The sequence below is a fragment of the Solea solea genome, chromosome 11 (assembly GCF_958295425.1).
Source record: "Solea solea chromosome 11, fSolSol10.1, whole genome shotgun sequence".
In the NCBI taxonomy this organism is placed as follows: Eukaryota; Metazoa; Chordata; class Actinopteri; order Pleuronectiformes; family Soleidae; genus Solea; species Solea solea.
This window is the reverse complement of record NC_081144.1, coordinates 13,984,125-14,106,261: the sequence shown is the minus strand read 5'-3', so window position 1 is coordinate 14,106,261 and position 122,137 is coordinate 13,984,125. Positions and strand designations below refer to the sequence as shown.

Here is a 122,137-nt window from a genome sequence, read left to right as displayed (position 1 = left end):
CCTATTGTGATGGACATGGCTGTCTGCAGACTGCTGCCCTCTACAGGAGGGGCGCCCCTCAAGCCCTTCTATCAATGAAATAAATGCACCAACCAATAAATATACAGTTTTTACAATATACGGTAGTTATACAGTAAAAAAAATCACTTGAAACACTTTTGCGCACATATAAGTTTGAATCATAACTTCTGTTTATTTGTATAGCCATGATACTTAACCACTATGTGGTACTGTATTATGGTTTTATTATTTGTGCCATATTTGTAGTAATTGTAATTTGTGAGTTGAATATATGCATTTGGAAGATGAGCCACTGAGCAGAGCAGTTGGGCATTTATTTGATTATTTACACCTGTGCTTTTCTTTTCTCCTGTCAAAATGGCGGCTGTGAAAAAGGCCAATATAGGAAACTAGTAGCATAAATACACTCGTAGCTCCAAACAACTTGGGATACATCAAACTAGATCTAAATGCTGACATATTGATTCAGCTCTTCCAGCAGAATTCACATTACAACCTGTAAAGTGTAGACCAAGGTTTTTGGTCTGTACAGAAGCAAGAGAATAAGCAAATAAATGGAGATTATTCGATTCTGTGTGAGGCCTAATCCGAGGACAACCAGTGATTATGAATCAGATTATGAAACAGTTTGTCATCTCTAAGCGTCTGTGTTTCAAGAAAAGACGAAGACGTCAGCTGTCACTGTTTAAAAGTTTTTTAATGGTTCAGTTGGTATAGGATTTGGAAGCATTAAGTCAAGACAAGGTCAGCAGCAATACAAAACAAAACCAACGAATCAATGAGAGGAAAATAAAATACAAATGCAAAAAAAAAACAAAAAACTAAAAAAATTATAATAAAAAAGGACAATTGGGCAACATCAGGTTATCACAGTAAAAACATACATCGACATCAGCATGCTGAAAATAAAAAGACACAGACACACGTACAGCACACACACACACACACACACACACACACACACGCACACACACGCTCACACACACACACTCCTTGAACAAAGGCTGTAGAACAACCCTGATAGGTAAAATGTACAGTAAGACACATTTTTTTTAGAGAAAACAAAGAAACAATGCATAGACAAATAAAGAATGCTTCAAAATAAAAGTAAACATTAAGACAAATTTCTTTGCCGTATGCGGAGAGTTTGACGGATCTGTGAGCCGCTTACATCTCAGTAAACGCTCAAACAGACGTTATTGCCGTCACGATAACCGAAAACTTTTTTTACTGAAAGTTTTTTTTTGTTTTTGTTTTTTTTAAAGAGCTAGTAGCTTCCACAAATGTCAAGAATGTCTAAACAATGGTCATGGGGTCAAGTCTGCAAAGATCCTTGTCTCCACATGAATGCACGTTATAAACCACGACATGCTTGGATTTACAATTATTTTAAGTTATACAAGTTAACAAACTGTACTTAAACACATTAAATATTGAGCATGTCACTAGAAAGAAAAAAGAAAATATTGACTGTTAACAAATTTCCATTTGAGATTTTCCAGTTGAGTAAATGAAAAAAGAAGATTGGGTTTTGTTTTTTTTTTTTAAATCAGGAAGGAATAAAAACATGGTTACGGAGATTCCTTTATCAATAAACCAAACACAATCTCTGTGCTAAATATCAAAATGTATTTTTTGCAAATATCCCATTGATAATAGTGCAAGAGATACAGTACAGTCAGCATTAGCACACAGTTCTTATGTTTGGCTTCATGTGTTTCAGCTAAAGATAGTTATAAATTAGAGTTTGTGTGATTTTAGTGTGAACAAAAGAGCCACTGCCGATGATGATAATAATAATAATAATAATAATAATGATAACGTTATACTTCAACTATCTACTGGTTCTCCGGCTTTAATGATGTGTTGGAGGAACAGGGAGTCAATTCAGAAAACAATAAATAACAACTACTACTTGTCTCTTATCAGTTTTCTTAATCAATATGTTAATTTTTATCTTACAGATAAAAAAAAACAAGAAAAAGTACAATTGGCACAATCAAATCATTATTGTATTTCCCAACTATCTGTACATTAATTAAAAAAAAGAAAAAAAAAAAAAGGGTTTTTACAAGTCACAATAACCCAAAACAAAACTAGTATTTGTTTGGGGAGAACGTGTACACCTGTGTTTTAATATTACGCCTGCTAGTGTCTTTCATTCTTAAAGCTCTCCTTTATTAGAAAAGCATTGCTGCACCTGCAACAGCCTCTGGTTAAAACTTAAGCAGCAGGAGAACGAGCGGAGGCCTCATTTATAAAACTCAAATACATATATCCTCGTGTTAACCCAGGAAATCCAATTGAGCGCGTCAAAAGCCACAGCATGGGAGCCCCGTTAACCGCCATAATAAAACACAGACGATTAAAGACGGACCCGATGTGAGCGTTAATACAAACAGCGTTAAGTACAGAGGAAGAGAGGAGAAGAATCATGAGTGTTGTTTGTGATTTGGTGAGAGAAACTCGGCCGTGTTGTTAGAGCGGTGCGCAGCGTGAGATCGGAGACAAATTATTCTCCGACACAAAAGAGGCGTTCAAGTGTGTCTGGCTTATACAAATAACGCAAACTAACAATGTACTGGATTAATACTGGAAAACTAAGTGTGTCACTTTATGAGTTGTACCCAAACTGTTCAAAACAAATGTAAAGCACTATGATGATGTCTACATGCAGCTGAAAGGACACTTATTTTGTTATTTTACTACAGCATCGCCCACTTTTGTGAGACCAATCCAATTATAAACCGAAGATCAGCTCACAAGTACAACACTGTCCTGAAACAGGGGTCATAAAAAGTGAGGTGTTTTATCTTCAGGCTGTTGCGCGAATGCATCTTTCACGCTTCTTTTATACGCACACAAAATGTTTATAAATGAGGCCTCTGGTACGACACATTACTAAAGCCTTTATAACAAAACAGCTAAATCAAAAACGTATCCCGCCGCGTTAGGGTGAGCAGAAATTATTAAAATCTCTCCCCTAACGTGACCACGATCTTCACACCTGCTGCTCGACCCAACACTAACCTTCTCTTTGCTTCATTCGGCTGCTAACTGGTCAGTTCCTCCAGTGACCACAGCAGATAAAACGTGTAACACTGCCTAGAGTCTCCACACAGACAAGATAGTACGAAAAAAAACCAAAAAAAAAAAAACCTCTCCCTCCGACCAGAATAAAAAAAGACTACATTTGATATTCAATCACACACACAATCCATGAGTGTTTTTACTGACTGCCAAAGCTTCAACCCCACAGTGACCCACTTGAGTGCATCTCAGGTAAAACGGTGTGCCAGTGTGTGTGAGGAGGAGCCGGGGGCGGAAAAGGCTGAGGGAGAGCGAGGCAGCCACCTCCTGTTGTGTCTCTTCCCCTCCTCTTCTGTCCCGTCGCTGGGCTCCTCCTCTCCTGAGCTCGTCAGTGTCGTGTCGGTGGAGTTTGGGTTGTTGTGGATCACATGCTGGGTAGGGCGTGGGGGGTGGGGATGGGGTGCGGGGGAGACAGGATGGGACACTGTGGCAGGATGGGGGAGGTCCAGGGTCACTGTCGCCGATCCTCTGTCTCTGATCGTGAGAACGCCATCACCACGTCCTCAGCACCTACAGCACGCAACAGCAAACGATCACTATGAAGTTCTCTAAATCAATTTCTTTTTGCTCGTTTAAAACTGCATACATTTTTCTAGTATTTTCTGGATGTGTTCCATTAAAGAGTTAAAGAGAATAATTATACTGTTTGCTGCTAAAACAAATGTAATGGTGGCCTGAGTCCACAGATGTCTTTTGTTCCCTCTAGGCATCATCTGTGACTGAAATGAAGTAATCAGCTGTATTAAGCTTTTTTCTCTGTGACAATGTGATCTCTGATGTTCAGGGACAACAAAACCCCCCAAAACACTTGTTTTTATCATTTGGCATAAGAAGATGAGTCCCTCTTAGAAAAGGACTAGGGCAATTGGACTGGGTTATTAAAAAAAACCCAGATACTTCAACTATTTTGATATTCAATTAATCGGTTTGTATGCTAAAACCATAATTAAAAGGAACATTCTGATTTTTCACAAAAAGACATTTGAGAACATCGTCTCATGTTCATCTCATCATCTCTTTGGGGAAACACTGATCAACATTAGTTAGTTGTAGCCCAAAAGTTGTTCATTGTTGCACAGACAGTGCGCTGTGAAGAATAAATGATCATTTCTACACTGACCATGGTCTTATTAACTTTGCCACAACATTCCGGCACAAACGGGACACGGACCATCCTACTATAGCACTTTAAAATCTCATGTTCACCTGCTGTGAAAAGCCACTGGTGACAGCGGTGACAGATACCGTAGAACGTTGAATATTCTGCTGACAGATTCTACTACTCTGCCATGATGACACTTGTATTTGTAACTTCAATCCTGTTCAATCCCATCTGCTGCTACAGCTTTGACACACGGTCAATTCCTTTCCTTTGGTGACTCTTTGACTTTTAGCAATTTAACTCCAACAAAGATAATTACAGCATCACCCTATTTAAGTCAACAGACGGATTGTGTCCATTACACAATAATACTTTATTAGTCAGCTGGTAATCTTTCATTTGTCTGTTGCCACCTCTAATTTATCTAGTTGTTGAGGTCTGCTGCCCACCACTGATGAAATATCTTTCTCTGATAAATGATGGAAAATAAAATTGCACCAACTTCTTTCAATGATTAATGTGTTCAATAGTTCTTTATATAATTTAAAATTTTCTGGCAAAAAATCTTCCTAGTGTGAGCAATTAAAATCTGTGTTGAAAACCTTGTGTAAAAGATGAGACTGAAGCAGGAAATGATTATACACCTTCTTGCATCACTGTATTTGGCAGCCTGGTAAAATACATTAGTTTCTTGGCAACCAACACTCTGACAATTGTGAAAACACGACTGAAAGCACAATGAAAACTGCAACATCACCATGCAGAACAGTCACGCACCGGACAGACAAAGCAAATATAAATAACCGGGACTATAAAGTCCATTCAAGAACATTTGTAGGCTGCTCAAATTCTTAACTGATGTAAGGGAGCTGTTGTCAACAGATACAGACAGAAATATCACTAACACCAAGTTCCACACCTTTGCACATGGTGGAGAAGAATTCCTGTTGGCACCTCACACTCGTTTGCTATAAAAAGGCTTTCTTCACTGCAGCCATCAAGTGCTTGTTAGATTTAAACATTGCAGGGATATGAAAGTAGGCCAGCGACTGTGAGCTTTCTCTGTGTATCTGGCACAAAGTGGACCATCGACATCAGACGGCACAGACCCTCAAACAGTGAATGTTTGTGTCTTTATTTATAGATTCAGGGGAGGTGCACTTTAAAATTAAAATTAACTCATCTTCACAGTTCATCCCTTACCATGAAAGCAGTCTGGCCAACCAGATGAGGTTATGGGAAAGATTAGCGAACAGGGGAAAAAGCAGCAGCAAGAGACAAAAACTAGAAAAAGATGATGAGAAAATACTGGTTGTTGGACTTCAATTAATATAAATGTCATATGCTTGGAGACAGCATGTAGTGATAATGATGCCTGAATAAGAGACAATTATGTGACATCACACAAAAGAAAACTCAGCCCGATTTACTCTCAGCTCAGCTTTGGTTTTGACAGTGGACCTTAAAATGACACCCTTTATCACAATAAACATCACTCTGAATGATGATGTTATTGTAAGACGGCCTTCACCCTTGGGCACTGGAAAGTTAAGTTAATACGAAATACACATCTTGAGCTGCAGGACGAGCGGAATCACTCTCAAAATACACACACACACACACACACCGAGTCATGAGGAAGACTGAGCTATATCTGTTTGACTTGAATGAGTCAATTGAGAGTCATGTTCAGACCTCACCCTGCCACAAACACACACACACAAGCTCTAGCCAAACATGATGGAAACGTTAAGTCCCGCAAAGCTGTTGCTTAGCAACAGATAAAAATCAGAGGGCATCACAGGATGGCAGTCTGCTCCTGCTGCTGCTAATGCTGCTGCTGCTGCTGCTTATGAGCAAGCAGCTTTTGGTGTGTTTCAGCGCAGCTCAGCGCCTGGATTTTCTCCAGCCCTTCCCTTGACTGTTTACTGATCCCCTCCTCACCCCGCACAAGAGATTACATAAACAACAAACAAACAACAACAACAACAACCTAAGACCCATCACCTAGAGCATAACAAAGAAGAGAGAGAGAGTGAGAGAGAGCGCATAACTATGATCAACACAAATGACTGTTGTCTGACACGTTCATATGTCAGAAAACCAAACTACAACCAAAAAAAAACAAACCAAACAGTATACGTATTAAATGAATCACTTCACTTCAACATGAGAGACCATGAATCGATATTTGGTTAAAAAATGGGAGCATAAAAGATTACACACATCAACAAAACCCTCTCGGGAAAGAAAAGCTGTGAATGAACCCAAGGGGAGTTTGTACTGAAATTAAAAAAGGCACCATGCTATGAGCCTTGATACAGCCATATGACTCCAGTGTTGCAGTGATGAAGCGCTTAGTTATTAGTCAGAGCAGCAACAGTGTCTGAGGTCACAATCTCAGCAAGGTCAGCTAAAGCTCCACCCACAGCAGGGGCGGGGTAAGAAGCAAGCCACGCAGCAGGGAGGTGAGTGGTCCAGCTCAACATGTTGACATAAACAAACACAGTGGGTGTATTCTAATACACTTGATCCCCAATATATGCTATTTCAGGGTAATGGCTACAGACAGTAACAACGAGGACAGCAACTTATTCAAATGCAACGTCCCTACCGATCTATTTCATTTAAATCAAGATTAACTTAAATTCTAATAACCAATGTATGTCTGCATGATTGTAATCTTGATGATATTTTTCACCGTTATTCCGACCAGCTCTTAAAAAAGGAGCTCATATACACTATCTCAGTAGACCTCTGTCCACTGGATGCAGGAAAGGCAACATTTTTACCATATTATGACAATATAAAGACAACTTTATAAGATGTAACAAGCTTTGACATTACTTTTAAGTAACAGCAAGTCACTTTCAGTGTCATTTTTCTAGTCTAAATGAGCCCTTTAAATGGTCTTAATTAATCTCACATTTTACAAGCCATACCCAAAGGGTTTATGATGCAGCAGATTTTACTAAGCAGGCCCAGAATGCAAAATCAGAATATGGAGAAGCCGCAGTCTGAAAGGAAATGATGGCTGATTCAGCACATCCATACTGGAGACAAAGTGTTCCAAAACGTTTCCACGTTTCCAGAACATTCATCTATAGACACATTTGAGATAGAGAGGAGAAAATTGTGCCTCTGTGTTTCGGAGGGTCGAGCTCGGTAGACGTGGTGGTTCATAAATCTGAGAGCCTGGCTCTGAATCATGCTGCAGTGAGAAGCAGGACAAAGTATGAATCGATACCACACTGCTCCCTACTCTGTGTCACTGTGCTCTCGGTTCTAAGGGGCGGCTTTTACGACTGCACGATTGCTGGGCCTGTTTCCTACGAAAAAAGAACAAGATTTTGTATTGATTACACAGAGCTGGAGTAATATTTGAAAGGAGAGAGGCCATATTTCTGTAAGAAGAGAAGAGCCTGGCAGAGAGAGATTAGAATATCACACTCTGGCTGTGTAATTAGCACTCCAGCTTGTCTCCAGGCCCCCTAATGACACCTGCTCCAATCTACTGACGCAGTGCTTCGCAACAACACCATAGCCCACAGGGAAGCGCTGCTTTCCTGGGACTCCTCATCTCTCCTCTTTTGTTACGGCCCTCAGACGTTTTTCACTTGGAGGAGTGAACTTCCTTCGTCAAATCAGACAGGCAAACAAGCCCAGCGACTGCTGCCATTATGTGTGGCTCTGACAAACTGTATTGTATGACGTGACATGATGTCAGTTATAGAAAACTCAGAATAGCAGACAAAAGTAATATATTCTACACAAAAAAAAAAGAAAACTAACTGCACTGGAGTGACAGTTATTATTCAGACTTTCCCAAAAATGGAGCAAGTTGGACTGAAACAAAGACACGGAAGAAATGCGTAATGAGCTGACATTTCATTTCCAATAATAATCAGTGTTTAAACTGAGCCTGTTGAGTCCTGCTTGCCGAACATCATCTGCTCCTCTGGGACGCCACATTTGAGCTACATCAAGGTTATCGTGCAGAAAAGCAGCACAGAAAATAAATAAATAAATAAATAACGTGAAAGAAAATATCCACAGTTACAGAGAAGGAAATCACTCTATGGCCTGATTTGAATTGCTAAACAAAATTCTGTATTTGCATGTTTTATAATCAGCCAATTAAAACTGATCCGAAATGCAAATTCAGTGAACTATAAACTTAAAAGAAATAGGAGTGGGGCTCCCTCGAGCTAGTTTTATCTTATTTCTTATAAGAAAACAACTGAATAACATTTCAGCAGAGCAGGAACAATATTTCTGGATGGATTTGACTTCAACCCTGGCAGAAATTGTTGAAATTGAAACAGCAAAGACGCCACCCATCTGTCACACTGCCTTTTGTGTATTATTTTGCTTTTGACATAAGAGTAGTCTATACCTGCTTGTCTCTCCACTATGTCACTGTTCCCTTAATTCTCTCTGGGTAGCTACCATTCGATTGTGGATGTCATATCTAACCAATAACACGATCTCTCCAGAGAGAGCCTTCAAAGTGACTGGTATCCATGCTACTTTGAACTACGCTCAGTTTCCTAGTGCCGACGTGGACAACGTGGCTGAACATTAGGGATAAGTTGATATGACTCAGTATTGAACTGATAATGAAAATCTGATGTCCAAAAAAAGAAAATAAAGTCATGAATGTTCATGGATGCTTCTCTAAACACAGCAACGTCATTTTAACGGAGTCATGTTAGGGTCTACTTCCATCAGCTTTATGGGAGCAAAATATTATTTATGGCATCAGCACAACTGTGTTGTTAAGAGCTTAGTGGTTTTAAATATGTAATACAAGTGATACAGTCATTTTAGACCATTTATGAACATATGAAGCTGATAACAACACATTTGTGCCGAGTCACTTAATAATTCTCCAACTGTGGAACAAATATTGTTCTGCCAAATAGAAGAAATAAACAGCCCAAACATGACTCGACTCAAATGCTTTTGCTGATTTGTATTTACATTGTTGTATTTTTTTGTTTGTCGATATCCGATCCATTGATTTTGACCAGTATTGGACTGATACCAATACCGATTCCCATCGCTATACTCAAGGCTGGAAATTGCACTGCAAAAAATAAATAACTTTGTCCAAATTTACTGATATTTAATACTGAAATGACAAAGCGTTTAATTTTGTGATAAAATAATAAAAGACCAAAAATCATTTCAATACTTATTATATTTATATTTTTTAATATATTTGCACTATTGTTTGAAATTACATTTTAAAACACAAAACATTGACACAAATCACAAAGTCCAAATGAGATCAAATATTGGACTTCCTTCTTCATGTATGCAAGTATTTATTCACCATGTCAAAGAATCCTAATTGTGCTGATGCTTACAGACTGACGTCCTTCAGTCAGCATTGCATATTTAGAAGGTCTAAACTCCAAACCTCCAAAATACCCAACCACATGACTAGACAAGGTGCAGAACACAAATAATTCATTGCCACACCAGGGTGGAGGCAGGCTCCCAGATGATGCTAAATGTGTCTGTTTTTGTGATGTATAATGCATAGTTGGAGCACCTTTCACCAGTCATTCCATCCATAATTAATGAGAACTTTCCTGGCAGTATTGACACAGCAAAGACACAGAGTTCTGTATCTACTAATAGACATGGAGAAGCACAGACTGTGGATTAGTCTGCACTGAAAACATACTCCATAAATGTATCTTTAAAAACAAACCAAATTGTCTAAGAGGAGCTGCTGTCCACCTGACAGCAGTGCTATACATGCAAGCATACATGATAATAATAAATCATGTATGCTTTTATAAATGACACACTGCTTTTTGCAGAACGGGCTGAATTTAAACAGACAAGGTCAATGTGTCTGTTATGTAATATATTAGATATTAATTTAATGCAGAAAACAACACATTTATTTTTTATATTCAAAGAAGTGTGTCTATCTTCATCACAGGTTAAGGACACAGACAAGGAGACGCAACACCAACATTAAAAGTGTTTCAGATAATTATTCAGACTTAAAGCTGGGTTTGCAGAGCGCACAGAAAGGCCTCATGAGTCACATCCATGCTTGGACTAAGCCTGCAGAGCAGTTTATGTTTTTGAACCAACATCATATATTAGAATATGCTTCCACTCCACGGGCTACTGCAGTGACTCCACACACACTATTATTCTAGCACCCCCTTGTGGTTTGAACTCATGAAAAATTAAGGAGCTAAAAACAGCTCAACGGCGCTCCCCAGTGTCCTAAAGAAATATGACCCCATATGCAAGGTGAATATCAAGCAAACAACAGCATACAAGAATAGAGATTTGCTTTACTAAATGAACAATACAGCATTTGAATTGTGGTTCTCTATTTGGGCCACTTGTGTGAAGCAGTAGTGATACTGGCAATTCACTCATGCGGAAGATGAGTCACTTGTTTCCAGTCAGCCACACTAATGTTTGCTGTATGAGTAATTTTACAGTGCTGGTGGGCCGCTGGATCAACCTCTGCGCTCAGTCAGGGAATCCGATAGGCCAGCTGGGGAACGGATTCTAAAGGAGCAATTGTGTGTGGAGGGATTTTCCCTCATAGCTCGAAACCAACTCAACAACGTGTGAGGGTGGTGTTTGTAGACGAACAGTGTTTTAAATGGCATTTATTTTTAACCGACTGTCATTATCACCATCTATTCGTGCACTTTTTAAACCAAAAGTATAACATTTAAAACCAAAAGTGTGTGTGTGTGTGTGTGTGTGTGTCTCACAACATTACCCTGATCTATGTTGTGCTGTGGTAGCTGGCTCATCTGACTGTGGACCACACCTGCATAATTTCGGAGAAAAGCCTCTTCACTCGGCGTGAGCTGAAGAACAGCAAACAAAGAAAAAGTGTTACAACACAAACCTCTGTGTGTGTGTGTGTGTGTGTGTGTGTGTGTGTGTGTGTGTGTGTGTGTGTGTGTGTGTGTGTATATGTATATGTACATATATATATACACACACACACACACACATACATATACTTACATATGTACTTGATCCGATAATTCAGCAGTTGGGCTTTTGAAATACTATAATAGACTGAATTTGACAGTTTTGGTGACTTACGCTGGTCAGAAGTGGACCCAAGTTGTTACCCTGAACAACCAAAGTTAAACCTGAAGTTGCTCTGATAACATTAAATCCTCCTTTTGTATAACAGGCACCAGCTTTGCTGATCTCGTTTACAAACACACGCCATAATATTTAGTACATTCTTAAAACCTTTTGGCTTCTCCTTGTGACTCTCCATGTTCAAGCCTACTTCAGCGTTAAATTGGCTTATCTTATTAAAACGGTTTAATGGAGGACATATTTGTTTTTTATGTCAACTTGCTTGTGCAGCCTCATAACCCCTTTACCTGCAGTCAGGTTTTTGTCCTCCAGAGGCAGCAAAAACAGCCCACCTCCTCCCCACTGTCAAAGAGCCATTTAGACAAGAATTCCCATCACTACCTGAGCTGAATAGAAAACACATCTGTGGGGCTGCTGCATGCTCTGCCTAGATGCATGGAGATGTTTGCTGAATGATGTTGGATACAACATTGGGTGTATGAAAATCTGTTTTCAGACAACCAGGAGGCTCATTCTCAATGTGCTGAAGGGCTACAAAAAACATTAAGAATGCATTTAATTTTTCAACAGAGGGGATTAGCTACTCGAAAACATGAAACATCTAGAATAAAGGTGTGATAATGTGAAGTTCTTAATCTGAATGTCTCTGTGATCTTCTGTAAACACCCTTTGTACAATTAACACATTCTGACACAATAGCTTCAAAGTGAACAATTGTGATCAGATGTATCTTTAAATATAGGAGAAAAAAATGCCATACTTACATTTGATCCCATTTTCTTAAGCATGAGCAGGACCCGCACTTTCTGTTGGACGTACATGTCTTCAGGAGACTTCCCCGGGGCCTCCTCTCGATTCATCCCCCCTGCTCCTGTGGCTCTGGACACACAAATAAATCCAGATTACAAAAGACCTGTGAAAAATCACACACAATGTTGTTCACATACCTGTTAAAATAATAGAGTGATACTCTATATTGTTCAATAGTCACACTTGCAGCCTTGAAAAGTGATAGCTATGGCAACTGCACAGTGATCTAACAACAGAACAAAAGGTAGACTGATTAGTCAGTCGGGTCACTTTTGAATCTCCATCAGGCAATCAACATTTATTGGCTGATTATTACTTATTTATGCCAGTTGACACATTGTTGTTCTCAAACTCGATAGGTTTAAGTCACTAAATGTTTTTTTTCTACCCATTTGATGAAGTATATTTTTTTGATTTATTGTATTTTATACTTAGTTTATAGATGCAATATTTTTTTGAGGGAAAAAATAAAATTAATTAACAATTGCCCAAATTTCCAAAGATTAGCACTGGTTTCAGCCATAGAAATGCCCATACCTGTTAACCTCTAAAACACAACTTCTTAAAACATCCTTTTTGGTGCTCTTCAGAAGGTACAGGGTTAATACTCAAAAAGTCTGCAGCACTGAACTAACAACCCCTGGAGAATTACTGTAACAACATAAAAGACTGACTGCATTTAAATTATTAAGTGTTTTTCAAATCAGACTTCTCACATGCAGAAAATCAGGGTGGAAATATATACGTTGCTAATATAAAGCAAAATACTATACAGTAGATGATGCATAAAGCAATAAGCTTTACGTTCATATTATCCTAACAGTGATCACATTAGATATAGAAGTCATTGGCCTTGGGAGTAACAGTGCAGTTTTGGCACTTCACAGCATGAACGCCTCTCATGCATATTGTATGACGTTTTTCACACAGATCTTGCCACTGCCTGCTCCTTCCATCTCTTATTCTCCATCTAACTAATGACCTATTTTCTCTGTCACTCCACAGAGATGTGAAATACAGGCAGAAGGGGAGGAAAAAAGGGGAAGGAGTGAAGGCAGATGATAAAAGAAGCTGCCAAAGCTAATGCGGCTGACGGAAAAGGGATAGGTTCCACTGTGATAGCACACACACATCAAGGTTGGTTGCTGTCGCATCAGATCTCTGTAATAACCCACCAACAAGATGAAGCATACAGCACGGCTTGATTTACATACAGCCTAAACCTTCTAACTGAAAAGGCGATGCAGCAGGAATAATTCACAGACAAAACTAAATAAAACATTTAAATGAAAAATCTGGATTTGAAAAAAAAAAAAAAAAAAAAATAGAATAGAGAATATTGCAAGCCAGGATTTGTTTTCCCCTCAGAATCTTTTATAACGCCGCAGCGACTATGATAGTTCTAGCAATTTATTTTGGCCTCTTATCTATACAAAGGACCACTAATGCATGTTGACAGGCTGTTTGATGTGGGGTTATATTTAATTGAGGAGCTGGCTTGTCGCCCCCCCCCTTCCTAGAGCCCAGGGGTGGAGGATGAATGAGGAACCATTGGCTATTGGCTGGCATTTGGGTTCCACTGTGAGCATGTGGACTCGTCCAGATCAGAGCAGCTGGACAACATGCTTCTGGCTTCAGTTTTCAAAAGTATTACACCCTTTGGTGGCCAATTTCTGCAAAACTAACATGTGACATTGTCCTCTTGTCTGTTCAGTGACAAATTGCAGCAGACAATGTATAAGAGGCAGATGCAAATATTATTTACTGCAAGCTACCTAACATTGGACAATCGTTTAATTGCAGAACGGCTTAAGATTCAATGAGAGACACGTGAAAAGATGGTGTCAGTTCAGTAGCTGAGTGGACCCTCAGGGCACTGGGGTGGTGGAGGTAGAGCTGCATGTATGTGTTAGAGTGGGGGTAGTGATGGAGTATGGATGTTGGTAGAATATAGGGGGGGAGTGGCGGTGGCTTCAGTCAGCTGCAGTGACACGTTTGATCATGTCTACAAGCTCCACACTTCAGACAAATGGGGAGACCTGAGACTGCAGGCACACAGACCAGCCAGAGAGAGGACACATACAATATGAAGAATGAAAGAAACAAGATGGGAATAAATCATTATGTACGAGGGGATGAAAAGTAGAAACAACCAATTTTTGGGTCCGATACAGATACTGATATCACAAACTTGAGCTGCCGATACCGATATCAGTATGATACAGCCATTTTACACATTTCTGCCATTTCACATATTTTCAAAGACATAATGCTCAAACTGTATGTATTATTCTCCCAAAATGAGGAAAAAAACAGCCCACAACATGACCCAGCTAAAATGCAGTTGCCAATATTTATTGACACATACAGCCTGTGTATATTGATGCATGCGAAAAATAGGATTTCTTTGGATTGTATTGGATTTTATATTTTTATCCGTCCGATATCTGATCCAGTGATCTTGACCAATATCATCCCTAAACTAAAGAAAAGGATTCTCTAATTGCCAAAATGTTTAGTTCTGTCTCGAGATTTTTGAACACAAGATACTGCAACAAAATAAATATGGATGAATTGATAAATTAAGGCATATTTAGAGACTTGACATCTTAAACATTTTCATATCTTCTCTACACAAAAGGTTAATACATCATCTGTTTATAATTAGGTCTATTGGTTGCATCATTAACAACTCTAAGATATTTGCCTTTGAACTGGCCATATATAGCATAATCTATGGTGTGGCTATTTTTTAAGTCTATTTTTATTTCATCCCTCTTTCATATCCATATCTGCTAATAGAACTTTAAACACAGTACATATAATTCCATTGGGACACTCTCTGTAGGAAGTTGAAACACTGTGGAATTGTAAATGTGACTGATCAGTCTGTTGTTGTGACAGGTTTGTACCCAACCTAAAAAAAATAATTCAGCAAAAAGAGTCAGATCGCATTAATCCTTTTGTAGCGTTCGCCTTGTCTCCTTCAGAAGGGGCAGAAATGCTCATTTGTAGATGATACTATTTCAGGCAGCAGCGGCAGAAGTGGAATGATGATAGTTCTGCCACTCAGTGAATTGGATAACACGTATAATATGTATTTAGCATTGTGCACAGAATTATGTAACAGGCAATTTAATCTGTGCACTCCAATTGAACCATCTTGCTTTCCAGCCATCCTTACAATTTCAGCAATGCTCTAGACAGTAGGTGGCTGGTGTTTAATGCCTCACTGCTCCAGAGTTAAACCCTTTAAGAAATCCCTTCGAGGTATCAGTGCTGGATTACATTTCAAACATTCAATCAATTTGATACATATGAAGAATGTCCCATCTGTCCTCATTGTCAGATGTTCCATTTGTCATCATAAAAATAATAATTTCATTAATTATTATAAATTCATGTTGACTATTTTTAATTAATAACTGCTTCATTGTTCTTTTTCTGTGTCATACAATAGTGACAGAAATCACAATGTCCCCGGCAAAATATCCCAACGTCCATTACTGTCAAGGTGTCATCTTTAATTTAGGGTCCAATCAAACTGTAAAACTCAAAGATAAAACATTTTAATCCAAGTTAAAAATGTATATTACAGATTAGGATCTGAAAGGATCTGGTTTGGATTTTTGCTTATTATGCAGATTACTTTTGTACTGCCTCATTCCTCAATGAAGTGACAAATTATATTACATCTTTATTAGATGTTTCACAGCGATATACATATTAGAAAAAGAACAAAAGCATCTACAATTATTGCAGACATAAAAGATGTGTCAAGAAATTACAAGGACAACTTTCTGGTAAAAACCTATTTACTGGGTGATTTTAGGGGTCAAACGGTTCATTAAAAAAATCCGTCCCGTTGGTACGCTTGTCACAGGTTCAGGACATGTGTGTACCGTTTGGTTTATGACGCGCAACGTAGCGTAAGCCTTGTGCCAGTAACTCAGTGAAGTTTTTTTTCCCATTTGCTACGAGGAGGCGTGTACTGTTAAGGTCAGTTGCAAAAATGTCAAGAGAAGACAGGAGCCCCAGAGTTGGAGGATGCTCTAGCATCATTGTTTCGTGCAGCAAACCTGGGTTTATTCTGATGTACACACATATTTTGTGGTATCATGACATAGATCCTCTCTGCCTCCTTTGTGCATGCCTGATGTTAGGTTCTAGAGGCAGGCTGGCTCATCACTAATCCCTCAGAGGATGCTCAGCCTCCTCCACACACATGTGGCTAATGTTCCAGACATAATCAAAGGCCTCCTTTAATTGATCTAAGCCTAATCCCCCCCCATGACGTTGGGATGAACTGAGGCATCAAGTCGCTGTCCTTCTTGGCAGTTGAGTGAAACAAATATCATTGACCCTGCGCTTAGAAAACTTAATGAAACAGAAAAGGACACAAGGGCAAGCTTCCCTGTAACACCATGGCAGCAGTGGGAGACAATATTTGATATGGAACTAAATCACTTTGGAGCTGCAACGATGATTAATAAAATAAGTGGTTTTTGCATGAGCATGATAAGTGGTGATTAAAGCTTCCCTACGTCCATGGTGGCATCTTAAAATGTCTTTTTTTTCCAACAGTCTCAAAATCCAAAGATAATCTGTTTAAGATGTTTTTGACAAGAAAGCACTAAATCATCTCATCAACAAAGCTGTAACCTGATTATTTTTGGAATTGTTTTTACTATTTTTTAGCCAGACACATTATTGAAACTATTAATACTTTTTAATCTTACTGATTATTTTCCTAGCTAATTAATTAATAGGATCATTATTTCAGCTACACACTAAATTATTTTGTGTTTGTTTGGATTACATTACTAGACTTGTCAGACATGGGAAGTGAAACAAAGGAGTTTCTGTTATTTATTTAAGCAAAAAATGTTTCTTCAGCTAAAATGAAGAGACGTCATGACTCGAAGACAATTATAGTGACTTAGAGTAACTGGTCAGATTTTTACAATGATAACTTTAAACTTCATTCAGATAATTTCTAAAAAAATTTTTTTAAAGACACTACATACAGTGTTTACATACATACAACCATACATACATAGAGGTTTTCTCACTCAATCTATTCCAGCGTCTTTCCACAGTACAAAGACATGCAGGTTAGGTAAAGTAGTCAGCATGTTTCCATGTTTCCACAGTTAAGTAGCTTGACTATACAGTTCAGTTGGACCACGGTCCAAGCATACAAGCACTAGTGAGGAATCAATTTACTGAATGACCTATTGAATCACCATGTTTTTTGTGGCTGTTGTTTTATTCTTCTGGGTTTCAGTGTCTTATATTATTTCAGCATTTAAGCTGCAGGTTGGAAACTATGGCACGTGCAGATTCTGACTGAACATATGCTGTAATAATTCAACTCCCTATCGCATTATCTTGGTGTGTTAGTCTGACATTGAGAAAGGACTAATATATTCACCTAACTTGTCCAGGTTGTATCCCACTTCTCAAATGAAGTCAGCTGGGATTGGCAGATGTGCAGAAATGCTCCTCTCCATTTCAGCAGAATGACTGGGTCAAACAGCAATCAAGCGCCTGCTGCCAGGAATTACAGAATGCAATGTGATATGCCCTCACATTTGCTGAGGGCCATGAAGGGCAGGGACAGTACACCAGCCTAATCACACATTGCCTGTTCCACTTGAGGTTATGACTGGCTATGGCTGACGACATGATGCACAACATTTGATTGTTTTACAAATCAAATACTTCCAGGAAGCAGAAACAGGAAACAGTCCTCAATCTTAACTGATGGACAGAGTTCAACTTCACACATATGCCTGAACTCTAGGAGGTTGACAGCCGCTGCATAGAAGAAAAACTGAGAAGGAAACATAACTTGAATTCAATCATGAGCTGCTCCAGCATCCCAAGCAAATGTGTGAGAAACTCAAGTAGGCTGCAATCCTGGTGCGGCTGCCAGCTGAGCTGTCGACAACCTGGCCTGGGTGTGTAGAGCAGCTGTGTCACTGCAGGTACAACCAGACATGCATGCACACACACTACTAATGAGTAATAAGTAATGAATAATAAGTACTCAGTAAGTGAAAAATATAAATGTGTTTAAAAAGGACATTTGACACTTGCTTGTATCATAACTGTGAGTGATACATTTCTGCCAATCAAACCTCATTTCAAACCACTTTGACCCTATACAATGTAAACATTCAAAGCTGCAGACTCATTATGAAAACTACCTGACCAGCCTTAACCACACTTGACCAGCCTTAACCAACCCTCTGGGTTGAGGGAGCATGGGGTCCAGCCAGACAAGCAAACACTACAGGACAGAAAGACTCTTAGAGGCTTAGATTTACTGGATGACTGCATGCTGCCTTTGTGTCGAGCAATCTCCCCACATGTACAGTGCCTACAACAGTAGCTATAGTAATTGGGGACAAACATGATGAAGTGGATTGGCAAAACATGACTGATAAGTAGGTCATGTCTTGTTGTCACCATGTGAGGCATGAACTCAAATAATCCTGTGTATCTATACACAGCTGGGTCTATGTGTGTGGTTCAATATTTTAATATTTCTGATAATAAGACTTAAAGAGGGAATTACAGTAAAGTTGACAAGAAAAATTATATGTATATGTAATTATATGTATATATAATTACACACACACACACACACACACGTATAACCAGTGCCACTAGAAAGCTTGAATTTTTTTGCCAATTTTTACAATTCTGCTTGGTAAAAGGAAATACTATCATTAGTATAACTTGTATTTAAATCTGGCTTTTACAACAAGATATAAGTAACATGATTGTGTGGATGTTCCAACAATACGTAATTTGAACATGCAACATAGCATGATTAAATCTAGTCTATGATCTCAGAGCATCTCCACCCGCTCATCTAGGTCTCTCAAAGGAATTGAAACAGAAGCTGCTGCCCTAAGCTGGTCCCTTGGGGTTGCGGCCGCAAAATTTCAAAAAGGCACCATCGAATTGTGAACAGTTACGTGATCTCTGTGCTTGGAACAATACAATGAAAATGCAAATGTGCAGGATACCATGCAAAGGGCTACACACAGGGAAGATGGCCATGCTTCCCTGTGAGTTCAAGTTAAAAGCAGTTTTCTGGTGTCTGGAGGCTTCTGTCAAGTGTGTAAGAAACTAATGGATGATAGCTACTTTCCCATATGAGTGGCAGGACACAGGAGACCACTAATGTGGCCTGGTAAATGTCGAATAGAGGCTGACGGAACATGTGCCAAATGCGGGGCAAGAGGTTGTGTGATGAGGCAGCTCTCCCTACAAAACACTGCTCGTAGGCAGCAGATGATGTCCCATCGATACTCGGGGGTTGAGCAGCTGCTGAAACCCACCTGCCCTCAATGTGTGCAAGTGAATCGAGGAGGGGAGGAAGGCGAGGCCAAGGGTCCAAATCTCTCTCCAAAATCCTGTCAGCTGGGGGAATGTGCGGACTACGAAAGGCTTCACATACTGTGGTTCATGATCATCTCTGCTGGTTGCCAGGAGGGTTCAAGTGTGCTTGCCACCCACTGGTAGCAGGGCTCATCAGTGCCCTGCTGCTGGCTGAGTGCCAGCTTCACCACTCAAAAGAGCTGTCAGCTATCTGACATGTGGGGGAAGCAGACACTGTAAAAGGCTGCATGGCACAATGCAACCATGGGTGGCATGATCCAAAAATAGAAGTTAAATGACAGAATTGTGTGAAAAATCAAACTTTGACACGAAAAACCACCAAAGAGGACACTTGTACAACAGTCCCTGGGGTTGGAGCAGCAATGCAATCCTCTATGCATAATAAGCATTGTCTTGACTTGACTGACTGGTAGGTGTTTTAAGAGAGGAACATATTTTTATAATAATTAATATTAATTTATACATTTTAAAAAATAATGTATAAACCAAATATTAAATACATAAAACCAGTTAAAAAAACCTAAACGTTGCCTGAAAAAAGGATTTTTTTTAAAAGTTAAAGTTCATTGGTTGTATAAGTTATTGACACATTCTCAACACTGAGTTGAGTGAATGTGCTGCCAAGCATGTCTACATTTCTGTGAACCAGCCTGGTACCCATGCATTCTTTGTCACTGATAACATGTTTGTCAGCAGAGATGACAGGAAAAAGATAATGTAACCACTTCACAAAAGGCCCACCTAATATGTACAACTACTTAAGTCTGCAATAACTAAAGAATATGGTTGCTGCTTTATGTCGCAGTTAGACTTTTCAGGTGGAAAATTAAATTAGTTTCAGTCACTTAGATAAATCTAAATAAAGGATTTCAAAACACTGAAGTCACAAAATAACACATATGGACTTACTGATGGAGACAGCAGTGGATTAAAATCCCCTGTGTGCTATAACAGAAATGTGCTGATTTTCCTCAATGGACTTGCAGGAAATGAGTAGTTTACCATCTTCAGCTTTCAGCTGGAAAAGGTTGTCTCACTGCAAGAAATGGCAGCAAACACATTCTTAAGATAGTGTAGACTTAAGCAGACACTGACTTTATTAGATGATCCATTCATTAAGTGGCTACAGTTTTGTTTTCTCTTTTGGGCCCTGTTGGCATCGATGTTGTCAGTGGATCCTGGCCTTGGGCTTTTCCACAGAAACGGCAACGTCATAAATGTTGTGTCAATAGCTAATGCATCCAACCATCCACCTACTACCTCCACATGAGGGTCGCCAGGGCAAACAGAGATTAACAACCACTCACTCTCACACTAAATTTAAACTGCCCAATTAACTGAATGGCCAAGCTGTATTGGGCTGTGGGAGGAAGCCAGAGCAACTACAGAGAACCCATGCGCCCATGGGGGAACAAACTAACTCGGTTACCTTCTTGCTGAGAGGCAACAACACCAGCCACTTCACCACCGTGTAACTCCCTCATACAACCCCGTTTAAAAACCCTTAACAATCCAGTAGAGAGTACTTGGTATTTTTTACGTTAAAAAAAAAGTGTATGTGCTTGCATAAATAAGTAATAATAGGCCGATTTTTTTGAAAAGTCAAAATTCGGCTGATTAATTTCTGCGCGACTGCTTAATTAAATGAGCACTAACGTAGTTGAGATGGACAGTTACTGAGCAATTAACTGGTTTCCTTCACGGATAATCTCTGAGTAAAATACAACATAGAAATACCTGCAGCAACACGAAAAAGATAACGCAGATAACTGAACGGCTCTTGTTTTCATGTTCAAACTGTAGCAGCGCTCGCCTTGCTAGCAAGCAGCGATACTCAAATGCTACCCCTCGACACGGACCTTAAACAATGTCCGCTTCGGGAAAACGCATGGATAATAATCTGCAATAACATGTAAGCCGTCTTCGGTTTAACCTAGACACATTACCCACACTAGTCTCCGTCAAACCCGCGTTACTATTGTCAAAGCAGCCAATGTTTAACAACCGAGCTAGCTCGCTAGCATGCCGGAGACAAAAGCCTGAATGAAGTTCCTATGGGTGCAAAACAGCATCCAGGTACATGAGTGTATCCGCTGCTCAGCCACAGAAGAGTACATGTCGGGAGCGAAACACACAATTTGCACCTAAAATGTTCATGACACTAAACACATCGTCAAGAAAAGAAGACATAAAAGTGAGCTTACCCCTCCTGGTCCAGCTTTTCTTTCTTCTGTGTTCTGTATGAATGGTGTGTTGTTGTAGGAGGGCGTCCTGTTCCGGGGTCACATCCCTCCAGTCGGCACAGCTACGGCGGACTGACTCAACGCAGCTGCAGCCCCGCTGCCTGATCAGTCCCGCCACCGGCCACCAGGGGCGCTATCGGTACAACAAATAGCAATAAATGGACTGAGGAGCAGGCCTGACATCATGACGGAGGGGCTTTTTCTGAGATTAAGATTATGTTTTAAACCAGAGAATATCTTTAAAAAGACTGAGTAACATTGGAGTGCACAAAGAGAAGCATAACTCAAAATGTAAAACATATTTTTATGAAATTGTCTGGAGAGGTAGGTTACAAGGTAGAAATAATCCATATACATATCTAGATTTAGTAGAATTTTATTTTTTTATTATTATTATCTTCACATCAGAATTCAAATTATGGAAAATGATTCCATCACAAGTAGACCAGATATGTTAGCTTTACATAAATAGCAAACTTTTAATTATTATTTTTCACAATGTTATGTTTTGGGCTACTTGAGTGACCTTGGTGGAGGTCTCAAGTTTGTTTATGGAAACAAAGTTTTGTTAAATATGGAATCCACATTTAGTGTATCAATAAATTAAGAGGGGTCTCTTGTAAAACCATTATAAACCTGTCTAATCAGTTGTGTCACAGATAAAATTTGGTTTTATCTATAATTAATTTTTGAATATGAAAAAGGAGAGGAATAAATAATGTGAGAGATGATGCTTACTCTGTAAATACACTGAGTAGGCAATGCTGCATGTTCATAAGGCTATATATGCATATGATCAAAATGTTACTGGTTGCAATGAATTCATTACTACACTATGACAGTTTTCTGAAATCTTGACACTTTGTAAAGTGGCTCCAAAAGTAAATCATCTGGAGACACACTTGTGTGGATTAGTCACACAAGAGTCAAGAAAATCTACACACAAACAAAGGGCAAAGGGTTTCTGAGCTGACAGATGACTCTTGAGGGTTACAGCTGAGATGAGCTGTTGCAAACGATTTATTGAGTGCGTGTTTTCCTCCTAACAGCATGAGAAGCAAAGAGGAAAACAGGAATATGCAAAAGACAATTGTTCTGTTTTAGCTGCACACATTTAAACCAGGCCTGAGCTATTATTATTACAATCAATCAAAACAATTAAAAGGCAACAGCAGTATCATTTACAATTTGCAAACGTCGTCTATTAATTGAGTAGATCCACTCCTCCAGGCTTAAAGCAGATGTGTGTAACTAAGTCTGCATAGATGACCCATATTTAAACTCTACAGTATTCCACAGTGGATATTCCTGTTCTTTAATGTGTTTAATCTTCACTTGTCCTTGTTCTTCTGTAAAATACATTATTGTATAGAGATCCATACAAACAGTCAGGGTTACTTGAATTTTTACACAAAAAAGCATATGAAAAGCACTTTATCTTACATTCAACTGGTCCATGAAGGACTTGCAGCAGGATATACAGCGTGTAAAGCAAACGGAGCAACACAACATAACATTGACTCATCCAGCACACAGGCTCACTTAAACAGAAAGAAAAACATTATTTTGCACAGCATTGGATCAGTGTGTTTGACACTGTGAGCATGAACTCACTTTCATGCCACCTGCTGGCACATATGTTGAAAAACACAATGGAAACTACAGATAGCTTAAATATGAGAATATTTCGGGAGCACACACACACGTAGGTTTGCACAGCTTCTTAAGTCATTCATTTGGACAGCTTAAACAACCATACCTTAACCATAACCAGTTAATGCCCAATACTAACCTTAACCACATTTCAAATCTTAGTCCTAAACTTAACAAGTTCCTCAGGAATTAAATTCTACTTCATTAGGACCACATTTTGGGATTATGAGAACTACTGGTCCTGACAAGGTCAGTGTTTATGCCAGAAAAGGTTCTAAAAAGGTAACAAGTACATACATACACACACACATACCGCGTCATTTGAGATCACATAACATAGGTGACATTTTCACTTTCATGGGGCCCATGTTAACAGTAACACCTTTTTCATGTTGTACTGAGCAGGATTTGTCTGTTCGTTACCAAAACAAAAAAGAAAACGTCTTTGCACAGAGCCCGAGATCATTTCTTTGTCTTGTTTGCAACTACATCATTAATGGAATAGTTAGATATTATTGGAACAAGTCTAAAATGCCACTCTCATATCTGTCTGCTAAATAGGCTGGAGACAGGAGACAATAGAGTGATTCACAAACTGGACTTGACGATTCCTTGAAGACATTTCATGAAAGCTTTAAATGTCGCCTACGATTCCAGTTGCTACTGATGGTTTGGCCCTGTTTCCTTTGTGATGAAAACACAAGTATGGTGACGTTTTCAGACAACAATATCAAACTGTTCCTTTAAAACGTCGTCGCTGTTCAGTGAGGGTCTGCTGGGCATCACAGTCGTGTACACACACACGTGTTTACCAAATAAAGGTCCCAATCTAAGCATTTGTTTTCATCTCATCTCTATCCACTGCTACTCAAAAGGCAACATACTGTACTTCAAGGCAACATCACAAATCAGTAAGTGATACAGCAGTAAAAGAGAACATCTTTAAAATATCTTTCATGACTTTGTACAAGTATTTCAAATATACCAAATTAAATAAAATACAATAAAATAGAAAATAAGACACCCGCAGAGAGGCAGCTGAAATGAGAGGAAATGACAGAGGCTTCGCAGCGTATGAAAGAGTCGAGGTAAAATCGGCCACCCTGTTATTGTTCTCTGACTGACAGACGTCATCCTCATCATCATCATCATTTGCTGTTTCCTCCCTGCACAGTAAACCAGTCAGTGAGATGAACATTCACAGTCTCTGCTTCTATTTCAGTGATTCATGACACGCTTGGATGAGCAGGTGGTTTTCAAGTAGCGGTTTCAACAAATGAAAAACATACCGTAGTCTGTCTTAATGTGGCCCTGAGGCAAAGGCAATTCAATTGTTCGAAGGGAGAAAGTTGAGTATGATGAGTTTGACCTCACTGTGTGTTCAAGTGATGCTCCGCGATTATTTCAGTCTTTAGATGCCTCCACTTAGTTGTTATTTATAACAGACCGGCCAGACAGATGTAAACAAACATTGAATATCTTTAAGTGCCATCAATGAAGTTGGACATTTGATTCTGCTTTACTCCCTTTCATCTCCACGGGTAAATATTCCATGATTTTCCAGCTGTCCTCAAGTGTTCAGTGTTCTTCACGGTCTATTATCTTTGGCCAAGGAGTGCATCATCCAGTTGACCTTGGTTTTCCAGCTCTCTCGCAGTGCTTCATTAAACTTTACTTTGAAATTCTTCAGTGCCTCTTCCTCGGATTTGCCCAAAGCTAAAGAATCCTTTTGGAGACAAGAACCAAATCATTGTCAACAATGTTTCATGAGCAGCAGCATCACTGCTGTCATATTGTCATATTGTCACAAACCTTTAGATACTGGATGTCTTTGAAGGAGGTGAGCTCGGGCAGTCCCGCTGCCTTCATCATAGCAAAGAGGTTCACAAACAACGTCCCATTCCGACACAGGATCTTGTAAGCTCGCTCACAGTATTCCCTGAACCTGATGGCATGACATGGATGCAAGAGTAAGTCATCAGCAATAAAACAAAATTCCAGATAAGTGAACAAACTAATACACAAACATATACGATACCTCTCAAACTTCTCGCTGTTGTTTGTCCTTCCTTGCTGGATCACATGAACAAAGTCATAAGTCAGGATAAAAGGCACACGCTCTCTGTTGATCCCAAGTTTCCGCTTGAAGTTACCCAGGAAATGCCCAAAGTCAATGTGGAACAGCTGAGGGACAAAGGTTAAAATGACTGTTTGGTAAGTTTAAAAAAATGTGACAAAATAATCACTGTAATTCATGTCTAAGTTGTTGGTGAGTTAGAGAGTCCATTGCAAACACTGACAAACCCATCAGTGTCACATCACATCAATTACAATTCCTACACTATTGACATTGGCAGATGTGTTATGTGTTCTGACGCACACTACCTGGTGAAATGTGGGTTATAAATCTATTCAGCCTCATGTGTCACATGTGCTGTAAAACCTCACCTGTCCAGTTTCCCTGATCATGATATTGTCATTGTGACGATCTCCGATGCCCAAGACATAAGTAGCTACACAGTAGCCAGCACAGGACAGCGTGAACTCTTCTATTGCTTGATCAAGTGTGTCCCTGGGGACAAAAAAAAAAGGGGCAGTGAGACAAGAGTAGCTGGCATTACTACACACACGTCACTCAGTCACGAGGCAGGTTTTCCTTACTGTTTTATTAATCATTCACAGAGGAGTTCCTGTGGCCAATTAATGTTTGACTGCTGTGTCCTTTCACAGTCTAGACATGCACAGGGTTCGCGGTGTTAAGCTTTGACTAATTTTCTCCGCTCCTTTTTGGGAGCTGAAGCGTTTCAGGCTAATTATCTTTATGTACTCTCGTGCAGTCAGCTGGGCCTGTTGTGCCAACGTGACATACAAAAGGCTTATTCATTAAATTGAACAGCTCTCCTTCTTCAGGAATCATTTTGAGTGGATGGGACCTTCAGACTGTCTGGCACCAAATAAAAAATCTACTCTTATTTAATGTTGCTAAAGCTGTAGTCGCCCATGCAACACTTGTACCTGCTTGTTTAAACTGTATTGACAGCATATCACTCTTAAACTGAGTATTAACATATGCATGTTTTTGCAACTAAACCCAGTTACATAAAGGTATCCCGGGAGCGTGGGTACCTGTAATACTTAACTAAAATATATCTGTCCCCCAATTTAGCATTTATCAGCAATGTAAACACTAACAAAATATAATATAGTTCCAAACACATTTTAAGGATTTTTTTTAACATTAATATGGTTCTGTGGATGATGAAGTGCTCACAAAACATGACCAGAATTAGTGTAACATCTGTATTTACAACAAAATACACATTGGGACACATATGCTCGTCCTGTGACCCCGATCATAATAAACAATTAAAAAGTAAATAGATGGATAAAACTCTTTAAACAGCCTATGTGTGGACCGTAAACTGTATAGCTTTAACTGAAGTGTAAAGCTATATGAATACAGACCATTTCGATCGGAGTTAGAATGAGAAATCTTTGTGTCGAAGCAGCTCACTGTACTCACTCAGGATTCTTAGATTTGAGCCAGTTGAGCAGGGCATCCTTGTTGAAGGCAGCGGTAGCAGCACTGTTGCTGTTGTTGCGCTGGATATTGGCAATGGTGTCGGAGTTCTTCACTACCTCGATGAGCCCCATCTTGTTCCCAGTGGACAAACAGCCATAGGGGATCATCCTGTCAGTGTGAGATAAAACTGACATCGTTAGGTCTGTGTGGAGGGTTGTCGAGAGCAAAAAGAGCATCAGCCGGTGAAACTACTGCTCTGACTGCACCTGAGATCGAGACCTTCTTTCTTCCATAAAGTCTCCATGAGCTGGATCATCTGGAGGGTCAGCATGTCTTGTCGAAGGTCTAAAGGTGAAATATAAAATAAGTATGACGTATCGATGAGCCTCTTTTTGAATTTAAGGGCCGTCCCGTTCCACAACTGCTTGTAATGTTTTTATATCTGTTCAACCTTCTAACATTATGTGGTTACTGTATGTAACTGTGTGTGTGTGTGTGTGTGGCCATTCAGGTGTTCTCGTATCTCACCATCTCCATTCTTGAAGATGATGCCCACCATTTCTCCTTGAGCCCAGTGGTTCTTGTACATCAACCAGAGTGGCTTCATTTTGGAGTCCATAAATCTGCACTTATCTGTGCTGCAAGAGTAAAGAAAAAAAACATGGTTTTTTTATGAACATGTGATAATCCTCAAAGTGTTTCAGGCGTGTAGACAGACCTGTGTTTACTGTCAGCCCGAAACTGTAAGTAAAACTGGAGAAGACAAGAGCGAAAGCAAAAACCTCCGTAGAGGTAACTCACAAGTAATAATTTCTTTCTTGGCTCATTAATGAAACATTTGAAGTCATGCTGCTCACAACTGTGAACGTTAGTGTAAAACTGTGTATCCTTTGATTTAAAATAAAACTTACTGTACTGATTTGCTAATGTTTCACAAATACAGTACATTATTTTGTAATTCAGTGGTAATTCAGTGGTAAAAATGTGTCTGGTACTAACCAGATCTCAGCGAGGATGATGCTGGGGTTGAGTGGTGACAGAAGGTCGGACAGAGCCTCCATGTACGACTCCTGTCTGATACACAGCTTCAGGTCCTCCGCTGTCATCTTCTGGGAGCCTGACTTGACAAAGTCGCTCAGTGCCTTCATTTTGCTCAGAGCCTCGTTCTGTGCGGCAGAGTTTGAGGTTTAGCACAAAACAAATTCACACCTTTCTTGTACCTGGTGCCTGGTCTGTATCAGCACGTGAGATTACCTGTTTGGTTAGGAGCTTTATGTGGTGGATGTTTCCCCTGCAGTAGGCCTCCAAAATTAGGCCAAAACGCAAAGTCACAGATGGCACGTGAATCTCCGACCTACAATGCACACAAATACCCTTGTCAAACAAAAGGCCTCACGTACACGATCGTGGGTTTTCTGCTGGACTGCAGCTCACTTGAGATGCCAGAACAGAAAGTGTCCTATCCTCCTATTGGACAAAGCCCTCTCCAGCAGGAAGGTGGTGAGGTCACAGTCCAGGTAGGACTCGTACTTCAGGACCTGGACCAGCTGGATCAAATACTGCAGCAGCTCATCATCACTGTGCGGAGAGAAAATGATCAATAAATGATTACCCTATTGTAAAGTTCAAAGACAGAACATCTAAGGTATATAAAGTGAACATACCTGAGCTTCCTGAGGCATCTGATAGTGAAAGAACGGACAGCTGGGTCAGGAAAACTGTAGTCTAAGAGCTCTAATGCATGGATGGCAGGGAGGTCTGGCCAGTTCCTCAGCAGATTCACCATCTGGAGAAAATAATCACTGTTATTTTACTCATTTATTTATGTAAAATGTGTGTAAAATGACAGATTTTTATTAGGGAACTTGTGAAATGAGTGATTTAGAAGACTAATAATAATCTCTGTCCACTGTGAGGATTTGAATCTAGACCTTCTAGGTATTTGTGTTTTGTAAACACAAATACAAACTTGTAGCCCCTCCATTCATACCTGGACAACATCTTCTCGCTTACTCCACTTGGTGATGAGGAGCAGCTTAGAGAGACTCTCTGGATAATGGTCGCGAACTTCAGCACGGAGCTTCCACAAGAGTTCCTTTTCGTCCTCAAAAAACTCTGTGTAGTTTTTGTTGTCCATGATTTCCTTAAGTTTCATGTTCTACACGTGATGACAAGTAAAGAAATTCAAGAATATGTGGTCAACAGCAAGCAGCTGTTGTTTTGTTTTTTTCTAGTTTTATATGTGAAGGTCCTACCTCTTCTTTAGTGGCAAAAGATGCATCACCGTTCCTCTCGATGTAATTTATCTGATGACACAGATGAACAATTTTGAACTCACAGAATCAAACAATAAATAAACAATTATGTTTGTACTGAATCTATTATGGCCTTTTAGTATAAGTACCTTGTCAAGGGGAGGGTAGTAAAGAGGATGTGGTCGGATGTTGGGGAAACAAATGAGAAGCCCTGCAGCACTGTCCACATTGGGGTTTTTCTCGACCGTTCCCATCGGGTTCAGTAGCTCGCTTTTGTCATCTGTGGTACAAAAGGTTACATTTGAGCTGCTTTAATCTACTTACTCTACTGTGCTGAGAGTAGACGAAGAAGAAGAAGAAGAAGAAGAGACAAGTCTGGAAAGTACCAGGAACAGACGGCCATGTGGACAAGAGGAACTCCCCGGTCTTGAGCTGGTCCTTATAGTCAAACACCATGGTGTTCACCCAGGCTATGGGACAATCCTGAAAGGACAGAGAGAGACGATGCGGGTTGGAAAAGATTCACATTACAGGTAATCTACAACCAGTAAAGGGTTGTAGAGACACTGTGGAGAGGAGGACTCTGCAAAAGACAATGCAGAGCACCCCCTCCACCACACACTGGACAGACAGCAGAGCTCATCTCCAACAGGCTGCTGCAGCCCCGCTGTCGTACGAACAGATAGAAGAAGTCGTTCCTGCCTCATGGCATATCTCTCTACAATAGTCACGGAAAGTCTAGGGTTGAAACAATTACTCGGTTAAATGTTTATAAATCGATTACTAAATGAATCTGCAACTATTTCGACAATCGATTCATCGGTTTGAGTGTTTTTAAGGAATTAAAAGAAGTTTCCTGATTTTTCATTTTTCTTAAATGTGAATATTTTTCTGCTATATTATAGCAAATAAGTCAAATAAATAGCAAAAATTATTTATTTGCTATATAATAGCAAATAAATCATTAAAACAGAAAGTTTTTGGTTTTTGGACAAAACAAGACATTTGAGAACATCATTCTTTATAGGTTTGAAAAACACTGATCAACATTTTATACATTATGTTATTACAGACTAATCGGTTATTAAAATAATCGTTAGTTGCAGCTCTAGTAAAGTCATCTACCGTTTAATCTATGTACTTTACAGTTCACAGTTTACTAAATATTTATTTATTAGTCTTTACTCTCCTCATCCTTACGTTATGTACATACAATTTTATTTCATTCTATATTTGTATATTTTTATGTGTGTGCTATATATTGTGTCTTGCTGCTGCTGCTACACTCGATCAATAAAATACATCTATTCTATTATCAAATCGTGGAAATGGTGTCAGTGTCTTTGAGTCTGAAAAGAAAGAAAGAGAGACGAGATAGTGGCCAATTGGTTAGGACACACATCACATGGGCAGCATGTCCTTGGATTGACTACAGGCCTGAGTAACCATTTACTATGTCTCTCTTTCTACTACACCCAATTTCCTGTTTTTATTTCACCGTGTCAATCAACTCAAACACAATAAAGGCCAAATAATCAACCAAACTATCTTAATGTGTCCCTAACAAACTAGTTAAAGTATAAAATTAGACCTAGTCTGGATCAAATTCAACACCATTTTGCTCTTTTCAAGCCCTTCTCCTGTCTATAAGTAAAAACTCACAGACTCTTTAAAGGCTGAAACACTTTACTATTAACTATCTTATGCAAAACATATCCTTTATTTTGAAAATGTATTTGATTCCCATAAAACTGCTGAGGCGTAAAACTTTTTATATTGTGTGAAATAAAAAAAAATGTAAAGCAGCTCCTAGAAATATACATAATCATGTAAAGAATTTATCAAAATGAGGAAAAATAACTTTTTCAGAGAATGAAGAAGAAAAATAACTACCACCACCCAATGTGTTAAAAAGGAACGTAGCACGCTGAAAAAACTCTGTGGCTAGAAATAGGCTAGACACATAAACAAGACATACAAAAAACAGCTCAACTTCCAGCTCACTTTCTGCAGGACTTCTCTTACACGCAAAGGAGAAGTGGCTCAAAAGAGAGAAGTTGCCCAGAAAGCAGAAGCAGCCTCCAATACCCGTAAAAGACACACCTGGGCACCATGTTTGCTCAGACACTGCAACTCATCAAAATAAAAGCTGCTGAAACCACAGCCACAGAAAATGGGAATGAGTTGTTTTTCACTGTACTACAGAGTACAGTGGTGACTCTTTACAGTGTAGATGTTGCTCTTTCATGAATGAAACAGTAATCAAATAGGATTTAAAGCTAATAATCAAGGCTTTATAGCTCTAAACCAGAACATTTACAATAACTAATTATATTTTTGTCACTTTCCCAATTAATAATATCAATTATTAAATTAAATCCCCCCCTTTTTTTGGAAATGGTCATGATAATTTCCCAGATGACATCTTCAAACTACTTATTTTATCCAAACTATACATTTGCATTTATTTGAGAAGGGCAGCAAATTCTTCACATCACAATCAAAGTAGCTCATATCATTCATTTTCTGTAAATTAAATTGCAAAATGCTCCCTAAATGTAGCTTACTGTTAAACAATTACAAACAAAGCAGACATGATCAATATTATTATTACGTGTACAGTTTAACTGGCTCTCAATGGTGTTAAAGCCTGTATGTGAATGTTAACAAAGAAACAGTAAATAAACCCTACTTGCAATAATAATAATAATTTACATGAATAATTACGTTTTTACTATTTCTCCTACATTTCTTTTATTTAGTCTGCTTGTGACATTTTGCATACATCTCTGCTGCATACCTTAATATTTTAATTTCTTTTAAGCACGTTTTAGCAATTTGTTAGGAACCATATTTTCTATTCATTTTAATACTTTGTATAGATTTCTTTCATTTTTGTGTCCCTAATGTTTCTAATGTCTTTGTGCAGCACCTCGACTCCACCTTTGTCTTCAATAAATAAAACTGCCTCTACCCCCCTCTTTATGGAGCACATATAGCTCCATGAAGATTGTTCTATGTTCATGTTGCCTGTCTGGTGATGAAGTTCCATCTTATTGTTGTTGATGTCATGTGAATAAAAGTGGTTTGTATCTTTAGAACCGTTCAGCAGCTAGGTTCACAGCTGGACAGATGTTATCGACTTATCAGAAAAGTAACGTCTGGTAAATGCAGCACATTAGCCACAACGTGTTGATCTTCATGTGGTATCTATTGTTATCAGATTTGTTGTTCTATGAATTACCCAGCACTGACCACAAGCATAAAAGATGGGCTGCGAACGTTGCATGAAATTGCTTTGCAGTGTCTTCGGCTTCCACTCGTTCCTGTGCATAGTAACTGAGGAGTAAGTTGTATTGTGAAATATTCTGATGTGAGGATGATCTTAAAATTCCTTGAAAAGGCTTTCCAGTTCCTTCCTTCCTTGGAGTGATATACAGATAAAAGGGCTGAAGCGGATGAGATGTTAACCGCAGCCTTGCCACTAAACACACTTGCACAACCAGAGGCAGCAGCAAACACACCCACACAGCACACAGTGACTAAACGCACTACACACTCGAGAGGAAACAGCTCTGTTTGTGCATGCAAACAAGTTCACACTCACAAAGCCCTTACACCCACCTGCTCCACTGTAAATTAACTAGCTGTCAGAATTTCTTCCCCGACTCACCGCTCTCTTGTGCTTCTTTTTTGTGCCGCGGGGTTTCTTGGTTTTCTCAATGACTGCATAGAGCGCGAAGCACAGGCGGCTCATGCGAGGCAGGTCGGCCACGTTTATGTCAAACTCCAGCTTTTGATCCCACAGCGGCTCAGAGCACACCGTCACTTCCGAGCTTGTCACGACCTTACAGAGCAGCTCGCTGCCATGGAAAAGACCGGCCTGCACCACAAGCTGGAGGGGGAAACACACAGATGCACAGTGGAGATAAGACTAAGGCCAAACATGTGGTTTGGAAGCTGAATACTTTTGCACATTTGTGAGGGAGATTGTTTGTGGAAGATGTGCAAACTTCACAAGATGATTCACAGTTTCCTGTGTCACTATGAGTCAAAAGATCTACACATTCATAATGTAAGCAGGTTTGCGGCACCTTTAAATGCTTTGCAGAGTGTGACAAAAATCATAAACAATCATTAGACTCAAAAGTCAGTATTCTACAATCAATAAGCTACGGCACTTTGTCATATCAAGAAAGTCAATGTATATTTACGAAAATACTGTATATGAGTGGTTATCCTCCCCCAGGGTGTGTTTTCAAACCAGCGCCTGACTGATAATTATGTGACACGACAAATTTGCCATGAGTCATGATGTGCAGCAGGCAGAAGTGCACTTACACTTAATAACCCAACTAAACAGTAACGCGGTTAGTTATAAAGTCACCGACCCAGACACACATTAACAGAGCTCCCTACTTGACTTGTCTCTCGTTTTCATTTATGTGAAAATTGTTGACAGCAAAAAAAAAAAAAATAGATTTAGCAAAAAAAAAAAAAGGAAGAGGATAAATAAGGAAATGTGGATTGTGGCTGTATATTTTTTTTTACATGTTTTTTTAATGAATGCAAACCATTTCCAGAGAAATGAGCTAACGAATCTATTTCAACATAGTTCATAACCTAACTGCAATAGTAACAACAAGAGGAATGTGTCGAGCTAAAAAAAAAGAAGTGCATTGAAAGCGAGAAAGGGAAAGACAGTCTTTTTTTCTTAGAATCTAGGCCTCAGTATGAGACATAAAAAAAAACAGATAGGCCCTCCCCACTTCCTGTTTTGAAGTTTTAACCAACTGCCTTGATGATTATGGGAAACGTGTGGTCTAGACCATGTGACAGTCCTATCATTTATATGTCAACGCCACAGTTTCTACAACTGAAATGAAGATATTGGTAAACAAATGAACGCCGCATTTCATTGAGCAGCAAATTGAGAGAAACCCACGTAAAAACCACACCAACCTTCATTCCTTCGTCTGCATTGACTCGGCTTGCCTGAAGCAGGTGTATGCAGAACGGCTCATTGATGGACCACAGAGAAGCTGTGTTCTGCTGTAAAAAAAGAAAAAAGAAAAACAGAAAATGATTTACTGTTTTTAATTCATAGAATCTCATTGATGGCATTCACTGAAGTCTGGAGGCACAAAACTGTTGCTAGAACGTCCTGTTTGGCAATGTATCAGAAGATAGAAGGCAGGGAAGGATGGCTTTCAAAATAAAGTGTAAAAAAAACAAAACAGAGAAAGCTCTTAACAAATAAAAAGTAATTCCATATACAACATAAAGACAACGAGGACAGAGAGAGAGAGACAGCTGCTCTGTTAATGAAAGACACCGTCCGCTGACCTCTTACCTTCCTCAGGGGCAGTGGAGGAGGTCTGGACAATGAACGACTCTTGAATACCTGGTTGCACATCCTGCCTTGTTCCTCCTGATACGCGCTGATGGTGGAGTGGTGCACCATGGTTAGATGTGGGTTTTGGCCATTTCTCAAACATGAGAAAATGTACTGGAGTAAAAAAAAAAAGAAAAAAAGAAAGGACAGAGACAGACAACAGGAGGGGGCAGAAGAAGAATTATTTTTGTTTACTGGTACATTTATCTGTCAGTTGACCCACAGATATTTCCCAGTGTTCTGATAGCGCTGGTTAAGTCCTTGGGGCTGCTCATTTGCTGTAGGTTAATGCACACCAAATCTCATTATGTGTAGATGGACGCCGTTCCTTTCTGAAGGGCTGCGAGACAGATATGAGTCACTCCTGCTGGGATCCAGAGTTTCACAATCATTAGTGGAGTCTCCTGCCACTAAAACCTGGACTCAACCCTGGTCTTGATCTGACAGTTACTTCAGCTGTCACAGTTTCACCCACACAGAGCAGCGTTCACAGATAAACAGCACTGAACAGAAACAGCCCCACTGCTAATTAAAACCTTTACAATTACATTGTATCATAGTATAGAAAAAGAAGAAATCTCTTTTATTTATTTATTTACGTTTGTTTTCAGACACAGTCACAAAAAACAACAATAAAATCTACTGAGACTCAAGGAAAAATACTGTGTGAAACAATACAACATAAAAAGGCGACACTATGTGCACTCACTTTGAACTGACACAAGGGATGTTTCCCATAGATGAACTCCCAGCTCCCGTTGACCTGTAACGTGTAGTCCTCAGGCTCCTGCCGCACTGAGCGAAAGACAGTGGCCTTCTTCTTCAGGGCGCTCCTGATCAGAGCCGCCGGGTGATCCTTAGGATCCTGCTGCAGCATGAAGCTTTCCTGTTAAAGTAACAGACAGCATGATTCCAAGAAAGGAGACAGTTTCACAGAAAATCAGACAGCTTTTCTCTCTCCTCTCAGTGGACTTTGTTCCCAGGTGATGTTTTGAAGGTGGTGTCTGTGGAGTGGGAGGGGGATTTCCAAAGGTGATCATATTTACTTAACACCATCCTCCACAATTTATCGACACAACGTGGAACCACAGTTTTTCCAATCCTAGCTGTTGTGCACTGCTTGCTGCGTGGTTCCCACCTGCTGCCCCATCATACCACAACACCTGATGTGATTTGCCTTTACAAATATGACTCATAAAAATTACAGCAGCAGATCGACTCACATCGCACGCCTCAAACTTGACGTTGACGAAAATCTTCTTGGTGTTTTTGGACTTTGAACTCCTGCACTGTGGTGGGGAGCAGCACGGCTCCAGGTCACATGGGAAGCTGTACTCCATCCACTGGTGCCATGGCAACATCTGCTGGTCCTGAGCCTTCTCTTCGCAAAATGTGCGCATCTTGGTCCGAAACTCATTCACCTCGTGGTTTTTCTGGGCCTCAAACTCATGAAGACCTGACGGAAAGAAAGAAATAAAGAAAGAAAGAAAGAAGGAAAGAAAGAAAGAAAGAAGGAAAGACAGAAAGAAAGAAACAAACAAAGAAAGCTGTGACAAGATACAAATGTTTTTAACACAGCCAACTCACAGCCCTCAATTACAGTGAGATGTTTTGTTCATTCATTCACACAAATAGTGCTGTTGTGCCTCTTACTGCGTCCCTGGATGTTAAAAAACAACCCAAACAATAAGACTGTCGAGAATGTGCAGAGTCACTATGTTGTGCAACTAAACTACGAGGTAGCACAGACTGCTGTTAGCTTCGGGAAAGTTCTTGAAACATTTGTCCTAGCAACAGCGACAACATCATTACTGCTACCGAACATGATGATGGATTTGCCAGTCACCACCGACTTGAACCTAGTATAGAACTGAATAATGAGGTGAGAGGAAGTAGTCTGAAAATGTCATCTCAATACAATTCTTTGCACTCACTGTAATAATTCAAAGAAACAGGATCTAGACCTGAGAGGACTCTCCGACAGAACTCACCTCTTCTTCTTCTTCTCTTCTCAGTAAATGCTCACCACACTAGAACCCCCCCCCGTGACTCTTTAGGGGCTCACCTTTGCCAATTAGCAGGCTGATTTGTGTGTTGGTGAGTTTCTCCACTCGGTCACCCTGCCTGCCCACCAGTCTCAGCACACACATGAAAGGCTGCACATCACTGATACGCCTCGATTCTTCCTCCAGCTCCTCCCGCTCCGCCGTCTGGTTGATACAGGTGAAGACGTACGCGTCCGGGTCGCCCAGCGCACTGAAGAGGGCCTCACTCCGGGCATTTTTCCAAACCATCTGAAAAAAAGAGACGCAAGTGATGCACACAGGCTTGCAAAGGCATGCAATGATTAACTGGTTATTAAGTGATTACTAAATAATGCAACAGCTATATGTATTCTGATCATCCATTTATGCGTTTGAGCAGGGTTTAGTGTCAAATTTGACACACTTCTTGGATTAGTTACTGCACATCTGCACACTCTTCTTCAAGGAACTAAAAGCCACTATTCTCTTCGTTCTGGTGAAGTTCTCCGTCGATCTGTTCCACGTGTTAGAACAGAAATGGGGGGGAAAGAGCGATCCGCTTGAACTGAACTGAATTCACTTGGAGCGTTTCGTTCTCTCATATTAGACACACAGTGCCTGTGTTTGTAATTTGTTACTGTGACCTCAACTCCCGCACTTTAAATGTCAAGCAAACTTTAAACACTGTTTGGAACCTGTCTCGCTAATATTTACCATGTCATGTGCTGCTGACCTCTTGGTCAGGTCACCCTTGGAAAAGAGATTTCAATCTCAATGGGTTTCTACCCGATTAACCCTTTAACGCACTTTGCATTATCAGACATGTGGTTATTGCGGTCATTTCACTCGCACTGTTTCAAGAAGCCGACGCCTGTAACCAGAGAGGTTGAAATACATTTTGAGGCTAAAGGTTAAATAAAAAAACACAATTAAATGTGAAAATGTTGGTTTCTGAATAAACAAGGCAGATTAATCGATAATATAAATAGTCATTCGTTTTAGCCACAGTTGTGAGTGTGAAGTGTGCGCCTTAAGGGTCATATGAAAGCACGCTTTATTAAGGAAATGGTGGTTAAAAACACTAGGGTCTGTGTTGCTATTACCATTTTCACAAGTGAGAAAAAACCGTCAACGAAAGCTTTGTTGAGGAACAACACATTTGTCACCCTTTTGCTTTCTGTGACTGACTTCATGAGCTAAAATTATAATCTACTTCGCACAAAGTGACCCCCCGAAATGTTTTCTTTTTCTAAAATTCCTTGTGAATCACTCAAGACTGGAAAGACTTTTAATCTCTTAATCATCTTAACAGCTTCTCGGAGTATCATTACTTAACAGAGCTAAATCAAACAGCCTGGAGTGGCAGAACTGTTGGCATAGAAACTGGCACATTCACGTCGAACAGCAGATCTGCTTCAGCACAGAGCGGACTGTCTGTGTACGAGGGAGAGGAGAGCTGCAGCTCCTCGTCTCAAAATTTCAAGATGAATCAGACGGTGCATTGTTCAGACTGTGCAGTGTTTTAATTAGTCTAATGTCTTAAGGAAATATTAAATCAACCAATTTGTTTAAAAGGGTATTGAATAAATATTGTAAATAACAACTGAGGTCACGATACGGCACTGCAGTCGGTGCATTAGGAATCCAGTGTTTTATTATAATGGATGAACACGCCTCAGTGGGAGATCTAAATTTATCAAGACGACTAAAAGAAATACAAGGGGACGTGATGTGAGCCGACGTACCTTTTTGATGTTTTTGATGGTGTCATTTCGAGACACGGGGAATTTGAGGAAGATCCCATTCGGCAGCAGGAAGTCCATGATGATCTCCTGGACACCCTCCTTCCCCCATTCCTCCTGCATCCCATACTTCCCTGGGGGCATGGTGACAGCCTCTCATTTACCGTCAGCTCCTCTGCTGCTCACCAGAACACAAGCCGGGCCATCCACCCAGAGGAGGAAACACAGTCAGGGTTAATATGTCCTCTATTAACATGTGTTCACTGTCCACGAGACACTGTGTCTTGTTCCTAAAACCCTGAGTGATACATCTTTGCACGATTGTGCGTTGAAATCGGAGATTGCGAGCAGGGGTGTGTATGACAGGAATGAATAAAATGAATGATAAACAGTGGCCTGCATTAGCTTCCCTTTTTCAGCTCCTCAATCTTCTACCACTATGTTATAAATAAGTTATTGAATTGCGAAATTCAATAACTCCAGAGTCCTGTTATAGGTCTCTAATTTGCATTTTGAAGCCTGTGTACAGATTTAACTCACTAGTATGCTCTTTCCGAGAGAAGTGCAACCAGTACTCAGGGGTCAAAGCAGGTGAATCCACACAAGGAACTTCATTTGACTGGAGTATTAAACACTAGACAGAAAAAAAACATGTAACCGTGTCCTATAATTTCCCCCTGACTGTGCAGAGAGAAAACAACAACACACTCACAGTGTATGTATGTGTCAGTTGTTTTTTTTTCTTCAAGTAATTTGACACTATTGATTTTAGTAAGAGAACACTCTTGCTCTGTATGAGGTGCATTGTCTGTAGCTTAATATCAATGTTCAATGTAGTGTGCAACAAAGATAGATAGATAGATAATTAGATAGATAGATAGATAGATAGATATATAGATAGATAGATAGATAGATAGATAATCTTAAAAATAACTCGGTGAAGACAACAGTGCTAAGAGCAACATAAAAACACTTTAAGCACACATTCACGTGTTTGTGTAGGGTGTAATTTTAAAATAAATTTAAAAAAACACCGAATTTTTCAACAGTTACAATAAATATTTACACTCAGAACACGGTAATAAAAACAGCAGATAGCAGTCTACAAAGCTAGCAGCAGACACATTTTAAAGTAATATTGTGATATGTGTGAGAGTATAAATTAAAACGTAATGAGGGAAAAAGCTGATTCAACCTGTTGGTGCAGACAGTTGACAGACAGCTCATCTATCTCTTCATGGTTGTGTCGCGGTGAAGATGGAGGCTGCTCTCACCATCTTCACCCCTGACGTGTCCCGCTCCCCCCGGCGGCTGCAGGCTGCGCAGCGACCCGTCGAGTGAGGAGTGAGGAGTCCCGGAGTCCCGGAGTCACGGCGTCACGCAGCGCTGTCAAAGGTGCATGTGAAGTGAAGCGGGAGAAGCGTCGCTTAAGCCCGGCGTTACAGTCAGACTGACAGGCGGCGGTGTTGTGGCTCTGAGACGGCTGTGCTCAGACTACCTCTGCCGGGCCAAGGGACCGTCTCCCAAAAAGTTCACTGCGATAAAGACGCAAAGTGAAAGTGGATTACTCTCTGTGTAGGCCCCGCCCCCAATCCACCTTCAGCACATTTGTATTGGTAACTTTAAAGGTCCAGTGTTAATTGGTGGTCATGATTTAAACCATGCGTATGTTTGTGTAAAATCACTTTAACATAAACAAAAAAATTGTAGTCTTGGAATAAAGTATTTGAATGTTTTTTGGGCAGAGACTGTATGTATGAAATGGATGTAGCCTTTGAATTTGGAAGTAGCATTTAGCTCTGCTGGTTGCTGCTCAATAGGAGACTAAGCATCGATGGATGCCACAAGTTTAAACCAATTGTAATTTGTTTTTATTAATTAAAATGTCATTATTTCAAAACAAAGTGAACAAAGGAAAAGATAGAATAAATATCAAAAAGTATCAAAAAGGTGGGTAGCGCCTGAACAGACCCAGCATGTCCCCAAAAGAAAAATCACCATCACTATCTAATTAACAAAAACAATCTGAGAGAGGGAAATACAAAGAGAGCCCTCCAGCTTGCTGCCCACTCTCATCCTCTGTTATTTTTATTTTATTTATCCTGTGTTTTATTTTATTTATCGTATTTATCCTTTATTTAGCCATAGGTCCCTTTAAGATCTCTTCTTTCAGGGAGTCCTGCTCAAGATAGCAGCACAGGAGGTACAAATAGTTACAGAAACAAGACAATTTCAGATATAAAACTCACAAAGGAATATAAAAGTTAAAAGGATGTCATTAAAAGACAGTAAAAAGAGAGCTATAATAAAGTGCATAAGTATACAGGCCAAACCAACAAGATCCTTAATCCAAACCCCACAAAAAGGTTATGTTTCTTTCATGACAGTCCATAAAAAGCCTTTGAATGTGTTTAAAGTGAGTGTCTGTAGTGAAATTGTGTTTTCCAGCTCATTCCATGTCCGTGGTGCAAAGAAGGAGAAAGCTGTTTTACCAAATTCAGAGTTCATTCTGGGAAAAGATAGATAGATAGATAGATAGATAGATACTTTATTCATCTCACAGAGAAATTCACATTTTTTTATTTTTTTTTTTTAATGCAAGTTACCTGGTAGACCTGGTGCCGTAGTTGCTGATGCAGTATGACAAGAGGCTAGAAATATACATACATCTCTGTGGTTTCACTCTTTTTCCTCCCCCGTTTTAAACTTCCCTCCCCACGATGACGTCTTCTCCACTCACAGTGCAGGGATGCAATCACTGAAATGAAGCACAGAGAAATGGAGAGGAAAAACAGTGGGGAGGGAGAGAGAGAGGGACAACAGAGAGAAGCTGTAAGCAGCCACACATAACAGTTGAAAAAACAACACATTTACAAAGTGACATTATGCACTATTAGTGCTCACGTGGCATGAATCTATGCCGCAGGTGCACCCTTGGTAAATTGCCGCGGGAATCCTGGGGGTGTGTTTATAGGACACATATTCAGGCTTTACAAAATGTTTCCCTCTTCTTACGTGTTGTTGAGTCAAAGTTATGATTTCTTTTCAACTGCATTTTTTGGTAGTGACATTAACGTAGCTATAATTGTGCAAAAGCCATAAAATTGGACTGCTTTTCTTTCATTTTGTTCATAAAAATGAGCCAAGCAAACTTTGAACTGTGACATAATTCCAAATTTCCCAAATTCAATCAGATTTTACTTTTTGCTCAGGTGTGTTTAAAATCATTCTTATAGCCTCTGTATATACTGTACACTTTAATATAGTGATGGGAAAACGGCAGCTTAAATGCTCGGTGTTCTAGGGGTTAAAGAAGACCTGAATCTAGATACAAACATTCCATCAGACCTGAAGACTTTGTCCACTACTTTTTATCTACAGTCAATGTTTTGAGTGGAACTCCGTGCAAAGATGGGCCGATTTCTCCATTGATTTAATATACATTTTCCTCAAGAGTAACTGGTCTCAATCACTTGTTTTTTTTGGGTCTTTTTCAATAGAATACAATGTCAATATTGTAAAGCAGAAAATAGACAGCACATATGAGTGGACACCAATGAGATGGTCAGGTGGTATCATTTAAAAGGTGCCTTTTTGCAGGTGATGTCGGTGAATTTTAATTGTAAATCTTGAGGCTTCAAAACAGGAGCTAGTTTGCATTTGGAAAAATTAGTTGGTTTTTTTTCTGTGGCCGCCATATTTATTCAGGAAATTAGAATTGTGCTAAAGCTGCAGATAATTAACAAAATATATTCCTTTTTTTCCCCCATCTCATTAAGCCTTTTAAGGTTTAATAAACAAAATGTAATTATGTCACAGTAACAGACAGATAACAATTCAAAGAAAAATATTTGGTGTGCAATAATAAAAGGCACCACTCATTTCTACTTGTTTTCCTTTCCAGTGTTTCAAAACTGCAGCTTTGGCCCCTAACAGACCAATTGTCGCACAGTGACAATTGTACTTGAGCTGCAGAGGAACACAAACCGCAGTAGTAGAAAGGGGAAATTGCGGGGCAAACATAAGCAGCATGACACTACAACTCTACTCTCAGCTTTTATGATAAACAATGTACATTTGACTTATTTAACAGTGCATGAGATTACACCTTGGGAAAATATATTTCAGGCAAACATGTGTACATGTGTGTTAATGTGTGTTGTTTTCAGTTTGTTTTGCAGGTGTGGAAACCCTGACGGACCTGAAAACTCTGGTTTCCTGTTGAATTGTGTCAAATTAGATGTGTCGGCTTCGCTTCTTGTATTCTGAAAGACACAATGTCTGTGAGAGCACATCATACCAGCTGGTGAAAACAGGAAGATTGTACAGAAGAGAAACTTATGGCAAGAGCTGCAGACTCCAAGTACAAACCTCTTCAGTAACCAAGTTTATTCCAGTCTTTCAAACTATGGCAACACATGAGACACTTGACTTCCCTCGAGGCTTCTGTGTCAGCTCAGTGATGAAAGTTAGACTGAGACGTTCACCAAAGAACATAAACACAAATGTAAGGAATGTAGGAAAAGCAGTGTGAAAAGAAATGAAGGCACAATGTGTCGCTAAAGCCAGAAGGGGGCGATGTTAGCAAAGCTTGTTTTATACCTACATCCCACAGAACACAAAACAACTAGAAACGGAACACTTTATTCAAAAAGTATTGGTCCACATGAAACAATCCTGCATCGTTTCTTACAATCACTCAGACCAAAACAGCTTTTGCAGACAAACATTGGCATCACTGAACACAACAACCCTTCAAACCATTAGTGAGAATATTAACGCATTATGAAGAAGCTTTGACTCGACATAAAGGTGACTGGAAAGCACACACACAGCTGCAAAAGTACAGTAATACACTTCAACGGAAATCTGACAATAAATACGAATTCAATTTTCATACAGACACACATTTTATACTAAAATGAAATGAGATTTGTCTCGTTCAGCATAATGAGCTGTGCCGAGCTGAGGCGGGACCATGTAGTGGCAATTGTCTACAGGAAGTTATACATGTGTGAACAGGTTACAGCATTGTGGGCAAAGGACAGAATCACGTAATGTACTGGGAAGAGGCCAGAGTCATTCACGCAGAAGAAAACCAATACTAACGGTGGAAATAAGGACACGTGTATGGAAAGCCGGTAGGGTCATATTTTGTCTGAAAAAAATACACAACCAGAAACGTGTGCACAGGTTCTTATCAGCAACAACAGCTGATAAGTTGTGAGGAAGGCGGAAGATACATGCCGTCAAGGTAAAGGAATAATTCCTGTTGTCTAAAAAACACAATGAACTTTCACAACATGTACCTGATCTTTCAATTAATGAGCTTCTTCAGAGAAGAAATAAACATAGGCCAGGATACACGTCACGTACAAATGCACCATTGCATATTCAGTCTGTCGATAAGTTGTAATAGCTTTCACGACTATTATTCATAACTTAAGACAATATGACAGTGTTTTTGTCCTTCAGTAGTGTTTCAGTAACTGTACTGTACTTTAAAATCAAGTACATGTTTATTCATCAATGCAAAACTTTTCTTGCAAAAAAACAATACACCAAAAAGCCCCAACATACAATATTCTACATTGAAAACGCTGTAACCTGTTCACACACGTACACACGTATAACTTGCTGTAGACGATTGGCGCTTCTCCACTACATGGTCCCGCCTCCACAGTTAAGGTAGGTTTACACTGCCGTGACTTTGTTACATACGCGACACACACAAACTAGTGACTTGTAAAGCAGTTACTTTCAGTGTACTGAATCATTAGAATCAGTTCATTGAAAAGATTTTGATACTTCCTGCATGACCGGAGCACAGACACTGAACTGAAATACAACGGCTAGGATTGGGATGCGGCTCGCCATCATAAATACATCAGGCTCCTGATGTTTTCAGTATTTTTAATTGATCTACAGTTTGGCATTGTTCATTCCGATTCTTGTGTCGGACATCGCGCTTCTGCCTCTTCCTGTGACGGCACTCTGGCCAATCAGTGGACGGCATTCTGACGACGTCACATATAGTAATCGGCTCAGCTCGCTTGCCAGAGCAGAGCAGGTACGAAAGGAAAGGGCCAGGTACTACTGCTAATGGAAAGCAAAAAAAAGTGTCGGGACCATGTAGTGGAAAAGCAGTTCAGCATCCACACAAATAACCATACGTGCTCTAGATTTCTAATACTACAATTTCAAATCATAGATATGATTTTAGACATTCATGATTCAGCACAAATGAGCACAGGGGAAAAAAAAGAGAAAAGTGCAAAAAAATTTAAATACACTTATAAATATAATCTTTGTATTGCACCATAGGAGTTTTGCTCCGTACAAATTCAGCCATGAATATCAGCGACAACAGAAAATTAACCATTTTTTCTGTTTTAACTGTGAGTTCTGGTGTATGATCTAAATGACCACAATATTAAAAATGTTAAATGTAAACTGTATTACAAAGAATAGACAGGAGGATGCAATCTGACAATCTATCCCCACTGAATACACAGACAGGTCACAAATGAAAAGGGAAAACCTGAAAAAATGAGGTGAAACATGCACCGTATTAAGACACCATCATCATGTGGATGATAAGGGAAACAAATTGACAGCTTTCAATATTTTCTGGGCCAAAACACTTGTTGATTTATACATTTTGAAAATAATCGCTAGTTGCAAACCTGATTACAATGCAAATTTCTGTACAAATTTCAAAAATGCAAAAAGAAAAATAACACGCTACTTAATGCATCCCAATGTTTGGCAAAAGCAGCACACCAGACAACAGACAAGGGCCTTGTCTCACATATTTGGACAGACTTATGTTAGAGACAAAGTCCTGTCTCAACTGCTTGGATCCCTTGTTCATGCAAACTCAAAGCTTCATCAAAATGTTATCCGTTGGTGTCTTATCTAAATAAATATGTCCACTTCCACAGTAACAGTTCACGACTAAGCCAAATATGAAATGAGGCAAAAGCAGAAAAATATCTTCAAATAGTCACAAACCACACATTTAAAAGTGCAGTATTTGATGTTTATTTTTCTCGCATCTTCAACAAAAGGGAGGTATTGTTGTGAAAAACAATCAGCAGCTGACGCCTGTATTTTTTACTAAGGGCCAAGAAACAAAGTAACTGCCCTAATGTTGATGCTTTCTGGCACTTTCTAAACAGTCATGAAGACAGCATCTGATCCGTTAAAAGTTCATGTCCAGTAGTGGTACATACAGAAGCAGGTGAGGAACAGGTTGGCAGCCAGGCTCATCGTTAGAATCCCCGGCAAGCTGAGACGATTGAATAAACCTGGAGATGTCACAGAGGAAGAAGCACATTAATGCCAAGACAATCATCATTAAGTGTCAATGTGGCATTGCTGTTTTCAGTGCATATGTGAGTTATGTTACTCGGAGTTGACATATTTTCCTTCTGAAAGCAAAGTTCTGTTGTATTTCCTATATGCAATGACAATAAAACTGTCCATCTATGAACAGATAACAAAAACTGATGTGGATGACCATGAAATACTAATTCATTCCCACGAAATAGGTAAAACATGCACACAAAATGAATAATATTAATAACATTCTCATGAATTGAACCTGGAAAGCTGCACAATTAAAGCGAGCGAGGAGGACTAAAGCGTCGGGATGGAGCTTGATTATATCTGCAACTCATTCCCAACCTAAAATAAAACTCACACCATCTCTGTCCATCCCAAAGCTTCAGCCCTTTTTTGCTGGCTTTACGCTATCCCAGTAATTCATGAGAATATTATAATTCATTTTGTGCGCACATTATACCCATTTCTCCCCGTGTGTGCCTGGGTTTTCTCCTGGTTCTCCGGTTTCCTCCCATGCATCATCGGGCTTAGGTAAATTGGACACTCAAAATTTAAGAAGGACGAGATCCTAATGTGTTGGTTACATCAAGTTACACAATAGGCATGAAAACAAAAAATTTATATTAGTTCATGTGAAAGTTGATACATTTTTTTTTTTTTACAACTCTGTCATATACTCTTACCTTTTGAGGGAGGAGTACTCTCCGGCACCTGTGTTGTTGTGCCAACCACGCACGAGGATGAGCCCGAGGAGCTGGCCCTCTCACTCTTCTCTTCCTTATCAATCACGCTGCCATGTCTCAAACTCAAATCTGCAACCAGGTACATGATTCACTGAATCAGCCACATCGTATATGACATCATCTAAGCATCATAATAATAAATGTGTTAATAAAGCCAATATATGTGTGATTTGAGTGTGTTTTACTCCGTATTTAGTAACACCGCAGAACCTCAATACATTTTTAACAGTGTCACCTCATGTGTACCAACCATTTTGGCTTTGGAAAGGGGAAATGTCGGGTGAAAAACGGCCACTATAAATGGGAGAGTCGGGTCCAACAGTAGAATATGCTGGAGATGCGGGTGGGGTTGAGAAGAGCTTGGGTTCTGGATCTGGACAGAAATGCCACTGCTTCTGGCTGCAGATGTTGAGGCGAGCTGGGCTGATGAGGGGACGACGCCTGGCCGACTCTGAACTGGAGATGCACGACCCAGCGATTGAAGGGGTTGGAGAGTGACTCGGGGATGATGGGTGGCTCCAAGACTTCAGTGAAAAGTAGTCTGTGGGGACGAAAAGAAATCATGAAACATGTCAAACAATAGCTTTGAGAGTGCATGTTAAACTTTTACTCATCCCACAAGAGGGAAATCAGTGGTTTATTGAACATACAGGGGTAGGTGGAGGTTTCATACCTGAGGGTGGAGAGTCTGTATATTGAGAGGTTGGTCTACTTCCACTAAACAGGTAACCAGAATCTGAAAAAAAAAAAAAAAAAAAAACACATTCATCACAACTGGTTAGTGCTACTTGGACAAAAGACAAATGATTTGCATCGAGTTATTACAACACAAATAAGTGAAATTCCACTAAATCTACGAACAAAACTGACACCACTTCAGATGTTTTGCCAGTGATGGAATGAGAGTCGTGACTTGTGTTACCTGTCCGTTTGATGGAAGGGATGGTGCCAAGGCAGAGGGTTCTGCTCAACCGTCCAGGCAGAGAGGAGGGAGAATCGCTGCATTTGTGACGACTCTGTTGACAGCTGATGAGTTTGGAAAGATTTGGGGGTGGAGTGGGGATGAAAGACTCTGCCGGGTGAGGAAAGAACAGAGGAGCCTGGTTGCTGAATGTGGGAGTTGCAGAGCTGCCTGCAAGGTATCTGCAACACAAGAGCAACATGACTCTATGTGACCAGAAATTAAACAAAATCAAATCTATTAAAAAGGATTCAAAACCCAGAGAAATTTGCTTTTATAAAACCAAGAGAACAGCATTGGATTTTCATTTTGTGGTTATGTGGAAAACAAACAGTCATCAGATGTGATTTTGGTTTAACGCCATTTTGTTTTTGGTTTTTTTACATTAAAAGGTTTCTAAGGTCAAGTCGGGGCACAAACGTTCTACCACACATTTGATATCCATGTAATGAAGTACTTGAAGAAAGGCAGCAGTCTATAATAAAGCGGTCAGTAAAAAGCAGCTGCAGCTGTTAGACAACACACAACAGCGCAACTGCCAAGAGAACAGGTACAAGGGAAACGCTGCCCAGTGACACAGCTCCCCATTCATACATTTTCACAATGCACAATGTAACCTTCCTTTCCAGACTCAAGCCTAGTTCTTTATGAATTGAAACAGTCTTTGTGAACTGATAAAGTATTCTGCTTTAACCCCATTGCTGCAGTTAAACCAGGTAAGAAAAACAAACAAAAGAAAAACCCCAGAAGTCATGTCTTTTCACCAGTTCTTTATTACATTACATGCACAACAAGCATTTCTACAAGGTGTTGAACTGGAGCTCAATTCTACAACAAGACACCCAACTTCAGCATTTAGGGCAGCCAAATAATTTTGCACTGGGTATATTGCTGGAAGCCTTTCAGCATGGACGACGCTGCCATGTCTGAGGAGACAGAATGTATAGCAACTGATCAAAGTAATATTTAAATAGCATATTTGTACTACATCTTAGAGTTACAGATTGATGCTTTAAAGGTGGAGTAAGCAATTCTAATCAAATATTCTTTCCTAAATTCAGTGAATATCTCCTTGGTCTGTTAGCCATCCCTTCTGTGTGGCTTCAACCAATTCCACAACACTATTCCAGTCAATCAACACCAGGGGGCGCTAATGCACATGCACAGGACAAAGGAGATTAAAGAAGAGGGGGGGATAATGGGAGTGACAGACCTTGATATGGCACATGCCAATGGTCAGTGCTCCTATAAAGAGATTATTAGGGACTGCATGTTTGGGAGCATTAATCCCAATTGCTTCATTAAAACACAAGCAAAGAAAGTTGTTGCAACAAATGCAATAACCATACGAGCAAAAGTTGAGTGTTGCTCTCTACAGGTGGGTAGGAGTCATTTTCAGTATGTCAATTTAGTAAATATTAAAGGGGTTGTTCATTTGTTACTTGTTTTACAGCACACGCGCGCGCGCACACACACACACACACACACACACATTACTGAAACATTACAGTTACATACTGGATCTCTAGAACAACACAGGACATCTTATTTAGGATTAAAAAAAGAAAATTAATTTCTCCATTAGTAAAAAAAAAGGTAGTTCCATAGTCATGATTAAAATACCACAAAATGTCGTTTGTGGCAATAAAAGAATTGCTTTTTTTTTTTTACATTTGTTTGTAACATACAAGTTGGAATAGTGCTGTTTGTAGGATAACAATAAAAATTCTGATAAATACAGGAACATTCTATAAACAGTGCAAAAAATAAATGCAGTGGCAAAAAAGTGACCCCTCTAGAATTATATCCATTTGAGTCTAAATTTGTCATAAATGTTTATATTGTGATCATAGTAATATCAGTAAGGGCGAGCTGCAACAAATTATTATCTTTCATAATCGATTAATCTGTCAATTATTGTCAGAGTTTGGTCCGTTACATTCCCAAACTTCGAAGTGATGAGTGTTGTGTTGTTTTGTCCACAAACCAAAAATGTTTCAGTTCTAAGGATTTGTTTGTCAAATGGGGCAAGGAAACCAGAAAATATTCACATTTAAGAAACCAAAAAAAATCGATTCTCAATACAGTTGATGATTTAGTAATCGAATAATTGTTGCAGCCCTACAATTAACAAGTAAATAACCGATAAATTATCAATATATTCTTCCTGTCTATATCTAATTCATTATAAAAAACATTCACAAAGCAGGTTGATAAAAAGTGAGGTTAACAAAAGCCTGAAAGACTTGGAGCCCAGTCAATATAACAAGACCTTAAGTGCAAGTTAGAGCTACTTTAACGTTTTGTTTTACCATTTTGACGACATCATTATCTGTTTTTATGTTCTGGCATTAAGCGGTTCATTTGTTTTCTCGCTTATACACCTCTCTATCCTGTCACTTCTTCGAGCCTGGTTTTGACAGAAATCTCTTTCTATTAAAAGGGATTTTTTTCTTGGCTCCACTGAGTGTTTGCTCATTGTGTGATCTGTTGAGTTTCTTTCTTTTCTCTGCCTTAGTAGGCATAAAGCCTTGTGACTTTAAGAAAAGTGTTCCATCAATAACGTGAATTACTATTGTATTATTATTATTGCTACTGATATGAAGTGTCTACAGACAAAAAAAGATAATGATTTTAAATATTAAATAAATTAAATTCTTAATGGGTAAAGGACCAGTAGAGGATGGATGGTGCAACACATCATGGACTGACATCAAAAATTTGCCAGAGCTCAGACACAGATGTTGTGAAATGTCCAATGAACTAAAGCCGTTCTGTAAAAATGTGCAACATTTGTGCTTCACAATGTAAAAGTGGGATCTACAGATTAAGTTTGAGATTTTAGTTACTGTAGGTTTTGACATCCTTTAACCTTCAAGGGATCAATTATCTAATTATCTCAACCTGCAGTGTGAATGTTATTGTTCACTAAAGGCACCAAATGTCACTATCCTTTGAGCACATCAGCTTAAGCACACTGTCATTATCTGACTTAGACTGGGTTCAGATCACATTTCATAGTCAAAAAAGTAGTTCCACAGGGTTCACACACTTCTCGCCGCTGCAGCACAGTATAACAAACGTGCACAGCAGAATACACAACAAGTACAGCACAGCAGGCAAACCACTGGCAAAGAAAATACATTATAAGTTGTTCAAACAAAAAAGTAAACGTATACACGTATGAGAACGCACACAGAGCCAGGTGCAGACCATTGAACTTTTTACCATCAATGTCCAAGTCAATCAAAAATAAAAAAAATCACTACTCAAGTTCATCATGCTCATACTCAATATTCATACATTTTCCTTTATCTTGCCTCCATTAGAATGAGTGTAGAGGTGATTCAATTTTGTTGATTATTTAGATAGATAGATAGATAAGGAGTTATTACTAATAAATGCAATATTATAGATATCATCTACGCTTTCAATGATTGCATTGCATGATTTTCAGCATTAAACCAATTGACACATGTCAAAAGAAATCATTGGTGTTGCTGCATTTTGTTAAAACCAGTTAAGCCACAGTCTGTACATAAGACAACTCTTAACTCTATAGAATCAATACTTTAATTACAACCTACTGCATCTGCAGCATCTTTATTTGGCAGCACTTATTACTAAAAAAAAAAGATTCACAGGTTAAAGCTTTGAAACTACTGCACCAGAGGTGCTCGTTTGTGGTCATATATCCATCTACAAGACAACACAACATGCAATGCTAACAATACTGTAATGGCCAAATACAATCTAGAGGTATTAGTTAGAAATACCCATTCACAGTACTAATAAATATCGTACTTCACTCGATACATTCAAACAAATTAACAACAGGTTAATGCAACTAGCAAGGTTCATCATTAGCACATGCAACTTGGTTAGTATTACTGGAAGTGAACTAACAACTACATGCTAGTGAAATTTAACATAATTTGCGTCATGTGGTACAGCTGCGTTATTCAGATTATTTTAATAGAAATATAAAGATAGAAATAAAAGAAAATAAATAGAATATTGGACGGTCGTATAAAAGACAACCGTCCAATATTCCACTTGTGCAAGTCAGGTATTTGTTTATAGTGGCTCATCTTGCACGAACAGGACATGCAAGGTACAACCTCATTTCACCTTGTTTTAACTTTGATTCTTATTAAAAACACTTGCTTGGCATTTGCTGCAGTATTACATGACACTTGAAAAGTTTCCCGTCAGTGACCATGAACAGTAGCAGGGCCTTCATAACTGTTTGCTTGTTCAAGTACCAAGGAAATAAGGCCGCCAGAGATAATTACAGTCTGACATAATCACCTCAAGGAAAATACAAGACAGCACCTGTCCATTTGTCATCTAAAGAGAATTCTTTTTAACCATCAGCTTAAAACCCTCAAATCAGACTTTATACTTTTCCTACCAAGGACAAAAGGTGCCATTTTCTGCATAAAAAAGTGTTACATGAAAAAAGAATGCTCTGCAAGATTTACTGGCTTGTAGTAAATGTTATGCATCATTTCAAGGAGGGGGGAAAATGACCCATAATATGAATGGAAAATCATCAGGGGTACATGATCACAGCAACAACGGGACAGAGAACAGCAGCAATCAAGAAAACTTTTTAACTATTTATGTAGTTTATAAAAAATATTAACTTGTGTCTGCTCTTCGCAAGTGTTTTTCGATTATTTGATTTCAACTGGCAATGAGAAGATTATCCAGTTTTTAAACAATCAATTTGTCACTTTCCTAATTGTTAAAAATGATTACCATCATTTGTATTCTTTAAACAGCAACAGCAGCCTCTTTGCAGCACTTCAGTATATGCATGGCCACATATCTGTATATGGTAAAACATTGCAGCTCTGACCTAAGAACTCAGAGGAGTGGTATATGTAACACTTGTGGTATATGTTAGCAGTAAAAAAATAAAAATGTTTGTTTTAAAGGACTGAACAATTGTTCATTTCAATTTAGAAATTGTACATATTATTCAGTGATACAAGAGGAATCTGATGTTTGAAAGTCACATAAAGTATGGATTGTAGTGTCATCACAAGATAAGTTTCATGCAATGAGCTGTAGTTAGTGAACAATCTTCATCCCAACATTATGGTATAATAAATAATACATAAGTTAGTGCTAGTTAAATGCTGAAAATACTTTTTAAACTCATAAGGTTAGTCCATCACAGAGAATGTTGTATGTCACCCAGGTTTTGGAAAAGCAAGTAGTCATAATGAATATGAAATAAACTGTGGCACATTTTTTACAATTGACACATTCTGTAGGGTGAACTTGGCAATTTTCAAAGTGGTGGCTAATAATTATATCAGTGTTCGTGTCTGTCAGTACTGGTAACTAATGGTTTTACTGTGTAGCATTTTACACAGACCAGGCAACTTCAGAGCAATTTCTTGTGTGCACAAAGGTGAGGTTTCGTTTGAAAACTAACCAAATAGCAGTAGTCCTTCATTCCTATCATGGGCTGCACTTATGTGCTTTAACTTTGTCATTGTATCATAACCTGAGAGTCATACAAACAGTGAGGGAGTTATCGATTAAAAGTAGATATTTAATTAAAAAAGTCCCTGGTTCGGTTATGAAACAAGACAAAATAAGCCATGCTCTACTCTATTGGACATACACCTCTACTCTAAACAGGAGGTTTGACACCGTTGTATATATTTCAAGCACAATAGGAAGATTACTGCTCAAATTCTGACCTTCTATATTTGCCTCTTCGCAGACCCTGTGGTTTTCGAGTTGCCAGAGCAGATGCAAAGCTGACAAGGCAACACAGAGTGATGCTACTGTTCTTGGCTGTGTCCATCCAACCCAAGGCACCAGGCCAGTAGCTATCAGCCAGGAAGAGGCACAGAACGAGGAACCACAAGACAGAGGCCACAGCATCAATTCTCCTCAGTCTAAAAATACAGATACACATGAACTTAAGAGTTAGTTCTCTTTCATTTAAATTTTCTTTGTGTGACATTTCCCCAAAAATTAGGAGGTAGCTTACCTTGCAGATCCTGCTAAGAAGATTGAAGTAAGGCAAGTCAACAGGCCAACAGAGACCACAACCAGCTGGTTGTCCTTTCCATGTTGCCAAATCAGCAATACATTTTGTGTGACATTGTTTGGGAGGAGATCCAGCAGACCCTGCCATACAGGTAAATTTCCACTGCTATCGTTTTTGGAGGTGGATTCGTTAAGGGTTTTAAGAGTGACACCATCGTTTATTGTCTGTGGGCCACTAGATGACAGAGGCTGGTCTGGAAATTCACAGAAAGCTGTGGCAACTAGGAAAGCACAAACCAGGAAGGCCAGAGTACGCAACAGTGTGACCCCCAGAGGAGGAGACAGAGAATAGGAGTTCTGTAGGGGAGAAAACAGGTTGTCATGGTTAATCCAAGCAGTTTCACAATAAATGGGGATCAATAAACTATGTAAAAGACAATTTTTCATTTTTATTATTAATTATGTTATTATAACCAGCAAACATACACATTGGAAGGTAAAGCTGATTTAGTTTCTTCAACAACAGACAATAACAAGTGTGAAAATCAGTTACATAAAACTAATTTAAAAAAGGCTCCTATTGCACTAATATTCATATTTTGACATAATTGGTCAAAACACAAATTAGTATGTATTTAGGATGTACTTACTATTGGTGTAAGGGGAAAATATCAAAGATTTATACATTGTATACTCAACTTACTTTCTCATCAAAATACAAACAACTACACCTAGCTTCAAAGATTCTTGTTTTCTTTGTTAGTTTTTGAGCATGGGAAAGAGGAAAAGAATTGGGCCTGTAACCACAGGGTTGCCGGTTCAAATTTATTTTTGAGAAGCTGTGGTGTTTACCAATATGTATCTCTTGCAGAAATGTGAGTGACAGTGCTCACAATGTTCAGTTCCTACAATGCAAGCAACTGACCGGGGCTGTTACGAAACAGTGGGGATTGACATGTTATATAGATAATTACAGCAATTCATCCAAAATACAATCCACTCTGAAAAGAGTCTAACGGTTTTGGAGTACAGGAAGTTTAAGGCATTTGATTTGTTTATTTAAATATACAACAGCATATTACTGGGAAACATTTTTTTTACATTTATAACATTTTAAAAGTAATTTACATATCAAAGTATGTAAACAAGGGCCTGACCTTGAAGGCACATTTAAGAAATGTAATTATTAAAAACCTTGCCTATATTATTTATTAGCATTCCCATGCAGGGTTGACACAAAACCGAACAGAGTAATAAGAATAGTTGGTCAATTTTGGCCAAATACTAAATTTAACCACCTGTATAGAGTGTGTATGGGTTGTACCAACCTTTTCAAAGCTCTTCACAGAGCGTCGAAGCTGATGGTTTAGGAGCACTGTACGCAGCTGTCGGTTTTGATATTTAATGTAATACTCCACTGCTGTCTGGCATGGCCTGCATAACTTATAGGTCTGTTCCAGGTGGTGCTTGTATGCTTCAATTTCCTCGTCGTAATTTTCCTGCCAGACAAAACCATAATAAAGTCTGTGTTAATTGTTGTCCTCATATGGTGCATTACAGTGAACAGAGAAAAATAAAATACATACATCGTCCCGAGGGATAAATGAGGCCAACTGCTTGATCTTTAGAGTCTGGTTATTATTGCACTTCTTGCACAAGAGCATCTGACAGTTGACCCACTGTAGTATCTTCGGTGTCTCAGATGAGGGAAGGCTTCCAGATACACCATGGTTCAGATTTGCCTTGTGCTGAGCCGGGATGGTTTTGTTGTAATCTCCATTCTTAAAACAAGATGGATCATCAACAATCAAAAAATTATTAAAATCACACACCTTCCAAGAGCGGCAAAAAAATAAAGATGACATATACAAATGGTTCACTGAGATACCAAGAAATTCAGACCTAATATTCACATCTGTCTCTTGTAATTATTCTCAAACACAGACACAAACACCATGACCACATACATATCTGTAAATTTAAACTAGGGCTAAAGGATTTGAATATGACATCCATTTACAATCTTTGTTTTTTGAAAACATAAATTGCATTTGCAATCTTAACTGCAAAACATACTTTTTAAGACAATCTAATTGCATTGTTTCAGACTGCAATTTTGAAATAAATTGATCAGCCCTAATTATAACTTCTTAAAATTGTCTTTCTAGTGTCACAAGAGACACAACATCCTCCGATAATTGCATACAGCCCACAGGTGAGAGACCTAACTTAGTCACATCATGCATTTTAATGGCAGGTGTTGGCCGTACTGTCCACTTGTGATCAGATCCCTCAGGACAGATTTTAATACCAGGTCTAAAAGTGGGGCTATACTTTTCTAACTTACCTCCTGGAAACCATTGTACTGTTCACAGCTTGGACAGTCCCAGCAGTTTCTGTTCCCATAAGGCACCACTGTGTTCTCATTGCAGAACCAGCAGTTCACACTTGCATGTGTTGGCTTCTTTCTGCAGAGAGCAGGTGAGATTTGAACATGATGAAATCTGACACTGTTATCCAAAACGTATGACGATCAAAACTGTCCTTCAGTAGAATCCAACTCTTTAAAGAGTTGGCTCAATACGATCAAAACTGTCCTTCAGTAGAATCCAACTCTTTAAAGGAGTTGGCTCAATAAAGGTACTCTACTTAAAATACAAACTATTTACAGCAACACGTCGTCTCCGTGTGTGCCTGTGTGTTTGATAATATTGACGTGGAAACATATGGTGTGTTCTTGTTATGGTTCCACGACAACTTTGTCAACTGTTTGTCAGGTATTGTATGCATGTGTGCTTTCTTAACGTATATATGCATACAAAACCTGACAAATACATACATTGCTTAATGCATGTATGCATTAATAAAGAGAAAATTACTAATTACCTTCATGTTAGTACAACACTACTTCGTAAAGTTTGTTAGCAAGACGGCTATAAATGCTAGCGAATTGCTAACGTTCATATATAGACTAGTGTGAGATATACAGTAATTACTCACAAATGTGAACGGTCAGTGCACTTTATAAACCCGCTTTTTCAACTCGCTCCTAAGCTAACGTTAACCTAGCTAAGGAGAGATCACGTTTGTTAACTTACCTGGTGGCAATTTTGTATATGAGCGCTCCACCGGTGACAAAAGCCGTGACTCCAACTCCTCCGTACATTAACTCAGGATATTCCAAAATTATTTGGCTAAACGCCTCCATTTTCTATAGAAAATACCGGTAAACAAGGCGACGGGGCGTTAGAACAACATCACACAGCGCCAAAGCGCACGCGGCAAAATCCTCTTTTGTGCACGCTTCTGTAACGGAACCGGAAATAGTGTCACTGGGATTCGTCTCGCTTTTTTCCCCCCTTCTTAATTAAAACTTATCTTGCTCACTGTTGCATTGTCTAAACTCACCCACAATTAGACGAGCGTGTATATAAATGTCATTATTTTTAATGTGATGTTTGTTGTCGATACTTAGTTAAATCACATGTTTGTTTGAGTATAAAGTGTAGACGATAGTGTTGGAGTGACAGCGGAGGCGGCGCGGTGTCCTCCATTACTCATAAGGTGCTGCATTCAGGGAACATCGACGGAATGGGAAAAGTACATTTAACACTCACAATATAACACTTCAAGAAGAGACCCGGATTCGCGACCCGGTCGGAACCAGGGACTTTCTGCATGTTCTCCACGTGTGTGCGTGGGTTTTCTCCGCCCACAACATGCATACTTGGGGATTGGGCAAATTGGACGCTCTAAATTGACCGTAGGTGTGATTGTGTATGGAATTAATGGTTTCATGCATAGCATAGACTATTTCAGAAAATAAAATGTATACAGTATCGTTCTGGACCGCATCATCTATTGTGTATATGTGAATAATTGCAGAGTATGTATAACAAACCTGAGGTCACTCCCGTGCAATACCACAAAAATATTCAATTAAATTTGGACCTATCATCTCATAATTAATAATTACCAAGTAATTAATTCAAGTTACGTATTTAATAAGAAATGAACTGGAAAAGCTATTAAATTAATTTATATAATTATATAAAATTCTGAGGAATTTTGTTATATTGTTGTGACATTGACCAAGGGTGTACTCAGCTTTCTTGGGACCTGTATAGTATTCTTTTAAAGTCGTTTTATTAACTATCTGGAGTAGGCTACAACATGTTTTCTTTCATGTAGTTGAGTAGAACAGAGAACAGGTTTTAAAAAAAAACACCTCAAATTGTCTACTTCTGTAAATATGCTTTAACTCACCAATGACTGCTCTCTGCTCTTCTTTACTATCACAGTTAATGTAGTGATAATAATGTATTACATTGGTAGAGTGAGTCAAAAGTTGCAAAAATAACACTTTATTTGAACAAACATGACATTTTATATCAAGAAAACATTCGTAATCAAATGAATCAATGTTGCTCACTGTTGGACAAAACACCTCCGAGAATTAGAATTAGAAAAGAAATAAATAACTTAGATACACTCGTGCAGGCCTATTCAAAAAATTATGAAAAACATAAAGTAATAAAAAGTATATTTTGTTGTAGAATACATCCTAATCAGGTCTTTTCCTGCAGTCCATTCGTGATGCTAAAGCAAAATACAGTAAATTCTGACGGTAAGTCTTGTCATTATTAGGAACAAACAATAACCAAAACTTATCAAACTGTTTGTTACAAAGTCAACAAAATTTGACCAACATTTTGTAAAACTAACAAATCATTATGTGACAAAGGAATGACAGCCAAACTGAAATGGAGGCAGATGAACTTTGAGTCCGTGAACTGGCTGTTAATGGTTGGAATTAAATCAAAAGCTCATCACTGGTTAAACGAATGAGTAAGCTGCGCCTCTGCGTGCATGGCGTACGTGGTGTACTGTTGGTAGTTACATGCCACGGAGACGTTGCCTCCGTCCGGGCTCACTGGCTGCGTCACTCCGCCAAATGGATAACCGGTGTGGGGCACCAGCACGGGCAGGTGGCGGCAGGAGCCGCACGGAGGGTGGTGGTGGAAGTGGGATGGAGGATAGAAAGAGGTCGTCGGGGACAAGCTGCGGGAGTGTCCGCTGATGACCGAGGGTGATGGGTATCCCGTGGGCTGGGACGAGCCGGGCTGCGGCGGGCACAGGCTCCACGAGCTGTTCACGTAAGGCTGCAGGTAGATTGGATCCACGGTATACTCCACGGGGTTCCCGGGCAGGTAAGGCACACTCGGGGGTCTGTAGGGTCTCCTCACCCTCCTCCTCCGCCGGTAGTTGCCCTTCTCGAACATCTCATTAAAAGCAGAATCTAACATCCAGTAGTTGCCCTTCCTGTCAGCAGCGCTCTCCCTGCGGACCTTGATAAAGCACTCATTCAGAGACAAGTTGTGCCTTATGCTGTTCTGCCAACCTTTCTTGTTCTTCTCATAGTAGGGGAACTTGGAGACGATGTAGTCGTAAATTCCGCTCAGGGTTTGTTTCCCCCCCGGACTGTCCTTTATGGCCATGGCGATGAGAGCCACATACGAGTACGGCGGCTTCTCCAGCTGACCAGAGGTGAGGTCACCTTTCGACTCTGGAGCAGGAGCGACCAGGTTGAAGCTGAGGTCCAGGAGCTGCGCTCCCTGCTCGGCGGCACTCTTCTCCTCCTTTGCGTCCATGGCTCGGGTGTCCAGCTCCGGCTCAGTGTGAGTGGCGCAGAGCGAGCGTCCGCAGGTGCACACACTCCTCCCACAGGTAAAGAGCCGCAGCAGTTAGCGTCTGCTTTCATCTCACCGACTTTCTCACGCTGTTTACGCGCGCAGCGTGGACAACTCTGTAAATGTTTGGGTTGAGCCTGGGGTCACACGATATTTGTTTCTTTATTCTATATTTGTCTTCAAAGTAATCGACTCATTGAAGCGGCGAGATCAAAGACTTACTGTGTTCTACTGTCAGGCACGTGCTGTCGGTGCTGAAGTTTGTAGCTACAATTAACAAAAAAAAATCTTTTTCATCATGTGTAAACACATTTGTTTCATGAAATGACATTAATAGATTGGTAATAGGTCAAGTTCAAGATATAATAATATATAATGTTAGTGTCTGGTGCAGAATTGAAAAAGTTATCACTTCCCTCAAAATGAAAATGAAAGATCTTAAGTTATTATTTATATCCTTAATGAAGATTTTACTGAAAATGTAAGTATAAGTTACCTGAAGAATTATGTATGAATTAAAAAAAGTGTAGTAGATGATTAGGTGAATAGGCACAACATAAGCACAGAAAAATAGATTTAATACAATGGCTGATCAGTGAAATCACTTTTGAACACTGAATTTACAATCACCATTAGAAAGGGAAACACTAAATAACGTTAAAAAAAAATTGCTGCTTGATATTAATAAGTGGACATAAGAAACTAATTTTCACATTAAGTCTCTACATTGATGTTTTAGAACTTGAATCACTATAATATAAGCATGAAAACAGTCAAAAATGCCTCATGTGTCAAATTAAGATGTTATTGATAAGATGTTTCTCTTGTGTAGCAAAGTGGAAATGGAATCATTGCACCAACATAAACACTCACACACACAACCCTCATGCGTTGACTGGAAGAACAGGAACACAGGGTTACTTTTCCCCACTGAATTATTTTACAACTTTATACGCTGTGTTAACTCCGATGCACAAGATAGTTGGGTATTTCCAGCACTTGCAAATATCAGAGGGTGAGGAATGAACAGCAGACATGTCTGTCTGCTGCAGGATGGCAGATAATGATCACCTGCTCTCACCAGACAGTCTGTCTCCCCTGATCTGATATGGACACATCGATGTAAAAAAAAAAAAAAGAAACAAAAAAAAAGAGGAATAAGCAACCATAGCAAGTAAGTTTTTGGCAAGGACTGAAGGTTATTTTGGATCACCCGTTGTTACCACTAAGGTATTAGTTTGACTAGTAAAAAAGTGAAAAGTAGTAGAAGACGCCTATGGTCCTATACCCAACCATTATGTTGACCTTCAGAAATGTATAAAATTACATGAATCTCTGTAAAGTGTCACCAGATGTTTTAAAAGGCACCTTTGATATACATACAGTATATATACATACAGTATATATGGAAAGTTTTTGACCACTTTTACAGTGTCCTTACAGTGGACAGTTTGACTCGTGTAATTTAGATACATGAAGAATGATATTTTTCTTGATAGACTCTGTGTCTCATCTGCTCTCTGAAACTTCCCTCTCTAATTTCTCATTTTCTTTAATAATATGACAAGGTAGTAGGACGCCCACTGTCCTTTTTTTTTTTTAATCACATAGAAAGGTAGATTTACCTCCTGATGTTATATGAGCAGAGCGAGGCGCCAGGCTAAACACAATCTGTGCAGTTGAAGCTATCTGAGACTAAAGAAGAATGCAGCAAATCTGCCAAAAACTAAGTGTGCCTGGTTTTAGACATCTGAAGATGAAATGAGGAGTTAGAGCTCTCAAAGGTCCTCATATGGCTCTCGAGTGTCACGCTGAAAAACAAGATTCAAAACTATATCTTCAATTAATATACAGCCATCACATTTAAAGTGATCTATGGATTATTTTGAATGTAAAAGGACTTTGGTGGAAGCTGTTCACAGTATACTTCCCTGTTATACTGTACTAAAGCATCAAGTGTTTCTATGTCTTTCTTTTTTATATGCAAGTTACTGTAAAATATTCTATGCTATTTTTTTATTAACATGTCTTAAACAGCATGTCATTAGTAACATCACCTGTAGAAATAATGTAATTCTCAATAATAAACAATGATCGATAACTTGCACTTGAGAGAGTAGAAGCTGCATCACTATGGCAATAAATATTTGTAAAAAAACCTAATAAATTACGCCTGACTGAAGTTAAGAACTTGTTAGAGACACATAACCATTATTATAATATTGTTAATGAAATTATGTTGGAGTCAAATAAGCTGGTTATGTTTAAAGTGCCTGTTCATAAAGAATATGATTTCAATGGGGATAATGTTCTTTGAAATAATACATAACTTCTATTGAAGGAACATATTAATTGACAGTCAAAAATATAGTAACATATTTATTTTTATCTGCCTAATTTGGGTTTGGGAAAAAAGTTCTGGAGGAGGAAAATGACAATTTGAATATTTTAATTTTGTTTTATTAATTTTTTTTGTCGTTAATTGAAAGAAATATGTAATTGGTTATTGCTGAGTTTAAAGTAGGGATGGGACGTTACCACCTTTTTGTGTCCAATACCGATATCACAAACTTGAGAATCCACCGCTACCAATATTAGTCTGATATAGTCATTTTAGACCTGAACTATGAAGCTGTTAAGACATTATTCTCCAACTGTGTAACAAATGTTAACAGCCCAAACATGACTCAGCTAAAATGCTTTTGCTGATTTTTATTTACATTTTTAAGCGTACAATACAGAATTTTTGGATTGTGTCAGATTTTACATTTTTATCTGTCCGATATCCGATCCAGTGATTTTGACCAGTATCGGACTGATGAAAATATTGACCGATACCGATTCTCATCCCTAGTAAAAAGTCTCTACCAAACCTCTGCTGTAATGCCAATAAACATCCAATAGGGGGCATTCTTTTAATGCATTTAGGTACGTTTTACAGCAAAGTTAATCCAACCTTGAGTGTTTTTGCTGAAGTGGAGTATTATTAAATGTTTCAGACATTACTTTTGAGAATATTTCTGTCTAATCCGGTTGTTGGCTCATTTCCACAGTACAAGCACATATTGACTTTTCCACTCGACACAAGCAGGAACTTCCCCTTGCTGCAGTCATACCATGAATACCTTTTATGCACAGATGGTGACTACAGAGATGCACTAGTCCAGAACACCAACTCTGCTTTGCTGATCAATCAGCTCAACACCTGTACTTCTCTTCTTCCTGCATGCTAACACGCATAGAAAGGTTTGGATTTGTGCTCAAACATCTTTACATTGATGTTTGTTCATGAGATGAGTGATGTCCAGCTGCAGGCATGCAGCTCACTGGACCGATTACCTTTTTGGAAACTCATTCATCAAAAATTAAGCTGTTTATAACTGCAAATCAACCTTGAGCCAGTCCCAGTTGCTTTTGGCTAAACGTACCGTTGTTTCCTCACAGCAGATTTTAACTTGTCAAAGCATAAAAGGTGTTACTAACAACAGCAACTTGAACTGCAGATACATCAGCACTTGTCCCTGATAACCTCGGAAAACCAATCGTAAACCAGCAGGCCCAATACTAGAATCCTAAAATGATACGATTAACCGAATTTAGATGTCATTGATCTTATTGTTCACATGATGTGTGTACTTTTCCACTGTGTTGTGTGTCAGAGCTGTCACTCAACTAAATCCAAAACCATTACTAATGACATTAATTGATTTAATTATGAAGATGCAATGTTCATTATAAGGAAACCACACAGGGAGGAAGGGAATTTAACCAATATATGGTCTATAATTATAGCTCTGTTCTAGTCATGATGACAGCCCATGATGCGTAGTAAACCAGTAGTGCATATTCCCATTCTGATAACATGCAGGGATATTTTTATTACACGGGAGAATCTCAGGGTCGGAGCTGGGGATCATATCCTGACCTCCCACTTAGTCTAGAGCATAGATCTAATAGACCTACAGTTTCAATTTACTGCTATTTGACCTGAAAAAACCTTCTTTACCTTCCTTTGGTGTGTTTTATATGGTGTCATCAGGGACTGACGACCAAATAAAGTCAACATGCAGGAAATAAACGTGTCGGTTGACTGCAGTGGGTTGAGCACACATGAAATATGAATCACCCTCTGTGGGGCACCTGCAAAGCTGTGATCAGTGATAAAAGGCATTGACAGAAGTGTTGAGGCCTCTGTCTGAACACACGCAGATGGAGCACATCAGAAAGTCAAACACACAAAGAGTAGTGTAAATAAAAAAATTGCTTGTACACTTCACATATAGCCATTGCTTACATCCTGAATGTGATACTCCAAATTCCGCCTTGACGATGCTTGTCTGCCCATTCCCATGCTAGGTGTGGCATTTTTTTGGAATTTTATGGTTTTGCATTTCCTGCTCTGTATGTCACGCTACTGACCTGTGACTCTTCCCACAGTGCATTTCTTTATAGCACTCTACATGACGACCTGTCAGTCAGTCAGTCAGTCTTGTGCCAGTCTGGGCAAACACCGCAGGTGTCCTGTATACCACTCCCATCTCCAGCCTCCGCTTCTATATTGTTTGCCTCATAAACTTGGGTTGTCACACTGGATTACGATAAATATCAGTGTATGTAATTACCACTATCTCCAAATAGGTCTGTTAAAGCCATTATCAGTCAGGGACTTGTTTACTTAAAATCCATGGTGACAGATTTAAAGTAAAAATAACACTGTTGCACCCTGCTGTCATTTACAAAAATAACTTCTGTGCCAAGATAAAGTCAACAGGGATTCCTTAGTGACAGATCACATGCTGACAGCTTCTTTGTTATTGGAATGATCACCACTATACACACAAAGGCATCATTGTATCATTTTGGAGTCTTGCATTTACAGTTTCTCTGTTTACACTTTAAAGCGTAAGTGGTTTTCGTCTAGATGTATGTTTCATGTTACTTTATTGAAGAATTCCTGGACGGAATCAAACTGTCAAGATTTCCTGTTTGACATGTTTCCTCCCTGCCAATCAACCTGCTTCCATATGTGCCTTTTGTTGTTTTGAAGCTTTGGTGCAAAGCCTTGCTAAAATGTACTCTTGCTTGTTTCCCACAGAACAGCCAGGAAAACAAAAGCTAATCTCAGATAGCAGTCGGTGAAGTTTGTGACATCTGACTGACAACTGATTTATATCTTCTCAAGAAGCCTCTCCCAGCTGCCTCAGATGACATTTGTTTGATAAAGACACTGCCAAATACCAAGCTTGCCCTGAATAATCACTTTCAAGTTCCTACATGAAAATAAATTGTACTTTCACTTTTCACATTTCACCATCCCAAAACAGATGCAACCTTTCTAGACAAAGTTGTCTGTGTCAGGTTAACATCTGACATACAGATGACATACACATGACATACAGTGTATATGTATATATAACTATATATATTCACTGTGTATCTTGAAAATCATGTACAATAATTAACACTACTTTCAAATCCAACATAAAAAAAACGTATATTCAAACCCAAAAAATTGGCTTTCGACCCAGTATGATAAGTTGGTTTTTATTTTATTTTTTACAATGTTTTTTTGTATGAATTGTTTATTTGTGTTGTTTATATACTTTCTTCAGTATTTTATTGTTTTATTGTATGTTTTATTTATCCCTGATGTAAAGCACTGTGTTTCAGCTGTGTGCTTTAGTTGGATTGGATTGGATAAAAACTCACCTGTTCATTATGGCATACTCCCAATGACCACACAACCCCCATCCACTTTTATTTTCTTTTTTCTTTTTAACTTATTATTGCATGGATGGATGGATTATCATTACATTATGCTTGATTCATTGTCCATAAATTACTCTCCTATGCCATCTTGTGGTGGTGAATGATAAAGACATTTGTCACTTAGTTGAAGTGGCTCATGTCCCATGAATGGCTGAGGTGGTGGCGGTCTGGCTAATAATGTCTCTAAACTCTTTGTGGTAACGTAAAGATATTTGTGTAGCCTACATCAAAATAGAAACAAAAAACAATCACCACATATGCATCACATAAAACGCATGAATCACGAGAAATCACGGGGAAAAGTCACAATACACCAGGCTGTTACTGCGTACTAGTGTAGAAAACAGTATATATCATATATACGTGTGATACATCCACATACACAAACTACAAAAGGTTTTTTTTTGTATATTCAAGAGAAACTAAAGAGTAATAATAATAATTCTCTCTCTCTTCTCTCTCTGCAGTTGTATTTCCAAGGTGTGGCAGCAGAGGGCAGCAGACTGACATGCTTCAAGGCTTCTGTATAGTGAGTGGCGATATTAATGTGATGATGTGTAAAGTGTTTTGACACATCCATTTACTGGGACAACGCAATAAAAGTGGCCTTGTCTTAATTCCTAATCATCAGTACTTTCCTGAGACAGATGGGTCACAGGGGCGTTCTTCCAGTCTTTTATTGAATATTTCAGTTTTCAACACATTCCCAAAATAAAAAACAAAGAAGTGACTCGTGTGTCACATATACAGTACACATTGAAAGTGACTTATTTACCTATTGAAAAAATAATTTTGGTGTTCCAGAAATAAAGAGAGAGAAATGTTATATTGTGCACAAATTGGTTCATGTCAAAATTTGTATTATGAATTGGGTTGAGAAGGTTTGTCATCTGTATGAAGTGGCAACCAATGTAATAATAATAATATTAAATGATTATAGTTAACAGGGGCCAGGTAATACAACTCAACATGGTGGTATCATACCAGTGAATGCAATTCCTCAGATATACAAAATAATGTTCATTTTTCATCTACTGCTACAGTAATTAACCTCCTGCCATGCCCTCACACATCAAAAACAAGGTTCCAAAGATAGTAGAACGATCCTTTATGAGTTTAAACACTGTGTGGGTGCAACTCATGAATTAAAAGATCATCAAAACAAAGGGGGCCTTCTTCAAACCCGAGCAGCAATTGAAAGAATGTTTTGCTTATGACATGGATTGAAACTTGAAAACACCTCAGTGCTTGAAAAATGTCTTTATCCAACACCCTGTGGTGACTGCATAGTTTTAAAGCTCCCTGACTTGGTGAAGGTTGGTAAACAACATCCCCGCATTGGACCTGGTGACCCCCACAGCTTCTTCATTCCAACACGTACCGTTCCAGATAACTTTGAAGTCAAAGACAAAAAGAGGAAAATGTATCCCCAGGGTCTTTGGAATTCATGTGAGGAACAAAAAAAAACAACACTTCATCAGGGGCACCATTCAGAATGGTGATCAGCAATATATGGGGAATTCAAATGAGAAGCATTGTGTGAGGCAAAAAGCCAGAGATTTGTCTCGTCCTTGGCCCCTTCCTCCTTTTTACCGTCCACTCATGAGTGACTTTGATGTGGACAAGATGATTGAAAGACAAAGCGACGTGGCTCGATTTAATTCCAGTGCAGAATAGACGAGTGCGATGAGTGGGTGGGAAGAGGAGGCGAGGGGCACAAAACAGTTTCATAGGAGAAACGCAAAAAAAAATCACATTTCAGCCAGAGCCAGTGTATCACTCTGCCAAGGAAAGGAGGGTGTGTGAGAAAAGGAGCTCCAGTTGATCGCTCTTTAGAAAAGGCCCCTCACTCTCCTGCTGTGTTCTCCTCAGCTCTTGTCCTCCTTGTACAATGCTGGTGGAGCTATTAAGCCCCCCCCTCCCACACTTCTGCACCCTCTCCCCATCACTGCTCCTGGACCCATGTGCCCCCCAACTGCCCTCCATGTGCTGTGGCTGCACTGACTGCTTGGACCTCACACCCCAGCATATGGAGGCCAGACCAAGGAGCCTGCTTTCCAGTGCGCTCACAGCTGGGTCTCTGCTTGAGTGGACAGCTGAGCTTCATGCTACCACATGCTCTCTGCGGACTCTGTTCACCCACATGGTTTAAATCTCCTGAGTAGAGCAGACAGGATGAAAGTTAGACACCTTTCCTTTAAATATACATATTCAAGTCATGACGGGACAAACATATTTCCATACTTGCTATCAGTGATGTAATTCAATGTAGATCATTTTGGTTTCAGGTTTTGTTAGTGAAATGCTTATTTGAGGGCCTAAACATGCTCAAAAACTCACCAAACCGAGATTCTTTTTAAATTTCCGTCACTTCTGAAATACTAAATACTTATTTTACCGCAGCCATTTAAACATTTAAAATAAATGTTTGTATAAACAAATGTCTGTTAGATTCAAGCCATTTTCAGATGCTGATGAAGCCTTTCAAGCCTCTCAACAGCTCTCATCTTTTTAGATTCCTTATGCTGCACACAGGAAGTGATTTGTTTTATGTTGAGACAGGCTTAGACAACAGTACCATTGCACTGGTAAAGTTAGACAGCTGCAAACAGGTTGGAGTATGACTGAAAACACAAAGAAGTTTCTCAAATGGATTTAATCGATCAAAAATAACCAGTCCTTTCGCAGTTTACATGAATAAAAAACCTTTTTCCCACCCACCCCTGCAATGTGGACACAAACACTCCCTCAGTCAGAACTGATAGTTTGCTTGTCAGAGGCTGTTTTCAGATGATGGATGCAGCATAACAAACTATTTTACATTGTTCCTGTTTACAAAGAGGCAAAACAATCTAATCTCATATTTGGTTCTAGAGAAGATTGACCTAAGTCTCTCAATTTCATTATTTTTCAAAAGTCATTTGCTAATTGTAAATACATTTCCCAGATTAATTAAAATGGTTACGGGAATGTTCTGGGAACCAAATAAGAACATTCTTTAAAGGTTGTGAAAAAGTAAAGTTCTGGGAACCGAATGTGCAACCAAAAACTAACGTTATGGGGAGCGTTTAGGAAACTTTCCATATCAACCACAATTTGTTCTTCATGCAACTCTTAAACCACCACTCAACCTGATCACATTGCATGTGTATACATACTTTTCTCTATTTTTTTATCACTTTAGGACCTTTCCTGGCAATAACACTTAGACCTTATCGGGTCCAGTAGTCTTCATGGAGACCTAAACCAGGTTCTAATGAGGCAGAACCTCATTTCTGAGGAAGTTTAGGGCTAAGATTTGAATTGTGGTTACGTACTCAAATAGTGGGGCTGGTCCCCCTGGCGGGGCGTGGTGAGGTGTCAGGGGGGCGTGTGAGAGACAGGGCAGGGCAACTCATACAGTGGTTTATACAGGTAAATAAATAAATAAATAGTATTTCAATTCTGTCCTCTAGGGTAAGCATGACTGAAAATAATTGAGAACCACTGCGTTAAGGTTAGGTTAGTTTTAGGGATAATGCTTTGTTCAGACTGTCCATTAAAAGAATTAACTGTAGCTAAAAGGAGGTAAAAGTGCTGTTGTGCTTTGTCTTTTGTCTTCTTAAAGTTATTTTAGTTGCACACAGGACGGTCAGCAGGTTGGAGGTTATTGATTATCCAGGTGACTGAGATTCTGACCTTTGGGTGGCTTTTGCCGTAAGACTCTGGTCGGTGGAGATAAGGGTCACCAGTTAGCGCTTTGACCCTTTAATGCAAGTGGGATGCTTACTGCTTGGCCTGGCCTGGCCTGGCCTGGCACAATGCAGTACCGGACCAAGGACAGGTGGTCATTAAAACTGCTGTAATCCCCTCCATGAATAGCTCATGGGCAGCAAGACACAGATAGAAGGGGAATGAGAGAGATAGATTGAGAGGGAGAGAGAGAGAGAGAGATGGGGAGAGAAAGACAAAGAAACATAGACAGACAGGGCACCAAGCGGAGAGAGTGAGGGTGGGGAGGTGGCGTTTGATGCTTAGTCCGTGGGGCTCTTTAGCACAGTCTGCAGGCCGCGCTTCAGAGCGGATGTGTTAACAGTTTCAGGCTCAATGGAGGGAGAAATCCCCACAAAAGGAGGTGTACAAATATTGTGGGAAATCCGTCCGCTCTTTAATATTTCATGAAGGCCGACAATCTATTCATGGGACTCCATTCCTTTGGAGGGGCCCACATTCAGGCTCACTCCGCAGGCTCAATGGGCAACCCTTAATTGAGTGCCCGCTCATTCTTTGCCTCCCTGGCAGATTGTTCCCCATGAAAGCCCCTGCCTCTTCATCCTCCTCTTCTTCTCCCTGAGAGTGGCCAAAGAAAAGGGGGCATGCCTTACTGGTGGTGCATGTGGGAGGGTGAAATAAGTAAGGGAGGGGGGTGGATCAAATATGATAATAGGGCATGAAGGGTTGGTAGTGCGCGCAGAGGTGGGGGTAGGGGGCTAATCCTCAGGGTGGGTAATGGGGCAAGGGCAAGTGGAGGGGGTCACATTCCCCCAGATGGCAGGAGTAAATGTGGTAGTGTGTCTGTGGTTTGTGTCTATTGGGGAGGAGCTGAGTGTGTGTTAGAATAATGCAGCTTGGGATGGAAAGTACAGGTTTGGGTCATTTTTGTCCTAGCGAGAGAAAAGTTTTAATAAAGAGACAAAGGGATTGTCTTTCTCATCTGAAATACAAACATGCTAACAGAATGTGCAGGTAGAAAACAAAGAACATATGAATTTGACCAACAAGACAGTTAGTCCCTTTATTGTATTAAACAACACCTATACAGTATGCAAATCTGACTATCTTCAATTGTATTATTGTAAAATGTAGGACTGAGACTGAGATAATAAATCAAATACTGACCCTACTGTTTCACTTTCATCACAAGCATCATAAGCATAATAACAACAAAAATGTGTGAATGCTGAATTTATGTGACCCCATTATGTGTGGATTTTCAGCATCCAATGTCCCCCACCTGTTTCATGTCATTGTTTTGACCTCACATCTTTCACTTAAAGCAGGTCGGTTGAGTCTGAGGAATAGAGGAATAGAAAACCTTAACAAAAAAGGTGAAAATTGTCATGTTGTGTTTGTGACACAGGTAATCACAGAAGTCAAGTCTGCAGATCTTATTCAGAAAGTGTTGATGAAGATCTTCCAGATGAAAGTTACAACTCCGACCATCATAAATGTTCACCTCATGCCTGCAATGAGCTCTTCATCCGGCCTAAGGCCACTTCAGTGTCCGGGCTCAAGGTGGACAGCCGGCAGGGAGGCTGACCTGGGGCCATGGGCTCCTGTAGGCCTCCAGCTGCAGCCAGTGCCCCTGATCCCTGATTAAAGGTCATCCTGTTCCTTCTAAGGGCCTGTAAGACCCTGGGAGCCGGGCTCACTCCCAGTGACACCCCTTCACCACTCCGATGTGTGTCCAACAGGCTTATGCTGAAGCTCAGGAGGAATGATAGGACCTGAAGAGAGGAGTCCCAGAGAGAGGAAAATCCTCTTCATCCATGACACAGACTCACTGTCACACACGCAGAAGACCTGCAAGAACATACACACACAAACACTGGCTGCATAATTTATCCCCGTGATACCACGCCTGGTATCCAGCCCAAGCACTCCCCCCCGGTAGAGTGTGGCAGAGCCATGCTAAAAGGATTCTGCAGAGGAAGAGATTTAAAGCTTTCATAGCGCTCAGTGTGTTCCAGGCGGCCGCACCTCGAGGCTTTGATGGATTGTCCTCAGGTTCATTTCTGGATTGTCTGAGAGATTTTGGAGGGTGAGCTGGCTATGGCTCAGTGCTGCCAGGGTTTTAGCAGGATTTAGGTGAACATGGGAACATCCTGAGTGTATTTTCTTTAGGAGTCAAAAACTTCACACAACACAACAACCTCCACTGACTCTATTGTTTGCCCTATTTTAATTTGAACTTTTTTGTCTACTAAACCTGCAGTTGATCACAGCTGTGGGAAGTTCACCTCTAATGTTTGTCTCCTTCAGGCCAGCCTTGAAATACTGTTTGCTGGTGATCCCAAGTGAAAAGAATGATTCCGCAAATGAAGGACTATAAGCCTGAAAAAAAAAAGGATTTGGCTAAATCTTGTAATATGATTGTACTTGTGCTTGTTAACCTAACAAGTGCAGATGATTAAATTCACCGACTTAATCCCTGGCGGCACACAGGCTCAGGAGGAAGTAGTTCAGGTCTAATCCTGCCATCTCCGGATATGGGAGACATGCCACTCCACTGGGCCTTTATATCAGCAGGTATTAACACCACAAGTGCTCCCGGAGACTGAGATGGGCACATGAGCAGGGAAATTGCTGACTCGATTGAGCGTTTCATTCATAAACAACTATGTTTGCACTGTGTTTCCATGACTTGACCTCTAATTATATTTAAACTAATTCATGTTTTCAGATGTTCCTGGTAAAATTTTACAGACACAATAAAAGCTTAGCTCTTTCATTGTGCTATGTAGCCAAGTGAGGAGTGAAAAAGTCCGCCTGGTCTATAAATTCATTCTGCTAAGTGGCAGCGCAGAATTATTTATACTTTTACTATGGGTCCGGGTGTCACTTAAATAAACACAGTGGAGGTTCATCTCATCTGGTCCACAATAAGCCAAAGTGTGCCGTTACCAATGGCTCGGCTGAACTTTGACCCTGAAGGGTCACAGAGAGCGTTTGTCCCTCCGTAATTGGACAGAAGGGCTCTTTCGCTCTTCATTTAACCTTTGGGGTCCAAATCTTTCTTCCCTGGCTACCATAAAACCCCGTGGTCCTGACCCAGTGTTTTCAGGCCTATCCTTCCACCCCCATCACAGGCCTTTGAAAGCTGGAGAAAAGCTGGAGTGTGCTCGCCCTGTCAGAGACAATGGTAGAGTTAGTGACCCCTGACCCCACAGGCTGACGCCTTTCTTCCTGGCTCAGGCTCTGCCTTTCGCTACGGTGGGTTATTACTCCACAGCTTGGCAACAGAAAGAGGGTAAACACTTGTTAAGATTCTTCTTCTCTAGGCTCTCCCCCAACTTCTTTTCTCCCTTGGTCGCTTGGCTTATAAATATTTTTTTTTTCTGTTTTAGGGGGTTTGTGGGTCTGTTTAAGGATGGACAGGAGTTGAGACAGGTCTTTTGTTTGAAAACTCAGGCAGCAGCAGCTTCATCATCTATCATTCGGACAGCTCTTTGTCACTGGTCCAAAGGGGGACAGGAGTCACAGTTGTTGTGATCACAGAGGAAATTTACACTAGGTTAAGTAATGGAAATGCTGTAGAAATGCGCCTGAAATATTTGGACACGTCTTGTTCAAAGGAATCTTTCAGACAATGGCTTTGACTAAAAACGTTCAAAGGTCCAGTATGTGTATGTACAATTATACTGACATTATTTCAATTATGCAGAAAAGACAAAAGACACACCTTTCTGTTTTAATGATAACTGAAGACTGCCAAAGGTTTTCCTACATTGCTTCTGGAGTTCAGTCCAGAAAAGAGTGAGGTGAGAGACATTTAAATGCAACATGTAATCAACCAAAGTGAAATACTGCACACGGAACCTTTAAGGTACAGTATAAAGTACTGTCTGCCTTTGACATGTACATAGAAATATGACAATAAAAAAAGCACAAATGCAAATCTCCAGGAAATGAGGAAAAAAGGAACAAATAATCTGGAACAATATTGTCTTATGTCGATTACATTAGTCTGGAATTCCTCCGTCTAAGATGAACAATTGTCTCTAATTATTAAATTAACTTGTGCACGACACCCAGGCAGCGGAAACAATTGTGCACGGCTAAAAGACTTTCTGCAATGTTTGTTTGTTTTTTTTGTTTGTTTTTTTGGATTAAGCTGTCCTTGTTATTGGCAGAGTGCTAATTCTGTTTCGGATTATTCTGGGTCCAAGGTTTCCAGTCCTGTGGCGGAATTGTCTGATTTTTGTTTCTCTAAATCCAATAAAATTGGGATTTCACTCCACCCAGAAGTACTTCCTTTTTGAAATTGCTGGAGTGCTGCCCCAAATCCTTGCATGTCACTGCAGTGTTACCAGGGAGACCCCTCCTTAACGCTGCAGTGGTCACCCAGGAAAGATGGAGGACCTCCTGTGTCCAGATGCTGAGCATGCGGCCACCGCAAGAGGAGCATCCTGTGAGGCAACCACAAACATATGGGCTGAAAAGGAGGACTCCTCTGGAGCTGCTGGCCTTCTCCTTGGGGACAGAAGCCTATTGTCCTGGCCCTGCCCTCCACGCCACTTAATGGTGCAGAACAGCATTGTACAGTATTGTAAACTGCTCTCTGCTCCTTTTTGCCCCGTCGGACCCTCAATAGCCCAGCCCTTTCCCGCTTTCCCCCTCACTCTCTCTAACTCAGTGGGTGTTTTAGTGCCCTCTTCTTTCATCCCTTTCTTCAGCCACCTCCTCCCTTTGCTACTTATGCTGGGTTGCTCAATGTTCTCTTGAGTGATGGTCTAATTGTCCAAGAACAATTAAGCCATCTGATTTGTCCCCTCTCCTCTTGTCATGTCCACTTTGTTTTAGAGCGGGGCTGCCTGAGTACAGGAAAGGGCTGGAGGTCACTTCAATATCTGTCTGGGCTTTATTGTAAAACCACATCATGTGGTGCTATAAGACCAAACTTCGCAGAGAGGGATTTGATATCTCCTTGAACAATTTCTTATGATAAATAAAGTTTGAATTGAATTATGAAATCTGCTACAACTCCTAATTATATCTCCTCCTTTTCTATCAGGAAACTACTGGAGAGTCACACCTCTCCAAATAAGACGAAAAGTGATTTATTACCCCTTCTCCAATAATCAATTGTAGTTAAGGCCTCCTCCTTGTAGTACCAATAAAACTGTCTCTTCTTCTGTAGTCACCAAGAAGTATGTTCCCTTTTAATAGACAGGTGAACCAAACAGCTGGGAGACAGCTTTGCCCAAGATGGGATGTCTACACACTTTTAGTCCTGCCACTCCTATTGTTAGTGTAATGTCACATCTGTGACCCTGTCTGCTCCCTTCTCCCATTTTGTCTTTCATCCTCTTCTCTGCTCATACCTTCCGCTTCATTTCATATAGTCTGGGTTCCTCCCTATACGTGTGGAGGCAAAGGCTCAACACTGCGGTGCTGCAAAAAGAGGACTCTCATCATGTCTAATCCTGTTTTAGGTTGACTCTCCTCCACAGATGTGCAGCTATTTACTTCTAATAGTAAATGTGAGATATTTGATTTGTTCACTTTCACACTGAGACAATATGCACTCACAGGTGGATATACTGTACTGTAGATCCCCACAGTGTATTTGACTAATGCATAGGCTGAAGTAGCCACAGAGTGCACTAATGTGAACACCATGCATGGCATTTTGACTCATACCTCATACCAAATCGAAGGTATCTTACTTAGGTATCTTATCGAAGGTATGGTGTTTCATTCATAGTACGTTAATTTAATATTAATTATATTATATTTTTATTATATATTATTATTGTTAGATGTTGTTGTTTGTCATATGTGTATGTATATATATATATGGGGGGGGGGGGGGGTCCTTTTTTATCATCTTTCCTTTATTTTTTCGGTCTGAAACCAAATTTGAACTATTTGTTAAAATATCAGAAACTGATCACCTAAGAAATGTATGGTTTACATACAGTACATACATACATACATACGTACACACACACACACACATACATACATACACACACACATACATACATACACACACACACACATGCATACATACATACATACATACATACATACACATACATACATACATACATACATACATACATACATGCATGCATGCATGCATACATACATACATACATACATACATACATGCATGCATGCATACATACATACACTTTTATTGTGGCCAGCTAATCAGCTAAACCATCACTCTAATCAGTATCTTGATATGCCACACCTGTGAGGTGGGATGGATTATCTTGGCAAAGGAGAAGTGCTCACTAACACAGATTTAGACAGATTTGTGAACAATATTTGAGAGGAATTTTGATTTTGTGTATATAGAAAATATTTTAGATCTTTGAGTTCAGCTCATGAAAAATTGGAGCAAATGTTGCGTTTATATTTTTGTTCTACCGTGCAGTGCCTGTGCAGCTGTGGGAGGTTAGTGCCTTGCTCATGAGCATTTGCATCTTGTTAAATGAATCTCTGCATCTTATTTTCTCGTCTTTTGATTCATCGTTTATTGCACATAAATGCAAATTATATCCCAAATGAACACATGCACATAATGATTAAATCAAGTCAACCCAGCTTAAGAGGTATTCTCTGTCATAGATATTGTCTGTAAACAGCACTGTACACTTCATGTCACACTGGGGGCAGCTGCGGATCAGTGGTAGAAGTGGGGGTCGTCTCCCAAACAGGTGGTCAGGTCAGGGCTTGATTCCAGACATGCTGATGTGTCCCTGGTCAAGATACTTACCCCCAAGTTGCTCCTAATGGCTGATGGCAGCTCAATGGATGTGAAAGTAAATTGGTGAATGGCAAAATCAGCTGCAAATAAAGACCATTCTTTCTTTTTTTTTCACCAAAGCCTGGTCACAATAAAACATACACATTTGATATGGCCGGCTGTGACATCTTTTTTATTAGTCTGAGTTTTTTCACATCCTCGCCTGTGGTTAATGATCTGCCTGTGAGGGCTTGCTGTGTGACAGCAGAGCAGGGCACTGTGGTGTTAATGAGAGAAGAGGACGGCCAGGCCTCCCCTCCCACACATACAGCCCTTTGTCTCTCCCTCTGCCCCCCATCATTAGCTTAATGTGGCCCTCTCTGTCACTAAAAGGACCACTGCCAGTTTGGCAATGAGTTCACAGATGCAAATCCCTGCCCAGTGCTAATGGAGGTAAATGAAAATTAATTGATTCTCATTCAAAGGCCTTTTCAGTTGCCTGTTCTCTCTCCGTGTTTTCTTAATATGCAGACCTTACCTCTTAAACAATACATGCTCCCCCCTCCACCTCCACAGACATATTGCAGTGTACTTGCCATTGCTATGCAGAGTGGACAACACAAAAGGAAGCAAGGGGACACATCGTCTTGACACAGAGGTATATATGAGATGTGTACCTTTGCTCTCTGACCCAAATCATTAGCCTGGGGGTTCGACCTTCTTGTTAAAAAGCTTAAGGCAACCGTTACTTAGCACGCATATAGAGTTCATACCTTTCTCTTACTTGATGGATAGTGAAACTTTTGCAAAATTAAACTGATCCATTTTCATTTATTTCTATGAATTCAACTCCATCTTAAATGTCATCATGAAATGTCATTTTCTCCAAAGAGGCAACCTTTACTGACATTTAACAAGCAATAAAGGCACATTTTATAATTCTTCAATTCAAACTTTTAAAATCTGTCTGCTTTCATTGTGCAATATCTGACAACATGTTTGACCAAAAATGTATAGACTTGTCTCTGACTGTTGAATACACCGATCATAGTTTCTCATCAGAGACAGTTACCGTCATTTGTTACCAGGGAACAGAAATAAGATGAGAGGTCCTTGAGAATTTTGCAGTTGCAATATTTTGAGCACCAACAGGATCAAGGACAGAGTTTGCAGTGAGCGCCTCTCTTCAAATTGTGTCTCATATTTTGTTTGTTTGGCTCAGCTCAGCACAGTCACAAATGGTGGTACTGTACAAGGGAGCTCACGTGCAGTTCATGAGTGACAAGACAAACTGATGCGTCGATTGCGTGCACAGTGACCTTAGCAAAACATACTGTCATACAGTGGCTGCTCATACCACTTTCTTGCAAGGAGAACAGCACATCCATAATTGATGTCATTACACCACTGGTTTTCTATAGATTGTGTACGGTACATATTTTATTTTAAATAAATTACAGATTATTGGTAGACCACTGTGCACTCGTCTACAAAAGAATACAACTGAGGCCCTGCTTGTCGTGCCTCGTACTGAGCAAAAAACTGTGAAAATAGTAGTTTAATAACGTCTGTGCAAAATCATCAGAGTTACCTCAATTGCAGTTTAAAGATATACAATGTCGGTAACTGAAAGCATGTATGGCAAACTTTGTGTAACCGTATCATCATGAAAATTAAATGACAAGATAAAATGGCTTCTGGTTATGAGCTTTCTTACGAGCTTCTTAATCGTTTGATTACATAGAAGTACAAAGAGCTGGAGTCCCATTATTATACTGCAAACTGCAAAAATGTTCATGACAGAATGACCACTTTCTCATGCTGGCTTTGCTATCTTGAGTTTTGATCGCAGGCAGGTAATCATCCCCTTCAACACCTCTTGATACAGCCATGATAATGAGGTATGATGGATGGCTATGTCACAGGTGGTAGATAAGCAGACTCGGCTCCCTTAGCTCGCCGTGCTCTGCCGCTGCTTGTCCGGCCTGTTTGTTTACCAATCAATTGATCACCCCCTGTTTTCCTTTTGTCATTAACCAAACCTCCTCTGCTGCGCTCTTCCTTCTCCCCCCTCCTTGGCAGGCAGAGCAGCAGAAAATGGAAGAGAAGTGAAACATTAACCAGCAGGAGGAGAAGTGACAGTGATGAAATGAGCCCGGAGGGATGATGCCGTTGTTATCTACCAATGGGACAATTGTTTCTCAACCTGTAAACTGCTACCCAGGGTCACATGAGAGGTCACAGTGGACTCTGAGTGAGACAGAGGCTCATTGTGCCGATATATGAGACCACATTAGACAAATATACGACTTATACGGCTGATTAAAAAAAAGCAAAAGTAATTGCATGATTTTTATGCCTGTTTTTAACAAACAGGATGTTATTTGTTTAAAAAAACTTGGGAAGCATCCGTGTTTGACAAGAATGGATCTATATACAGCCTTTAAAACTGTGTGAAAGTCGCGTTGCTCGAGTTGAATTTACGGAAAGCTGTGTGAAAATTGCGCACATGGTGTTTATCTCACCAAGTGAAAAACATCACGACCTCCCAGGAAGTACTATTCATATAAAACTAAATCACATTCAGCAGCTTTGGCCAATGACAGATAGCTTTACATCAATCCAGAGACCATACCGTGAGACCACAGCGGCCATCAATTTAACAAGCAAAAATGTACAAAAATACAACCCCCCCCCCTCCCACCACTAAACACCACCAACACCACACACACAACCTCTTCCCTGCCTCAGTCCAAAGTTCACACGTACAAAATCAGACAAAAACCAACACGTTTCAGAATCTCAAACCAATCAAACCCAATAAAACCAACAAAGCTGGGCAAGTTTTTTGAGTAGGGTATGAAAGAAAACGAGAGATGGCCCTACAATGAAAGCCAGTGAAAGGAGGGACATTTGCTAAGCTATCATTCATGAGGTATGGGTCCCATGCCTGTACAAGCTTGCTCCCAGCTCTACACACTTGTTGCCATTGTGACACACTGGCAGAGAGAAGCCTCTGTAGTCCCGGAGATCAATTCAAACCCTGACAACACCACACTAAACCAGGGTGCCATTTGTTCAGAGGAACCCCCTGAAACCCTTCTCCCCATCTGTCAGGGGGCCTCTGAGGCACTTTGTGCCTATGTGTACGTGTGAATGTGAGTGGGTGGGAAAGGGGGTGTTAGAGAGGAGGTTAATCAAGATTTGATGCGGACGGGAGTGGGAGGAGGGGCCGTGTGGAGACGGAGTGTGTGTAGGTGTGGGTGAGAGAGTGAATGTGTGGTAGGGGAGCACGTCATTATGCTGATTTTCCTTTTTCTTTCACGATGTTGGAAGAATACTTTCTTTTGCATTTCTTCTCCCCTCGGGGAGGCAGTCCTGTGCCACCTATGCTGCCCACTTTTATGCTACGGCAAGGGTGGTCAGGGGAATGGCAATCTGGGAATCAGGTCAATTATGGACGGTGCCTTGCTGATAGCACTGAAAGAAAGCAAGCAAGAGAATAGAGGAGAACCAGGGGAGGGGAGTAAGACTGCTGCTTTTTTATATAATAATGTGGTTGAATACTACATGATCACTGCTGCAAGCCTGGCCTGACCTGACAGAGTGTTTTGTTAGAGCTGTTGTGACGCTGCTAACTAGATCCGTTCTCATACAGACCTCCCCCTTGAGTGCCACATAAACTTTTTTCTTGCATGGTAGCGTTTCCTCTGGTAGCTTCACATGCATCCATGCACACCTGCAAATTCTCAAACCACAGCTTTGTTGTGTATTTGTGTCTGTGCCATTGACGATGCAGAAAAGACGCAACAAAGCAGGACAATTGTTTATTCTCTTCCTCATTAAGACACCTAAAGGGTCCCTTTCAGATGCTTCCGTGCAGCAAACCACCTCTCAGTACAACTCCTGCTCAGTTCACACAGCCGTGGCCTTAAAAACCAACCAGGCAATGTTTCCCGCTGACCGCAGTGTTCGATAGAGGTTCATGTTGGTTCTAGCCCACAATGGGACAAGTGCTGACCTCTGGTCTTGGCACTGACCCTCTCTCTTCCAGGGGTCGGGTGCTGAGACAGATGTGGGTAAACTTCCCAATGTGAACAAGAGAATGAGGCCCACTTGTTAAAGGACTCTGTTTCTCCCTCGTCTTGAAGTAAACCTCAAAGTGGAAGTAAGGTCTAATTTGGAAATGTCTGTATATGGGTTCTAATAGCCGAAGACCAGTTGAAGAGTATAATAGATACCAGTGAGGAAATGGAACGCTCATGAAAAGATTTTGGTGCGTTCATGCTACTAATTGGCAGAGAATGTGTAATGAGCATCAAAGGAGGTCTTTACTAATTGGTGCAGCTAATTATACACGTTTCTGTTCCAGCAGAAAAGGAACAACGGAAACGTCCCACAGAAGCATTTGGGAAATTTTATAATGATATGTGTGAGACAAAATGTCAAAAAATGATATTCTAGTATTTCTTTATATCATTTAAAGGATTAATAGCAAGCTTGAAAGCAAACTTAAACTTAGAATCTTATGTCAGCCAGCCTAAAACCAAAATGCATCACTGGGGGGACCCCACAATTCCTCTGTTGTTGTGAAAAGAGACCAGGAGGTGGCGCTCCCAGTCTGAAGGCTGAGAGATGACCTGAGTGAGTTTCATCTCCTCAAAGGAATGAGCCACCTCACTCTGAGATCAGATAACAGGTCTTTCCTCTTGTGTCAACAAATGGAAATGATCAAATCCGAAATATAGTGCCTCGTTACTGAACATGTTTTCAGTCAGTTTGGTGCCTATATTTGATATGTGTTATTTGAATACATTTACATTAAACTGCAGTTTAAAGGTATTGCAGAGAAAAACATGCCTGTAACAATCCTGTAACACATCAGTGAATTTGGACACAACATAACCTGAAATTAGCTTTTCAGGGGGATCTACCTAGAGATCTATTTATTTAATCTTATAGCAGGTGGAAATCAGATGACAAAACATGCACATATTCATTTATTTGGCATACCTGTGTTTGTCGCTAGCTCTTTTTAGCATAAAGTTTTTGTATCAGAAACACTGAGCATTACTCAGAAATACTGCATGTTCTTTTCCAGTTTACGCAAAACAATAACAGATGAAATGTATATATAGAGGGAGACACACCTGTTAACATAAAGACAATTATGAAGTGTTATACTTCTCACAGTGGCCCTGCCTATTCCATAAACACACAGTGCAAGTTCATAGTGCAAAGTGACAAAAACACACTAATAGTCATCATTACTCACCAGAAATAATCTTTTAGCCATGCTTAATCATTCAATTTATTTATATATTTTTATGAGGAAGGATTGTTCATTATATTTCTCTGGTTATCAGTGAAATGTTGAGTTTTTAGTGCAAAAAGATGAAAACATTTTGAGGACAAACAAATAACATATCATACAGTATTTGTGCTCAGTCCTTCATTGACTCTATTTTGAATCCACCTACTAAATAAGCACATGTGCATTGCAGTTTATACACAGAACATAAATTTGCATTGCTGGATGAACGTAAAGCTGTCTTCCTCATTTTGGTTTCCTGGGTTATGTCTAGTAATTTCTACATGCCACTGAAATACCAAGCCAGAATTCTGCCGGCTCTTGTCTGCTGAGTGCCAGCGAAACTAATAATTAAAAGACGAGGATACCAGTGAAGAAACAATGACTAAGAAAGGTAATAACGGGCCATTTAAATCATCCCCAATGGGGCAGCGTGATTGGATTCCGGGGAGACCTTTTCTTCAGCTGTACAGACACAGCACAAAAATGTGAGGAGTGTCAGCCCAGAGCAGCATCTCTCCCTGTGTGTCAGTGGGAGTACGGGAGCCTCAAGTGTCCCGAGTGTGAACCTCTCATTTTTTCTGTGGCCGAAGAGTCATAAATGTCTTGTTCCTATTGTGTGGGAACTCATCTTGGACATTGTCCCCGTGGATCTGCCCACCACTAGCCAATAAGTGGAACATGGTCTCCTGTTGAGCAGCAGTCTGGCATTCCTGGCATTTTCAGTCGGCTGTCTAGCATAAGGATGGAAGAGACACTGTCAAGCCGAGAAACCTTGTTTGGTCCCTTTTCCCGGTGAGCAGGCTTTGCATGTCTCGAGACTGGAATGCCATTGTCTTCAGCACGTTTTCCAAAACATATCTATCTATCTATCTATCTATCTATCTATCTATCTATCTATCTATCTATCTATCTATCTATCTATCTATCTATCCATCCATCCATCCATCCATCCATCTATCTAACCGCCCATTCATGTGAAGCTAAGAGATATTAGCTTTGCTTAGCATAAATAATGGGGAAAAGCACTGCCTTAATACTGTAAATATCTGTGAACCAGCACAGGTCTTTTAGTTTGTTCAATCTATTTAAAATGTTTTTTTTATTATTATTTCTGTTTGAAAGACTTCTGAAACTCCAACAATTTGAAATTGGAGCTTCTCAATTTAGCTTCTGTCAAGTCCTAGACATTTTAAAGTTGTAATGAAGGATCATACACACACATTGTGTCATCTTAACTGTTTGGAAACCATGTGTTTTAAGTTGTCAACGTTCTGGAAGACTGACAAAACCAGTGACTCACTGAGCAACACGATCAAATAATGTGCGAGTTCTGCTTTCAGGCTGGATTTCCTGTGGAAGGCTTTTTGTCAGAGTCTAATATCTTCCATCGCTGGGGTTCCTTCCTCTGCCTCTGCTGGTTCTGCTGCGTTTGCTTTTCCAATTTAAACGAGTAGAAAGAAGAGGGGGAACAGCAGCGTGTGTTGTGTCTGGGTTGGCCGTGAATTACAGAGAATGAATGAAATGAGTCCCTGCAGGGCAGGAGACGGGCCAGACCCTGGATTCTGTTGCACAGTGAAGGCATCTGCCTAATCAACACTCCTGTGGGAGACCTTGTTTCATTATGAACTCAGCAGTAATTCCCAAGAAAGGGTTATTCAGTGTGAGTCAGGATTTACATCTTTCACAACACAGTAATTTCACCTCCTATCAGTTAGTACAGTATGTTAAAGTGTTCACAGTTTGTCATCGAATATAAAAGTTATTGTATATTTTGTTTCATTGCCAATATTTGGTAATTAACAGTGAACAATAAATTGAAGGGAGGCTGGGGAACAGTCTTGTATAAAGTACCTAAAAGGGACACTTGAGTAAAAGTATCTCACCAGAAAATGACGTTGGTAGAAGTGAAGTAAATTTTTATAATATTACTTTAGTAAAAGTAATGTAAATATCGAAAGTAATTTTCTGATATAAAATGTACTTAAGTTTTAGAAATAAAGGTATTTTAAAAAAAGTGTAAGGAGTAAGGATTGAGCCATGGTAGTGTAACCAGGGCAATTTAGCACTCCAGGTAATCTCCAATTTACCTTGTGAATCAATAATTTATATTTAAATTATTGAAAAATCATAGCAGGTGGGAATTATTTTGAAACACAAAATTAAACACAGGTAGTTATGTGCTGTGTTTTCCACAAGATCGATTAGGCAGTAGCTTTTACTCTTTTCAGTTCCCAAAAGAGGTGCGCGGATTGGTCATCTCACCCTAGAAAGGATCTTTGTTTACCTCTCACTCGCTGCTGTGTCACGTGGACAGTAAAAAAAAGTCAGACTTGAGCTTGACACAACAGGAAAAGTAGAAGCAGAAATAAAATCCTGAAACCCAGGTGATGACTGAGCAGCTTTGATTTCGAGTGGAACTTCGTTGAACCACTCAGAATTCTGAATCGATATCCCGGTGAGTACTGGCTGTGTGCTAACATGCTGCGCTAGCATGCTAACTGTAGTAGCAAACAAACCCCAAACACCTTAGGAGCCTTGTACGCTAAATAAACCAGCCGGGATGGCATGAACAAGAGTCACATTAATTTTTTAAGTTGTCATAAATGTTTGTGGAGCTAATTAATTTGGGTAGTTGTTTATCTGGTAAATCATCTTATGTGATGAGGCTGGTTACCATGGCTGGTTACTATGCTGGCTAGTTAGGTGCAGCTCATGCATTGACAAGACAAGTTTCATGTGGCTAAACTCAATTTAGTTGATGTGTTTATAAATAATAATAATAATAATAATGTATTCAAATAATGTTGACTGAAGTATAAACGTGCTAAACTTTGGAAAAAAAGATCTATGCTCAGTTAGTGTAATATACTGTGTTATTGTTTTTGTGGCTTGTGACGATTCAATGTAAAAGTAATGTGGATAATATAAAGCAGTAATGTTATTTAAGCACTGTATGCCTACATGGACATACATTTAGAGCTTGAATGATTAATTCTACTGTACATTTCTGTAGGCTGGTTTTTGAGTGGAGTCCACAGTTAGGACCGTGGGCCCTCATCCATTGTTGTTGCTGTCATGTACCGACGTTCCCCATCCTTGCTGTCGTCACACATTCATCGAGAGAAGGGTATCCTCATCATCATTCCAATGACTGCAAAAAGAGCGCGGTAGGACTGAGTGCACTCTCAGTACTTTCATTTATTTATTTTTTATTTATATTCATAAATTTGGAAACGTTTTTTTCCCTTGAGATCTCAGTGGTTTTCTTAGGTTACTGTAATGCACTTTATGTTGGAGTCAGTCAGACGTCCCTCTCACATCTCCAGCTCGTCCAAAATGCTGCTGCACGTCTTTTAACGCCTATTTTAGCCTCACTCCACTGGCTGCCTGTGCATTTTAAAATCCTTTTATTTGTTTTTCTTTTGCCCCGCTCTGCCTCTCTGAGCTGCTTCATCCTTACGCTCCTGCCTGGTCTCTGAAGTCAGCTGATCAGCTGCTCCTGCAGATACCAAAATCTAAACGGAAGCTCAGAGGGGACAGAGCTTTTTCGGTCGCTGCGCCAAGATTGTGGAACAATCTTCCACAGCATGTTGGACACGCCCCTTCACTGTCCACTTTTAAAACACATCTTAAAACCCATTTGTACTCTTTGGCTTTCAACCCAGTATGAGATGTTGGTTTTTATCTTTTTATAGTTTTATTGTATGACTTTTTCATTTGTGTTTTTATTAGTGCTTTCTACAGTGTTTTATTGTATGTTTGGATGTTTGTCATTAGGCCTTTGATGTCATTTTTTATATTTTATTTGTCTTATTTATCTCTGTTGTACAGCACTTTGTTTCAGCTGTTGTTGTTTTTTTTAAAGTGCTTTATAAACAAAGTTAGATTGGATTGGAAGTCTGCATTAGTGGTCAGGCAGGTGAATTCAAGCCAATCTCCTCATCAAACCTAGTGTAGATGTGAGCCCCTATGTAGACATTTAGCACTATCATGACGTGAACGTTTAGCACTATCATGAAGTGCAAGGGGGCATTACTGTATCTCAGTGTTAGGGCGAGTTGTCTTTCAACTAGAAGGCTGTGGGTTTAATTCCTGGCTCTGCTAGTCTGTGTGTCCTTGAGCAAGACACTTAACCCCATGTTGCAGCGTGTGAATGGATATGTGAATGGCTGAATGGCAAAACTGTAGTGTAAAGCAGGTCATCAAAACACGAGAAAAGCTCTATATAAATACAGACAATCTTCTTCTTCTGATTCTTCTGATTTTATTTGATAAGTAAGATAGTTCAAGGAAATGTAGTGTTTAGAGTTAGTAGACAAAACCAACACCTTTTTATTCTGTCATCATTGTGTTTCAGTTTTCAACATGAACATTATTTGAATGACTCACAGTTAATACAATTCAATCCAGTTTCTTCTTTTCCCACAGATGAGGAGAAAGTTGATGAGGGACATTAACTCTTGCAGTCATAAAATAGTGTTAAAGTGAAACCAGCATGTGCAGTGTGTAAATGAACCCCGGGGCCCAGTGTTTTACCGCGCTGGATTGAAGTCTCGTTACTGGGAGATTATTAGACTTAATCTAGTAAAGAAGAGCATGGAGTTCCGATCACCCTGGAGGCTTCTGGGAGCCTCTCGAAACAGTAGGGGAATTCATCTGAGCTGGCCATATGCTACCTCCCTCGTGTCTCTTCTCTGAAGGGGTAGAGGTGTGGCTAATTTTGATGTGGGGGCCCATTCAAACATCACCTGAGGCACTTAGCTGGCAGGTAGCGCCTCAGCCAGTGGTCGGAGCAGCTCCACGTGTTGTGAATGGGTTGATGTTGTTGTTGATGGAGCACCAGGTCACCCGCCGTGTGGAGGAGGGTGAGCCTTTGCCTCAGGGGAGGTGTTGGCCGGACAGTAGTGGAGCAGTGAGGTGCAGATTCTGACCGTCCTTCATGGGAGCTCTTTGAACTGCAGGCTGCAGGTGGAATGTGCTTAGTCAGCAGGTCAGTTTTTTCTTTTTCATCCTGCTTAAGGGGTGAGCCTGCAGAGTCAAGCTCATGCTAATTGTCCCTGATGTGGTGGTCCGTGACTAAGATTTACCAGTCATTATGACCAATCCATTGTCCACATTCATCATGAGCTACACACACTTTGAGCTGACCAAATCAAAGGTTCACCATCACCTGGGATATTGTCCTGCTTTCATTCATCCGATGTTTTGATTAAGAGGAAGAGGAAGCACCTAGATATAGACAATTGTCTGAATTTTGAACCATAGCTCTGTGTATCTCAACTTTAGCATGGGATATGATACATAGGTCCTGGTGAGCAGCCTCTGGGGCTTCTCTCTCGTGCTCAGGATTAACAGTCTGATGGAGGAGAGAGCCTCGGGGTCACAGCTGCTGTTTTTACTAGCTGATTAAAACCGTGATGTTCTCCCTACTGTTCCTTTCAACACAAGTTTCAGAGCATGTGATCTCCATATTTTGCAAAGTAAAAGAATAATCAATTATTGGGGGGAAAACACTTTGCTTTCAGACAAAGTATACAACCTAAATGGAGAAAAGAATAGTACCAACAGTATAAATGGTATTAGTATTACCTGTGGTCTTCGGACAATTGTGTGTCCGATTAGCGTATACAAGATGGGCAATCAATAATAAAGGATCGCTGAGTACATTTGAAGGGTTTCTACAAGTTTAAATCCCTCTCTTGGTCTCTCCTTATCTCAAAAAATTTTTTGCCAAAAACAAACATTTCTCGTGGAGCTTTTTTGAACAAAGGAATGCATTTAAGATCTTTAATGATAATTTTCTCTATAGCAAATTTCAGCTGCCACCATCAGCAGTGCACTTCAGACTGTCTGTACTTACACAAACAAGAAGATGATGTTTGTAACAGAAGCCATCAGACTGGTGACACTAACAGTTTAATAACATGTCAGTTCACTTGACATATTACATTCACTTTAACCATACCCATCCCTAGACATATTATAATGTGTTAATAATCTGTTTTTAGATTTGTTTATTGTTGTGTTTGTGTATTTTAGAATCTGTATATTCATATCTACTACAGTATTTTACATTTCAGATCGACTTATTTTAATAAAGTATTTTGGTTTGAATTAAAAAGCTTTACCCTATTAAACAATACATTTATATGGTTAACTGAAGTGTTTAAGGCAAAGTAATACATTTTATTGAACATTATATTGTAAGCAATGATGAAACTTGAATCTCTGGATGCATTTGTGTGACTGGAGCCACGTCACCAGGGGAATCTCCTCCATGTCTGCCTGCAGGGCATCTGACCACAGAGGCTTCAGGCCAGAGCACTATTACAATTATACTTTACACTAACAACTATTAAGAGTAAATAGTTTACAACCACCCCTCCCAAAATAATTGTGTAATTTGTTTGTCTCCAAGACAGCGGCCGATGAGACACTGACTTTGCATAAGGTATAGACTTCAAAGAGGGTTGGACACAAAAGGCCACACGTTTCTAATTGTTTTACAGACTCTTTCTGCTGTGGTGATACCATCAACACAAACAGTTATAAACCTTCTATCTAACGTTTATGAGGGAACTGCTGAAAGGATTCCCAGTTGGTTCACAGAAAGTGGTGTGCTTCTGCTACAGAACCCATTTAACTTGTTAAGCTTGATCAACTCAAGACAAGACCATAGATATACCACTGTATATGTGACGGTGTACTGTGATGTATGTTATGCTACAGCAGTCCTGTCCCTGCTGTTTGTCACGCCGCCGCATACAGCCACTTGATAAAGGCCTGTGCTCCCGTCAGACCCCAGCCTGCCTCCAGGTGGGTGCTGCTAATGAGCCCCAGTCGTAGCTTTGGCTTGGGCCTCTTCTTCCCAGGGTTGAAGGGGGCCACAGAGGGGGCAGAGAGGGTCTGCTGGCTGGGTCAGCACCACACGGGGGGTGAGGGATGAAGACAAGAAAAAGAAACACAAGAGCGAGAGCTGAAAATTAAACTTTTCAGACCTTATTAATGGTGAGTTTATGAGTGTGGGAAGATCGCGTGTGAGGGCGTTGTAAGGAAAAAGGTTGTGCCACATGGTGCATCCAGAAACAGAAGTCCATTTTGTGGCTCTTTGATGTGTGTTTATTGTAATTGACTGCACAGTAGTCCACTTGTTTCCATGATTGCTGAATGGACGAGGCGGTAGGTTCTCTTTGCCTATACAGTGTGAGATACTCCAGAGTAAACAGCCCCTCCTTCAGCCACAACGCAATACACGAGAAAAGAGAGCGCAGTGACTAATGGGAGTGTTTGTCTGATGCTGCCAGCTTTTTGTTTCCTTGGCTTTTGATGTGATTGATACATAGTGTTTTCAAAGACACAAATCGTCTCCTCTGCAATGTTTGGCCCAAAATAAAAGTTTAAGGGAGGGTATGTTGCTGTGGAGTGTGTGAATCTCCACATCAGAGGAAAAGGGAAGGGTGGCGGTGTTTGGGGTTTAGAGAGGACTTTGATGATGGGATTATGTTTGAGGTGACCACAGACATGGAAATGCTCTAAGCCCTTGTCCCTTGGTTTAACCACTGTGTATGCCAGTCATTGCGGCATGCATGTTTAACTTCAGCAATAACCAGTATTAAGAGTGGAGTTTCTTTGCTGTTTCTCTGTGGATAATCTTGCTACAGCCCGTGTCCTTTATTTTACCTCTGGCCCTGTGCAGGAATGTGCTGAGTTCAGCCTCAACAAGCAAACTGTGATATAAAGGATCACGTCAAGGATTGGTTCTCCACCAGTGTCTTGCAAAGTCAGCATCCCTTGCTCACATAGTGGTGGAAAATGAATTATCCGATAGTCAGGGTCTGTTCTCATCTTAATCAGGAAAACCGTTGTGAGGATTTAAGGGAGCTGTTATGAAACAGCTGTCTTGTCAGGGTCACAACTTAACACAACAACTCCCTTGGATTCAGTTGTGTTGCAGCAAGGTTATAATGGTTTTGGATTTTTCATTAGTTTTAGTTTTGACTTTTTGTTTTTTAAATGAGTTAGTTTTAAGAGCAGGCTTGCTAGTTTTTATTAGTTTTAGTGTAAGATGCCATTTTAACATGTGTTAGGAGAGATGTACAGTCACCTCTGGATCAAATATAACAGTCTACAAAGGCAAAATGGTGCTGAGGTTGGATGCAGTCAGTGTGTGAAAACATTTTATTATGAATGAATGAATGAATGAAAATGCTGTCTCAAATACAACCTTTAAAAATTGCAGGCAGAGATAAAATAAATACACTTCATATGAACCCAAAAAGATTATATATATGAAATTAATTTACAAAATTAATTTCAAGAATTTACAAAAGCCCATTTTCATTACAGTTTTAGTTAGTTTATTAAACGCACAATTCACTTTCAGCTAGTAATCGATTGTTTTAAACTCTTATTTTTATTTCGGGTAACGAAAAAAAACATTTTTGTGGCAGCAGGTATAGTCTCAGAGGTTTGAAAGCTTCTCTTAAATTTTCCAACTTGCCCTTTTGCTCCAACCAGACAAGGTGAAGCTTCCTTTCAAGTAAAAGAGGACATGTTTACGTTTTAATTTCATGCATACATGTGTAAAGATTGTACCTTTAGTTAACCAGGAAGTTCTGCTACAAAGGAGACCTGGCCAAAACACCTCAGTACAGTTCACTTATAATACACAGTATATTTAAAATACAGAATTAAAACGTAGGAGTAGAGACAAAAAAGCCAATTCAATTCATCTGTTGCAGTTTGTCAAAGTTTAACTTTGGTGTGCAGCCATTCCTGACTACTTATAGATATAGCACTTAATTATAGCATATGGATTTAAGCAGTAAAAAAAAAAAATCTTCTTTTAATTTAATGTTGACTCTGCAGCATCACTATCAGTCTGACAAACAGAGATTATGTTCTCATGAATGAGAGAGATTTTGCCATTCTTTTGATTCTCTAACCTCCTTTTATTGGGTGAAAAAGACTTGGTTTTAGTGGGGCACCATTTTTTGCGCATGTTGGATCTCCTGCGGTGCTGGTCAGTCACAGCGAAATACCCTTGCTTCATGGGTTCACATCAACGCCATAAAGAAGTCTTTGTCACCCATGAGTGGGGTCATCTCCCTCTTCCACTGACCAATGCATGTTCACACTCATCACCTTTCTTATGATTCTGCATAGCTCACAGGCCCCAAACAAAAGTGCAAGAGCTGAACGTACGAATAAAGGATTAATTTGCATTAATTTTGCTCATCGACAAAAGGAGTCATTTTTTTGTCCAGTTCTTCTGGAGCCAAAGCAAAACAAAATCAAACAAAAAGATCAACAGCATCTTTTAATATGGTTATCAAGGAGGGACATTGCAAAAAATTGTGCTTTGTGCTGTGTTTGTTTGGGAGATTTGGTCTGTGGATTAGATTGACTGTGACTTTTGTGTGGTGTTTATGCTTTTGATCACAAATGGCGGAAAACATCAATCTAAATTTCAATAATTTGGCATGTGAAGGTTTGGAAAGGATCTTTACAAATCAAAACTGATTGAGGAGTCCGTATGTTAATTGAGCGACAAATGTGCCTTTTTCCTGCTCTGTGTTTGCCTGTCTGCCTTATTCAACAGCATTCACCACAGCCTGTGAAAAATCTTGTTCTCCTTTTACATGTATTTGGTTTGGCTGGAATGGATTAGACACAAGATCAGTTTAGGCCAAAAAGAGAGAAAATGCTGATTTTCTGCCCAATTTTTGTCCTTGTATGGTGGTTACTTGCGAGCACACTTGACATTTGTTATTAAGGAGAAACAAGAACCATTTTTTTTTACTGATGTTTCGGGCAAAAAAAATTGGTTGTTTCACTCAGGAATTTGCAGTAAAACCAATTAAAAAGCAGATGTAATAGCAAGTGTCTGTGCGACCCTTTTTGCCCCTCATGTTAACTTTTATTGTCTTTAACTGTGAAATCAATATCATGCTGTGTGGTGCATCATCGGGGGGAAAAAATTAACTGGACAAATCTGCGAGGAAAATATGCATATTGTTGTACTCGAGCGGCATTTCTTTTGACACTAAGTCGATTTTTAGATTTTCTTCGCCCTCCACGTTTGATCCTTTGTCTTTTCAGTGCCCACCCTCTGTTTTAAACCCAAGAACCGCTATGCAGGGCGATGCGAGGGCTGCCAGACCCATGGAGCGCAACCTTGTTCAAGGGAGACCAAGGGGGCCATATTTGTCATAGCACATTCCACTGTGGAGCTATGATATGAATGAAGCGGTGTGGTGTGCCCAAGCTGCACGTATGGAGCTCAAAGGGGCTGCTGAGATGCTGTAATGTAATTATGTGGACAGTCTCTCTCAGAGCTTGAAATGGTTCTGCTGCCTTCATTCTGTCAGAGTGCTGCCGCGTCTTTTCTTGGAGGGGGGGCTCTGAAGTCATTTGAAAAGACCTCCTCTGTACTCATTGTGCTCATTGTCTTTGTAAGCCCCTTATGAGAGGGGGCATCAAATTACGACACACCACTGATGAGAACTTCGGAGATTTTACAGTTACAGGTGGGGGTATATTCTTAACTGGGGTCTGTGTGTATTAATCAAATCAGTTTGAAGGGAAAAAGGATCGCTTTCACCATGGGAATTACAATCGTTATGATGCTGCTGTTTGTTTCATTTGACCAGTTTATTTTTTTTTTTTTCAGGTCTTTTACTCATACTTATTATATGACAGAAACACGGTGAAGAGCAGAGCAGGGCTTTTATTTTCTTTGAAGGAAGTGACTTTGACATCGACTTCTTGTAAATTGTATTTTATTGTATAATTTTCAATCCCAACTTCCTCTGTTGTTGTGGGAATGAGGCATGTATATCTCAGATCCACTGTCTGATGAGCAAATAACACATTTATCTCTGGAACTTCGTAAAAACTTTTGTTGTTTTTGGGTGAAGTGGCCCTGTAATGATTCTCTCTAATGATTAATTGAGATCTAGTGTTTCAAGAAGTGCAAAGTTGATTTAATGATTACAAAGTTCACGATATTGAGAACCACGTTTCTGATGATGTCAATAATCTCGCTTATATGACCTTTTAATCAACAACTTCCAAATCAACCTTGGAAAACAAGGTTGATTTTTTTTCAATTCAATTCAATCTTTCAATTTTTTTCTCCCAATGTAATAAAAACATGCATTATTTATATACCTATTTTTTCACCACTTTGCACAACAGGCACATCTCGACAAACCAAACCAATCAAATCACATTTATTCCACTTAAAAACTATTTAACAAGTTGGCCGTGAAAACACTTCTTTCAGCCAAGCATCTACATTTAAGTATAGATTGCATTACTCGTGTAGTTTACAAAACATCCCTTAAACATTTATTTAGGAATCAAATTAAAGGTTCCAGCAATTTCCAAAATTTGATTTAGGGCTTTGTGTTTACCTAATCTCTGGCATTCACACAGACACCAGTGGAAATGTCCAAATGCGTCACTGCACAACTTTAAAGGCCTTTCCCTTGCATTGCGGTCTAGTGACCCTTTCTAAATAACCTATATCATTGGGGAACGGTGTTTTATAAAGGAGTCCATTGGGACCTCTGCTGAAAGGGTTTTTTTGGGTGGAAGCCTGGATGAAAAGTGCAAGGAGGAGGATAAAGAAAAAGTATAGGAGATGTCAGCACTCCTTTGGAAGGAAAACAAACTGCAGAGACCAATGTGAGTTGACTTAATCTGATTAGACTAACCTCATCAACAGCCCACTTAAAAGGGAGAAGAAAGCCCTGAATTGGGGCGAGAAGCAAGAGAAAGGGGTCTCTCACTCTGTTCAGAAAGCCAAAGAGGCTGCGTGAATACACCACATTGTACTGGACATGCTGGTCTGCAGATGGCAAAATGACAACAAGTCGCTTGAAAAGTGAGGCAAATATAATTGATCTCAGGGTCTTTTTTATGTCAGGTATGAAAACAGCCGAGGGAGTAATGAGATTAAGGAAGAATAAAGTGAAAGTCCATGACAAAATACTACTTTCCCTCACGTTTGTGGTGCAAACATGCAGCTTTGAAGCCTTTGACTGAATTCACCCAGCCCTGTAATGCCATGAGAAATATTTCCAAATTCATATTAATTTATTTAAATGCTGGCCCCTCACAAAGCTCCCCTGGAGTCCTGGTAATACATCAAACATGGAATAGTCGACCAGGAAAATTGCTGTTTTAATACCACTACAGCTGGCATGGGTGTAAAAAGAAAACGTCTGATCTGACATTTTAGAAATCCATGACACGACTACGCATGTGAAATATCGCATATACTGGCAGATCTGAGAGGGAATGAGCACATATTTTTTTACACAAATATTTGTGAGCATTAATTGTTCAGTGTTTATTTTAATTAGGGTTCTTCATGAGCCATCGACCGTGTGTGTGTGTGTGTGTTTGGTATTCTGTAAATCCCTTCACTTCTTGTAGGGAGGTGAATGCATGAGCCACATGTGTCCTTTCACTCAGAAGCTTAGATCTCCTGGTGCTTTGGATGCTCTGGATTCTGGTTTTACTTGTTTTAGAAAGCTTGCAGCACTAACTGGCACAAACAGCACCTTTGTAGTCTTGCTGTCAAATCTGATGTGGAAACACAACATCAAATGATCATGTCCTGATCGTCATCATGTATGTGGATTAACTTAGTGTCACCAGCAGCGGAGGAGGTAATCAAAAGTTTTACTTGAACGTAAAGTACCTTATAATCTCTCCCTGTCGCACTCTGGTTTCTCCCATGGGCCAAAAACATGCAGATAGGTTAACGGGACCCTGTAAATGTGACAGTGAATGGTTGATGGATAGGGATTGGTTCCAGCTCCCCCCCCCCTCAACCCGTATGTGGAGGATAAAGCATAAGATGATGAATGAGTGAGTGTTTCATTGGAAAATTGTAATATTTTCGTTTTCAACATAAACAGATTTTGCTCAATGGTTATGTTTTTACAAGTACTGTATATGTTTTAAAGTCGCCTATCACCCTATGTCAGCTGAGATTGGCACAGCTCCCCTGCGACCCTCTTGTGGAGGATAAAGTGTTTTTTATGGAACACACTATGTAAACGTATGAAACCCCTAGATCAGTGACTTCTACAGGAGCTAATCGGAGTCAGGAGTCAGCTGACCTGGAGACCAATCAATGAGATGAGGTTGGAGGTTTTGGTTAATGTTGCACAAAAGAGCTCTCAGAAGACCTACGATTAATATTTGTGTTTGTGTGTTTGACCTTGTTTCTGTGTTTTATATTCCTTTTCTATTTTTTATATTGCTTTTAGTTTACATTGTTTCATATCTTGTCTTTATGTATTTGTGCGATATACAGCACTTTGGTCAACTCTGCTGAAAAAATGTGTAAATGTGTTATAGAAATACATTTAGATTGGATTGGATTAAAGTATTTCTACACTGTAATTATAAACTTGCAAATGAAAGTGCAAATTGTTGAACAAAATAACTTAACAGATTAAAAAAGCAAAAGAGACAGGAAAATTGTATCATATTGTAGTGTTGGAATATTATTAATTGCTGTTAAGTATGTATTACAGCATTTTACTGATGTAGCAGGTGCAGAGATCTATAATTAATATTTTTAGCTATAATCTGAATCTGTGCAGTAAAAAGTCAATATAGCTGCAGTGCAGTGAAAAGCCAAACACTTCTATCTGCTTCCACCGAGCCTCTGGTGTGTGAGAAGACAGAATACTCAACATAAGAACCTCACATTTTATACATGGATAAAGAATTTTACACATAAAACTAGGGATGCACGATATATCGGCATTAATATTGGTATCGGCCGATGTTCGTCATTTTTTAACATATCGGCATCGGTGCAATGAGTAAAACTGCGCCGATTTTAACAACCGATGTTTATACCCGTCTAATTGCTGTTTGTGTATGTGTGTCGGGAAGGGGACAGCGTCAGTGATGCAAGCGCAGCACAAGGTGTGTGTGTGTGTGTGTGTGTGTGTGTGTGTGTGGAGGAGAGAGAATGTCAGCGGTGTGGGCGATTTTTCAGGGTGTCAATAGAAGATACGCGAAAAGCATTATGCAACACTTGCAAAGTCGAGGTAATGCGAGGAGGGTTCCGCGTCAAGTCATTCAATACCACAAATTTGATCATGTCATTTGAAAAACCGCCACCCAGAAGTACACAAACAACGGCAGGAAGCTAACGCTAGTAACATTAGGCAGCAGACAAAAAGAAAGCAGCGCAGCTGGGACTCGACCAAAGGAAGACAGTGGCCAGGGCAATAACGATCAAGGTAATGGAAATGATTGCTCTTGACGACCAGCCGAGGGTTCCGACGGTTGATAGCGCATATTGAACCCCGCAACAACCTGCCAAGTCGGCGCTACTTTTCCGATGTTTTGCAATTGAATAAATATCTGGTTGCCATGAATACTGGCAAGTTTGATAAAGTATTTTAACATGTTTTTTTTAATTATGGCAGCTCTTAGTAGAGCTTGTCAGGTATTGTTTCTCATATCTGTTGTGTAGTTTTATTGTGAAGGGAAGTGGCGCGGTTGTTGTTGCCGGGAGGAAGGGTTGTTGACTTTATTTACGTACCCAGTATAGACGCCCTTATCTCGGTTACAGTAACTTTGGCAGGGTATTATTTTTATTTATGTTCATGTTTGTAATTTATGATCCAAACTTTCTCACAGGAGTTTAGTGAGTTGAGGGAGTTAAACTGTACTTTAATTTAGTTACACACTTGCTACAAGTGGTAAAGGTTTCTAAAAACCTTTACTTGTAGTTGGTTACTTGTGTCTTATGTGACCTTGTTATTTGGAGGTAAAACATGTTTTGAAAATAAAGAAAGACATTCAAAAATTCAGCTTGCATGATTTTCATTCTGTACAAACTTTTATCATCTCAGAAACTTTTTTTAAAAAACATATATCGATATCGGTAAATATCGGTTATCGGCCATAGCAGCAATATTAATATCGGATATCGGTATCGGTGGAAATAGTCATATCGGTGCATCCCTACATAAAACCCACAAACTGTTCTGTGTTTTCGTGGCGATTCATTCGCCAGACTGAAGCTTTTCTCCTTTTCCTCAATAAAATGGACACAACAGCTGAAAGAAAGCAAAGGCCACCCAAACAGGCACTGTGGCTTCTCACTGTTAGGGAGTCATCATGGTAAACACATTACTACTAGCACTTGATTAGGCAGTGTATATAAAGGGATTGCCCGGCCAACACCGCCTAATACAGATATAATTGACTCTCCTTCTGCATTCTGCACATGGATTTGGAGAAGTGCACAGGCTCATTGTACAACAACAAATTAAGCAGGGGGCAGTCAAAAGGAGCCGCTGAGCATTCACCGGATCTGAACAACAGACTACTGAACTCGGCTAAATCTGCAAACACAGCTTCTCCCTCCTTTTGAACCCTTTCATCTCCCTGACATCAGACCTCTACTTCATAAGACTGAGTCAAAAAGCAAGTACTTTTCAGGCTCTTGTCTGGCGAATGTTGATCATCTCTTAAAAACAGCAGTGATTTCTGTTTTCTGCATTCCTCAGGTCGGCCACGTCGGCACTGGCTTTAATGATGCTCTAATGATGGAGTCACTCACAAAGTTCCTTTTTAGTTGAAGGGGAATTCTTGTTCTCTTTGTTGTCTGACTCCCAGATCTTTGAGATGCAGGAATGACAAGGAGGAATTATTGATGGATAGAATTTGAAATACCAAGAGTTGTCGGACTTTGTTGTCCCGACTCCAGATCAGGTTCAACAGGTGCCGCTCCACCTACACATAATTATTCTGCCAAGATCCCCATTCATTCGCCTGCTGCAGCGAGCAGTTGTGTAATCTGCTCGGAGCTCTGTAGAATTAGATCTGCATCATTTGGGTCAATCCAAAAGCAAATAAAAGCGATGTGAGTCCGAGCACACACAGCTGGCTCTTGAGACTTGGGATCCTGGGTAAACAAGTGTCCAGCATGCATCGGCACAGCTCACCCATGGAGGGACATGAGCTACCCAACAAAGACCGATACTCCACAAGAGGCCGGACTGAAGCAGGGCTTAGCAAAATTTTATTACATTTGGCCTGTTTCAATAGACTGCTGACCAAAAGAGGATCAGAGACTTTGTCGTCAGTTTGACGATTACTATGACATCTATGCCTCCTTAGACTTTGTAATGCTTCTATTGTAGAAGCACATCCACTGATTTAACATGGAAATCTGCCGTTCACTCACATGAAGTTTTCATTTCAGACACAATGGCAGATTTTGGCGGGTCACCAGGAACTGTTACACTACACCTTTTCTCTTTTGTTTGTGTAATGACTGGTTTCAGCTGCTTGTAAATATTTCTCTTTTTTAATTAGTTAGTTAGTGAACTATACATTTCCCTAACCTATAATCATTTTTAAATAAAACAGTGTGAGCACCTTGTCTGCTTTGAATTTGTCACTGTGACACTGTTAGAGTGAGATAAAACCTTTATAACACCCTAGATAAAATACTTTTTATTTGTGTTAGGGTACATGCAGACCCTAATATTCTAAATTGAACTGATCATTATTTTAGAAAACATTTGATACACAACATTACTTATTTCTTTTGATGTTCCATAGTCTGTGATAATGTAATTTGTAGTGCATTTAAGTGCATATTCGATTAAATATGCATCTAAACTTCCCATCTTTATAATTGCACATGTATAATTAAGTGCATGCAACCCTGCATAATATTTGTCTCATCCATTTAATAATGTTTAGATGTGATTGCAAAAGAAAACAAGTGCACAAGATAATAATTCTCCTGTGCTGCTGAGAATACATTTGAAAGTTTGTTCATCAACTTGGACACAGATGCGCCACCTTGTGGACATACGATGAACCTTTGAATAAAATTCTCCTTGTTATGTCTACATACAGTACATACAGTACATCCAGCTTAGAGACAACATAATATCTCAATAAATACATTCTGATGAATATTTTACGGAATCTTAATTGCAGAACAAGTCAGAAAACAAACAGATGAGTTTCAGATCACAAATGATCACAATAGAATCAAAGAATTTAATGTAAAGTATATGAAAACCGGTGAAAACAACACTACATGACACGAATATGTACTTTATTGCAACATGAAGACAAGGTGCGTTTGCAGATGTTCTTGAGCTCCATCATGTCTGTGGGTGGTTTTCAAATTGAGTCGCTAGATGGCGTTCTTTTTCTTTAAACCGTGTCACACCTCGTTTTTAAACCAGTGCGGATAAAACACATCACCCTAACGCATTTTATATAATAATCATGTTTTTTTAAGTGACTGGAGATACTGTAAATGTGATTTATAATAACTTAGAACATTATAATAAAAAAGCAGGACAATCTTAAAAATTAAGATACGCCAACATTTTTCTAATGAAGCCCAATAACATGCAACGTCTATTCTGTTCTATTCTTCATATTACATATATATATAAATATATATATAAATGTGTATGTATGTGTATACATGTATATGTATGTACACACACATACACACACATATATGTATATGTGTATATATGTATATGTGTGTGTATATATATGTGTATATATATATATATATATATATATATATACATGCTCCTCGGTGTCCAGGCTGTAATCTCCAGGTTTAGGCACGTGCGCAGTATAGACCAGAGAAAACTGTGCGCGAACGGCACGCGGACAGATGTGCCAGCCGCCGCCTCCTCCTCTTGAGCAGCTCCCGCGCCGCGATGATTGACAGCGGGCTGTTAACGCAGCCAATCACAGAGCGCCCCTTCCATTTGCATAAAGTGGCCGCATGCCATTGGATTTGTGAGCGCTGCTGCTGCAAACCGCCTCGCGTGCCATTACAGATGTCTCCTCCTTGGAGGCGCAAGTGGAGTTTTAAAAATAGACTGGGGTGTGTGTGTGGGCCATTTAATTTCTTTTATGCCATGTAGGCGTATAAAACATTTATGCATTACTAAATAAAGCATTATTATGATTATTATTATTATGTGTAGTAGTAGAATTTCAAGCAACAATAACAATAAAAACAACAACAACAACAACTCCAGCTTGTATTCCAGTTATTGGCACTTTTAAATTCAGAAGAGATGCAACTACATCATCACCAAAATAATATATCGACAGCATGAATCACGAGGATGTTTGAATTTTGTGATCTTATATAAACATGCTGTCAAGCGTAGGTTGGTGCCTGTAGTGGAGAGACTCTTTCTTCCTCACACACCAAGATGTGTAACATATTTGACGAGCACGGTGCAAAGTTAGAAACAAACATAGATTCCCCTCCTCCCTCCCTCCTTCTTCCCTCCTTATCACTTCACAGTGCTGCCTGGCCGCTGCAGCTCGCTCCGCTTTGTTGTTTGTCCCTGCAGGGCTGATTGAGCAGCGCGTGACTGACGGCCCGCGGGGGTGTTGTCCAATCAGCGCTCTGCCCCGCGTCCAATGGGTGAGTCCTCGCTGCCATTGGCTGAGGCGAGTGTGGGAAAGAATGCAGAGAGGGTTTCACACGAACCGGGAGCACGCGAGCCGTGTATAAGAGCAGCCGCGGCGTGTGGCACTGGCAGAAACGACGCCTGTGTCTCGCGCGCGTACTGTGTGTCAGCTGACAAGTCAGTGATAACAGACGCACACTGACTCCACTGTCAGTGACCCATAAAGTGATTTTTTTTTCCTTCAACATTTTTCCTTCGCTTCCCACACACCCAAAAAAAGGATTTACTTGTTTACTGTTTTCCTCTGGTTTGATCAACAATGCCTGCTGACACCATGGAAAAGCAGACGGCCTCTCCTATCGCCGGTGCTCCAGCCAACGGATCTCAAACACCGGACAAACCCAAAAATGCCAGCGAGCACAGAAAAGTAAGTTACATCTTCACATTCAAAACGATGTCTCATCTTCATTGACGGGGACTGAGTTGTATATGTATATATATAATATTTTGAGTTGTTGCTACAGCTGTTGCCATGAGACTTATGTGGACTTGTTTGTTTTTCTGCAGTCATCCAAACCCATCATGGAAAAACGGCGGAGAGCGAGAATTAACGAGAGTCTTGGACAACTCAAGACGCTCATCCTGGACGCACTGAAAAAAGATGTAAGATTTAAAAAAAAAAAAAAACTTCTCACAATTTATTAAATAAAAAAATTGGATACACTTTGTGAAAGTATCTTGAATACTAAACTTTTGTTGTTCTCGCGCACACAGAGCTCCAGACACTCAAAGTTGGAGAAAGCTGACATCCTGGAGATGACAGTCAAACACCTGAGGAACCTGCAGCGCGTCCAGATGAGCGGTAAGTTTATTCTATTGAAATCGAATATATAAAGACATTTTAAAGTCAACATAAAGATTAAGTCACAGATTTCTTAACGTGTCACTAATGTGTCTTTTTCCGCTCTCTCTCCAGCAGCGCTCTCCGCAGACGCTACCGTCCTGAGTAAATACAGAGCTGGATTCAACGAGTGCATGAACGAGGTGACCCGCTTCCTGTCCACCTCTGAGGGGGTGAACACGGAGGTGAGGTCGAGGCTTCTTAGCCATCTGTCCAGCTGCATGGGCCAGATGATGTCCATGAACTACCAACAGCAGGTCCAGTCCCAGCAGGCGCACCTGGCACAGCCTCTGCACGTGCAGCTCCCCTCAACTCTGCCCATCAGCGGCGCCTCCATGTCCTCCAAACTCAGTCCCGCTGAGGCCGTGTCTCCGAAGGTGTTTGGCGGGTTCCAGCTGGTGCCCGCAACCGATGGACAGTTCGCTTTTCTCATCCCCAACCCGGCCTTTGCCTCCGCTACAGCCCCTGTCATCCCACTTTACCCAAACGCAGGAGTGTCCTTGGCGGTTAACGCCAGCCCGGTGCACGGCAGCTTAGCACCGACTGCAGCGTCTCCAGTTCACGGGATGACGTCCTTCTCCGGTGGATCCCAAGCGGTGAGCCCAGTGGGAGTGAGCACCGGCTCTGAGAGCAGCGAGCCCGTGTGGCGGCCCTGGTAGCCGAACAGACTCATGTGAAAACAGATTGCATTATTTTATTTTTCCAGTTTAGACATTTAACTGACTGCACATATGAAAAGCTGTTGTGGGGGTTGAACCCGTGACTCTTCCGCCATGGAATTGTAACACTAACCACTTAATTCCCCCAGAAGTTCTCATCGTTTCGTTTTATGGAACAGTTGCCTTACATGGCAGATTTTCTGTAATTTACTGTCTGATTCCAACATTTGGATGCCAGTGATTATATGTACATGCAGAAAAATTATAGAGAAAAAAATGTTATGAAGTACTTTTTATGAAAAGGTTTTTTTTTAGATTTGTACAGAGTTGTTATTATTGATTGTTATACCAAAGCTGTGTTTTATATTTTTTGTGGTTTTGTGCTGAAGAGAAAAATAACTGAAGTCGGGTGATGACCCATTGTTTTAATAAATGACTTTTCAGAAATCTACGTCTTGTCCACAACTTGTTTCTGTCATGTTTCATGTTGCGCTTGATGCCGTGCGTAAAAGTTACTTTTCATGCGTTAAAATCCAATCATCTGATCTCAAGTCAGAAAAATAAAACTTTCAAGCGACTCACAGTGGATAAACACAACGCAAAGCTGTGATTTATTATGAGTTTCTGATGGACTACAACATCATTTGATCTCCAAAGTTTTTTTTTTTTAAAGTATCTACCTTGTCACCAGTTTGGCGGGAGCTCTTTACATCTGGCTCACAGGAGAATAGTTCACGGAACAATGGGGGTGTATTTTTCTATTGCTATAAAGGTAATTAAAAGTTTGAAAGGAGTCTCATCCTGTATGCAGCGGGAGCTTTGAGAAGTCTTAAACCCTATTCATGGGCCTGGGAAATGCGCTCAGGGGTTAATGTCACTAACAGATTGCCTCAGTGAAAGGAGAATATGGAAGGATCTTCGCTTCCTTTTGTGCGCCAATTGTTCAATTCCACTCCCAGTGGACCTACACCTCAATAAAGGAGAAAACGAGGGAACTTGGGTTTGATGACAGGGGGAACCTGATGAAAGTCGGGGGCAGGTTGTTGGACCTGTGAGAGTGACTTAAACTCATACTGACTCATAGATCATGTGTTGAATTATAATTTATATAATCTGTTGCCTCAGGTACGAACTGTCATGTTTGTGCCTGACTGAAAACTTATCTTCTTCCTGTGAAGAAGAACTGAAGTGCGTGTGTGTGTGTGTGTGTGTGTCGGGCGGCGTGGCGCTAGCCATGTGTCAGCCACTTGCAGTCAGTGGGCCCCTTTACTGTGGATTAGGTTACAGCCTGGTGACCGCCGGTCAACACCTCTCAACATTTAATACTCCATCGGCGCGTCATGGGTACGCGCGGCTGGCACACTGCAGGCCAAAAGAAGTGGGTTGTTTTAAAAGGGTTTTCTACGATCTGCACGAGGACATGTCACAAAATCAGAACCGTGTTGACAAATGAAGACACAAAAGCCTTACATGTCGATATCAGGGTGTTTCAGTCTTTAAGCGTAATCACATTTAGAGAAAATTGTCTCTAAAAACCGTTTTCCATTCTAACTTTGCCTACGTGACTGATTAAGATCGTTCCTCACTGATAACCTCTGCACTCTACTTTCCTTTTGACTGACATGCGTGATTTGTGTAGTTGCGTTCTCACTTTCACCCCGCCGAGTGCCAGTGCGCTGCCCTGCAGATGACACCGCCAGTAAATGGCACACAGAAAAAAACTCCACTCCTTGTGACGTTCGGGCCACTTCCTCCTGCGAGGAGGCACTGAAACACCCGTTGGCACCCGCGTGTGTGGGTTCTGCGGTTGTTCCTATACTGAGTTAACAGTTCAGAGGCGCAATTGTGGAGCTTGAAGTCGTGAGAACGGAGCGAACTAGTCAGCCTGAGGCCTGGCACCGTGCCAGCCAGTAAATCCCCGCTGTCTGGCCACGTCGTGCAGCCGCGCTGCGGAGGTGAGGAGGCAAACACACAAACGCGTGGCCGCCCAGAGGCACAGCCGGTTTGGTGTGAGCATGACGGATCCTGGAGGGACTCGAATCCAGCAGAGTGGATTGAGTTCATTCTATTTTTATATGGCTGCTTGTGGGCTATTAAAACAACTAAAATAAAGCTGGTGTGTCTGCTGTGCGTATGCGGGAAGGTAAAATGTAAAGGAAGGAATCACATATATATATAAAAAGTGTTTAGTGAGGACTGAACCAAGCAGAAGGACAAAATATACAAGATAAGTGTAAGATGAGCATTAGAAATAAATGGCACTGGTGCATAGACTGGAATAAAATAGAAAATGTTTAAACTTCTACTCTATTGATGAGATATTGGTTGTATAAAAAGCAAACGGGCGGGAAAGCAGCGCTGGTGCTGGTGAAAAGGATTCCTACACAGGGCTGAATGTCCCTCGGGACCTGCAGCGTCGTGTCCCTTGAGAGAAGTCGCATTGGAAGGGGGTCGGGGTCATCAGAGGAGCCACAAATTATCATTCTCATTAGCGAGTGAATGGAGGAACGCGCGCACCAAGTTGCCGCCAAACTTTAAGCATCAAATCTCCCTCCAAATTCACTTTAGCCTTTGTTGCACCAGGTCTTGTTTGACCAGCACAATTATTCCTGCAGCCGGTTACTGTCAGTGATCTTGTATGGGATTAAAGACACTTTTTCTCCACCACACCCTTTCAAAAATAATGACTCCAGAACAAATAAAGGCCTTACATAAATAATATGGCATCTCTTAAGTAGAGCCTGGTAGTACAGTGTCTTCAGTTTGTGTTGTCTTTACACCGTAAAATATAATATCAACAAGTAAAGTATACTTTCTTATCTTTAACAAGCTTACATTTTGGACAAACTTGTGCATATAGGCCACAGTGACTGAATTTTGTCCAGGGTCAATATTCATTTAAGTCATATCTGTGAGTTCTCCAGTTAAAAAGGTGGCTTCAAAAACAAGTCGATTTTTGGTCATAGTGTATCGACTTGTATGTTGATTCACTGGGATGTTACAGTGTCAACTTGACTTATGTCACTTGAAATTGTTGGTTACAACTGAGTTTTCTGATATCGTGAAGCCAGCAGGTGAATTTTGGTTTGTATTTTTTAACCACCTTGACATTTGTTACAGTGTTTGGAAGAGGGTTTTATTTATTTATTTATTTTTTAAACTAAACCCAAAGACATTATATCCATTATATATATATAATGGCGTTGCAATTGTTAACTATTGCCCAGTGATATGCTGATTGCTAGAAGATCACATCAATGAAAAATAGCCTGTTTGTTTGGAGCTCTGACAGTTGTTTTTTCTGAATGAATAGGCCTCCCTGTTTTCTCCATGGTATCGTGGATTGTTTGAGAGCTCCACCGCTCTGGGTTTCACATGAATGACGAGCTATATTTGCTCCTCCAAACTGAGGACGCTGCAGCTACGGGGACAGAAGGAAATGTTCTGCATGCTTTGGCTACAGGTTCTGGTGGAGGGGAATGGCAGGGCTGGAGAAGGCATCAGGCACAAACTGTGCATATGTGTCAGTCTCTATGTGTGTGTGTGTGTGTGTGTGTGTTGGACACTCCTACTTGCACCTGTTTTCTTGAGAATGAGGGAGGGCAAAAGGGAGAGGCGGATGAAGACTAGGAGACAGATAGAAAGGCAGAGAGAGGAGGGAACGTGATGTTGAAACTCAAGAAAGTGCAAAATGGTTCCCTCAAGTGTGTGATCCATCAGTGACACATCTGGGAGGGTTTGTTTTCAAATGATATTAGCACTGGAGATTTACTTGGCAGTTTATTTAGGCTTATAATCTTTGTGTCTACGCACATGTGACTTCTCGACACCTCATTAGCAGGTGTTCATTTTTTTATATTTTAGCCACGTTTGCCTGACTCCTCCCACCCTCTTTTTTTGGCTCCCATCAAGCGTCGATTCTGTGTTGGTATTTAGAGCAAAGGACCACTTATCTGTGGAACTGGGTGTGAAGTGTTGGGGTGTGTGTGTGTGCGCAGACAGAGGTGAGGCAAAGTAATGCGTCAAGTCTGATCAAATATCACAGGGTCCCGTGTGCCGCGTGGGCTCCGTTGATCCTCGCCGCTTGTCTACAGAACATATACTTCTGCAGCCAGGTTTGGCTTTTCAGCAGCTTCTCCAGTTTCAAGGCCTGAGGCCTGCGCCCTGACCGCCTTTGCAACTGGTGCAGATTCCACAAGAGAAAGTAAAGGGGTCTCTTGACGGCGTCTCTTGGCAGGGCTAGAGGTCGTGCTGCAGACTCATAGGTGGCCTTGGAGAAGCCTTATCCTTAAATTAGGGTTAGGGTTACATTTTATTTATGTTTTATCGATTAAAACATAAATATTGCTCTATTTCAGGTCAGGTTTGGGGGTTCGGTCGCATGCATGTAAATGTGTAGGAGCTGTGGAAATGAAACACCTTACAGATTTAATGGCACTGTGAGTACAGAGATAATAAACTGTGGTAACACCGTTTATAGCTGTTTAGATTTGGTATTTTTGTGCTTTAAAAATTGTATTGATTTCACATGGCTTCTCAGTATAATGGCATTTTAAATCATAGTTTTTAATAAAGTTAATAGTACTGCTTTTTAAACTTTATAAATGAGTGGTGGATACCAGTAAAAGAAATAAAGAGACAAATGGTGCACTGAATTACAATACAATGAGTGATGTCATATAATGACTGTTTCTGACAAACTCCCATCTAAACACGGGATTAAACAGGATATTTGACCAATGGTAATAGAGTAGACGTGTGTGTGCGTGTGTGTGTGTGAGAGTGTGTGTGACTCATCCTGTGTCACCACATGCCCAGACTTGCCCCTAATTTGACACTCGAGAACATCCTGCACACAAATCTGACTCGCACGCTTTTAAAGGTGCCACTGTCTGCATAGGTTTTCTGTGGGTGAGTGTAGCTCTTCCTCTGCACACCTTCTGTGTGTGTGCACGCACGTGCGCGCGTGTGTATGTGTGTGTGTGTGAGATGGATAAACGTGGTGACTTCAAGTGTGTGGTTTACTGTCAGTGTGAGAAAGAGCCTTTGACCTGTTTCACATATGGATTTTTCTCTACAAATAAATAAATCTCAGCCTACACTCTACCTCTTTTTTGACGTTTGTTTCTTTTCTTTAAATTTCACATTTTCACTTGACATCACAAACTGAAACTTATAATATCAATGGAGGCTCAGTTCCCTTTAAGTGAGTATCTGAGCTGATACATCTAAATGGAATGTGGCCATTATGGTTGGCATTAGCTCTGTCTTTAGAAAAGTCTGTTTGCCTCTTTGCTTTTAAAACCTTTGCAGTGGCCGACATTCAGTGTGAGTCAATGTTAATTATAGGGTTGGAACTAAGTAATTAGTTGAATTTCCAGGTTTCTCAAACCTGGAAATTATGATTTTTTTAAATTTCCTGTTTTGTGCACGAACTAAAATGATTCCGATTTATTTGTGATATGGAGCAAAGAAACCAGAAAATATTCACATTTAAGAAGCTGAAAAATCAGAAAAAAATGTTTTCGTAATTATTGAAAAAAAGAAAAAACTCATTAATATAGTAATGGATTAATAATCGATTTATCAAGTAATTGTTTCAGCCAGCGTAAATTAACTTTAGTTCTAATATCGTATTTGACACAAACAACATACTTTGAAGATCTCAAGCACAGTCATGGCAATAAATGAAAAAGACAGTATTTTAATGTCTTATTGAGTGTAATGCTTGTATGTACACTAAAGTTAAATAAAACTATAAATCCAGAGTCAAAATGATACACATTGCACTGGTTAACTAACCCTAACCCTAATCTAAAACCAAGTAATGTCATATGAGAGCTGAGTTAATGCCATATAAAGTGCACATTATGAGCAAATTTAGGAAAAGTTGGCAGCATAACATGTAAACTAGTTTGCATAACTACCGTTTTGCGCTCCTAATGTGATGGACCAATATACAGGATGCTAACTACTATAAGCAAATATTACTGTTATGCAAATATTGGGAGGTTTGGGCTCATTGTGATAAACTCTCCACTGACACAGCACAGCAGGGGGGTTGGGGTGGGGTAAATGTAAGTGTTCAAAGTCAAACTGTGGTGTAAAGCAAAAAAAGTGTGTAATAAAAATGGAATACTTACTGTATATTTTAGGAACACTAACAGTTAAACTGTTTGTGTTTTTTATTTTAACAGTTGTTCCTCCATATCTTCTCTTGTGATACGTTTTTACTGTGGCTCTTACTTCCTTCTAATCCCTCTCCATCTCTTTGAGTAACAAAAATGCATCCTCAACACTTTCCCGTCACATTAGTTGTAGCTGTGGAAGACTCTTAGTGTCTGTATTATATTTAGAAAATGAAATACACTCGAGCATGTGTGACAGAAGGATATTCCACTCAGGGAGGCGTTGAAAAGCCTTATTTCCTGACCAGCCGTCCCACTGTGCACAGACCTGCGGTCTTCTCCGGACCCAGGCTAAGTTAGGTGGTGACAGCCGCCCTGTTGCAGGAGCATTATCACTTTAGCACTGTAGAGAGGGGGCATTGTCCACCAAGCAGGATGTCCTGATGTCTGCTCCCAACTCATATGGGCTTTGTGTGTGTGTGTGTGGACATTGGGGCAAATCCTTAAAGCCGATGGGACACGGATTTCAAAAGCTGCCATCACCTTTTTTAAAAAAGTAGAGCTCTTCCTTCCCTTACGATGTTCATACTTGTTTTTTCCTTTCTTTTTATCATGAATTTTCCCGACATATACTGTAGACTGTGATGGAAAACGCCGAGTAGACACAGAACATGTAGTTGTAGGTGATGAGTGCATGTGTCACTGGGAGTTGGAATGATGAGATGACCCCTTGTCTTTCTCCTCTTTTTTTCTTTCCTCTTGCCTCTCCTCCTCTTTTCATGCCATGGGAAGGTAAACACTCATCCTCTTTGCTCTTGTTTTCTTATGGTAACTGTTGAACAGTGTGTGCTTCACTCGTGGTTTTATTGCTTGGATTGTAATGCGAGAGGCAGCAGAGACCAGTGTCAATAAGTGGATGGTCTCACTCCAAACAAATGCGCTTAGAGAATGGACAGACGGAGTCGAGAATGCAGCTGGGCACACACACACACACACACACACAGCACTTCATTCATAGTGAGGACCCTCATAGACATAATGCATTCCCTAGCCACTTACCCTAACCTTAATCATCACAACTAAGTGCCTAACCTTAACCCTTACCCTAATCTAATTCTAACCCTAACCCTAAAACCAGGTCTTAACCCCCCAAAAGGACCAGCCACAAATACAAGAACACACATACATGTTTGTATAGCATTAATAGTGAGGACATTCATTGACATAATGCATTCTCTAGCCCCTTACCCTAACCTTAATCACCTCAACTAAGTGCCTAAATCCAACCTAAACCTAATTCTAACCCTAAAACCAGGTTTTAGAGCAATTTTTAGGCGTGTCAGAATGTGAGAACCAGCCGATGTCCTCACTTTCCCAAAAAGTCCTCACTTCCTTAGGTATACAAGTTTTTTTTTGTCCTCACAAAGATACCCATACAAGAACACACACACACACAACAAATGGTTTCCTACTCAGCTCCCTGACAGCATGAACACAATATGTTAACTGCACAGCTGAGTTCAACACACTCACCTCAGAATCAAATGCACTAAAATTAAAATGATGAAACCCTAACTGCCTTAACCTGCTGAAGCTGTTGTAATTCCCTGCAGTCTTTGCATAGGTACAATATGTTTATCATAAACTGGAAAAACAGGCAAAGATGCACAACAACCAGCAAAACCCTGCACCACACTGTTCATCAAAAACAATACAAACTGTGGAGTCAGGCCGACTCACGTGCTCGACTAAAACTAATTCTTTTAACTCAGTTTGGCTTTTACTATCTTTATTGTTTAACTGTCTTTCATTGTTTTTACTTTTGTATTTGTCATATCTGTGTGCAGCCAGTGGCTAGTGTGTTGTCTTTAAAGTGTGTTATAAATAAAGTTGAATTAGATTGGACCTAGTGTCTGTAATTTCATGGTATTGGCCCATAAACAATTTGATAATTATATTGATAATTGACCATTATTTTATTGAAACGTGCACATTTAGTGTTTTGGATGATGCTACTTGTCCTTCATAACCTTTGAATCAAAAAGAAGAAAAATATTGCCGAGAAATGATGTGCTAATTTTAGACATTGCAACAGACATTACACCACATACTCTATCAACACTCCCATCACTCCCCTGCACACATGGGCCACTCCTCCATCATATTCTTATCTGTGCTTATATAACAAACTGCTTTTTAGTGGCACTGAACAATAGACTGACACAAAGTAAACAGCCGCCTTGTGGCTCCGCTTGCGTCCTCCTGTGATCACTCCAGAATTGATCACCCGTCCAGTGGGACCACTCACCTCCTGCCGCTCCCTCTGCTCTCAAGAGCTGAGGAGACTGGGCCTCATGATGAATACATGCAGCTATGATAAGATTAGCACGGGTAAACACGTACGTGGGGCACTGTCTAGCGTGTTTTTCTTCAGCCCTAGACCATTCATGGAGGAAACCCCCTGTCTGTCTGAGTGTCTGGCCATGTGTTTCTCACTGACTGTCTCCCACCATGTCTCACTGTCTCCTTATCCTTATCCTGAACTTATCCTCACTGAGTTTGAGGATAAGTTCATTCAAATGACGAAAATATTTTTTTTACCCTGTTCATATTTTTCTGCCTTTATACCCATGAGGGTTGCTTTTTTTTTGTTTATTGTGTTCACTGTTTTGAAAAATGACATTGATTTGTATCTTAAGTAGGGCTGTCAAAGTTAACGTGTTAAAACAGCCAAGATTAAATACAGACAATTGCCTGCAGTGAGTCACATATGAGAGACTGACATAGTAGCTGAAGATGGAGATAGGTGAGGTGATTGTTGGGTGGAGGGTTTCATTTTAAGAAGCCGAGCGACAGAACCATCGATAAAACAAAAGTTACCCGGGGTGTCACGGCAAACTTTTTTGACAGTGACTGGAAGTTGCAATCCTTTTTCTTGACTGTCAAAAAAAACAGATGCACAGATGCTAATTGCTGTGCATCTGCACAGAGGAATTCCTCGACATTGCCAATCTCTCTAATCTGCCAACTACCCTGCATGGCTGACTGTGCTTTAGTTCTTTTGTTCTTTCTTTTATTTTAAGATGACCTGGTTGGCGCTTGATAAGCCTGAGTCTCTTTGAAATCACGTACTTCTATGTGTAGTACTGTGTTTAAAAAGGAAGATACAGTTAAACGATGGTGTCTGAAATGCACACTGTCTGAATACTCATTAATTTAGTCATTAGTAGAAAAGCAAACTTTTAATCGCGATTAATTCGAGATTAACACATTTGGAAATGAGAGATTCATTAGTAATCTATCAGCCCTAATCTTAACCAACTGCATAGAGGTGAGTGGAAGAATACCTGAGGTGTCAGTTCTACGGGCTCGTTCTGAGGATTGATTTTGGTGCTGCTGCAACAAATACCACAAAAAAGAGACCGTGTTGTGATCACAACTGCTAATGGTTAAATCATTCCTTGTCTCTTTGCAGCTGTTGTTTCCATAGCTAACACATACCCAGTTTCCCTTCTTCTTCTTTAGATGCAAATAAAAACACAAGAGATTATTATGATAAAAGAATAAAAACCTACATTGTCTGAAGAGTGTGATGGATATTCTGACTGATGCCTATTAGAAATGGAGTTCTTATATCAAAAGAAAAGGGGATGGTTTGTGTTTACTTGTCTTAAAAAAGAAAAAGCAAACTCTCACTGTATTGTTGAAAAAAATAGATTTAAAAACATCCATACTCGTCAAATGGTTTGGTGATGGTGGAAATGTCTTTCAGTGGCTGTGATGAACATGCCGAGACAATGATCTCATTTTTGCTTTCTGTTTCCTTTTTTCTTTTTCTATTTTTTTTCCCCAGTGAACTGACCTTTTAAAGTAAATCTTGAAGTTACAGAATCAACCACAACAGAGGAATGAATCATTTTCTGTGATAAACAGACAGCTGTGGGTGTACCAGTCATATTTAGGAAGGATGTTTTGGAAGAGTCTGAGGCTGGTGTGTGTGCATGTGTACGAGTGTGTGTGTGTGTGTGTGTGTGAAAGAGAGAGTGATCCTCAGCCACCCCCTGCAGTGCTGCCTTGAACTGACTGACAGGAGCGGTGCGGCTGTACAATGGCTGATCTTTCCTCGGTGTCTGACTGTATAAACCCAGAGTGGGATGGCTCCCTCATGCAGAACTCCAGTATTGATCACTCTGGCAAGATCCCACAGCCGCACTCATTGTCCTCCGACCCTTTCTCTCCTGCCAATCAATAGCTCTTTGTTTTGATTCTCACCCATTGACAAATCACTCTGCTGCACGGCCTTTGTGCGGCTGTCAATCAAGCAGAAGGTTTCGCTTTATTTGATACTCATTCAGTCACGAGTGTCACATTCCGAGTGGGATGAGGACAATCACTTCTAAACAGCTGGAACTGTCTAGAGTAAACCCAATAACACGTGAGGGTGTTTTTTGAAATATGACTTCCGGGTACGGCTGTACAATAAGTCAATAACACTTTATATTGCAAGATGAATTTATTCAATATCAGTATGACACAGGTTCAGTGTATAATCAATATAATGTTTATGCGCTGTGCAAACACATTTGGACACGTTTCCCTTTTAAAGTGTTTTCTGTCCGTAATAACAAGTTGTACTTGTGTTATAAGTTAACATCCTTTTAGACACACAATGCACACAACACAATAATGATTAACTAAACTTAACTAACTAACATGTTTTGAACACTGCCGTGGATACACTTTTCTTCTCCCAGACAAACCTACAAGAGGCAGATATTCTTCAAACAAAGCTAAGTGCAAAATAAGAGCTTGTATTATTAACTTCATCCTTAAGGTTTAAACAATGCCGGCGCCCATCAAGCTGTCAGAAAATAAAAGTCTTTCGACTCATTAAACCCCATTGTCTCACTTCAGAACGTGTGTGTGTGTGGAGAATATCTCTGAGCTCTCACTGAGCCCAGCAGTTCCCACACACTGACGACGATAATGACGTTGGCAAGAGAGAGAGGGGAATACCAGACTGGCAGCTTCCAGCCACTGACATTAGCACAGCGCTAAGCTTCATAGATTTACGCGACATAGATGAGACGGTCTGATTAGCCAGCAATTATCGCTGTAGTTATTTTTATCATAGACTTTCTGTATGACAGCTACTGAATGTTGTTATTCAAAATAAAAATATGAGGTGTACGAAGAATAAAGACGCTGACTCATCATGATTTAACCACCTGCAGAATGTCTTGGTACATGCTACAGTAAGCTGCACCTTGATATGATGAGGTATGGACTTTTCTTCTTTTTTTTTTATCACAGACATGATAAAACATGTAGAAACATCATTATCATTGTGGATGCAGGATGATTTTGACATGTTCATTCCAACTTACAGCCCGTTTTTCCCCCCGAATGGCCCGCTGCCATGAGTCAGTGGTGCGGTCAGAGGTTTCCACTCCTAGACACAACACCCCATTCTGGAAAAACAACTCTCTGATGCCTCGCTCTTCCTTTATTGTCTGGGATGATTCCGAGTCGGGAGAGGCTTATTGTTTGGATGTCTTTGTAGTGCACATCCAATGCTGCGGAATGTGGGGATTTCCGGCCTTGCCGGTATTTTTAGACCTCTGTGTGAATTCAAGGGAGTTCTGCGTAATGCTGTGTAGCGTGGGGTCTATGGGTGAGGTCTGTGCACCCGTGCACATGTGTGGGAATCTCTGCGTCTGCTCATATGATCACAGAAAGGATGTTTGTCTGTATGTGTGCCGGGAGCTGTGCTGTAATTTTCGAGAACAATCGTATCCTTGTCAAGTCAAGTCGGATCAGGATATTACAGAGAAACGCTTTTCAAAGCCAGATGGAAGATACTTAAAGCTTTGTTGATTGAGACGGATGGTGAGAAATTTCATGGCGTATTTACCCACTGTTCCCAGCTTGACAGCCCCTGATTGGACTGCAGTGTGTCAGTGCAAAACAGGTCCGTTGTGGACTCTGCTTACCCGCTCAAGTGTTTCAAGAGGGCTTCACTGGGTCACCTGGGGGTCCCTGACCTCCCACAGAAATGTTCTCCTCCAGGTCCCCCTCTTTGACTGTGGTCAATGGAGGCGTCCATGCAGTGGACAGCCGGGCGGATGGCTGAGGTGAAATCAGGGAAAAGACAGGTCATCTTTGCTGTCACCTCCAAATCAAACCAAGTGAGATCTCCTTCCGGGGTTGCTCGCACCCTGTCACCTTAGCTGACATTAAGTGACACTGGCCTGACCTGTCTCTCTCTCTCTCTCCCTCTGTGTGTGTGTTTGTGTGTGTGTGTGTGTGGGCCGCTGTGTTACTGCTCTCCAACATGCACTGAAGTTTTGCTGACATTAGCAAAAGCTCCTTAATCATATTTCCTGATCACGTCCAAGTGAGTCCAATATGAGAGCACACTGGAAAGAGATCTGGATGATTCACTGCAAGCGAGTATCCTGTGCTTCCTGTATGCTCAAGCCAGGCTCCGCCCGTCACCTGGATGTTCCAGACATCCTCCTGCTGTTGCAGATGCTTCTTCCCCAGTCATTTGCCATGTGTGTTTGACAATGAATTCCAATAGCCAGAATCAAAATCACCAGCCTGAACCAAGCAAACTCGCCTCTCTGCTGTTGAGTGTTGAGTGGACCAGTGCGGTACTTTCCCTTTTCTTTGAATTTACCTTGTGAAATTAGCACCAGCACATCAGGTTGACTCATCTGTTGCTTTTTGTCACCAGGGCTACCAAGATCAGTCGACTAGTCACGATTATGTCGGCGACTAATTTAATAATCGCCGTAATCGTTTATTTTTCGAAAGCTTTCGTTTTCTCTCAAAACTGCCACTGCACCTTCCGCTGTCTTGTCTGCCTTTCTGTCCTTGACGCACTTAATAAAAATAATCGAGGTTAGCCGTGATGTCACCGGAAAAGTTCTGCCCAAACAGTATCATGGCTAACTTATAGATATGTAAACGTTAATATTAACGAGGACGACTTCGTTAGCCTTAGCGCACATATGTTATGTGCTTGCTGTACAACAGCGATGTCATGTTGGGAATAGGAAATGTCATAACGCCAATGTGTTATAATATATATTCGTAGTGCATAGTTTTTGGTTCCATTTTACAATGCACTAAACATTTACAGCTAAAAAAAAATGTTAAAGGCCAGAGTTGTGCCTTCATTTTATTTCATTTTAATGTCAGAAATGCTGCTACAAGCTGCAAAGTTCATTAAAAGTTGAATGTACTATCATCTTAATTGTCTTTATTTTTAGTTTAGAACATACCTTAAACACTTCAAAGCTGGAAGCTAATGATGGTTATATAAGTGCAGCTGCATGCTGGTGCGATAAGCTGAAATGTACGTATGATTTGATCAGTCGACTAATCGCAAAGATAATCGGTGACTAGTCTATTATTGGAATAATCGTTTGCAGCAGCCCTAATTGTCACACGATGTCCTCAAAATGTATTGACTTAACTGCAGCTTGATTTATGTAAAATAAAGGTGTGTTTAAATCCACCTCAGAATTATCTGCAACTTTATGCAAAGACTTTCAGTGTCTCTGTAATCAAGTTCACAATGACAATGCCAACATGCCGATGTTAAGCAGGTTCCAGGTTTACTTGTTCACATCTTAGCTTAGCTTTTTAACAACTTCTTTCTTTTTCAAATGAGGAGAACCACTGTAAGTCAGCTGTTAAATGGCATCCATCCTCAGTGAGACTCCATCTCGTCCTCCTCCGCAGGTAAGATACCAGCAAACTGAAGAAACGCTGACTCGCCACTGTTTTTCGCCCACAGGCAAGATGGTCCTGACCACAGGTGTTGCCCCCCTTCTACCCCCCGATGCGATGGGGCAACGATGCTCGGTGAATGTGCTCGTTTACCTGCAGAGGAGGAAGAGATGGGAGATGTTCGACTTTATTTCCACTCTTCAGTTGTAACAGGGCACGGCACAGCTCGACTCTACGCGGTATGGTTCGTTTTGCATTACTATAGTACTGCCTCAATGTGAGCGGAGTCGTCATACCAATGAAACGCTTTGACGTCATTTTATACGCGACACAAACACACAAACTATCATTAAAAAGATGAGTTCAGTACTTCCTGCATAGCACAGGAGCACAGACTCTGTCTGACACAGTCATTTAAGTCAAATATGGCACAAGGGCTTGTGATTCGGCTCGCAATTGCATGCTTTTGGCAGTGCTGTCGCAAAATAAACCAGACTCCTCTGTTAAATGAGGAGATTTTAGACTTTTCCTTGCTAAATGTTGGAGATTAACACAAGTTTTCTGGGTTTGACGTCGCACTCATGACTCTTCCTTCCTGTGACAACGCTCTCTGACCAATAAGTGGCGGGCAGTCTGTCGCCGTCACATTTAGTGTTGAGTCGGCTCAGCTCGCTTGAAACCTCGCCGGAGCAGGTATTAAAAAAGTACCTGGTATGAGTTACTATTGCTAATGGAAAAGCAAAAACAAAATGAGTAGAGACTGGTTGTGCTGAGCCGTGCTACAACTGAATAGTGGAAAAGTGCCATTAGTCTGGATCAGAGACTAACACTGCCATGCAGTTAGTATTGATGAAAATCAAATTAACTCTGCAACACAGGCATCAAAATGTTGGGGTGCTTCTAATTATCCCTAATTATCTGTTGATGCGCTGACATTTTTAGGTCAAAATGAATGAATTACACAATTAGCATTTTCCGTTGACAGGCTAATCAAGTAATCAACTAATTGTTCAAGGAAGTACGCCATTAACTCTCTGTTGTAATGTCAGCGCTTGTCCTAAATGTAACCTTTATAATGAGGAATCACTTTCAGAGTTCCTGTTGCACGAGGAAACAGAAGAGATTCTGCACGGCCTTGAGTGAATGGTTGCCCCCATACCGACTACAAAAGCCCTCTCAGCATACAAAGCTTGATGACATCGTCACATACTTTAGCGGTGAGTAATGAAACAGGTCAAATTTTAAATGTCTTGTTCACACACTGCTTATATTTCCCGATGGAGTAAGCACGCCTTTTTCTCAGAGAGAGTTCCCATCGGGCACAGACAGGTCCATGGTGATGTTGCACTGACAGTGCTACATCATATACGGCGTAAAAATCCCCACAGAAAAATGTAAATATAGTTCATTGAAGATATCTAAGAAAACATCTTCAAAAATGTATTTGTGCACAGTTTCTTTTGATCATAGACTATGTTTTGTATGACAAATTAGGACCAGTATTTAATATATTAACTCTTTTAAGTTAATATATTAAAGCAAAACATACTAAAAAAAAAGCAATATCTTTGCAGCAACAGGCGTCTACAACCATATGCTAATTGATTATTTCGTCCCAGTGGACGTTCAAACTGCAGACATATGCTTCTTTCCATTATGTCTTTTAACTTCATGCTTTTTTGCCTCCGTTTCACCTTAAACAAAAAGAGGGGCCTTTAATGCCCATATTAATGTAGAAGCAGGTGGTAAAGGAGCCTTTGTTAATCACTTAATGATGCACCCCGCCCCCCACCCCCCCTTCCACTTTACATGGTCACTTTTTCACCAGCCATTTACTTCTTGTGCATGGGCTGTGGAAACTTTATAAAAAGTGTATCTTACCATGAAATGAGTAGGCACGGATAAATGGCTAACGTGGGGTTTTGTCCGTCAATGCAGTCGGCCTTTTGGGGGTCCACCGACTGGGCAGGTTTGGACCATATGTCATCATTCCGACCCATTGTGTGGGCGTGTCTCTGTGGCAACCGCATCAGCTGTGGCCATTGTGTGGCAGGATTCAATGGCCCATATATTCATTGCAGGGCTAGTGTGGGCACTGCAACAGAAACAAATTGATACATACAAGCCCCAGCCCCATTTGGCTCACATGACACATTTCAAACGGACAAAAAAAGGACATTTCAGGCTGTTGAAAATCTTGAGAAAACCTTGGTCGCCATAGTGACAGTGCAGTAAAAGAGGCCACGGGCCATTAAACTCCAATCAGATGTAAATTTGGGCTGCCCCGTGGACCACAGATGGAAAGCCCCCTTCACAGAGCCGACACAAATTAAACAGTTTGTTGGCCAATTCACATGTCATCTTAATAGGCTTTTATTCGTTTGGCCTTTGTTTAAATGAAGAGAATTACAAATCGTCATTGATTTATAATATTAGACCACTTCAGCTACACACAGACTACTCAACACTCTCTCCAGCTCAGTGGTTAAAGGAGATGAGAGGCGCTTTAAAAAGCAATGACATGTCAAACAGGAGAAACAGTAAAAGGAAATTGTTATAGAAATAACAAACACACACACAGATCCAATAAAAGAAAAAAACTATTCATTGTCGATCATTTTTCTTTGCTTGTTTATAACTTCAGCAATAAAATACATGTTAATGCTAACATTATACTCATTATTAACCACTTGTGTGTTTTTACTTTTCCCTTTTCAACCACTTCACATTAAAATGATATGAGTGGCTTTGAGTCAAAAAAAAAAAATCCCTGTAACACAGGAAACAAGGTTTATGGAAAACAAGGAGCCACTAGGTGACACTGTGTCCAGGACAGGAAGCAATGTGCCCTTGTGATTGGGTAGAGAAAATATTTTGCTTGACTCGACGGCAGGAGATTTTTGTCCGAGCTGGCCATGCCATTCAGTTTGGTCGGGGCTCACGTGCGATGTCTGATGTTATTCTAATAATCAGGATGATTATTTTTCACAATGCCTGGCCTCTTTCAAAGTAAAAGCCAACAAAGAGGGAAAATGGATGGATAAGGCTCCAGAACAAACTACAGACTCGTTATTGTTATTGTCCTGAAGCACATACGGATGTAGGACCCCCGATTATACTGCATGTGAAGATTGGCTTTTTTTTTATTTAATTAATCATGACAAAAGGTTTTAGTGTCTCGCAGAGATTATCTGTGGTGCTTTTGTGATTATAGTTAATTGTATAATAGTAATATAAATGTAAGCTGCGACTGCTCTTGAAGTTAACTTTCCCAGCACAGTCATTCCTGGCGCTGCACTGTGCTTCTTGTTTTCTCCTCCTGGTGCGTCCGTGTCAGAACATGTGAAAGGGAAGAGGGCGAAACAAAGAAAAACAAAACCACAGCTACTGCTGGTGTTAATGAGAAATGAGTATGCGCTCCTGCAGCTGATCTTGTCCAGACTCATACAGTAAAAACTGCTCTGGTATATGACAGCACTGGACACGCAGAGCGCAGCGTGGGCTTCTGCTGGCTCTGGACCAAACTGACCTGGGACCTGACATTGCCAGTATAGCTGCAGCCTCCCTATTGCTCGTCCTTTGTTGCACAGTGCGGCCAACAATGCCCCGTGTATGCGCTGTGGTGTCTTCCACACAGGGCAGGGAGAATGCTAATTTGACAGAGGGATGATTAACTGCAGCAGCCACACTAGCAAACTGTCTTGTTTTCATGTGCGATTGTTTCCAGTGTCCCACCTCCAAGAGAGCTTTGACTGCTCTATTAACGAGTCAGTATGTTGTGGTGCATGGCGTATAACTCTTTCCCATGAAGGTTTTTATACCACTCTCAACATCATCTTGTATGAAAATGGTCTGTTTAACTGGATGTCTTTGAAATAAATGAATAGAAAACACAATTTTAAGGAAAGTGTTGACAGCGGTTTTGCAGTGTATTTAAACCTCTGACCTCCAGTTAGCAGAGGACCATCTAACCGTCTCCCCCTCCGTCCTCTCCACGTGCTAGACAAAGAAATTCCCATCTAGTTTAAGCATATAACATTATTATCTCTACTATGAGGGCAAATTCACAATATAAATTGCCTTGCATATAATATCGCAACTTTTCGCAGTATATATCGTATTGTCACCCCCTGTATTGGGATCTGTATTGTGATTTCAGCCAATACACGGCACTTCTAAGTACTGTCACTTAGACTTTGCCGGAATAAAAGAGGCCCTGAGAGAGGCAAAGAGAAAGAGTGAAAAGGAGGCAGGACTGTGTACTGTCTGACTGTCTGGTGTCCACACAGAGCTGCATCTTGTCCACTGGTGGCTGTGGAGGATTCATTACGCTCCACAGTCACTCCCCCTGCACGTGAGTGACAGGTCCCTACAGCCAGTGTCATCCCTCTCTCTAGCACCACAGATCACCCCACTCTTTTCTCGCCCATCTGGTTGCCTGAGCCTAACAAGGGACGTCCTCTCTAAGAGGGTAAAGAGAGAGGGAGAAAAAGTTAAAGACTCTAAGATCCCATCAGATTGTCCGTGGTCTTTGGGCTCCAATTATTCAGAGCTTATCTTTTCAGCTTGGCTGATCTCCAAATGAATAAAGTGCGGGCCACATTACTGCTGGCCCGTTGCACCTCTAAAGAGGCTGAAGGAGGATCAGGTCTGTGGGTTATGGTGTCAATCTGGCCCTGACCCCTGGGGGTTAGGAAGGTGACGTTATGTAGTGACAGTGCCCAGGCATCCCCTTGTAGTGCCTCCATTTACACCCGGTCTGCGTAAATGGAAAAGGGCAATCACATTAGAAGAGGGTTCTTTCCATTTTAAAGCATAAAAAGAAAGAAAGAGAGAGAAAAAAAATCCGTAATCACAAAGTGACTCTTGACTTTAAAGTCGGGCCCAGGACTGAGGCCAGAAAAGGTAGAAGTCAGAGGGTTAATCTGCCACAGTGAGCTCTGCTGTTTGTGTCAAGAGCTGGCTTAAATGGTCTTTGGAAGAAGCCTGTGAGCTCCAACAGATGTTCTCATAACAATTATCACTAACACTCTTTTCTAACTCATTTCTAAAAAAAAAGCCAAAATATCAGTGGAGCTGATTCCTGCCCTGGGACGATTTCAGTCCTTCATTCATGTATTCATACATTCATTTACACAGAAATAAGTCAAACAGAATCTGAGGCTTTTTTATAATCAGATTCTGAGTTTATTTGCGAATATGACCTTTAAATATTTCCCATTTTGAGATCTATAATCAAAACATTATAGATCCCACCATAGTTAAAAAATCTGGGGGGATCTCACTGCACTTAACTGACATCTAATATATTTTTTTTTTTAGTATATTATTATTGTTTATTTGAAAAGAGGCTTATTCCGTATACAAAACAGTTTTTGAATAAGAAACATACATATGGATATGTACAATGAGTACATGTCCTCTTCACTTCAGGAGAATGTGTTCATATTCACAATGAACACCACCTACTTATTTGTTTATACAGTCTATCTTGCCTTTTTAGTAACTATACAATTAAACAAAGGGAGTGCGATTTAGCCATCACAGGAATGGGATTTAGCCATTTTTAAGTAACTTTACTTGCAAACAAAAAGGCCTGCAGCTCCTTCAGTTTCAGGCTGAAACACGACCCAGGTGCAGATTCCCAAGATAAGATAGTATTTGAGTCTTGAGCACAGTAGCCCTCCAGTACAAATTCAGTTAAGGCAATATGTGGAAACAATTTGCCACATTGTCTCCAGCATGTTGAGTTTGTATTCTTCTACATTTTCCCATGATTAAATAATAAACACTTTGGGGTGCACTGAGCATGGGCACAAAGACAGACTTGGTTTTTTTCAGCTACAGTTATTCCATCCCCTCAGATTCTCCAACTCTTAGATCTCCGGACGAGTGCTGCCGATGCCTCTCCTTTCTTCCGCCTTTGTGGGGATAGAAGGGAAATTCTCATGCCATCGTACAATGACTAAACAAGCGGGTATGTCTAATTCAATTAAGTCCACCAGGTTGTGCCAAGTGGGCCTTGGTCCCATGTGACAGGGATAATGAGCAGGCAGAGAACGGGGGCGGGGGGGCGAGGGAGAGTGTTGATGGTGAAGGGCGGAGGAGAGAGAGAATACTCACACACTCATTGAGATGTTCATACTTTATTGTTTTTATGTTCTATTCTGGGATATTTTGCATTCCAACATATGCATTGTTGAGAGATATTGAGACAATTATGAGGAGTGTGACCTCTGAATTCTTAACATTTTGCTAAAGGAAATGTCTCCATGTCTGGATTCTTTACCTGCTTCACACAAAAGGTGTGTGGGAGAAGCAGGCATAAAAATGTAGACACCCGGAAAAACAAGGTTCTCTTTTTTATTTCCTTGATTCGTTCATTCATCATCTACCACTTGAGGGTCATCGGGGGAAATACGCAGTAGAGACAGGGCGACAGTCCATCACAGACACAAACAACCATTCACAACCATTCACACTCACACCTATACTGTCAGTTTAGAGTGTCCAGTGAATCTAATCTGCATGTTTTTGGACTGTGTGAGGAAACTAGAATACCTTTTTGTTTTTTTTAATGTACTGACACTGAGCGGCATCTGTGGAGGTTTGTGCTCACTGAGTGCTTTCTCTAGGTTTTAATTAAAACACTTTTAGTAATTTTAACCAACAAAATCATCATAACAACTAGTTTTGGTGCCTAAACAACCAAAGTTTAACCAGAGTTTTAAGAAACATTGATGAGAAAACGGTGGCTTGTAAAGATGTCGTGTCACTCACAGTGGCATCAGGTTAAATATCAATATATGTTGATATGGAAGGTGATGTCAAAGTAAATATTCAATACTTTATTTGCAGTCCATCACACATCTACTATGCCTTGCGTTTTACAGTATAAATTTAACCGCTGTCATTCACTTACCCAGTTAAAATGGCTAAGTAGCCCAACTGTCATTGTTGACAAGGAGTTCAACATTGTTTAAGAAAACCTGCTTCTCAGCATTTTCAATGCTTATGACTTCAGCTGGGAAGTATCTCAGACCTGAGAGGCCTTTAGTTTCACTGAAGTTTCCAAAGGACTCCTGCTGCTTCTCTGAGACCCTTGTCCCCGACCGGCACAAAAAAGCCCCTTAAACATTTGACTTTCTCACAGAAACAGCTTGCTAAATGGTATTTCTGTAATGGACTCCTGCTAGGGTTCATATGCATTGTATAGCCACATTGCACAAAGTTGAGTCAACATGATTACCATAAGAATGCTGCCAAAGAAAGGCCCAAAAAAAGGTTTTTTGAATAAAAATCTGAAACTATAGAATTCTTTGTTTTCCCCATGGAAAAAAAAAAAGATGAAAATCAAAGACATCGATGGCCATTTTCTTCTATCAGAAACGTGCTGCCGAATGAATGTCTTATTAACATGCCAATGGGAAGGGCCATGGTTTTAAAAGGACGGGAACGTAGGGGCCTCCATTATGGCGATGCTGGTCGCAAAGGCAGTGGCTACTCTGGCAGCCTCCCTGCCAGGCAGCGGTTAACAAGGCCTTGGCTGAATTAAAGAATGGCAAT

The 122,137-nt window shown here is 40.3% G+C and overlaps 5 protein-coding genes across 9 annotated transcripts; 1 reads left to right on the top strand and 4 right to left on the bottom strand.

Annotated features, from left to right (window-relative positions):
* Positions 1-699: 699 nt before the first annotated feature.
* Positions 700-21,883, bottom strand: ctnnbip1 (catenin, beta interacting protein 1). 2 transcript variants are annotated; one of them, XM_058643516.1, is made up of 4 exons: positions 21,754-21,883; positions 12,088-12,236; positions 10,983-11,073; positions 700-3,621 (listed from the first exon to the last, which is right to left on the bottom strand). In XM_058643516.1, the coding sequence occupies exons 2-4, from the start codon at positions 12,181-12,183 to the stop codon at positions 3,563-3,565; spliced, it is 246 nt and encodes an 81-aa protein (XP_058499499.1). In that variant the 5' UTR covers positions 12,184-12,236; positions 21,754-21,883; the 3' UTR covers positions 700-3,562. The 2 variants fall into 2 exon arrangements, with proteins under 2 accessions (XP_058499499.1, XP_058499498.1); XM_058643515.1 differs by having other exon boundaries at positions 12,088-12,202.
* Positions 21,884-22,794: 911 nt separating this feature from the next.
* On the bottom strand, positions 22,795-39,962 carry pik3cd (phosphatidylinositol-4,5-bisphosphate 3-kinase, catalytic subunit delta). Of its 3 annotated transcripts, none has more exons than XM_058644084.1 (23): positions 39,580-39,962; positions 38,388-38,562; positions 36,684-36,912; positions 35,842-36,074; positions 35,328-35,504; positions 34,577-34,732; positions 34,186-34,272; positions 32,897-33,118; positions 29,610-29,706; positions 29,373-29,503; positions 29,224-29,274; positions 28,959-29,126; positions 28,633-28,754; positions 28,403-28,546; positions 28,223-28,322; positions 27,968-28,134; positions 27,497-27,606; positions 27,235-27,313; positions 26,969-27,136; positions 25,894-26,017; positions 25,484-25,629; positions 25,258-25,390; positions 22,795-25,171 (listed from the first exon to the last, which is right to left on the bottom strand). In XM_058644084.1, the coding sequence occupies exons 2-23, from the start codon at positions 38,526-38,528 to the stop codon at positions 25,034-25,036; spliced, it is 3,123 nt and encodes a 1,040-aa protein (XP_058500067.1). In that variant the 5' UTR covers positions 38,529-38,562; positions 39,580-39,962; the 3' UTR covers positions 22,795-25,033. The 3 variants fall into 3 exon arrangements, with proteins under 3 accessions (XP_058500067.1, XP_058500065.1, XP_058500066.1); XM_058644082.1 differs by having other exon boundaries at positions 34,186-34,275; positions 39,580-39,961; XM_058644083.1 differs by having other exon boundaries at positions 34,186-34,275; positions 39,659-39,961.
* Positions 39,963-43,012: 3,050 nt separating this feature from the next.
* On the bottom strand, positions 43,013-56,768 carry tmem201 (transmembrane protein 201). The gene is made up of 11 exons (XM_058643104.1): positions 56,549-56,768; positions 55,798-55,918; positions 55,037-55,231; positions 54,779-54,949; positions 53,452-53,807; positions 53,156-53,356; positions 47,397-47,617; positions 47,148-47,210; positions 46,725-47,015; positions 46,415-46,543; positions 43,013-45,694 (listed from the first exon to the last, which is right to left on the bottom strand). The coding sequence occupies exons 1-11, from the start codon at positions 56,656-56,658 to the stop codon at positions 45,597-45,599; spliced, it is 1,956 nt and encodes a 651-aa protein (XP_058499087.1). The 5' UTR covers positions 56,659-56,768; the 3' UTR covers positions 43,013-45,596.
* Positions 56,769-57,791: 1,023 nt separating this feature from the next.
* Positions 57,792-59,291, bottom strand: foxl2l (forkhead box L2-like). The gene has a single exon (XM_058643359.1). It carries the CDS (start codon positions 59,099-59,101, stop codon positions 58,280-58,282), a length of 822 nt encoding a protein of 273 aa, XP_058499342.1. The 5' UTR covers positions 59,102-59,291; the 3' UTR covers positions 57,792-58,279.
* Positions 59,292-99,258: 39,967 nt separating this feature from the next.
* her9 (hairy-related 9) lies at positions 99,259-101,154 on the top strand. 2 transcript variants are annotated; one of them, XM_058643059.1, is made up of 4 exons: positions 99,259-99,570; positions 99,711-99,806; positions 99,918-100,005; positions 100,123-101,154. In XM_058643059.1, the coding sequence occupies exons 1-4, from the start codon at positions 99,463-99,465 to the stop codon at positions 100,701-100,703; spliced, it is 873 nt and encodes a 290-aa protein (XP_058499042.1). In that variant the 5' UTR covers positions 99,259-99,462; the 3' UTR covers positions 100,704-101,154. The 2 variants fall into 2 exon arrangements, with proteins under 2 accessions (XP_058499042.1, XP_058499041.1); XM_058643058.1 differs by having other exon boundaries at positions 100,120-101,154.
* Positions 101,155-122,137: the final 20,983 nt, after the last annotated feature.

Bases quoted from the DNA above. Each gene is read 5' to 3' on its own strand.
- tmem201 (XM_058643104.1), bottom strand. From the start codon at position 56,658: ATGGAGGCGTTTAGCCAAATAATTTTGGAATATCCTGAGTTAATGTAC. The intron at 53,808-54,778 runs GTTGGTACAACC...TCTCCCCTACAG, and splicing joins CTGTGAAGAGCTTTGAAAAG to AACTCCTATTCTCTGTCTCC. The intron at 47,016-47,147 runs GTATGAAACCTC...TCGTCCCCACAG, and splicing joins TACAGACTCTCCACCCTCAG to ACTACTTTTCACTGAAGTCT.
- ctnnbip1 (XM_058643516.1), bottom strand. From the start codon at position 12,183: ATGAATCGAGAGGAGGCCCCGGGGAAGTCTCCTGAAGACATGTACGTC. The intron at 11,074-12,087 runs GTAAGTATGGCA...GCTGTTCTTCAG, and splicing joins TTAAGAAAATGGGATCAAAT to CTCACGCCGAGTGAAGAGGC. The intron at 3,622-10,982 runs GTAATGTTGTGA...TGCGTGCTGTAG, and splicing joins ACAGCACAACATAGATCAGG to GTGCTGAGGACGTGGTGATG.
- pik3cd (XM_058644082.1), bottom strand. From the start codon at position 38,528: ATGCCCCCAGGGAAGTATGGGATGCAGGAGGAATGGGGGAAGGAGGGT. The intron at 36,913-38,387 runs GTACGTCGGCTC...TCTTTTTTTCAG, and splicing joins CCATCAAAAACATCAAAAAG to ATGGTTTGGAAAAATGCCCG. The intron at 27,137-27,234 runs GTGCAGTCAGAG...TCACACTGACAG, and splicing joins AAAGAAGGTCTCGATCTCAG to GATGATCCCCTATGGCTGTT.
- her9 (XM_058643058.1), top strand. From the start codon at position 99,463: ATGCCTGCTGACACCATGGAAAAGCAGACGGCCTCTCCTATCGCCGGT. The intron at 99,571-99,710 runs GTAAGTTACATC...GTTTTTCTGCAG, and splicing joins ATGCCAGCGAGCACAGAAAA to TCATCCAAACCCATCATGGA. The intron at 100,006-100,119 runs GTAAGTTTATTC...CTCTCTCTCCAG, and splicing joins GCAGCGCGTCCAGATGAGCG to CAGCGCTCTCCGCAGACGCT.
- foxl2l (XM_058643359.1), bottom strand. From the start codon at position 59,101: ATGGACGCAAAGGAGGAGAAGAGTGCCGCCGAGCAGGGAGCGCAGCTC.